At 34.0% G+C, this 144,179-nt stretch overlaps 1 pseudogene; it reads right to left on the bottom strand.

The window, feature by feature from the left end:
• Positions 1 to 11,586: 11,586 nt before the first annotated feature.
• On the bottom strand, positions 11,587 to 79,862 carry LOC126032581 (ubiquitin-conjugating enzyme E2 C-like; annotated as a pseudogene).
• Between the last annotated feature and the right edge of the window lie 64,317 nt (positions 79,863 to 144,179).

Genomic DNA, 144,179 nt, shown 5'->3' on the forward strand with positions numbered 1-144,179 from the left:
CACCCCTGTTCTCAGAATGCATTCAATATCCCCCTAATTACCCCAGGGCTGCTAGTCTAAGTGGTACCCTTTGTGTCTAGCTTGTTTTAGATTGCGTATCAATTCTGTTGTCGTTGGCTTTGGTTTTGGTGTTTAAGTCTGATCATTTTTTATTTCTACTTAATGTTCATATGATTGTTGGTCTTAGTACCCTCCATAATAACCCCCTAATTTGTGAGGCAGAACACAATGGTTCAAGTTATGTGATTCTGTTTGAAGGAAAAAAATAAAATGAAGTAAAAATCAAAGAAGCAAAAAATGGGAGGAATATTTCTAGAGAAAATAATTTAAGAGAAGGAAACAAGGAAGAAAAACATGAAAACAATAGAAAAATCAAACAAACAAAAAAGTACCACAGCAATAAAGACAACAACCACACAATAACCATGGTCCTAAAATAAAAACAAAAGAGCACACAAATAAAGAAAAAAAACAAACCATCAACAATAAAAACAAAACCAAAAAAATTAATTTGTGCTTTTTTTTTTTGCATAGTCACAGTAAGTATTGGGGAGATTATAAAGGGAATACCCTTGGCCCAAGAGATACAGGGTTTATCTGCCCTTGAAATATACTGTCATGGGAATAACTACAGGCTCCATACATGCTCTTTTACTCTCCCCTAAGTCTTTTTGTGGTGTCTGGAAACATTCCGCTCTATAGTGGATGATAAAATCAGGACTTTGTAGCTAGAGATCTTGGTATTTGCACAGGTCAAAGAATGGAACTTAGGATAGAGTTTTTCTTTATAGTTGTAAAAGTTCTGTTCTATCACTGTCGTTTTAATCATTCTTCTGTACTTGGTGGTCTAGGTTTTTTCACCTATCCTAGGAAAAAGCTAGGATAGAGCCTTTTATTACGTTCCCAGAAGATCTGCTCAGTTGCAGTTGTCTCAGTCAGAACTCTGGAATTATAGATCTTGGTTGTTATATAGATCATAGTCTAAAGCCTAGACTAGCGCCTTTTCTATTGGTCCCAGGATAAGTTCAGTTATGGTTGTCACAGTCAATCTTCTGTAGATAGCAATCTTGGCTTTTGCACAGATCAAAGGATGGCATTCTTCTGATTTCATCTTATTGTTAGGTGGTGAGATAAGACAACCTGCTCTTAGATCAAGTAGCCATTTCCTCATTGTCAGGATATCTAACCAAACCATACTGGTGTCAGAGCAGTAATAAAAATATCTCATAGGGAGTTTGTTTCCTGGAGCTGTTGCAGAGAACTGTGTCAGTTCTATGTCTGGATCTAGGGTTCGGGGTGGGACAGTCGATGTCTAATCACCTGGAGTCTAAGTTGGGTTATCATGACATGTTCAAGGTGGGAAGTGTTCTTGTATTGTAAAATGTATGAGTTCATGTCCTTGGTAGATATAAAAACTTGTTTCTACATGTAAAATTTCCTATTTTTTAGTATGCCTTTGCAAGAAGAAATGGTGCTACATTATATTGCTGGTACATTTTGGGGGGGGGGGTAAAGTGTCAGGCTCCATCACCTCTGTGCCCTGGTTTTAACCTGAGCTATTATCCCAGGCAAGACTTTTTTTTGTAGGTTTTTGTACTAAACAGAACCAAAACAGGGGAAGTTAAGGAAGAGGAGAAAACAGAAACTATATATAAAAAATTAAATAAAAATGAGTTAAAAATGTAATTAAGGGAACAAAATGATGCGGGAGACTACAGAGACTGCCTTACATTTGGGGATAAACAGGTTAAGAGGTAGTATTATATAGGTATTAAACTTATAAAGGACATATAGGCTTCCTCATTATCTTTTGAGATATTCTTGTGGGGGGGGTGGAATCCAGGGCACATATTTATCACACATTCTAGTTTTGTTGAGTTTGAGAAATGATTTGTGGCAGTGAGGGCTTAGTTAAAGTTCTTTCACTAGTGATCCTTCTGAAACTGAGTCCGGTATCAAGCAACAGTCCATATTTGGTGGGTTGAGAAGGAGGGCCACAGAGCATGAGTCAGCAGGGGTGTTGGTTGTAGTTTCTTGTCGGGGGGACAAGATGAGGGACTGAGTGTGTGTTCCTTCACTTGGATGATGGCTTATTGGGGCAGGAGGTCAGCCTTGATACCTAATGGGTTAAGAACTGAGAGTAAAGAGCATTAATAAGGTGGAATATTGGATTAGAAATGGAGGGCTGAGGGATAGTAAGATTTCTGAATGATCGAGAAAGGATCATATATAGGAGGGACTATATACACTATAGGCATGGATTGTTTAAAATTTAGGTTTGACTCTCATAGAGGAGTCCTCTCTCTATGTACTCATGCCCACATAAAGACATACATTAGTGATCTAATCTTAAGATGTTGTTAGAGGTCTGACCCTAATAGAATAAGTCTGAGCTCTTAAGGACTTTTTAAATTAAGATAAATAATTAGCTTATGTATAGCTTAAGAAAAAGAGGAAAGGAGAGCAAAAGATAAGAGAGAAGAACAGAAAAATAGGTGAATATTGTAAAAATAAATTTAAAACTCAATAAATCAAAATAAAACAGATTGGATTGGTGCCTTGAAGTTAGAAGATTTTCCCAGTTTATAGGTATTTTGTCAGTGATGGGTTTGGGCCTTGCTTAATGAAAATTTTAGGGTTAGATAATGGCTGGAGCAGTTTAGGAAAACCAGAGGTTTAGCGTCTTGAGTATTAAACAATGTGTTAATGGGGCTTACCTATGTAGGTGGCTACCCTATGTAGTATTGTCCACTGCATCTTATGTATCAAAGTTCCTTTCCTAAATACAACCTAACAGTGTAGGTTTAAATTGATTGAATTGATGATGATGATGAGGAAGATGTAGAAGAAGAAAGGGTAGAAGGAAAGAAGTAGGGAGAAAAGAGAAGAAAAGACAGAGAAAGGAAATGTTAATTTGCCCAAACGTGTTTGATGAGTAGGTCCTGTAATATGTCTGTGGTTTGCAGTTGACTGTTTCAGTGTTCTGAGTGATCATATTCTTCAGTTCCTAATAAAGGACATAAACCAGAGAAAAAGGGTAAAATAGAGTGTTTTATCAAGATATTTTCATAATGCAAACTGAATATGGTATCTAGTATGACTGAGCACTGAGGTGTCAAATTAGGATTTTCACCCTTTATATCCAAGATCCCCTGTGGATGGAGAAGCTAAGAGGTTATTTTATACCTAGTAATATTAAATCAATAAAACACATTTGTAGGAAATCCTGCTGCTGGAGTCTCTGGCTTTAATCATATTCTTCACCTGTATCTGTGTATAGGTCCTTAAGACATTATTACATGCCTTTGTAGTAAAAGGCTGATTATATACCTGTTCATTCTAAATCATTGTTTCCATTGTTGCTGGTTTCTTTATGATATAAAGAGACTCGAGGCTTTGTGTTGTTCCTCTTCCAATTGTTTGAACACTACTCTCCAGTTAATACTGACAACTACAGTGCTTGGAGTTTCTACACTATTAGACCACTGTATTTGTTCTTGAAGTATTACATGTATATATGATGTATATTCTAACTAGCTCAGAAAAGTGCTATAATTCTGTATTTATCCTTCATCTTCTGGCATACTTTATTTAACATAGTATTTTGTAGATCCATTCATGTTGCTGCAAAATCCATGATTGTATCATTTCTAACTGCTATGTAGTATTCTATTGTGTATAAATACTGCCTCTTCGTGATCCACTCATCTGTTGTTGGGCATCGAGGTTGGTTTCAAATCTTGGCTACTGAGTGCTGCGATAAATAGAGAATTGCACACATACTTTAGAATGAATGTGCTTTCGACTTGGGGATAGATACCCAGGAAAGCAATTTCTGAGTCATATGGCAGCTCAATTCTGAGTTGACTGAGCACTCTCCACACTGCTATCCATAGGATTTGGACAAGACAGCATTCACACCAGCAGTGAATGAGATTTTCTTTCTTACCACATCCCCACCAACAGAAATTGTTCCTGTTATTTTTGATGTGAGCCATCTCACTGTGTAAGGTGATACCTCATTGTTGTCTTGATTTGGATTTCCCTAATAATGAGTGAGATTGAGCATGTTTTTATGTGTCTGTTGGACATCTTTTGGTCTTCCTCGGAGAAATGTCTATTCATTTCTTCTCCCCATTTTTCTACGGATTTATTGATATTTTGGAGCTCACCTTCCTGAGTGCTTTATATATCCTAGATATTATCCCTTTATCTGATGTGTTGAGTACAAACATTTTTCCCATTCCCATTCTCTTAGTATTAATATTAAGCAGGTCTCTTTCACCATGCAGAAAATTTTTTGTTTGATGTAGTCCCATTTATTTAGGTTTGATGCTACAGTTCTTGCCATTGGCATTCTATCCTCAAAGACTATTTTGATATATATGTCTTGGATTATTATAGCTATTTTTCCCTCAATAAACTTTATAGACTCAAGTCTGATTTCAAGGTCTTTAATCCATTTTGAGTTGACTTTTCTGTAACGTGTGAGGTATGGATCAATTTTTAATTTCTTACAGGTGTTTATCTAGTTTTTCAAACACCTTTTGTTGAAGAGACTGTCTTCGTTCCAGTTCAATTTCTTGGCTCTCTTGTTAAATATTAGTTCACTGTATATTTGGGGTTTTGTCACTGGATATTTTGTTCTTACTCACTGATCTGAGAGTTTGTCTTTTTTCCAGTACCATGCTGTTTTGATCACTATGGATTTATAGTAAAGCTTCAGAATAGGCGAAGAGATGCCAACCAGCTTCTTGTTTTTCAGTATGTATTTGGGTAGCCTGGGTCTTTTGTCGTTCGAGATGAATTTTATAAATGATTGTTCTAAGTCCTTAAAAATGATGTCTGAAAATGTATAGGGATTACATTGAATCTATATAGAAGTTAAGTAAGATAGTCATTTGATGATGTTGATTCTATCTACCCATGAGCATGGGATGTTCTTTTATTTTTTAGGTCCTCTTCAATTTCTTTTTGAAGTGTTTTGATGTTTTCATGGTATAGGTCCTTCACTTCTCTTGTAAGGTTGATTTCAGTTACTTGATATTTTTGGATACTATTTTAAATGAGATTGTCTCCTTCATTTCTTTTTTCTTTCTTTTTTTAATTTATTTAAACACCTTGATTACATACATGATTGTTTTTGGGTTTCAGTCATGTAAAGAACACCACCCATCACCAGTGCAACATTCCCATCACCAATGTCCCAAGTCTCCCTCCTCCCCACCCGACCCCCGCCTGTACTCTAGACAGGCTCTCCATTTTCCTCATACATTCTCGTTATTAGGACAGTTCAAAATGTAGTTATTTCTGTAACTAAACTCATCACTCTTTGTGGTGAGCTTCCTGAGGTGAGCTGGAACTTCCAGCTCTTTTCTCTTTTGTGTCTGAAAATTATTGTTACAAGGGTGTCTTTCATTTTTCTTAAAACCCATAGATGAGTGAGACCATTCTGCGTTTTTTTCTCTCTCTCTGACTTATTTCACTCAGCATAATAGATTCCGTGTACATCCATGTATAGGAAAATTTCATGACTTCATCTCTCCTGACAGCTGCATAATATTACATTGTGTATATGTACCACAGTTTCTTTAGCCATTCGTCTGTTGAAGGGCATCTTGGTTGTTTCCAGAGTCTTGCTATGGTAAATAGTGCTGCAATGAATATAGGTGTAAGGAAGGGGTTTTTGTATTGTATTTTTGTGTTCCTAGGGTATATTCCTAGGAGTGGTATAGCTGGATCTTTTGGGAGCTCGATTTCCAGTTTTTGGAGGAATCTCCATATCGCTTTTCATAAAGGTTGAACTAGACGGCATTCCCACCAGCAGTGGATAAGAGTTCCTTTCTCTCCACATCCCCGCCAACACTGTTTATTCTCATTCTTTGTGATGTGTGTCATTCTCTGTGGTGTGAGGTGGTATCTCATTGTTGTTTTGATTTGCATCTCCCTGATGATTAGTGATGTGGAGAGCCACCCACTAAGTGGGAGAAACTATTCACCCAATACCCATCAGATAAGGGGCTAATCTCCAAAATATACAAGGCACTGACAGAACTTTACAAGAAAAAAACATCTAACCCCATCAAAAAATGGGGAGAAGAAATGAACAGACACTTTGACAAAGAAGAAATACACATGGCCAAAAGACACATGAAAAAATGCTCCTTCATCTCTTTCTCCTCTACTTCATTATTTGTACAGAGGAACACTACTCTCTTTTGTGTATTGACTTTGTAGCTGGCCACTTCATTGTATTGGTTAATTGTTTCTAGGAGTTTTACTGTGGACACTTTAAGATTTTTTATGTATATCATCATATTATCTAAAAGAAGAGATAGTTTAACTTTCTCTTTCGTTATCTGGATTACTAGGATTCCCTTTTCTTTTCTGATAGCTATTGCTAGTACTTCTAAAACTATTGAAGAAGAGTGGAGAAAATGGGCAGCCTTGCCTAGATCCTGATCTTAGCGGAAATGTTATTAGTTTTTCACCATTAAGGATAATGTTGACTGTAGGCTTTTGTATATAGCTTTAACTATCTTGTGGAAAATTCCTTCCAACCCTATTTTGCTGAGTGTTTTCAGCATGAATGGGTGTTGGAATTTGTTGAAGGACTTCTCTGCATTTATTGATATGTTCATGGTGTTTTTGTTTATCCTCTTGTTGATGTGATGTATGATGTTGATTGATTTGCATATGTTGAACCATCCTTGCATCCCTGGGATGAAACCCACTTGGTCATACTTTATAATCTTTTTATGTATTGTTGGATTTGGTATGCTAAGATTTTGTTGAGATTTTTTACATCTATAATCCTTAATGAGATTGATCAGTAGTTTTCTTTCTTGGTGGTGTCTTTGCCATCCTTGGGAATGATTGTGATATTTGCCTCGTAAAGTAGTTAGGAAGGATTCCTGTTTTTTTGAAGTTTTGGAAGAGCCTGAGAATCAGTGGTTGTAATTCTTCTTGGAATGTTTGATAGAATTCACCTGTAAAACCACCTGGACCTGATAATTTGTATCTTCATTGTCATTAGTCTCAGGGAATCTTTTTATGTCTTTCTTGATTTCCTCTTTGATTCAACTGTTGTTGAGTAGCATATTGCTTAATCTCCAGGTGTTGGATGTTTCTCCACAGTTTCTCTTTACAGTCAATTTTGATCTCTGTTGCATAATGATCTAATATGGTGCCTCTACTAATCCTTATATTTGTGACTTTGTGTAAGTTAGATTTATATCCTAAGGCATCTTTGTTGTCTTGTGGTGATAGTGGTGTATTAAAATATCCTACTACTGTCACAATACTTTCCATATGTTTCTCTAGGTTTGTGAGCAAATGCCATACATATTTTCTTGACTATATATTCAGTACATAAATATTGATTAGAGTTAGTACTTCTTGATCTAATGTTCCCCTGATCAGTAACCCTCTTGGTCTCTGATCCCTTTCTTGAGGTTGAATGCAATTTGACCTGATATAAGAATGGCCATCCCAGCTTTTCTAATTTTTTCCATGGGCTTGAATGATTGATTTCCATGCTTTTATTTTAAGCCTGTGTCTATCCTGTTCTGTTAAGTGTGTTTCTTGGAAGCAGCAGATATCTGGTTTTTGTTTTTTGATCCAGCCTTCTATTCTGTGTCTTTTAATGGGGAAATTTAGGCCATTGACATTTAAGGAGATTATTGACAGAGTGGTTTGTTATGCTATTGTATTGAGTAGAGTTGTTGTTGTTACAATCAGGGGTTTGGGTTGTGTAATATACCTTTCAGTAGTTCATTTAGAGTTGTTTTGGTTAGTGAAAATAGTGTCAGTTCTTTCTTGTCAGAAAATGTTTTTAGTTCTCCCTCCTACATAAATAAGAGTTTTGCCAGATAGTGGACTCTAGGTTGGAAGTTTCTGTTTTTAGTAATTTGAATATGTCATTCCACCATCTTCTCACTTGAATTATTTCAAATGGGAGATCTGGTTTGATTCTTATGTTCCTTCCTTTGTACTTGAGGTTTTTTTTCTCCCTTATTGCTTTAAGGAATTTATATTTCTCTTTGTTTTTTTTTCCATTTACCTTACTATATGTCTTGGTATTGGTTTATTAGGGCTAATTTTATTAGGGACTCCTTTTGTCTCTTGAATTTGCACCAAAGCCTCATTCCAGAGGGTGAGAAAGTTCTCTTTCCTCTCCTTCTGGTATTCCTACTATTTATAGACTATTTATTTGTCTTTTTCATTAAATAACTAACATTTACTTCCAATGCTTTACCTCTTTTTTCCTTATTGACTTCTTTGTCATTTTTCAACTGAGTAATTCTGCTATTTATATTTCTTTTAATTCTATTTGTATGGAATCTCTCATTTGCTGTAGAAGTTCATCTTTGAGATGATTGACCTATTCATCTATGGATTTCTTGGCAAGTAATTCCTTGATTTCTATTGTCATGGCATTCAATGCCACTTTATGTCTTGATCTATTGGACCTATGCATTTTGACGGACTTGGAAACATGCTCGGATTTCTCTCCATATTCTCGGCTGCTACTGTCTTCCTTGGTTTCCTTATATTCCTTTGCATTTGGTGATTCAGAGTGATCTGCTCCTGTTCTCAGCCCTCCTTTATCACCTGGGGTATGTGGCTGAGTCCCTACTCTAGAGTGCATCCCTAGGCAGTTATGATGGCTGAGGTCACTGAGGTTTGGCCCTTCCCTCAGGTCTCCTCCCTCTGGTTTTCTGTGAGAAGCTGCAGTCCCCAAGTGCTGAGTATGGTGTCCGAATGCCTGCTTCAGCTCCCCTTCCCAGTACCTGCTAGACGAGCAGGCTGTCCACATCCCCACGCAAGTCCAAGTCTCAGCTCCCTCCTAGTACCTGACAAAAACACTGGGCACCCGGTTCCCCAGGTGTCACACTTGCTGAGTGTGACAATCAACCGTGGCCTGAGTTCCCTCCAGGTCCCTGACACAGGCCACCCGCTTCCCCAGGTGCTAAAAGTGGTGACTGACAGTGGCCTGAGTTCCCTCCTCAAGCAAATTTTAATAATACTTTTCTAAACGTTATCAAGAAGATTCTAAGTATTGTATCAAAAGATAACTATCAAAGTCAAAACTTTAAAAAAGGGGATGATTGCTCTAGTAAGAACGCATATTTCAAAAATCTCGTTTTTCAACATGTTTTGGTAATATCTAAGTAGATACAAAATGATCAAGGCTCAAGAATTTCAAAACATATCAATTATTGATAAACAGAAAATTCTCAAGTTACAGAATTTGAACAGTATCATATGAATCGTTATATCAGAGGAACCAGAATCCAAATAGCACCAACAAGCAATACGATTCTCTCTACCCAGTGCTTATCAGAATTTGTGAGAAATAGTTCAACTATAGAATACCTGAGGAATCTTTGGGCGTTAAATACCTCCTTTAAATTCTCCAAAACATTACCTGAATAGGAGATCTGAGGTTTCCTAAATCACCCATGTGCCATTGGAAATTCTCAAAGTGACTGATATATTTGATCACCACAGTCGTTTCAAAGGAAGTATGGGAAAATTTCCGAGGGCTTTCAGTCATGTCAACATAATTCTTTTTTGTGAGAGCTTTCTGCTGAGATTTCTAAGACCTATATTTAATAGAAAAAAGTAAACCAAATGAGCTTGCATCTAAAATATTAACGATATTTATAACCAGTTATTTTTTATTCAAAATAAATAACGATCATTGTTATTTTCTGAGAGAGATATGAGGAAAGGACATATTTTAATGTATTTTGCTTTACTTTCTATTTTCAGTTTTGCTTTTCCCTTCTGCTACATACTTTACTTTGTGGCTTCTGGGAAGTTTTTCTCTCTTTTCAGTATATATTGCTTTTTAATTGTAATTTCTTCCAAACACACTTTTGGCTTTCTTCTTTGCACAGTTGTATTTTTTAATGATAGGAACCCATTTATTTATGTTATAGGTATTTAAATCCAAATATAAATACATTACTTTATTCTATGCATATTTTTATCCATTGTAGCACTATTTATGACACCTTGAGTAGTATATCAGAATATTTTTTCTTTCTTTTTATTTTTGTTTTTGTTTTGGGCCACACCCGGTGATGCTCAGAGGTTAGTCCTGGCTATGTGCTCAGAAATCACTCCTGGCTTGGGGGACTATATGGGATTGAACTGTTGTCCATCCTAGGTAAGAGCATGCAAGGCAAACACCCTACCGCTTGTGCCACTGCTTCAGCCCCTATATTAGAATATATTTTTAGAGGGGCTGGAGCAGTAGCACAGCAGTAGGGTGTTTGCCTTGCATGTAGCTGACCAAGGATGGATACAGATTTGCTCTCCAGCATCCTATATGATCCCCCTAGTCAAGAGCACAAAGCCAAAAGTAAATCCTCTGTGTCTCTGGATACCCATAAACAAACAACCAAACATATATATATATATACATATATATATGAAAAATATTGAATATTGAAAATTACTAGATATTGGATTCTTCTCATTAAGTGGGTTTTAATAGGGATGTCATTTTTATAAATACTGGTAGCATTTTTCACATTTACTCTATAAACATATTCTAAGCATTATATCCTTGGAAATATCTCCATTACTAAGTAGAATATATGTTGGTCTGAAAAGATAGTATAGCATGTAGTGACCCAGATTCCATTTTCTGCATCCCATAAACTACCCCAAACATGATTCAAGTGTAATACCTTGATGCATATCTAGGAGTAACTCCTGAACATCTCCAGTTGTTGCCCTCAAATAATACATAATTAAATAAATAAATGTAGATTGTATGTTTCTACCACTTGCATATAAACAATTATGAGTTACTTTAAAGTTAAAGAGTAGTATAATGTGCTACATTATAACATATAATTATACTATTATATAATAATAAATAATAAAGTGTTTTATTTCCTAAGTCATAAGACAACTTCTGTTATTATACTCTTTCTCAGAACCTTCCATTGCCTGGTGAATAAAAATTACCTAGCTGTAGTAAGAAATGTTTCCTTAAAAGTGTCCAACTCCATCTGGAAAAATCAAATATTATTACATGAAAGGAACCAATCTAGAGCTGCTTTTTCCAACGGAGATAACCAAACCTTCATAGCTTGTTAAATGAAGTAGAACAAAAATATATATTGGTACATACAACTAAGATTCTATGGTTGATGGTTACTTGGAAATATTACAATAATAAACAGCAAATACATATGTTAAAACTTTTATTAATTTTAAACTTAGTATTGTATTAATAACACAAAAATTAATGCCTTTAATAGCTGACTTCTTTCTCAAACTATCTTATATTTCTCCAGACAATAATCACTACCAATATCTTAAAACTATATCAATTTCTCCAAACAAAAATCAAGTGATTTAAAAAATAATCCCATTAAGAATTTTAATCTTTAACATGTAAGTTTATATGTTTTGTGTTAAGTTCTCAAAGTTCTCCCCATTTCACTCTCATGTTTCTTTCAGAATCTTTAGTAAAATGGTTACCAGGTGTTTCAATATACATTGGACCATAACGATGATGATGACACAAATGTAAACTTCTTTACACAGAGGTCATACCAAAAGTCATTGTAATTGATTAGGTGGCATCTGCTGGCTCAGTGCTTCAAGATTGCTTTCATTCATATCCTGCAGGTTTATGTCACCAGCTTTCCTAGCAAGACACTTCATGGGCTGACCTTCTGTCTGAGAATTCATTTGAAATTCTTCACCTGACTCCAACCTGTCAAATGCAGTCAGATAACCCTAGCTATTTTTTTTAAAAAAAGAAAGAGTAATCTGACAAAGATGAGGGCACAGGGAAATAGCACTGAAGAAACACTCAGTACATATTAGCCATAGTGACACTTAGAAGAAACTACATTTAGTTGGAGAATAATGCTATTAAGTAGAGATGTACAATATTGAAAGCAACTTAATAAGGTAAATGGCAATTTTTTCTATCATTTCCATATATGACTATCAAGAAAAATAATTTGATAATTCAATATCACTTTGATGTATCAAGAATCGAGATGATTTAGTGAGATCAGATGATTAAAAACTTGACCCCCAGAATAATAAAAAATATTCACTATTGCATCTATGCAGAATGGTGCATGTAAAAAGTGTTTGAACAGATTCTTGTCAATGCGGTAAAAGCCTAAGCAATGTTGTGATATTAAGAGTAACTGGCATTGCACTAGCGTTTTATAAGAAGAGGTATGGAAGTGCATACAATTGCGTTTGTATTTGAAAGAACTTCTTCGGACCATTTTTCCTGTCTTTGAATTTGATCAATATGAGTTATATGCCTGCCCCCTAAAAAAAAGTGATTAGTCCAAAAATAATCTTCTGAATATTGAAGTTCTGTTAGCATCTGCTATGCACCAGATAACATATTTGCACATATAAGGCAATGATTCTTTGATTTTGCTATCATTATCAGTATACAAGAGAGATAAATTAAATAAAACTTTTGGAAAACAAGTTAAATGCCAAGCAATATATTATGTATTTAACAACTTTATCTATTTTACTTATAAAGACACAAAATAATATTTATTTGGTCAGTGTTAATTTGGATTTTTTTTTTATTTTAAGTAGACTCAAGAAAGTGTTTGATTTTTTGTTTTGTTTTGTTTTAAAAACTTTAAACTCTATGTTATCTTATTTTGGAACTAGATTGTTTATAAAAGATCCTTTATAGAATCAGATGTATATTGTGGTATATCAGTGGTATATGGCCATTTATTTGTTCCTGAAGAATCCATTGTTCTCATTTTTCAGAGATAACCGATTAAAAGAAACTTATTTATGATAAAAAATTTTCCCATTCAGAAAGTAAGTACATTTAAAGTAGATCAAAATTAAATGTATCTCTTAAAAGATGCAGAATATCACAAACTGTCTTAACTATACTCAGATATAATGTTTAATAGCCAGTATCTCTTCAATGTATTCCTCCCTATTATCATTTCTGATCCATGTACACATTGTTATCTTTAAAATTTTCCATATATTGGTATTTGACAACTGAAAATTTTCACTCTTATGTTTTTACAATGTCCTTCAAGAACTATATACAGGACAAACTTTTATATATTTATATTATTTTTAAATATTAGCTTTCTTAGCAACTAATCTATACTCTACCTTCCAATATAACATATATACAGTCTGATACATAACTTTCCTATACTTTAGCCATATCTCCTATTTGTTTGTTTGTTCTTTTCTGGGAAAACAGGAAATCTATGAAGCTTTATAAGAAATTGGTTAGAAACAATGTGATTTGCATTTCAGCCGGTAAAATGTAGCAAGAAAGTGATTCATGTCACTTCTTGCCGTGGCCATAAAACATATAATTTCTATGTGCTTTCTCTGCCATCTGAGAAGTTATAGAATTACAAAATAGACTATTCATGAAAGAAACATTCCCAAATGAGTGACATACTGGGAATCCACTACAAAATAATGATAACGAAAATAAAGTGGAAGATCCAGAGCAATAATACAGTGGATAGGGTGCTTGCCTTGTGTACAGATGAAACAGGTTCAAACCTTGGAATCCCGAATTACTCTTCTCCAAGCCTGCCAGGAATGATTCTTGAAGTTTGAGACAGGTGTAAGCATTTCTAGGTGTGTGGCCAAAAACATAAATAAATAAAATAAAGGTGAGTTGAATCAAATTTTATGTAAAATGAAATCTACAAAATATCGAGATTTTTGTTTTATTTTTTGCCACATCAGTCTAGCCTTCCATATTCAATATGTGATCATTATACATTTGCTTCATAGAAGAAAGTTAGGGTAAAAAATGTTAAGAATTGGTGAATGTATATATAAAAATGCTAATCCTAGAATAAAAGCAAAATCAGTCTCAATTCAATGTGTATCCTTTTATTATAAAAATCTACAGTCACATGGGGCTGGAAAGATAGCATGGAGGTAAAGCGTTTGCCTTTCATGCAGAAGGTCAGCCGTTCGAATCCCGGCGTCCCATATGGTCCCCCGTGCCTGCCAGGAGCAATTTCTGAGCATGGAGCCAGGAGTAACCCCTGAGCACTGCCGGGTGTGACCCAAAAACCACACACAAAAAAAAAAATCTACAGTCACTTTAGGTAGAAAATGTGCAGTTATTACTATTAATCATAGGACGTGATATGTACCAAAAACTTGATTAGTAAAGCAATAGAGTATGTTTTTTGTTAGAACAAAACTACTTAATAAGAAATAAGAAATCTAGGATAGGAGCAGGACCTATAGTATAAACAGTAAGTCACTAATCATGTATAGAGTCTACCCAACTTCAGTCTCCTGCACTGCAGATTGTTCCCAAAGTCAAGCAAGAAGTGATATCTGACCACTACAATGGTTGCCCCAAAATTAAATAAAAAGAGAAAAGAAAAATAAATGTAAGAAATTTTTAAAGTGAACCAAAAATGCAAGCGATAAAAATGGAAAAAAAGAGGCCAAATTGATAGCACAGTAAATAAGATGGTTTTCGCATGTGACCAACTGAGGTTTGATCCCCAGTATCCTGGTCTTCCAACCCTACCAGGAGTGATTTCTGAGTGCAGAGCCAGGAGTAACCTCTGAGGGCCACAGGTGTGGCCAAAAAAAAAAACCAAAAAAAAACCCAACAACACAAAACAAAAAAAAAGAGAAAAACAAAATTAAATGCATATCATACATGCACACATATGTACTAATTCTAATGATATAAAATAACTTATATAAGTATAAATAACTATAATTATATAACGTTATATATTTATATTATAATTACACAACATTATAATTATATAAAATAACTTAGAATCCAATTAATAGTTTATGGGAATTTTTACTTTAAAAGTATGACAGTAATTTTTTTTCTTAATTTTGTATGCTTTTTAAAATTTTCCTAAAGTAATTATGCATTACTTTTAATTATATATATGGACATATTTAGATATAATGGAAACTATAGAAAATGTCCAATTTTGTGAACTCAAAGCAACACCTGAATTCATAATCCTATGTGTTCCAGATATAGGAAAGCAAATAAAGGCAGGCCCTTTGGTTGTTAACAAATGATAATGTGTTTTTATTTTATAAAGAATTCATAACTTTTCTTCTTTACTGAGACACCATTCAAAATAGTTCATATGTGTATCATAAATATCTTTTATTGCTGCACTCGCATTGAACCAAAATGGATCACCATTAGTTTAATGTGATCAATATGCACATTTCTTTGCCAATTGATTGGGATCCTATCAGCATATATATTATTGAGGTATGTTTAATTTTCAATACTGCCTGAATGTTATATAAGCCTTTGGCAAACTCCTAGGATGATTTAATTTCTGTATAAAACATTGTGTACAATGTTCATGCTGACAAACTATCTCAGCCAAAAAGCTCAATAACAAATCAGTCAAAACAAATCCAAGGTTCATTAATCACTTAATATGCAGAACGAACATTCCTGTTTGTGTTCTGTGTCCCACAGTAGATGGTTAAAACGACATATCTGCTCTTCTCAGAGTCTGGTACTTGAGACTACAGAAGACTATAATATCTCTCCAAATTATGTAACAAAAATAAAACAAGCAAAATGTTATTCAATTATAAAATTTAACAATTATATGAAGCCCTAAGTAAAATTTAATAATAGTTTCTTTTTGTTTTATGCTCTCTGGTCAGAAATATTTGCTTTTAAAAACAACTGTGGCACCAGTAAATGTCAAACGTAAAATTCTTTTTCTCAAAAATTCTCTTTAGAGCCATGGAGATATTTATAAATTAAGGTCAAACAAGATTAATTTTGAATCTTCTAAAAAGAACATTCATTAATATATTGAGTGAAATGTTGAATATATTATAGCATGAATTAAAAGAATGAGAATATATTAATTGCATTTATATGAACATTATTAATATAGTCTATGGTTGGAAAATTGATACTTTATAAAGAAATTATTGATTTCAGCAAGAAGTATGTTTTATTTACAGGTTAATATTCTAATTTTAAGCATACTATTCACACACAATATGTTCACTTTAGTGAGAGGTGAGGGAAAGAACTGAGTTTCAATTCTATTTCTTGATTTAGAGAGTGTAAGAAAAGCAAACCATTTTCTCTACTAAATTGGATGTTTTCCTGACCCCAAGAATTGTATTGTCCTAAGTCATACTAACAGGAAAATAAACTTGCACATTTATTTAATGCATATTTTATATGACATAGAACATAAGATAGTTAAACCAAAAGAATAAGCTTTTATGCAAAGTTCAACAAAGAAAGATTACTGTAAAAATATAAGTAAAAGTTTTAAGAGGACTAAATAAAGTTATTTTAACTAGGTCTGTCTTTATTGTATTATCTTGTGCCCACTCATTCCCCCTTTCTGGTTAAAGTACATTTTCCTCCTGCTCTAGGGAGAATATAGTTACCTGGGCCCTCTATCTTCAGAAAGAAAGGGGGGAGGTCAGCATACCCTTTAAGCACCTGCTGATTTTGAAATGAGCACAAAGTAATCCATATACCTCAGTGAACTATTTTGGGGTACATTCTGCCACACTTCAGTGTGACACCATTACTTTGATTCTCTGAAGTTGTCTTTTTTTTCACACTTAGTATATTTTGAAGTTTTTGTTATACTCAGAACCTTTGTGCACAAGGTAAATTGATTCTTGAAGCGTTTACTGGCTAATTTCTTTCCAGACACTGTTCTGAATTTATGTGCCAGGAGATAACTACAATTCGAAGTCAGACTTGTAATTGTTAAAATACTATTGTTATAACGATGGAACAAAAGTATCTAGTGTCTTTAGAGTATTAAATTACATGACTGTGTTGATCTAATGCATGTTAAGATGAGATCCACTGGCTATTATTCTTTTTAAAGCCTTTTTAAACGTTTAATTTGGAAATACCTATAACGTTCATGATATAAACTACTGAATGCACAAGAAATAAAAAGTCCTTCAGGACACACACACACACACATACACACATTAATAGAATAGTCACACTTCATTTTTAAAAATGTTTGCTGTTTTTTCTGTAAAAATACCTCTCTGTGCATCATGATGAAAATCATTTAACCAGTTCTTCCTTTAATTGCACTGTCCTGTTGAATATCTAAGCAGAACTAGTAGAGATTGCCATAATTAAAGTATTTAAAGTTCTGGTTCATGCAGCTTTATTATGTATTTTATTTATTTATTATATATTTTATATATATAAAACAATTACTGGTTAAAATTAAACAAACTTGAGAAGTCAAGTAATATTTTCAGTGTTCTCAGATATATGCACAGATAATTAGGCAATACAATTTACCAGACATTTAGAGTTTATAAATTTTAAATGGAATGGACACTTATATGTCAATAATACTACTAAATTCTATTATGGCAAAACTGCAATCCATAAAACATTGTTTTAGACAAGACATACAGAACTTTACTATGGTTAAATTTTTAAATCAATTAAAAACTATCACCTATCCCCTTCGATGAATGAAACACTCACCTGTATTCTCAATGTATTAATTGATACCTTCTAGTTTACAAGTAAAGTAATATCAAGGCTACCTTGCTTTGGTAATAAACAAAGTGTGTTCCAGTGAATATTAATACTATAAGAAAAGGGATTTTTACTAAGCAGTCTTGTTTCATAAAAATGTGGGATTTGCAGATCAAAAGAGCTAATTAAAAGGTTTTTAGTTTTAATTCTAGTGTAATTTGACATATTTATTCAATGGAATGTAAAATTAACCATGAGCTTATTATTCACCCTATGCACATTTTTACTTAATATCTTTCATAAATAATGTCTGTGTGAAATACTAAAATATCTAAATATATGCAATCACATAAATGTGCACACAAGTCTTTCTATGCAAAATATAGTTTTCAATGCTATAATTCTCTGATGAATAATAAAAGTAAGGGTTTTTATTCATTTTATTTTTCTAAATTGTAAAGGAAAATGGGTTATTAACATCCACTATAGAAAATGAATAAAATCAGTTTTGCATAGTGTTGAGTGCTGAGCAAATATCATTTTAAAATAGAACATAGGTACAGGAAGTCCTATATTTCTTTTTTTATCATTTTATTTTGTTTGTTTTTTTTGGGTCCCCACCCATTTGATGCTCAGAAGTTACTCCTGGCTAAGACACTCAGAAATCGCCTATGGCTTGGGGAACCATATGGGACGCCGGGGATCGAACCGCTAGTCCTTCCTTGGCTAGCATTTGCAAGGGGCAGACACCTCACCCTTTAACGCCACCATCGCCGCCCAAAGTCCTGAATTTCTTAATTAGAAAATGGTCTTGTAGAGCATGAAAACTGGCTAAGCTTTGCAAAAGCCGGCTCCCTGTGTGTGACACCAGGCGGGGGAAAATCCGCGAAAGTACACCGGCCCAGTGGGGGCCCAACTGTGAAAAACTGTGAGTGTGACCTGTCTATGTCTGTCTACTGTCCTCTTGCGTGAAACTCTTGGCGAGTGGGACAAAAAGAGCTCCAGCGGAGCACGGCCGCTCCGCTTCGCTACGCGGCCGTGCACTCTTTCTAGGAAAGAACTCCATTGCAAACCAAGAAGGAGAAAATCACACTAAGAATGGCTCTATATCACAGAAGCAAACATTTCTCTCTGGACTGTCTTCTCTGGTTGCAAGCTCGGGCCTAAGATTTGACCCAGTGTGAGGCTTCATCCATGGAGGGACTTCCCCTCTCTTAGCGGCAAGTCAGCCCATCCAGAAAGGGAGGAGCCAGAGGAGTGTGCTGCCTGCATAATAGAGACAATGAATACCACCACAACATGTAGAAAAACCCACAATACAAGTGTGACAATGGGGAAACAACGCAGGCCAGCATCAGACATAGAGAATGAAGATGACAATTCTGAGGACCAGATAATTACCAACCAACTAATCAACCTCTCACATAAGAACTTTAGACTAGCAATATGGAAGATGCTCAACGGACTCCAAGAAACCATGGATCGAGTTGAACAGAACACTAATAAGAACCAAGAAAATATGAAGACAGAAATCACAAAACTCCAAACTGAAATAACATGTCAACTAACAGGACTGAAAAGGTCAGTAAACGAAGTGAATGACAAAATGGATAAGATCTGGGACAGGGTATCAGAAGCTGAGAATAGACTTGGTGCTGTGGAAGATGAGATACATAACAATTCCATACAGCAGGAGAGATTGGACAAAAAACTTAAAGCAAATGAGCAGACAATGGAAAAATTAGTCAAAGAATGGGAATAGATGAAAATAGAAGTCTATGATAAGATCAACAGAAACAACTTAAGAATCATTGGAGTCCCAGAGGACCCAGGAAGAAAATTTCCAGGAAGAATCAATGGTCAAAAGCATCATTAAAGAGGAAACTTCCAGAGCTAAAAGAATATATGTAATGAAATCCTGTTTGCCCGAAGAGTACCAACCAAAAGAGACCCCAGAAAAACCACCCCAAGACACATCCCTAGTCACAATGACAAATCCCACAGATAGAGACAGAATTCTGAAAACAGCAAGATCAAAAGGGGAAATCACGTTCAAGCAAGCTTCCCTGAGATTTACAGCAGACCTGTCACCAGAAACACTCAAAGCCAGAAAGCAGTGGTGGGATATTGTGACAAGACTGAATGAAAATGAATGCTTCACACCAGAATACTATACCCAGCAAAACTCACTTTCCGGTTTGACGGAAGAATACATGGCTTCACAGACAAGAAAACAGCTCAGAAACTTCACAGACACAAAACCAGTCTTAAGAGAAAAACTGAAAGACCTAATCTAAGGACAATGACTACCCAAAAGACACACCAAATTTTGAAATAAAGATGGCGTTAAATCCCAGGACAATTCTTTCTCTCAACGTCAATGGACTAAATGCACCAGTTAAGAGACACAGAGTGGCTAAATGGATCAAAAAACTCAATCCAACCTTCTGCTGCCTACAAGAAACGCACCTGAAATAATCAGAAAAAAACATAGACTCAAAATAAAAGGGCTGGAGAAAAATTATCCAAGGAAACAACACCCATAAAAAAGCTGGAGTGGCCATACTAATATCAGATGATGCAAACTTTATACTCAGGAAGGTTGTAAGGGACAAAGATGGGACATTTTATATTAATCAAGGGGGTATGTAGAAGCCCGGAAGAATTCACTCTCCTAAACATATATGCACCGAATGAGGGGCCAAGCAAATTATTTAATACAACTGTTGACAAAATCTGAAAAATAATATCAACAACAACACAATAATTGTGGGGGACCTTAACACAGGGCTTTGTCAACACTGGATAGGTCAACCAGACTGAAACCCCAACAAGAATATTACTAGACCTGAGGAGCAGAAATGGAAGAAAGAGGCCTATGTGGATATATATAGGACACTCCATCCCCAGAAACCTGGATACACATTCTTCTCCAATGTACATGGGACATTCTCCAGGATAGACTACATGCTGGCAACATAAAACATTACCTCCATAAAATAAGAGGATAGAAATTTTGCAGACATACCTTCGCTGACCACAAGGCTCTGAAATTATTTGTGAACTCCAAAGGGACTCAGAAGGAAACACTATTAACACCTGGAAGTTAAACAGCCTCATGCTCAATAACCAGTGGGGTCCGAGATGAAATCAAGGAGAAAATAAAAAGGTTCCTGGAAACTAATGACAATAAAGACACAAACTATCAGAACTTATGGACACAGCAAAAGCAGTACTGAGAGGAAAATTTATTAGCTTTGCAAGCACACATCAGGAAGGAAGAAGGAGCTTACCTGAGTAGCTTAATGACACAGCTAATAGAACTAGAAAATGCTCAACAAAAAGAACCCAAGAATAGGAAGACGGGGCCGGCGAGGTGGCGCTAGAGGTAAGGTGTCTGCCTCTGCAAAGCGCTAGCCAAGGAAAGGACCACGGTTCGATCCCCCGGCATCCCATATGGTCCCCCCAAGCCAGGGGCAATTTCTGAGCGTATAGCCAGGAGTGACCCCTGAGCATCTAACCGGGTGTGGCCCGAAAAAAAAAAAAAAGAATAGGAAGACAGAAGGAAATAACAAAGCTGAGAGCAGAAATCAACGAAGTGGAAACTCAAAAAACAATCCGAAAGATCAACGAAAGCAGAAGATGGTTCTTTGAAAAAATAAACAAGATTGATAGACCACTGGCAAACCTAAGAAAGAGAGAGAGAGAAACTTGATAACTCGTATCAGGAATGAAAAAGGAGAGATCACTACTGATATGACAGAGATTCAAAGGGTAATCAGAAACTACTTTGAAAAACTCTACGCCACTAAAAATGAGAACCTGGAAGAAATGGATAAATTCTTGGACTCTTATAATCTTCCACGGTTGAAGGAAGAGGATGTAGCATATCTAAACACCCCATCACCATTGATGGAAATTAAAACAGTAATCAAAATGTCCTGCCGAAAAAACAAAAGCCCAGGTCCCAGATGGATTCACGAATGAATTCTATCAAACTTTCCAAGAGGAACTACTGCCAATCTTTGCAAGACTCTTTCATGAAATTGAACAAACAGAAACACTTCCAAATAGCTTTTATGAAGCCAACATCACCTTGATACCTAAACCAGACAGAGACGCTACCAAAAAAGAAAATTACAGACCAATATCACTGATGAATGCAGATGCAAAGATCCTCAACAAAAATCCTGGCAAATAGGAATTCAAGGCCTCGTTAAAAAGATCATCCCACTACGATCAAGTAGGTTTCATCCCAGGAATGCAAGGCTGGTTTAAACATCCGTAAATCTATCAACATAATACACAACATCAATAACAAGAAAAATAAAAAAACACATGATCATATCAATAGATGCAGAGAAAGCATTTGATAAGGTCCAACACCCATTCTTGATCAAAAACTCTCAGCAAGATGGGAATGGAGGGAACCTTTCTCAATATAGTGAAGGCCATCTACCACCAAGCCAGTGGCAAATAATATCCTCAATGGAGAAAAATTGAAAGCCTTCCTCTAAATTCTGGCACAAGACAAGGCTGTCCTCTCTCACCACTCCTATTCAACATAGCACTCGGAATGACTTTGCTATAAGCGATTAGGCAAGAAAAGGAGGATATCAAGGGAATTCAGATAGGAAAGGAAGAAGGTCAAGCTCTCACTGTTTGCAGATGACATGATACTCTACTTAGAAAACCCTAAAGACTCTATCAAAAAGCTTCTAGAAACAATAGACTCATATAGGCAAGGGTGGCAGGCTACAAAATTAACACACAAAAATCATGGCTTTTCTATACACCCAATAGTAATAAGGATGGAAATGGACATTAAGAAAACAACCCCATTCACAATAGTGCCACACAGACTCAAATATCTTGGAATCAACTTGACTAAATATGTGAAGGACCTATACAAAGAAAACTATAAAACTCTGCTCCAAGAAATAAGAGAGGAAACAACACGGAAATGAAACGCATACCCTGCTCATGGATTGGCAGGATTAACATCATCAAAATGGCAATACTCTCCCAAGGCATTATACAGATTTTAATGCCATCCTCTAAAGATAACCCATGACATTCTTCAAAGAAGTGGATCAGACACTTTTGAAATTCATTTGGAACAATAAACACCCTCGAATAGCTAAAGCAATCATTGGGAAAAAGAATATGGGAGGAATTACTTTCCCCTACTTTAAACTGTACTACAAAGCAACAGTTATCAAAACAGCATGGTATTGGAATAAGGATAGTTCCTCAGATCAGTGGAATAGGCTTGAATACTCAGAAAATGTTCCCCAGACATACAACCACCTAATTTTTGATAAAGGAGCAGGAAATCCTAAATGGAGCAGGGAAAGCCTCTTCAACAAGTGGTGTTGGCACAATTGGATAGCCACTTGCAAAAAATTGAACTTAGACCCCCAGCTAACATCATGTACAAAGGTAAAATCCAAATGGATTAAAGACCTCGATATCAGCCCCAAAACCATAAGATATATAGAACAGCACATAGGCAAAACACTCTAGGACATTACAGGCATCTTCAAGGAGGAAACTGCACTCTCCAAGCAAGTGAAAGCAGAGATTTACAGATGGGAATATATTAAGCTGAGAAGCTTCTGCACCTCAAAGGAAATAGTGCCCAGGATACAAGAGCCACCCACTGAGTGGGAGAAACTATTCACCCAATACCCATCAGATAAGGGGCTAATCTCCAAAATATACAAGGCACTGACAGAACTTTACAAGAAAAAAACATCTAACCCCATCAAAAAATGGGGAGAAAAAATGAACAGACACTTTGACAAAGAAGAAATACACATGGCCAAAAGACACATGAAAAAATGTTCCACATCACTAATCATCAGGGAGATGCAAATCAAAACAACGATGAGTTACCACCTCACACCCCAGAGAATGGCACACATCACAAAGAATGAAAATAAACAGTGTTGGCGTGATGTGGAGAGAAAGGAACTCTTATCCACTGCTGGTGGGAATGCCATCTAGTTCAACCTTTATGGATAGCGATATGGAGATTCCTCCAAAAACTGGAAAGCGAGCTCCCATACGATCCAGCTATACCACTCCTAGGAATATACCCTAGGAACACAAAAATACAATACAAAAACCCCTTCCTTACACCTATATTCATTGCAGCACTATTTACCATAGCAAGACTCTGGAAACAACCAAGATGCCCTTCAATAGACGAATGGCTAAAGAAACAGTGGTACATATACACAATGGAATATTATGCAGCTGTCAGGAGAGATGAAGTCATGAAATTTTCCTATACATGGATGTACATGGAATCTATTATGCTGAGTGAAATAAGTCAGAGAGAGAGAGAGAGAAAAACGCAGAATGGTCTCACTCATCTATGGGTTTTAAGAAAAATGAAAGACACCCTTGTAATAATAATTTTCAGACACAAAAGAGAAAAGAGCTGGAAGTTCCAGCTCACCTCAGGAAGCTCACCACAAAGAGTGATGAGTTTAGTTAGCGAAATAACTACATTTTGAACTGTCCTAATAAGGAGAATGTATGAGGAAAATGGAGAGCCTGTCTAGAGTACAGGCGGGGGTCGGGTGGGGCGAAGGGAGACTTGGGACATTGGTGGTGGGAATGTTGCACTGGTGATGGGTGGTGTTCTTTACATGACTGAAACCCAAAAACAATCATGTATGTAATTAAGGTGTTTAAATAAATTAAAAAAAAAGAAAATGGTCTTGTGCAAAATTGTCCCCCTCATAAAAACCTCAAGATTTGGAATGTGCCCTAGATAAAATGAGTTTAGCTTAAGATAAACATCGAGTTGCAATGTGCAACCATGCAGGAAATATCCCTGTTGAATAAAATAGACTACTACGACTTCAATGCTGTATATCAATATATACAGCTGATAAGTTGTCATCCTATAGCCACTTCTCCAAGCTTTGCTCTTATTGTACCTGTTAAATCATAATCTAGTCACTAATTTGTCTTGATGTACTTGTGAACATAAATAATGGATCATGTGTAGGGCACCAGGAAATGATGGTAGAAATAAATTGCTATCCTTCTCCCTTGCTTGAGGTTGTAGATGCTAGCTTGTTGGGTAGTCCTATGTTTTTCCTTTTTGTCTGGGACCAATTCTCTGTTGATCAAGAATAAGACTAATTAATGGTGATTAGCAGCCTCCAAGTTTAAGATTTGGGGGCAAGCCTACATTTTGAAGAAATAAGTGCACATATGATCTACTTGAAAATTCTTCTAATAGAAAAATATATCAAATCCAAAGCTGTTTCTGTTGTATAAGTTAACTATAAGAAAATATCAGAGGGCAAGAAACAATGCAATTTTTCTTGCCCATGATACAGTTAGCCCAGCCTTTAGTAAAACTATCCTTGACATTCTTGCTTGCTGATAGCTCCTCATAAGCATATATGTCTAGGGAAACATTTTATATGCTTTGATCATAATAGACAGCACTTTTCTTGTGACAAGTGACAGCACTGTGACAAGCACCTAGTCAAAATGGACTTTGCAAGTTTGACATTTACATATTATTGCAAATATAAAATCAAGGAACTAATGTAGATGTTAGTGCATCTATAAACTACAAAAGTAAAGTCGATATAGTATAAGCAAAACTATTTATATTTAAGATGACCTTAATTTAGGATAATTCCAATTAAAAATATAAATATAGGGCCGAGCGGTGGCACAAGCGGTAAGGTGACTGCCTTGCCCCCACTAACCTAGGACTCTATCTGCTGGCATCCATATAGTCCCCCAAGTCAGGAGTTATTTCTGAGAGCATCTCCAGAAGTAACCCCTGTGAGTCACTGGGTGAGGCCCCAAAGCAATATATATACATACATTATATATAAATTATATATAAATATATAAATTAAAAATAACGATTGTAGTTACTTTCATTATATATTGTTTGTGAGAAGCATTTAAATCAAGAGATTAACTGTAATAGCCATTAATTAACCATTTAGTAACATGAAATAGCTATTTAATAACATTAAAAGATAAACCTACCTTTTATGAAATTATATACTATTAGTAGAAATAGACGATTCCTATAATTTTCATTAAATTTTTATACTGCATTACAGGTGTATGACTCTAATAAATCTCATATACAGAATTTTATTAAGAAAAACACAAAATATTTTTGTTCTTAACAAAAATTTAAGTCTATAATATGAAGACATTGATTGTAGACACAGCTGTAATTACTGTTTGAGTCCACTTTATAGACCCCAAATGTATAGTAGCACTTCCATGTAAATTTTATATTTTAAAATAAGGATTTATATTGATTCATATTAAACCAAGATACTGTAGATGACCACTCTTATTCCATATCTATATTTATCGCTTGATTAATTTGTCATGCAACAAAGGACTCTTTCTTAGCATGTCAGATCTATATGTAAGAAATCAACGTACCGGGCCCGGAGAGATAGCACAGCGGCGTTTGCCTTGCAAGCAGCCTATCCAGGACCAAATGTGGTTGGTTCGAATCCCGGTGTCCCATATGGTCCCCCGTGCCTGCCAGGAGCTATTTCTGAGCAGACAGCCAGGAGTAACCCCTGAGCACCGCCGGGTGTGGCCCAAAAACAAAAACAAAAAACAACAACAACAAAAAAAAGAAATCAACATACCAAGAAAGAGTACCAGGCTCTCATTCCTAGAAAGGAGAAACAATACATCCTTACTACATCTCATGAAAAGTCATTATTGCATACGTATGTGATTGAGGAATGTACTAAATATGCAGACAATAGAATAAAAAATTTTATTAATAATTTTATTAATAATTTAACTTAGTCTAGCTGGTGTTTTTCAAATTTGCAGTATCAAATAATCTAATTCAAGTCTTTATTTTCCCAGTGTCTATTTGCCTAGTTATCCAATTTCTTATCACTATCTTTTAGATAATATTCATTCACCATATCCTTTAGAATATTTTGGTAATTTATTAGATAAAAAGATATAAATGCACTTTTTTCTATTTAGAAAAGTTCTTACATATTCAAACAGTGTTATATTATATTTTGCTAAGTAAGTATGTTTCTAAAATGTTCCTTATAAAACACTTAACAATTAAAAAAGATCTTAGCATTTTTATAAATAAATACACTTGTGAATTTGTTCATCTTTGAAATTAAAAATAAACTGACCTAAAGTGTAATAGAATAAAATTCAAAATTATTTTTAAAGATGTTAAAATTCAAATATTGAAAGAACCATTTAATTGTTTTTCTTTGAATATTATTTAAACTATATTTCAAAGGAAAATATTCAGAGACAATTATTTTTTATTCCACACAGTAAAAATTGGGAGGTAAAAATTAGATAAGTTGTCATGAAAAAATATGAAATAAAAAGAATCTTTTCCGTATATTTTTTGTTCTATAATCAGAAAATGTAATGCATTCTTTGGTTCCCAAGATTCTAGACAAAATTGGTAAAATGTGTTAAAGTGGAATAAATGAAAACTTTGAGTCTATTCAAAATACAGCAAGAATTTAACAATAAAAGCACATTCAGAGTAATATATAATTGCTGTCAAATTGTATACCAACTTATCTTTGGGCAAGTTTTCACAATTCAAGTGCCAATCACTTGCAACTAATTTATAATTCTGTGAAACTTGGGTTCCATTGTTCATGTCATTTAAGACACTTTTGGGGTAAAGGATGGAAAAGACTAAGGTGGAAGAAGGAATCAAATTTATTATAAAATTATACATATGTCATTTCACATAACTCATCATAGCTCTGTGACATGATTTTCCTGTTATTATTTAGAGAAACTAAAGATATCCTGACAAGCTCAAGTTAGGATATAAACTCAATAATGCTAAACTGTTCATCATCTTATTTTATTGTATCAACTTGGATGCAATGTTTTCTATGTGGAATGGGATATGCAAAGGTTAAAGCAGAAATTAGTTTCATATCTTTATATTATAATAAAAATAATTCCAGGGAAGATTAACAGAATATTATTAGCACAGATTCTGAATAGATAAAACACGTATCCTCTACTTACAATAGTATATTATGTACAAGATTTTTTTCAATAGATTCTTTGTATTTCAAAAGTACTGAATCAGAATATTCAAGAAACAAATTTTAATTGAAATGTATGGAAAATGTTGCAAAATAATAATTCTATATAATTAATGTATTAAATTTTCTATAAATATACTCAATTATTTTTCATAAATAGTAACTGATTTATGTCTTCCCAAATATGTTGCTTTTTGGTTATATATTACATTTTATAAATACATTATAGTTGTGTTTTTTTACAGCTGATTTGTTACTCTGGTAGGCCAGGGAGAGGTATGGGATACAACTGGGAACTTTGATGGAAGGAGGCCAATACTGGTGGTAGAATGGACCAAATTCATTGTCACTATGCTTGAAATCCAACTGAAGAACTTGTAATTCACAAAGGTCTCAAGAATATTTTAAAAAAATGCATTATATTATCAGAGAGATAGCACAGTGAATAGGACATTTGCTTGGGCTTGGCACTTGGTCAACCAGAATTCAATCCCTGGCATCCCATAAGGTACCCAGAGTCTGCTATGAGTGATTTCTGAGTACAGGACCAGGGGTAACTTCTAAGTGCTACCAGGAGTGGCCTCAAAACAAAACAAAGAAAAATATATATTTAAAAATATTATGTTTACAGTTTTATTTATTTTATTCAGATATAATCACAATAATATACTTTAAATGCTTTAATATTAGTTATATTGATTAGAACATACAGAAGAGAAGCTTTAAATTTTAAATATATTAATGAAGCAACTAAAATAAACTACTTTTCAACTAGGAAAGAACAAAAAAAGTTCACAAAAACTATTTTCTCTGTTGGAAAAATGTTTGGCACAATTATTGGCAGGCAAAGGACAAAGTGAATTGGCTCAGCCTCATATAAAAGATTGATTTGCTTATAAATTTTCTGTGATTTATAGACTGCTGGTACATATATTTTATCTTGGTCATGGTAAATAGAATCACAGATGAATCAATTATGTAGAATGTATCTGTAAATTTTGCTACTAGGGGAACTAGTTCTTTCATCACTGTGGTATCTCAGAGGCTATTTCCAAATGTACAAGCTATTTCTGTTTTCCTCTTGTGGAAGAAACTTATTTTGTGATCATTATGCATTCAAGAAGTCTTGACAGGTAAGGCATTTAGGCATTAAAACATTTTGCTTGTCTTTATAATATACTTATTAAATGTAAAATTTAAACTGTGTATTGCTAAAATATTTCTGGAATATTTTGGCTTACATAAATATTTTTATTTCTTTAGCAATAATGCATAATTGTAATTATATTACATTAGATAAAAGGTAAAGGTAATATTTTTGTCTTATTTTGAGACTTTGGTATAATATAAAAATTTGTCATTTTAGATCCAAAACCTAATAATTAAGTGCCCCCCAAAAAAGGGTTTACATGGGCTTCTATGAATCACTTATATTTCTTTATTTTAATAAAATTTTTGTTTAAGCAACATGATTACAAGCACTATTGTATTTGGGTTTTGGTCATAAACAGAACACCCCCTTTAACTAGTGCAATATCCCACCACTATACTTTTTTATAATTTTTATTGTGATCAAAAATGATCACAAAGATTTGTTAATCTTTCACAGTAGTATTTAAGGTACATAGTGACAATGAATCAGGGCCATTCCCACCACCAGGGTTGTCCGTCCTCTACCCCTTTTCCCAGTATGTGTCCCATATCACCCTCATTTGCCCCCTCCACCGGGGTGCTAGAGTAACTGTTCCCCTCTGTGTATAGCTTGTTGTAGTTAGGGTAATTGATACTGTTGTTGAATTTGGGTTTGGTGGTTAAGTCTGATCATTTTTTATTTCCACTCAATGTTCATGCATACTGCTGTTTGGTCCTGGTACCATTCATTTTTATATTTCCCCTTCAATTCATGAGGCAGAACAAGATGATTCAAGTTGTGTGGTTCTGCTGAAAGGAGACAATGATAATAATAATAATAATAATAATAATAATAATAATAATAATAAGAATAATAGAAGAAGAAGAAGAATAATAAGAATAAAAGAAGAAAGAAGAAGAAGAAGAAGAAGAAGAAGAAGAAGAAGAAGAAGAAGAAGAAGAAAAGAAGAAGAAGAAGAAGAAGAAGAAGAGAAGGAGAAGGAGAGGAAGAAGGAAATAACAAAAAACTTACAAAAGTACAATTGAAATTTAATTTGTTCATAATTAATAAAACTAGGGGCCGTAGTGGTGGCTCTAAATGTAAGGCATCTGACTTGCAAGTGCTAGCCTAGGAAAGACAATGGTTCGATCCTCTGGCGACCCATATGGCCCTCCCCATTCAAGCCAGGATCGATTTCTGAGCACATAGCCAGGAGTAACCCCTGAGTGTCAAAGGGTGTGGCCCTATAAACAAAAAAAAAAAAACAAAAACAAAATTAATAACACTAAAAAATAAAAACATAGTCTTTTTCAAGTAATCCTTATGGCTAGGTAACAGTAGTGAGAAGTGAAAAAAAATCTGTTATTTGTACAATCACAAATTTGTAAAATACAAATCTTGTGTAATACTATCCTAGAGATTTGGACATGTACATTTGTCTTATTATGATATAATACTATTTGATAGTCTTTCTTCCTTCTTTTCCCTCTCCTTCATTTTTTCATTCTTTTCATTTTCTTTATTCTTCCTTCTTCTCTCCTTCCGTTTTCTTTCTCTTTTTCTTTCTTTACCTCTCTCTTCCTTCCTCTCTCCTTCCTTTCTCCCTACTTCCTGTTCCTCTTTCCTTCACTCCTCTTTCCTTCTCCCTCCTCTTTCCTTTCTTTCTCCTTTCTTTCTCCTTCCTTCCTTTCTTTCTCCTTCCTTCCTTCCTTCTTTCTTTCTCACTCTCTGTTCTTTCTTTCTTTCTTTCTTTCTTTCTTTCTCACTCTCTGTTCTTTCTTTCTTTCTTTCTTTCTTTCTTTTCTTCTTTTCTTTCTTCTTTCTTTCTTTCTTTCTTTCTTTCTTTCTTTCTTTCTTTCTTTCTTTCTTTCTTTTTCTTTCTTTCTTTCTTTCTTTCTTTCTTTCTTTCTTCTTTCTTCTTTCTTTCTTTCTTTCTTTCTTCGTTCTTTTCTTTCTCTTTCATCAATTAAAGCACTATTCAATGCACCCTAACAATATTAAAATGTTCATGACCTTGCATCACTGTTTCTATATTTCTTCTTCTGTGATATAAATTTTCCGTCCTCTTCGTCTTATAGTTTGTTCAAACTTTTCGTAAACCAAGGTCTAGTACTCGGTACTGACAATTTACTTTTTTTGTCTCCCTACATGTATTTCAATAGATGAATGAGATCATGCAGTAATTGTTCTGCTTCCTCAAGTATTTTTTAGTTAACAATATGCTCTTTGGTTCCATCTTATTCTCAAAGAACTTCATGATTTCAACTTTTCTTACAATTTCAAAGTATTTAATTTTGCATGCATGTCATGACTTAATTACCTATTCATCTATTGAGTTGTTTCTACATCCTGGCTATTATACTAAGTGCTATAATAAAAATAGGAATGCATTTAAATGCATATAAATCTATTATATATAGCTTTTAAATTAATGTTTTTATTGACTTTTAATTTTCTTATTCAGTTACTGACAAATTACAGTCATTAATGATTGGATTTGAGGCATACACTATTTTAACACTAATCTCCTAAACAGTGTCCACTTCCCTCCTACAATGTACTACCCCGACATTTGCCTCCCACCATTCTTTTCTATAAGTTGTTTCTGTTTTATATAAATTTCTATACCGTGATTCACAGTTTCATTGCTGATAAGGTTTCATACACAATATTTTACCATTGCTCAAGAACACCTCCTCCTCATGATGATTAAATGCTTTCACCCACCATAGGTGCTCTCGCCTCCAGCCCAGTCTTATCCTTAAGGCATCTCAAGGAGCTTATTTCTTACTAAATGCCAGATCTCATGTTCTTTATTCCATTGTCTTTTGCAATTCATTATTTCAACATTATGTTTCTTTATATAACACTAAATACTTTTTGCACCAATCTCTCTCCCTCTTATTAGCCACTCAGCCTGATACTCTCAGGGTCTTTCCATGTATTAGTAAATTGTACTATTTTATGGTCAGGTATTCCACTGTGCTATGTACCATGGTTTCTTCTTGGATAATTGGGTTGTTTCTAGATTATTATTCTAGGTTATTATAGAGAATATTGCAAGGAACCTATGGGTGTACATATTTTTTCCTATTTTATTTATAGGCCTTTGTATATATTAACAAATGGCATTGCTTGTTAATGTATTGAAGCTCAATTCTATATTGATTTTTAGGAATGTCCAGATTGTTTTCCAGAAGGTTGAACTATTCAACATTCCCACTTGCAACGAAAGTCCTTTTCTCCCAGCATCCAGGCCAGCATTGGCTGTTTTTGTTCTTTGATGTGTGTTAATCGCTGTAATGTAAGAAATCTCATTGTTGCTTTGATTTGTATCTCCCTAGTGATTAATAAAGCAGAATTTTATTTTATGACTTTTGTGCGTTTGTATTTCTGTGAGAAAGAATCTATTCTTCTTAACATCTTATAAGATGATAGGTGCATAAACAGTTTCTCCAAATCTGTGGGCTTTTTTTTTGTATAATTGTCATCATTTTCTTTGCAATGCAAAAACCTTTTAATTTTAATGTAATTTATTTTATCCTTGAAGATAACTTTAGCTTCAGGGTCATGAAGACTTCTGCCTATTTTCCCCAAAATAAATTATGAAAACATGTCTGTTATCTAGGTTTTTAATCTACTTTTATTATACTTTATTTTGCATGTAGCAGAATAATTTTCCTGAAAACGACTTGTTGAAGAGGGCTTTCTTGATCTACTTTATATCTATGATACTTTATGAAAGATTATATGATCCTATAACTGAGTTTCTGTCTCAGGATATTCATTGATCGAAGGGCCTGTCTTCTTTCCAGTTCATGCTGTTTTAATCACTACCATATTGCAGTACAGTTTGAGGTTGAGGAAAGTGAAATGCCCATCTTATTTTTTCCCCAAGGTTTGCTTTAGCTTTTAAGGGGTGAGAGTTTATTGTCCCATATGAACTTCAGACCATTAATCTATAGCTTTGAAAAGTGTTAAGGGTATTATCATAGGGACTGCATGAATTTGTGAAAGGCTTTGCAAAGTATTGCTAATTTAATTATATTAATTCTCAAAACTCATGAGCAGAAAATGTATTTTCTTTCTTCGTGTCTTCATTTATTTCTTAAAAGTATTTTCAAGTTTTCTTTGTATAGCTCTTTCACCTCTTTAGTTAAGCTGATTCCAATGTACATGACTTTCAGAGTGCAATATTGACCTTTTTTGTTTATTATTTCTCTCTGCTTTTTATTTATTGTACATAGGAAGCTACAGATGTTTGCATGTTACTTTTGTAGCCTATCATTTTTCTATACAAATTTGTGATTTCTAGGTACATTTATTTAGTCTTTAGAAATGATATAGATCATATCATTTGCAAATTGTGAGAGTTCAACATATTTTCCTATCTGTAGATCCATGATATCTTTGTCTTGCCTATTTCCTATAACAAGTATTTTCAGTAGTATATTGAATAAAAGTGGAGAGGGTGGGCAACATTGTTTTGTGCCTGATCTTAGAGAGCAGACTTTTCAATTTTCCCCCATTGAGTCTATTGTGGCTTGTTATAAATGGCTATATTGAGAAAAGTTCCTTCTTATAATAAAAAATTCTAATTTTGCTAAGAGTTATCATAATTGGGGTCTAGATTTAATTAAATGCTTTCTCTGAATCAATATGATCCTATATTTTTCTTTTTCCTTTTTTTTTTTTGGCTTTTAGGGCCACACCCATTTGATGCTCAGGGGTTACTCCTGGCTAAGTGCTCAGAAGGACGCCAGGGGATCAAACCGCGGTCCTTCCTTGGCTAGCGCTTGCAAGGCAGACACCTTATCTCTAGCGCCACCTCAACGACCCCTATATTTTTCATTTTTAAGTGATATGGTACGTTGCTCTTTTACATATGCTATTCCATCCTTATATTGTTATTATGAACCTAACTAGGTGAAGCTGTATGATCATTCTGATAAATTGTTATATTCTATTTTGTAGTATTTTGTGGAGAATCTTTGCATCTGTGTTCATCATGGATATCTCTCTCTCTCTTTCTCTCTCTCTCTTTTTTGTCTCTCTTTGGTATGCTATCTCTGCTTTTGGTATCATGGTGATGTTTGCTGCTTAGAATCTGTGTGAGATTGTCTCTGTTTCTTTGATTTTTCTGGAGAGCTTGAAAAATATTGGCAGTACTTGTTTAAAGGTTTGGAAGAACTGATTAGTGATTTCATCTGTGCCTGGGCTATTATTTTTTTGTTTTATTTTTTATGAGTTCTTTTTTCTTCCTTCCTTTCTTTCTTACACTTTTTCTCTTTTCTTTTCTTGGAGAGAGATTTTTGTTTAAATTTTTTATATTTTCAAAAGGGAAAATACTATACAGTTCAGGTGTTCTATATCTTCTTAGTTTAGAATTAGGATATTATAGAAGTCCAAGAAATTTTTCATTTCTTCTAGAATCTCATTTTGGTGGCATAAAATTTCTCAAAATAATATATAATCATCTTTTGAATTTCTGTGGTATCTGTTATTATTTTCTCTCTTTCACTTCTGATCATTTATCAGGAATCGTCCTCTCTTTGTAAGTCTTGCTAAAAGTTATCAAACTTTGTTATTATTTTAAAGAACTAGATCTTGGTTACTTTGATCTTTTGGATTGATTTCTTGCATTCCAGTTCTTCTAATTCTACTTTATGTTTTATTTTCTTCTTCCTGACCTCTTTGATCTACTTTTGTTGGTCAATCACTATCTTTTTATTATGTGTCATTATTATATATGTGGACCATATATTTCTTTATTATGAATGCTGACAATACTGATTTTACTGTGTGTTACAAATTTTGGTAGGTCATGTGCTCATTCTCGTTTGCTTCCAAGAATATTTTGAATCCATCTTTGTGTAACTTTTGAGCACACAGCCAGAAGTAACCCTGAATGCTCAGTGGTGTGACCCAACCCCAAAAAGATATAAATATATTTAAAGTGGGGTTAAAATTGAATTAAAAACATACTGGCATATCAGATATTGAAAATGGGATATTAAAATAGGATATTGAAAAACAAGCATCAGTAAAGAGCAAATACGAAATATTACAATATGTATATATAAATATAGTGATGAAGGAATGAAATGTTATATTATTTCCAGCAAGACCTTATTTCAATTATATCTATATAGTATAAAATTATATACTTTTATAAAGATTATCTAATTGATAAGTAGTTTTGCAATAATTATCCTTTGAAGATTTTTATGTGTTCGTTATAAACATTTACAATATATAACAGGAGTTAAGTTTATGTATCCTAAGCTTTTTGCCTGTAAAGGCAAAACAAATGTATTGTCTTTTTATCTAACCACACAGCTGTTCTGTTTCTATGAACTATGAATCAGAGTATTGTTTTCCAGTATAATCATTCCACCTCTTGGCATTCCCTACTCCACAGGAACTTAAAAGTGAAGACCTGTGTTGTAAATTGTGCTATGTAATTGCTGTTTTAGAAATTATGTCAATAGTTTTGACTTCTTTAAATTCAAACTGACAGATAAAATTGTCTCAAGGGCTTTTGAGTCTTCAGTAGGTACTGAGATGAATGTTTTACTTACTACATTCATTTTTTCTCTTTAATTGTTTTGTATTCAACAAAATTTTATTTAGCTTTATAATAACATAGCCTGAAAAACTTTTTAAGTTTTGTTTTTTGGGGCCTTAGTGATAGCACATAAGGTGGGACATTTGCCTTGCATGTGGTCAATCTGGGTTTGATTCCTGGCAGTACATAGGATTCTCCAAGACTGCAGAGAGTAATATCTGAGCACAGTCAGGAATAATATCTGAGCAGCAACAGGAGTGTCCCAAAAACCAAAAATAGTTTTGTTTTGGAGAACGAACTATGAAAACAGTATATTTTCATTTTATGGTCTTCATATATAATTAATGACTATGTATAATTGTGATTTTTTGTTCCCAAATACATTTAATTAATATGATTATCACAAGAGTTGAACAGACTTAATTTAAAATAAACAAAAACAAAACAAAAATGATATGACAAGTAGAGACGTGGAGTCCTGTACAGAGACACAGAGACAGAGGGAGAGATAAAAGGAATAGCTGGACATATGCTTTGAATAGGTTTCCTGCAGGTACTTCTTAAAGACTGAAGGGTTTTTCTAGAACTCTGCAGGATGCATGTTCAAAGGGTTGTGATGTTGGGTTCTCCTAGACAGCTGGATGGACTGCAAGATGGTCCTGATGTCGTAGAGAATGGACCACTTGTCTTTCAGGATGTCGAGGCAAATGTTTCCATGGGTGTCCACACTGGCGTGGTAACAGGGACCAGTCAGGGGTCCTCAAACTTTTTAAACAGGGGGCCAGTTCACTGTCCTTCAGACAGTTGGAGGGTCAGATTATAGTAAAAACAAAAATTATGAACAAATTTCTATGCACACTGTATATATCTTATTTAGAAGTGAAGAAACAAAATGGGAATAAGTACAATATGTGGCCTGCGGGCCGTAGTTTGAAGACCCCTATTTGGGGGCATTGTAAGGATAGCTGCTGGATATCTCCAGGGAAAGCTTATATCTCAGGTCTTCATAGACCGAGCCAGCAGTTCCATGGATGTTCCTTACCGACTTGCAAAGATTGTCTTACTCAGGAAAGGCAGAAATCCCCTTTCCACCAGACATCATGAGGGTCCTCAGTTCTTGCGGTAGCCTCTATTCCATGGGGACCCGGGAAGAGCCAGGTCCTTCAACAGGCAGAGGCGACGCTGATTTTAGAGAACACGAAGAACGGGATTGTAACTGTCTATAATGGTGATTTTAAAAGTATGTTGATATTCCAATAAAAGGAATGTGGACCAAAGCTAATGCCTGAACTTATATTATGATTATAAGAATAAAATAATAAATATCTTAACTATTTTAACAAACAATATCTAGCTAAATTTTAAATCCCTTTAAAATAAGTGCTTCTGGTTCATTATTACATTTTCATTACACGCTCGTTATTTTTTGTTGCTCGAGATTACCTTCGAATTTTACATTATAGAGGAGAATCTCGTACACAGTTCCATTTCCATATTCAGTCTTAAAGTAAAGAAGCGAAGTAGCACACCTTTGATTAAGGTCTATAAGTGAGATTTTCCTATTTGTCTGAAATACAAATCTTATTTTCACAAGTTAGGTTATTTTATTTTAATCACATCTTCATGTATAAGAAGCTATTGTACAGATGGAGGAGAGAACACTAGGAAATAAACTTATTTAGTATTTTGGTTAGAAATTAAATATAGATACATTCCAATGTTTTCAAATCAAGCCAGAGTCCTTTGTTTCAGTGTTCAGCTTGAATATATGGAGAGTAAAGGCTTAGGATTAATTTTCTTTTTCTTTTGATTTAAACATGTTCTTTAAAATGCAGACTATTTACCCATGTAGTAATGGATGCGAGGGATTTACTTAGAAGTGAATTCAAAGACAAATATAAATTTTCCTCTTTCATACTTATTTGAGACAAAGGATTGTATTACAAGTATAAGGAACACTGACATATTTTTATTGATAGAAATGCATATTAAACCTTAAGAGTATATAATAAAACTTTATTGCCTGCATTAGTTTTTAAGAACAGTTCCATGTATTAGTGTTCCAGACAATTTTGATTGTAAAGTTTCCCTCATCCATGGCTAAATCCTAAACAGAGATGACCTCCCCCCAAGAACAAATTTTGTTTTTATCCGCTTGTTTTAGTCCTAATTGATAAATTATGATAAAATAAGTCAGGCTAATAAATCATGTTATATTTTATAAAACTATATTTGATCCAACATGTTCACATTTTAATGATGATACCCATCCTCTTAAATATTTAAGGTATACTCTGATTATCATAATTAAATTTTTGAAAGTTTGCATCATCTACTCAGGAAGTATATCTCCCTTTTTTCCTTTTGTTTCTTTTTTTCTTCTTCATGATCCTCTTTCTAGTTTTATTCATTCCTTTACTTTTTGATCCCAAAAGATTTGCCTACTTTTGACATTTATAATGGCTTTCACCTGACATAGTATTTTCAAAATTTATCCATACTATGGTGTGCATTAAAGTTTCATTCCATTTGCTAATAGTACCTCATTGAAAATATTATTTTATATGAGGACTTTATTTATTCATCACTGTCTATACTCAAGTTTTTGGCTGTTAGGCACAATGACATTTTGATCTAAACAGTTACACAAGATTATATATAGATAATATATTTTCATTTAGTTTGAATATAGTTTGGGAAGCTAAATTTTTGAGCTGACACTGACTTTATATTTAACTCTTCAAAAATTGGTGAATTATTTCCAAACCAAATGCAACTTTTTATCATCTTAACAGCAATCTATTGTATCCATTTGACTGGGAGTTATATATTCTGTTTAAAAATTCCAATATGGCAAAGACAAATAATGAAATTAAATTAGGTAGCTTATTCTTTGTCCAAACAAAAACATAGTATATATGCCCAGTGGTTTTTTTTTTAATGCTAATCGCATGTTCTTTCATTAATACTATCATGTGAGAAGTTTGTGTCATTTTATAGGTTTATTAATCTATTATTTTATTCTTAATGCTAGACTTAAAAAATTTAAAGTTTATTATAATGTATAGAAATAATAAATAATATATTATGTAATGTTTAAATTATATTTATATTAAATATAATTATTTATTGTATTATATTATATATACAATAAATACATATATATTTCCTTCGGATTCCATACCCTATGATGCTGAGCATTTACTCTAGCATGTTCTTATGAATGTTCCTGATGGGCTCAAATGGAGCGTCTAGAAATGGAACCTGGTCTGTAAAGTACAAGGAAAGCATCTGTTGATTGTACTATCTCTCTGGCCCCAACATTTAAACATTTTATGTATTATATAGTAGATACAAAACAAGATTGTTTTGGGTAAAAAGAAGTTAGGTGTGGGAAATAGAGAAGACATTTTTGTCACTCAAGGAACACAGCTCAATTTAATGTCTTTCTACATATTTCCAACTCATAAAAGATCTTCACTGTATTAGCATATTAGCATAAATAACAGTTTTATTTATCTCCTATATATAATGAATACAAAATATTTGACTTTAATATTTCCTTTATTGGGGGGAGGTTGAGATACATCTGACAATGCTCTTAACCTATTTCTGTCTCTATACTCAAGGATAACTTCCTTGCTGGGTTTTGGGGAGCACAGAAGGACAGAAGTTATCAGAAATTATACCAAGGACATTAATCTACAAGGCATGTATCTTATGTACTGTATACTTGGTTCATCCTCTATACCTTTTACTAAGTTCTCCCATAAAAAGACCAGATAACAAGAATGTTTGGAAAAAGACTAGAGAATAATTATTAGACTCTTTTGGGAAAAATACTCCAATTTTTATTTTCAGAAATCACTTAAGAAAATAGATCAATATTGTTTATCCTAGAAGTATTTTGATTCTATTTATCCTAGAAGTATTTTTTCTTCTTCCCCTGATGATAATGTGGTTTTGATTGACCAGTGGTTAAAAAACACTAGAATCACTCAGGGAAATTTTGTAAATACCTTTACTTTAAAACTAACCAGAGAGATAACTATCTTAATTTTGCTCTGTGAGTTTTAGAAGTAGACATTAAGAAATATTTCAAGGTAATTCTAACTTGAGTATAGGCTGAGAAAGACGTATTTAAACCTATACATTAAGTAAGATATTTGTTGTGAATGTACTTATGAAGGTATTCCAAATGCACTTACACATTTTTTAAATAATGTTATTAAAAATGGCAATAATACTATATAATCTAGAAATAAGAGTTTAATATTTTGTAAAACTATATGTAATACAAATTTTGTGCTTCATCATTAATCTTGCACATTTAGATTTCAACTGTTTGAATCTAAACTTTGTTGCACATGATTTTTAACTGGCTTCATATAACATTGTTGTATTTTTTCATTTAAATAACTTAGTACTTTTTAATTTCTAATATTAGATAAAGAAAATTACTAATAAAACATTTTTAAGATACCATAAATAAGTATGTTTTAATGAAATAATTTTATTGGACATAATTGGCCCAATTTTAATATTATTAAATTATTATATTTATAAATTATATAAAATTATTAATATCATTAAATTATTTTCTATAATTTATGTTCATGTAAATGTGCCTAATTCTAATGTGAGGCATTTGTAATTTTAGCTTGATATACTGAGCAAACATAAAAATATAAGGACTAACTTAGGAATACCACATATAATACTTGCTTTGAATACTTGCTTTACCATATCAACCTATTTATATTATTACTATCTATCTTCGTAGTCATTTTAATCATTCTAAAATTTCTTCTTTAACTTCATCTAACTAACTTTCCAAGAAAATCGAACTTCTTTGTATAGGCTTTGGTTTAGGATCTTTCAGAATTCTATTATGAGTGTTGCTAAATGAAAATTTAACCTTGAAATGAGTATTTTGATGTGTGTAAGTAGACAACCATATGTCTGAAGTATTTCTTCACAATTCTTCTATTTGGCCTCGTTCAGAGAGCAGGTTTTGCATTTATTTTTTGGTAGGTGTACTCTTTCTCATTATAACACTTGTGGTACAAAAACAGGAGAAAATAAACATCTTGCTAAAGTGATACTGTTTAATTTGATAAAGTATCATTTGAACAGAGGACTCACTTATATTTCAAATATATTTTAAATACTCTAAAGTTTAAACTAAAATAAATTACTAAATACTCATAGAGACAGAATTCTAGTCTAATAAATTTTCTAAAGTGACTAAAATGGCAGTAAAACTAATCCCAATGCACACACATAAGATTAAGATTTGACCAATATAAAGCTATTTATTAAGCACAATGTTTCCTTGGGTTAACTAAGATTTTTACTATTTGTGTCATAAACTTGAAAAATATTTCTTCAATGAATAAGAAAAGTGAGTATAACCTAGAGAACATCAAATATTAACTTTATAAAAGTAAAAAATTGAGCTATATTAGTTCTAAGACAGTGGTAAATCTCAATGAACTTTATTTTTATTATTAATTATGAAAAGCCAAATCCATTATTGCATTATACAAATATCATTGAAATTATATAACAGAAACTCATTAATCTGTCTTTAAATATGCCTGTATTACTATGGCCTTTAAGACTTTCATTTATCTTCTCAAAATCACAACATATTTAAAATTTTCCTTCGTAATTTAGAATGTATTGAATCTATAAGTTAACATAATAATGAATACTTTAATTTTGAGTAAGTGTAATCTTGAATAATCTAAAAAATTATTTGCCTTGATTTCAGACACAGGGCACACTTTCAACTTCATTTTCAGCCATTCTTTTCTTCCAAAGCATAGTGCTTATCAAAGATCTCACTTCAGTTAAAACTGTCTACAGAGCTCATAGAAATTCTGCTTGGACAGCTCAAATCCAAGCCCCTGAACATATTCTTAGGCAATTTTTGTCCTATCACTCATTCTACTTCTCATAAAATTTGAGAGCTATGTTAGGAGGGTTTTACAAATAGTCAAAAGTTAAAGCAGGAAGTGGGTAAAATAGATAGATAAAATAGTTGTATATTGAAATATAATAGATGTTGAAATTATAATTAACTGTGCTATTGAAAATGCAGATTCCACATTTAAAGAGAACTAAAAACCATTCCTGTCATCATCATTTTGGACAACAATAAGTCAATAATACTGATGCAATGTTTTTCTGGGTAATATCCTCTTATTTTATTATGACGGCTGGATAGATAATTAAACAATAACTAAAACGATAAATCATAAAAGTTATGTGCATATACTTATATCTTTCTATGATCCAAGAATAACCTAATTAGTTATAGCTGAATAAACAATCACAGGTTCCGTAAGTATTTTTTTTAACTTAAGTCAAACTCTAATGAAAAATTCTATTGTAACTGTACGCCTATTTGATTTAATATCATTCTAATTTACTAGTGAGACATAGAGGATTAAAGTTTTTTTCATAGAAAATAGGTAACTTAGGGGCTGAAGAGATAGCATGGAGGCAAGGTGTTTGCTTTGCCTTATGGTTCCCGAGACTGTCTGGAGAGATTTCTGAGCGCAGAACCAAGAATAACCACTAAGAGCTGCCGGGTGTGACCCAAACACCAAAAAAAAATAAAGAAAGAAAATAAAGAAAAATAAAGGTAACTTATATTGATGAAAGTAAAATTATAATTAAAAATAATAACAAATGGTAAAACACAATACTGACATCATGTAGGGCATAGATTATAGAATATTAGACTTTATAACTGACTTAGGCTGTTTACTAATCTAAAAGAAAATAGATTTGTTGTCATTATAAATTAGTTAATTGTGCTTTAGGTCCACATCTGGAAAAAGTCAGAAATCTCCACTCTTTCTGTGCACAGTGATCATGCCTGCAATGCTAAGGACCATATGTGGTGCCAGGTTGAACATGATTTGACCTTGGGCAAGGCAACACCTTAACTCTTTTACTGTTTTTCTGACCCTGTTATCATTGTTTTATAGTCAAAAGGGTTAACAGTTAACAATACTGGACCAAAAGTACAACAGATAGGGTAATTACCTCACACACAGCCATTGTAGGCGCAGACCCTGGTGTGACAAGCTCCCCAAGAGAAATCACTAAGTACAGAGTCAGGCAATTTGTGGCCCCAAAACAAAGCAAAAAATAAAGAAGTAAAAGTGAATTAATATACACTTTACTTTAGTTAGGCTAGAGAAATAGTACAGAAAGTAAGGCACAAGGTTTTGCACATTACAATTACAGGTTTCATTTTGGGAACCTCATTACCCTCTGAGCCAAACAGAAATGACATGTGAGCAGAGCTAGCTGTGAACATTGCTAGATGTGGTATCACCAAACAAACAAAAATTACATTGTCTTCTCTTGAAAAACTAATTTATTTTTATTTATGCTCAGCAACAGTTTTTAGATTACAAAACTTTAATACACTTTTCAAAGTATACACATATTTCATCAGGTTCCCAACAAAGTTAATTTTACTATTCACCTTTTGGCACCTGTTATAATTTGCATTTGTAAGTGCTGCCATATAGAAATTTTATAGACATGTAAGATTAAACAGTTTTGTAAGATGGAACTCTGATGGTTCAATTAAGTGATACTTTTTTATAAATTATATATAGTTAATTTACCTTATCATATCAAAATATTCTATCTTTACATATAAATAATGTATATTTACAAAGAGCTCCAATATTGGGACAATAAAAATAGGACAAGGTATAAGGCGGTTTGCCCTGTACAGTGAATCCTAGTTTTATCTTCAGTATCATATAATTCTCCAAGAAGCTACCCTAAGCACAGAGTTAGATATTGTTCATGGAAAACAGTGGGTGTAATTATATCTTACTGCTAATAGCAAATAACTTCATCATCTATTTTTTCTCTATGTATTCTGAAATGCATACACTTTCATTATGAATCCTATGTAAATACATACAGTTAATGTCAAACAATATTGGGGGATTTTCAATGTTCACATATATTCACCCTTCTAAAATTAACTATTGATTATAAAATATTACCACAGTTAATTTTGTGTTGTTTGGGGACTTAGGGGAGTTTATTCCACCTTGAGAAAAGATGTAATTAAAATTTGGTTGCTGACTGTATTACTAAACAAATCATTTGCTCTGGTAAGCAGAATTATATAACTAGATCAGAAACATACCTGCAGGGAAATTGAAATTCAAAGTCCATAGTCTTTATTTCAGTTTAGATTTATTAATAATCATTGATATTTTCATCACAGTTCATATTTATCAAATTTTCTTCAGCCCATTAAAATTTCACTCCTTCCAAAATGTTGAATACATTAGAAAATTATAATTGTGACCATTAACAATAATAATGATTCTTAGATAACTTAAAGATGTCCCAAGATGCATGAAATCAATTCAAACACCTTACTATGGCCAATACTCCTTTTCAACTATAATAATGATCCATAATTTATGACAAGTTTAAGTTTTAAAATATCCTCTAATTTGTGTGTCATAGACTCCTGTCCCAAGATGATTCCATTAACAGAGAATTAGAAATCAGCTATGTATTGCATTCTATACAATTGAGGAAACAAAACTTCTTCCACAAAATGTTTCTGGAAAAAATGTAAATTCACATCCAAAAGAGCATAAATAAAGGAGTCAAGCCACATTTCAGAATGAAAATACATAAAGAAATAGCCTCTATTTAACACCATATGAAAAATAGATTCAAATGAGAGGGCTGGAGAGATAGCATGGAGGTAGCGTTTTTGCCTTGCATGCAGAATGAAGGTGGTTGGAATCCCGGCATCCCATGTGGTCCCTGAGCCTGCCAAGAGTGATTTCTGAGCGTAGGTAGAGCCAGGAGTAATCCCTGAACGCTGCTGGGTGTGACCTAAAAAAGAAAAGAAAACAAAAAAAATAGATTCAAATGGATTAAAAGTTTAAGTCATAAGAACTGAAACCATAAAACATAAGAAAACAGATAAGATAGATATCACTCTATAAAATGTCTATAGAGATATGTTTAATGTCAACAAAAATAAAAGCAAAAATAATCAGTTCTACATTTCAAATCAAAGAATCATTTGCATAGCAAAATTAACATGACAACAATAAGACAACTTTTAAATTGGGAAATAATTGTTTACATAATCTGACAAGGTGTTGCTATCTAAAATATACAAACTACTCGCATAATTTAACAAAAGTAGCAAAATTTTAAAAAGGGGTAAAAGTAATGGTAAATGCTTTTTATATGATTTCTGATCAACTGCAATTCTTTTTGAGAGTGAATTTTATTCATCTTTACCTATATTAAATAGGATTTGAGGGGCATTAACTTTGTGATTGCTTTACATATCTTGCATATTATTATATTAATATTATATTGTCTGAAAATGTTTTCTCTCCTTAAATGGGATATTTTTATTCTAACAATTTTCCGTTTTTATTCAAGCTTTTTCAATATGTGGGTACATTTATTTATTTTTGTTTTGTCATAATTACAAATAAAATAAAAAGATGAGATATATCACACCAGTGAGACTAATATATATCAGAAATACAGTTAACAGCCAGCGTTTTTAGGGATACGGTAAAAAGAGAACTCTGTTCCCTTTGATCACAGTATCTATTTTATCCCATATGGATATTACTCAAAAATGTAAGAATAGTATCTACATTTGAGATAGTGACCCTAAATCTTGATATATCTACCAAAACATAAAATCATAATATAAATGTGCAAATACATATACATACCTATGCTCATTATAGCTATTACGGATATATAAAAAAACTTCACATGTCTAATCAGAATAGAGTATATTATATAGAATATATAAATATAGAACATATAAATATAAATAAATAGAATATAGAAATGTTAGTAGAGGGGCAGGAGCAATAACACAGTAGCAGTAGGGCATTTGCCATGAACATGAATGACCCAGGATAGACCTCTGCTCAATCCCCGATCTCATATGGTTCCCCAAAACCAAGAGAAATTTCTGAGCACAGAGCCAGAAGTAACCCCTGAACGTCACTGGGTGAGACCTAAAAATCAAAAAAAAAAAAAAAAAAAGAAATGTTAGTAGATAGATACTGAATACTATGCAGCAGAAAAGATGGAAAGATTTAAGAAATGAAATCATGGGGCTGGCAAGGTGGCGCTAGAGGTAAGGTGTGTCTGCCTTGCAAGCGCTAGCCAAGGAAGGACCACGGTTTGATCCCTGGTGTCCCATATAGTCCCCCAAGCCTGGGGCAATTTCTGAGCACTTAGCCAGGAGTAACCCCTGAGCATCAAACGGGTGTGGCCCGAAAAAAAAAAACAAAAAAAAAAAAAGAAAAAAGAAAAAGAAAAAAAAAATAAAGAAGTCATGAGACTTGTTGAAACTTGGAAGGAACTAAAGGTTTCATGTTCAGTAAAATAAGTCAGAGAGAAAATGGATTAATTTGTGGTACTAGGAGATAAAACAAGGAAACAGTATCAAATAATGATACACCCTAGGTTTTAGGTTACAAAAGCAACATTTCCAAGGAGTGGGGATAGGAAGGATTGAAGGGATAATAAAAGAGTTGAAATATAATGAACACAAGAATAATGGTGGAAATTATTGAGCATTTGGTAGGTTGTTGTTACTGACCTAGGATGGGCGATCCTAGGGGGATCCCCAGCATCCCATATGGTCCCCTTCGATTGTCAAGAGTGTTTTCTAAGGTCAGAGCTAGAAGTAACCCCTGAGTGCAGCAGGATGTGGCCCAAGAACAACAACAACAACAAAGTATCAAAACAACAAACATTGGGGCAGAAGAAATAGCACAGCGGCAGGGCCTTTGCCTTGCATGCAGCCCATCCAGGTCGTATGGCGGTTCGAATCCCGGCATCCCATATGGTTCCCCCTGCCTGCCAGGAGCTATTTCTGAGCGCAGAGCCAGGAGTAACCCCAGAGCGAGCTCACCTGGTGTGACCCAAAACCCAAAAACCAAACAAAAACAACAACAACAAACATTATCGTAGATGGTGTGATGAGACTTTTTATATAAAGAAACTTGGACATCAATAGTACAGCAGGTAAGGTGTTTGCCTTGCATGAAGATGACCTGGTTTTGATCCCTAGCATTTCATATGGCCCCCTGATTCTTGCCAGGTGTGATTCCTGAGTGTGAGACGAGTAATGCCTGAGGACTGCTGAGTGTGGCCTCCAAATATCAACGAACTCTCTTACTCACATATTTTATGGAACTAAAAATGAAAAACCAATATAGCCTAATGATTTAAACCATTATTTCAAAAGGTTGTTTGCAGCCTATGTTTATAGCAGCACTATTAACAATTGCAAAAAATGGAATATGCATGACATTTATTAATAATAACTAAGTTGTGATATGTCTGTATACATACTTACTAGAATAATACTGAGTAGTTTAAAAAAAATTGAAATAGTGACTTCTAAGCATAAATAGAACTTGAGGTGATTTATATGCAAAATAAAATGTCAGGAAGTAAAAAATAATTTCTAAATTATTTTACTTATTTTCAAAATGCAAATAAGCAAAGTAAAATCATAAAGCATTGGTTTAATGCAATGTGATATAGAAAACCTCTCAATCTATCAATTATTCATAAAAATTTTGATTTCATGGGTGTGACTTTGCAGTTTAACTGAAATCCATTGGGAAAATTTTCGATAAATTTGAGAGAGAAAAATAAGGTTTTACTAAAATGGTGGATCCAAAATAAAAATCCAAGTAATCTTCTATTTTTAACAATGATCTTTCCCACATACTGTGATTTTATTCTACTGTATTTTATTAATATAATTATATAATTTATTTATGTTGAACTCTTCCTCCGTCTCTGAGTTAGACACCACTTCATAGCAGATTTTAAAACTGAATTGCTTAATTATATGCAAATAAGTTGTTAGTTTCACATCTCTATTCATAAGTGAGATAGGCCTGTGGTTTTGTTCTCTCTGTATTTAAATTAGATTTTAGTATCATCAAGGTTATGTTTACTGTGTAGAATAAATTTGATAGCTATACATATTTTTATACTATTACAGAAAAATTATAAAATGCTTAGTAAAGAAAACAAATGTGAAAGTTATATGTAAATTGTGCCTAAGACAAAAATAAATAGCTATAATTAAAATATAACTTATATAGTATTATATGTAACCAGTCTGAGATTGCCATACATACTAAATATTTTATCATATTGTCATTTTTTCCTAATTTAAATTATTGTCTTAATTAGCTCTATTGTTCAAATAATTTATAACCTTATACTTCTACGTCACATTCCATGTGCGGATTCTTTTTATGCTTTTTTGGGGGGCAGGGAGTACACCCTGTGACCCTCAGGTGTTACTCCTGGCTATGTGCTCAGAAATGTCTCCTGGGTTGGGGTACCATACCATATGGGACTCTGGGATCAAACTTAGGTCCGTCCTGGATCAGCCACTTGCCAGGCAAATGCTCTACAACTGTGCTATTGCTCTGGCCCACTCATGTGCTAATTCTTAAAATTTTATTCTTGATAAGTTTCACTTGTTCTTTTATGTGTTAATAAATGGAAAGTTTTAATGATTAAGAGTTGAGTGTCACCATAGTTAGTGTTTATGCTTATTTTTAACTTTAGTTTTTCTACATTATGATCAATTTTCTCAAATATTAATAAATTGAACATTTATAGAATCATTTTTACACAAGAGACAGTAAGAAGTTACTATTTTTTCCATTATGTTCACTCTCTAAAAGTGCATATTTTGTTTTTCAAGTGCTCAATCGAGTCTGAATACCTCTTAGTATAAATAATAATACCATGATAAAATTCACCAATTACTGTGAATATTAGCATAATTAAAATTAAAAATATTGTTAGGCAATGGTCATCTTTACTACATCAGAGTATTCATTTAAACATTTATCAAAACAAACTTAAGTCATATTCTCAGTTATATCTACTCCAACAGAATCGAACAAAGCTGGATCAATCAGATTACTTTTCTTAAAAAAATCAGAGGAGATAGTCTCATTAATTCATTTGCTTTTAGCATGCATTGTATTATCACTGTGCTGGAGAGATAATATACTTACAACATCAGTTTCTGGTTTTCTGTGTCCACCTAATATTTACATCATACTCATAAAAAACCTTTTATTATATATTTTGTTGTTGCGTTTGGTCCATAGCCAAAAGTGCTGAAGGGTTACTCATTACTCTATACTCAGAAATCACCCCTGACTGGCAAAAATAACAATATAGAATGTCCAGGATCCTAACTCCATGCTTGCAAGACAAGCATCCTCTTATTGTACTATTTCTAGTGTCCTCTTCTGTCATATATTAAACATATATTCTCACCAATTTTGTTAACTTAAATATAATACTTGAAATACTGTTTCCAAAATGAAATGTTTTATGCTTTCAATGGCCACACCTACAGATTAAATCATAAGAGAATTGGTAAGAGCACTGGTAAATATACAAGTACATAAGAGATTCAGTATTGATGATGTTTTGGCTTATCAAACAATTATTTTATAATGGCTAAAAACACAAATATATGCTACTTGTGCATAGTAACAAATACACAGCTTTAATAATACTAAAAATTATAGAGCAATAGATGTATGATAGACATGCCTGCATACAATTACAACTAAGTTTGTATTATTGAAATGGCCTTAAAAGTTTAAAATATTAATTCAATACTTACAATATAATGAAATAAAACATACAACAATGTGTCACATGATATATAAATAAATAAAAGATGTATATAAAGCTGAATACCTAACAGACTAGATATGTTGTAAACTATATTATTAAGGTTATGTGGGGACACAGATATTTGCATAATAACAACCTATCCAATGATGAATTTGCAGAATGTATCTCTGTCATTAAAACATTAGTGACTATAGAAAAAGTAAAGTAAAATCAAAATGGCAAGCTGAAGAATTTTGATTAAACTAATATTGTAAAGATTGTGGTGTAGGGAGTTGTGGTAGGGCATTCATCTTGCATGGGGCCAAAATGGAATGATTTGGGTTTGATCCCTGGTAGCCTATATGCTCTCCTGAACCTGTTGGGAGCGATTTCTGAGTACAGAACCAGGAGTAATTTCTTAGCACCGCTGGGTGTGGTTCAACACTCCTCCAAAAAAACATCAAAACAAGATCATAGTGTAAAATGCTTGGCTTACAGCACTAGTATAAACCTGTGGCTCAAACAAAATTATTTTAAATAATTCTTTACATCTATGTTTTTTGCAACTTTTGGTACAATTACCATATAGGGGAGCAACCCAAATGCTCATCAACAGATGAATAAATAAGTGCGATAGGTATAAATAGCGGAATACTATGTAGACACATAAAAGAAAAATAGCATAGCTCATGACAATCTGGACAGTATGGGAAGGTATTAGGCTGAGCAAAATGAACAGAAAATGAAGGGCAAATATAGAATGAACTCATTTTTAAACTGTATAGAGAGGGAGTAGTCAAAAGTATATACAACGGGGCAGAGAGATAGCATGGATGTAGGGTGTTTGCCTTGCGTGCAGAAGGATGGTAGTTCGAATCCCGGCATCCCATACGGTCTCTCAGTCTGCCAGGAGTGATTTCTGAGTGTAGAGCCAGGAGTAACCCCTGATCGCTGCCGGGTGTGACCCAACAAACAAACAAAAAAGTATGAACAACAATTAATAGTAAGTCTGGAGCAAATGATTCGTAAGACTGAAAGTGCCAGGTTGTGGGGAGAGGTTATAGGGATATTGCTAGATTGACTTGAACGTCTGTCTGGAGCACATGGTAGTTTGACTCAGGAAGTAAAAGTATACACAAAGACCACAACTATCTATGAACAAATAATAAGGGCAGGAAAAAAAAATAAGGCCAGAGGTTAAAGAGGGACAAAGGAAGAAGATCATGGGCTATCAGTGGCACTGGTGTGCAGCATTAGTGGACATTAGTACTATAAACTTCACCTTTACAGTTGTCTATTGCCTAAGGCCTAAGCTATAATAATGTTAAATAAAAATGAATTTACTAATGACGTTTGGTGGGATTCTTAGATCATTAGTGGTGGGCGCTGACATAGATGGTGGATATAAAATTAGGACATTGAATTCCCAAAACAGTTTTTAAAACTTTGGAAAATATGATGCGAAATTAAATTTGTCTATTAATCTTTCATCCATTTGCCATCTAATTTACCCTCATAACCACACAGTTTTACTGGCTTAATTTCCTATTTAATTGCTTTAGGAGACACAAATTTATATTATTTTTATTTTTAAAAGTATCTTTACATCTTTGGCAATCCAATTTTGATACATCTTCCTTCTTTATAAAGAACATATTTTCTCTATTATAAGAATATAATAAATGGATCAATCATTGAAGATGTTCTGTGTAGATTTATTATATTTACTGCATGTGTTTGGGCTTTCTATTTAATGCTTCTAAATCTACTTGAATTATCTAAGACATAACTATCTGTGGTCTGTGTCTTTTGTCTGTTTTTCTTCTAGTCTCTATAGCTTTTGCAGCTGAGCTATTTCAAAAATGTATTCTGCCACTGTGATCCAGACTGCAGATATTTTTATATTGATTTTTGTGTTTGGTAGAAAACGATGTACATTTTTTAAACTTTTCAATATTTATAACCACACATTTTAAGCTCCATTTAATTGGAAATTTCTTGTTTTTCTACAGTGATCTCAAATATCTTTTCTCATATGTCAAAAGTCTATATAGGTATGGGTGACTTTTAGGCTCTCGTTTCCATTTAATTGTTCAATTTATCTTTTCTTGTGACAAAACTCACAGTATTAAATCTCATAACTTTATAACAATTCCTTTGCTAGCTGGTTATATATTTTCTCTGTGGCTATATTTTAAACCCTTTTCTTCAGCAATATTTTATGAATTTTCAGGAGAACATGTTTCTCCAACTCTTTAATCTGGACTGACTGACTACTTTTGGCCCAAGTAATGGGATGGAAGCAACCTTGTGCTGTTTTTGTGTATAGAACCCCAATTTTCTTCTGTACTCTCTGTCTCTTTCTTTCTCTCTGGCTCTCTTTGTCTCTGTCTCTGTCTCTCTGCCTCTGCCTCTGCTCTCTGTCTCTGTTTCTCACTCTGTATGTTTCTCTCTCTCTCTCTCTCTCTCTCTCTCTCTCTCTCTCAGCACTGACATAAACATTCCTATGTTCCAATATTGGATGAGAAACTAGAGGGATCAGTCAAAACCAACAGTTCTGTCCTTAGTGAACATTTGACCACCAATATATCCTTCAGCAGATTCTAGTTCCAGTTGTAAACTGAATTCAGATCAACTATGATTATGATCATAATAGATTGTTTTCTAGTTAGCCTAGAAACTCACCGTAAACTCATTTTGTTGTTGTTTTCTGTGCCGTTGTTTATGTTTTGTTTGTTTTGCTTCTGAGTCACATTCACTACTGGCTCTATGCTCAGGAATAACTCTTGGTGGTGGTAGGGAACCATATGAGGTGCTCAGATAAAGCAAATGGCCTACTCGCTCTAATATTTCTCTGGCTCCTAACTTGTATGTGTTAAGCCATGAAGATGTAAATTAGATTTAATTCTTAGTAGATTATTGATTAAAGCTACTATATAATATGACATTATTCATCAATAATTTATATTGTCTTAAAAACATTTTACTTTTTAAAATGTACTATAATTTTATAAAATAATTTGTTCATGTTTTTTCTAGAACTTTTTTTAATTTTTTAGGGCCGGAGAGATAGCATGGAGGTAAGGCGTTTGCCTCTCATGCAAAAGGTCATCGGTTCAAATCCCGGCGTCCCATATGGTCCCCCGTGCTCCCCAGGAGCGACTTCTGAGCATGGAGCCAGGAGTAACTCCTGAGCACTGGCGGGTGAGACCCAAAAACAAAAACAAAAAAAAAAACTTTTTTTTAATTTTTAAATAATTAATAAAACTTTACTCTTACATTATAAACAATTTCCTTGGTTTCTAATGAAGAACATTAATCATATCAGAAACATTTTTATTTATAATAAAATAAAATATATAAGTTTATAATAAAATAAATATAACCTATTTATATTTTAATCCTTTTATTTACTTTCTAGGATTTTTTTTGGCTTCATAATGTTCTATATAACTCTCCTGACTTTCTGCCAGCGTCATAGTCATTTTTCTCAAGTTTATTTTCTTCATTGTGACATTTTAAATGATGTATACCATATAAAATTTATTTGTCAAGGTACTTAATAAAATTCTATTTAAAATTTGGCTGGAGGGGCTGGGAGATAGCATAGCGGTAGTGTTTGCCTTACATGCAACTGACACAGGACCAGAATGGATGGTTGTTTGAATCCAGGCACCTCATATGGTCCCCAAAGTCAGCCAGAAGCGATTTCTGAGTGCATAGCCAGAAGTTAAATCCTGAGTGCTGCCGAGTGTGACCCAAAAACCAAAACAAACAAAAAATACTAAAACAAAATAAAAATAAAAATTGACTGGAATTAGGTTAAAATGTGAGATGTTGGTGTTATTCCAAATTTTAGCACATACTAATAATATATGTGTTTTATATCTGTCTTAATTTGTATTTAAATATTTAAATATATATTAATATATATTTATATATTATATATATTAATAATCCTCTTTTTTACTTTTTTGTTTTTTGGGCCACACTCGGTGACACTGAACGGCCATTCCTGGCTATGCACTCAGAAATCTCTCCTGGCTTGGGGAACCAATGGGGATGCCCCGGATCGAACAGGGGTTTGTCCTGGGTCAGCCGCCTGCAAGGCAATCACCTACTACCGCTCCAGACCTATTTATAATCCTCTTAGTAAGAATAATTTGACTCTGTTTTGTTCATGTTTCCTTTCCTCATTGTTTTTGACCTACATTTTAGAGACCCACATTTCTAAGAATGCATTGACAATTGACTTTCATATAGATGTAATCAATGATAAGTAAATATAGCAAGTTATTATGCCCCAGCATCCAAACAGAACCAGGAGTAAACTCTGAGCACAGTTGCTTGTGACCTTCAAACAAAAACAAACAAACCAACCAACAAAAAAGCAAGACAAGGACTCTGTCTCTTGCCTCTATAGCTCAGCTCAATAACCTCCAAATTCTCTTTGACTCTGACTTGGGAGTCTAGTGTTTCCATTTTCTCTTATTGTCCTCCAACCCCTTTAGAAACCGTAAGTTTTATATTTTATTGTTGTTTTCATGCAATATTATGGATTTTCAGGGACATAGCTTTATATTCTCTGTATAGCTGTCACTATTTTCAAGAGCAAAACCTCTGTATTCCAGGGCCCCTTCTTTTCCTCTGAGAGTCACCAGTATTCACAATCTAGGTGTTAATTTAAGTTTTGCCGGTTAATTTTCTTAGTGATTCATATGCTGCATTTTGTAAATACAAGATTAATTCACCTAAACTCTTGTTTAATCAATTGACTTATAAAGTTTCTGAAAGACAAAGCAATTTTTTGCAGCAATTTCTGTTGATTTTTTATGACTCTTCTCACACTTTTGCTACATGTTTCATATTTTCACTCTAATAAGTGTCTCACGGATATTTCTACTCACCAGAATCTCTCAACTGCTTGACAGATTCATCTTGATGATTTTTAAAAATAATACCTAATAAAATAGTTTCCAGCTTAAAATTAAATAGTTGTCTGAATGAGTCGAAGTATATTTTAATTGCATACAAAGTCAAATAGATTTTATTTGACATATAATTTTTGAAGCTCTATTCATTATCCCTAGTTTTATCTGAAGTTTAGTTTTATGTTTTTTTTTTCTTGACTGGCCTTTTTCTTACCTACTGATTAAATTTTGTTCTCAAATAATGAAACTTACTGTACTTAATTAGATGTTCACCTGCGGTTCTACTTTAATAATTATGCAGTCAGTTCAAAGTTTTCATATTAACATTTGGCAAGTTGTTTTTTTTCTTAGCTACTTCTTATTTTTGTGTATTAAAATTTTAGTTTTGGGACAATGGGATCTTTGAAAGATTATGGCATGTTCCTTGCATGCACAAAGCTCTAGATTGAAACCTTGGTATCAAAATACAACTGAGCACAGGGTTAGTTCTGATAACTCTTAGAAATTTGGGAGGAGCACTTGCAAATTTAGGTTTCTTTTGAAAATAAATGTTTTGCATTTTGTAGTTGATTGAGGTTTTGTTACTTATTATGTTAATAATGGATTCTTATACATATCATTTCTGCACAGCACTCATCACTACCCTTCCCCAACAACCAAACTCAATGCTTTGCTGCTTGAAAACTTTACTTACCTTTCATTATTTTTACTAGATTCAACACCTTATCTTCATTCTCTAATCACTGTAAAAAAGTAGTCATTTAAGTTTAATTTAGAAATTTTTATTAAAAATTAATTACATTTGACCTTATATTACAGAAATTTTGATGTTTTATTTTTAATCAGAATGTTTTATTTTTAATCAGGATGAAGAAATAATACAAGTAGATCACTATCTTGCATGCAACTGAACCAATACATCCCAGGTGAAACCTTAGTTTCGCCAAGAATGTTCTCTGCATAGTCAGGAGTAAATCCATAGTACCATCAGTTGTGACTCAATAAAATAAGAACCCCCGAATTGTGTCTATTTACCTAATATTTATAAAGGCAGGTAGGAATTATATGAAGCCAAATGCCTGAATATATTTTAATATAATGAATTGAAACAGGATCATTGGATTTTTCAAAATTATCAAAAATTTTCATCATCTGCTTTTATTTTAGCTAATATGTTTTCTCAATATTTAAAGTTTTTCATGAATATTAATTTTTATCATTTTATGCATAAAAACATTGTTAATATGTACCTAAAATATTACTGTGAACAATATGTAAGCCACTATGATTAAAATAAAAATTATATTAAAAAAAAAAACACTGGGCCCGGAGAGATGGCACAGCGGCGTTTGCCTTGCAAGCAGCCAATCCAGACCAAAGGTGGTTGGTTCGAATCCCGGTGTCCCATATGGTCCCCCGTGCCTGCCAGGAGCTATTTCTGAGCAGACAGCCAGGAGTAACCCCTGAGCATCGCTGGTGTGGCCCAAAAACCAAAAAAAAAAACCACATTGTTCAGTGTTTGTATTTCTCTGGATGAACCAGGTCCATTAGGAAAAAATTTTGTGCAGGATATTGTTAAGAAAACCAGTGTGCAGGGGCCGGTGAGGTGGCACTAGAGGTAAGGTGTCTGCCTTGCAAGCACTAGCCAAGGAAGGACCATGGTTTGATCCCCCGGCATCCCATATAGTCCCCCCAAGCCAGGGGCAATTTCTGAGCGCTTTGCCAGGAGTAACCCCTGAGCATCAAATGGGTGTGGCCCAAAAAATGAAAAAAGAAAAAAAGCAGTCTGATGTAGAGTAATAAAGAATGAATGATTCTTGATTGTTATCTCTGAAATTAAAAATAAATTATTGTCTTAAATACAGAGTTTTAACAGTAATTTAGTAATATAACAAGTTTATTTATAAAACAATTTTATTGGGGCTGGTACAGTGGCTCAGGCGTTAGAGTGTTTGCTTCACATGCTAACCTAGGAAGGACCAGGGTTTGACCCCCCGTGTCCCATATGGTCCCCCAAGCCAGAGGTGATTTCTGAGTGCATAGCTAGAAGTAACCCTGAGAGTCATCTGGTGTGCCCCCCAATAAAAGAAAGATAGACAGTTTTATTACATTAATTGCAAAAATAACATTTCTAATGTTATCTGGATCATGTGTGTATAATTAAAAATATGTAAGAAAAATTTAGCTTTTAAAATTTTAGTTCAGTAGACAACATGATATACATGATTTGAAATTCTAAACAGTGATACAGATGCTTCTGAAATGCACAATTATCTTTTGATCATTTATCAAATATAATAATGATTTAATTGTATAATTAGATAATGATAGCTGCTGAGGAATTATTTAATCTTTCATCAAATAGACTAAATGCCTAGGAATCCCTCCATTTTATAAAAAACTTTTATTAAATTTTACTATTAAGTAAATCCTTAGAATGTTTTGATTGATTGTTGGCTCTACCTTCATTCCTCACACAAAGATTTTTATTGGAATAAAAATGTAATATTCCAATACCTATGTAATTTGGAAGAATATTGAGGTAGTAATGGTCTAAAATGTTAGAAAAAATAAATCATTTTATTTTGGGGGATTTGGGGTCACATCAGCTGAGCTCAGGGGTTACTCCTGGTTCTGCTGTCAGAAATTGCTCCTGTCTGGGTCAGGGGAACATATGGAATGTTGGAAATATAACTAGGGTCTGTCCCAGATCAGCCACGTGCAAAGCAAATGGCCCAATGCTGTGTTATCACTCTAGCTCAAAAATAAATTATTTTTTAATGTTAGTTATAAATATCAGAGTAAAGCCTGAACATTTCTAGGTTTGCCTGGAGGTCTCTCGACTCCACACTTGACAAGCATTTCTAAGCTTTTAACTCCTTCTTTTAAAATGACAGAAAAAGAAGCCAGGCCTCGATTGGAGCAATGACCAAATTTTAAGATGATTAAAATGTGTAAAGTTTATCTCTAAGATAATAAATTTGTTATAGACTACATAAGTTATATTTTACCTGGCCAAAGATAGTAGAACACAGAATGTTTCAAATAGTTGAATTACCTCCTTAGTGACAAGTCTGGTGTGTGTGTGTGTTAATAGGAATTTCTTTGCAAGCATAAACTAAATGTAGCATGCCTATTTTTATTGTCTGCTTTTATTATTTTCTTTGACAGAAATTAGAAAGAAAATTTCTATGCTGTTTTCATGAGATTGTAAGGTATTCTGGAAAGTGAAAATTAGAAATAGTTGGGAACTCCTAAAATGCTGAGTCCAAAAAATTTCTCAGTTTCATCGTCTATTATATTTCTAATAATTCTTCAAAATGTGTCTACAGGTGGTTCTGTCAGTTCATGGTTACAACTCTTTCTACTATGACTCTATGAATTTACCTTTCTCTCTAAAATTCAAGTTAGTAGTTTTCTAGTGACCCTAGTTCTAAGATGGGTGCAAGACAATTTACTGATTCATTTTATTTTCTTGCTGTGGGTAATAGATTCTAGGATCTTTATATTCTATAGCTCTAAACCTTTTGTAACAATTTGTATTCATCTCTTATAAAGGAGAACATATTTCTCACCTCTATGTCACTTGGCAGGATGGGGAAAGTCTTGTACCAATTATAAGGGAAAGATAATATATCTTAAATTGTACCCTTATATTGAACTATATTTATGATAACCCTTATAACATGCTAATCTTTAACATGGGAACTTGTCAAATCAGTTACTCTTGTCCTATAACATTTTGTGGCATATTATAAAGTGAGCTGGTGAGTAAAATCTTTTGAAAAGTGTTGTGTATTCATTCTCTGTGGTATTGAAGAGATATAATAAAAATTAATTTATAAAAGAAAAATATAAATTATGTATCATTGTCATAGAAATAGCAATTGGCAAGTGCCCAAGAGCCATACACTGTCAGCAAAGTTAGAAAATGCTACAGAGAAACTATCAAATCATATATTAGAAATTACAACTTCATGGGATCAGAGCAGTGATGTAAACGGTAGGGACTGATTAGGATAGACCCTGGAGTCCCATATGGTCCCTTAAGCCATAAGCAGTTTCTGAGTGCACAACCAGGAGTAATCCCTGAGCATAACTGGGTGTGGCCTCCAAAACAAAACAAAACAAAAAACAAACAAACAAAAAAGAAATTACACTTTCTACTTCTACTTTTACTATATATTAACTAGACCAGGTCTTCTAAGTCTTTTCCACTCTCAGATCTTTTTAACCCAAGTAATATTTCTGTGATTAGGTTATATAAAATAAAAATACATACTACAGATTGATAAAAATAAATCATAAAAATTTTAAAACAACTTCCCATGGTTAAAATAAACACTGTATTTAGCATTAATCTTTTACTAATCACAATCCAATTTAAACTAAAGATCTAGATTATAGTTAAACAAATAGGTATCATGTATAAAGTAAATCATGCGATGTTGTTGATTTCTCTTTTAGTTGTTCTCTTTTTCTCTCTTCTCTTCTTCACTCTACCCTCCCTCTTTCTGTGTGTATGTGGTTTTATGAAATGTTCCTAGCTTTGAGTTACTTTCAGCTCTAATTCAAGCAGGATAATTTAACCTTCAATGATTTTTAGACTCAGAATGCCACCTCCCACTGAGATATTGACTCTAACTATAAAGTCATAGACTGGGAATGGACTCCCCATGGTCCTGTTAAACCTATTTTGTAGTGACTTTTCATATCTGCCTATCATCTTAACTCTTTAATCACCAAAATAATCAATTACCTATGTGAACTTTATTTATTTGTCAGAAAACTTTCTGTTTTCTTTCTGCCTTTTTTTTTATTACTCATAAAGTCTTGTATTCACCCTTCTATTATTCTGTTCACTATTTGTCTTCCTTAACTAAGCTGTCAACATATTGATGGAGAGTGCATTTTATTCAATCTTACTCAAACTTTATCTCTTTATTTTTTTTCTCTGCTTTATGTTTACCAAACTTACATTTTTTAACTTTTGTTATAAAATTAATACATGTGTTTGGGACTGGAGCCGTACTAAATTGAATAGGGCATTCGCCTTGCATGTGTCTGTCTCAGGTTCCTTCTCTTGTACTACATATGTTCCCCTAAACCCACCAGAAATAATTTCTGAGCAGAGCCTAGAAAAAGCCCTGAGCATCTTTGAGTGTGGCTCAAAACACAAACAAACAAAAAATATATAAATATAATCTGAGCTTTTACTCACAAATTCTAGTCTTAAACTATCTTTTTTATAAACAATATTAATCAACCTACTAAATCATTGCCTACCTTTTTTTAATATAATTTTTATTTTGATCATAATGGCTTACATATTGTTGACAATGATATTTTAGGTACATATTTACATAAAATCAGGGGGGATTCCCATCACCAAATTGTCCTCCCTATTCCTCCGTTTTTGTTTTCCCTCCCATTTCTTCTTCCCTCACGCCCAGGGCGGCTAGAGTATGTGGTCCCCTCTGTATCTAACCTACTACTTAGTAGTCTTGGACCTGTTTGGTCTTGATGCCTCCCTTATTTCCCCCTCTAACTGGAGGCAGTACATTGCCTACCTTTTAAAGAGTATGATTTCAAAGACCTGATAAAAGTGTGTGGCTCAGTCATACTTCTTTTTGTTCGGAAAATTTACAGTTTATTACCTAGTACCTCTGAATCCTTGTTCCTGATTCTTCTGAACTTAATACTTTTCCTTTGGGTACTGAGATAATTCTACTCCCTTTACTCAACATCAAATATCACATTTTCTCTGAAACTTCTCAGAGAAATTTTTCCTCATTTCTATGTTGTGATGTCTATTTTTTTAGCAATATCACTTATGAAGCAATCTTGTGACTCTGATAACCAGTCATGTTTTTAGATCATGAAGCTTCAACTGAGAAGCAACTCTGATTAATTTATTGATAAGTAAATTTTGAATTACAAGTGTCATTTGGTTTTTGTCAATTATTTTTTTATTGCACAATGATAGTAAATCTCTTAAAAGAACAAATAGTCTTCGATTCTTTAGGATCCTTCAAAGTTTGTTTCTATTTGCTATATTTTACTTTTTTTGTTTGTTTGTTTTTGGGCCACACCCTTTTGATGCACAGGGGTTATTCCTGGCAAAGCGCTCAGAAATTGCCCCTGGCTTGGGGGAACCATATGGGATGCCGGGGATCAAACCATGATCCTTCCTTGGCTAGCGCTTGCAAGGCAGACACCTTACCTCTAGCGCCACCTCACCAGCCCCTATATTTTACTTTTATAAATATTTATTGAAACATTAACAATTTTTTAGCACAGAGCTAAATATTCATAAAATTTTAAGTATGGTAAATATTCTGTGTCTTTAAGGATTTAATGTCTTCAAACAATATTATCAAGGCAATAATTTATAATTTAATAATGTAAAATAATATAAATATAACTTTTCTGAGAATATAAAATAGTTTAAAATAAAACTCTGTAAAAGAGAACACCAATGTAAAATGAACTATGGAGTGATATGCATCATTGATGTGCATGAAAGACAACTTCAATATAGAAAAAGAAAGAGGGTGAGTGTTTCAATTTTATTTATTATTTTTCAATAATCATATGACATGAAATGGCATAGATTATTATAGTAGTCAAAGTAAGACTTAATAACTCTAAATTAAAAAGAAACCTTTGGGACCAGAGAGATAGCATGAAGGCAGTGCTTTGCCTTGCATGTTGTAGGACTGTGGTTTAAATTTTGGCATTCCATCTGATCTTCCGAGCCTGCCAGGAGCGATTTCTGAGTATAGAGCCAGGAGCTCTGAGCACTGCCAGGTGTGACCCAAAAAACAACAACAAAAAAAGAATAAACCTTCAATATTTTATACTTTTAGAATAAATTATGTTGAATACATTATAATCAAGATGACAAATTTATTGCATGTATACATACAATTTAGACTTATCAACTAGGTCATTTTTGGTTATTCCTTAAATGCTATTTTGCTAAAGTTTTTTTTTTTTTCTTTTAGACCATTCCTTGCACTAAGGAATTACTCCTGGCTCTGTGCTCAGAAATTACTCCCAGCAGTTTCTGGGAACCTAATGGGATGCTGGGAATTGAAACTGGGTCTTCTGTGCTTTCATCCAGCCCCAAAGCTTTCACTTTTAAGGAATTTATTAAAACATTATCTTTATGCTTTAAATTTTGTCAGTAATTGCTGACAACTTTAAAAACAATAATCTCCTCCAGGACACATTTTATGTTTTTGTGTGTATGTCTGTGTGGAGATGTGGACCAAATTTATTCTTTACCCTTATTATGTTGGGTCTATTATATTTTAATTTACACCCTAAGGCTCTTACACTAAACCTAAATCTTGACCTTATTAGCATATTTATAAGATACCACGTGATAATGATTGAACTAAGGAACTCAGTATAGGAACTAAAAATTTCTATTCTAGATAGTGTACATTTGTTTCAAAAATTGTACATTAAAAATTGGAACTGTAGTCAATTCCCCAATTTTTGCCATCTTGACCTAATTTCCTGTTTTCTAATTTCTTGAGATTAAGATTGCTATAAAAGGTTTGAAGAAAACAATAATTTATTGATATCAAAATATATTATGGTTGAATTTTTTATCTGAAGGTATCTTTTAAATACAGCTTATAGACTCTACATAGTGACCAGAGGAAAAAACATAACAAATCAGCTTTTGGAAAGATATCTGTAAACTTATATATACATACACAGATCTATATAAAAACTTTAATATATGTATATATATATAAGAACTTGAATACACTGATGCAGATTTGTACCACCTGTGACACACCAGATGTTCCATTTGATGTCACACTTAGGATTCACATTATAATACAAAGTTTACCACCAAACACATCAAACATTGAATTAATTTTTTAAAATGGAAGATAAATTAAAAGAACTTGGAGAGATAGAAAAAAAATCTAAAGAAACTAATTTTACTTGGGGCCAGAGCAGTGGCACTGTGGTAGGGTGTTTGCCTTGCATGGCTGACTTAGGATGGACTTGGGATAGATCCCTGGCTGACCTAAGATGGACCATGGCTTCCCATATGGTCCCCTAAGCCAGGAGATATTTCTGAGCTCATGGGCAGGAATGATCCCTGAGCATCACCAGCATGGCCCCAAAACTAACAAACAAAAAACTAATTTACTTGCTGAACAGCTATAATTTTTTAATTTATTTAACTAAACAATAGATTTCATTTAATGAAGCTTCCAGGTGGCAAGAATTTTAAATTCCAGAACCAGCATCAATGTGATAAAACATAGAGTAGATTTGTATGCTCTTCTTTTGTTGCTAAGTTACTTTGATATTATCCTCTGGTCTCTTTATTAGAATAGAAGGATTAAGGGAAAATATATTTACATTTAAATTATACTTATTTTAAAAATTACTGTAGAATCACAGAGGTTAGGAAAAATTCAACTTTTTATCTTTTTTTTTTTTGGTTTTTGGGCCACACCCTGCGTTGCTCAGGGGTGACTACTGGCTGTCTGCTCAGAAATAGCTCCTGGCAGCCACGGGGGACCATATGGGACGCCGGGATTCGAACCAACCACCTTTGGTCCTGGATTGGCTGCTTGCAAGGCAAACGCCACAGTGCTATCTCTCCGGGCCCAACTTTTTATCTTTTAAAAATTACCTTTTCCCTTCTTTGGTTGAGAGGGAAGTTGGTGAAATACTAAGTGTATGAATTCAAATAAAAGGTGACAAAAACCCAAAGAAGACATGCATATGTTGTCAGGGGAATGCTAGGAAAGCAGTAGAGAGTGCTCTTGTCTTCTCACTTAACAAACTTCATTCTCATCAAGGATGTGCCTGAGGATTAAGGGATAGTAAGTGCTTTCCACAAGCACCTATGTGGCATGGACAATAAATACCTACCACCTCCATGATATAGTCATTGACTGTAAATAAGTCCAAGTGATCATAAAAGGACTGAAGTTTGTTCTTTGTAGGAAAAGAAAAGTATTATTGACTTTGTTCAATTTCCCAGACCTGTTACCTAGACAGAATAAAAAATTTCAGAATACAAATAGTGAAGTAAAATAATTTTATCAAAAGAGGTGGAGAAAAATGTTATACACTCAAGAGATATATGAAATTCTCTGAAGAACAGAGAGCCCAAATAACCTTTTTGAAAGGGTTATGTATGTATTTTCCCCAAATTTTCTTGACCTGGGATCCTCTGGCTAAATAAAAATTGTTAGAATGCTGTTTAAGTAGAATAATAAGAATTTTATGTATTTATCTCTCATAACATTAGTCCAACCTTCATGCCTAATACTTATTACAGTCTCAATCTTAAATTCAGTCTTTGCTCAGCTGATCACTGGGGTTCCTTGCTGTCCACACCACTTATCAGGTCTGTATGTGCATAGAGAAAGCTCCTCTGGTCCCTCCCACCAAACACTGCTGTTTCTACTTGTAGCATCTACCCTATCCAGTTTTCTGAGTCCTGCTACCTGACAAGCTTACCTGTACTCTACATAGCTTCTGAGGTCTATGATAGTGCACAGAGAAGCCCTGTGGACCCTCCCACCAAAAGCTGATTATTTTACAGTCCTTCCGGTTCCTGGTCTCTTCCATCAACTCTCATCCAGACAGATTGGACCTTGCACTTTCTTCTTTTTATACAGCACAAAACTCAGTTGAACAAAACAATGAATCAGTTTGCAATATTTTTATCATTCTTAGGTAACCCAGTTTGTTTAGGAAAATAACCTATAAAGCAGATATATCTCTAGCCACATTTATACAATCATTTCAATAGATAACTTCCTTTAATTTCCTGAAACTCCAGCACTCTCACCCACCAAATGCAAAGAGCAATGAGGCAACTAAGGAAGACTCTCACAGTTTGGGGAATGGAGAGAAAGCCTTGCAAATTTTCACATCATCCAAAAAGTCTGAGTCTTATAGATGAGGACCTAAAATCAACACTTAAGATTTTAGCAACAGAAATCAAGGAGGCACTAGCCTTTGAAATTAAGCTAAACATAGATGAATAATTCAACTAGCTCAAAGTACTCTCAGAAAATAAGAGAATCCATATAAGTGGAACTGAAGGATATAAAAAAAACATGTTAGCAAGCCATAATAGCAGAATTAAAAAGGCCAAGAATTGCATAGACAAACTTGAAGACAAAATACAAGCTAGTATTGATAAAGAAGTCAAAAAAGAAAGGAAATACAAAACAATGGAAGAAAATGTATGTACTTAAAGAACAATGACAAAATAAATAATCTCCAATTACTGGAATAAGAGATGTGGAGGAAAGAAGGGAAATGTGAAGATGAAGTAGTAAGGAAGATAATAGCAGAGAAGTTTCCCACTCTATGAAAGGACGCTGCTCTAAAATCTAAGCGACAAAGAGTGCCAAACAAAATAGACCCTAACAAAACAAGACCAGGTCATATAGTAATCCAAATGGCAAAAGAACAAAGAGAAATACTTACTCTATAAAGCTCTAAGGGAGGCTGGCGAGGTGGCGCTAGAGGTAAGGTGTCTGCCTTGCAAGTGCTAGTCAAGGAAGGACCCCGGTTTGATTCCCTGGCGTCCCATATGGTCCCCCCAAGCCAGGGGCAATTTCTGAGCATCAAACAGGTGTGGCCCAAAAAACAAAACAAACAAAAAAGAAAGCTGTAAGGGAGAATAGAAACCCAAGTATAAAGGAAAGAACATAAAAATAATTAAACCATACCTTTAATTGAAACAATACAAGAAAGAGTAGAATGGAATGACAGATTCATACTACAAAGAGAAAGAAACTTGTAACCTAGATTTTACTAGCCAGAAAAACTCTCATCTACCAAGGAAGGAGGGATAAAAACATTCTCAGAGAAAAATCAACTCTCAATATTAGCACTAACCAAACTGACTCTAAATGAGCTAGTAAAGATAAATTATATAAACTGGATATTATACATAACACCCAGTTATAAAGGCAAAGACCCTACACAAAATAATGTCACAACATCCCTTTCTATCAATAGTTTTCTTAAATGTCAATGAACTAAACTCTCCCATAAAAGAGTAATAGGTTAGATTAGGAAACAAACCCACCCATTTGCTGCCTGCAGGAAACATACTTAACATTTCAGGATAAACACAGAATTATAATAAAATAATAGAAAAAGTTATACAAACTAACTGGAAAGCAAAAAGCCTGGGACAGACATACTTATATTAGTCTAAATTGCATTCAATCTCAAAAAAACTAGAAACAAAAACTAGACACTACATACTGATCAATAAACCAAATAATACATGAAGAAATTCTGAACAACATTTATGCGCCAAATGTAGAGTCTGAAAAATATCGAAGAATTTTTCTCATGAACCTAGAGAAACATATGAAGAGAGACATAATAATAGTGAAAGATTGCAACACATTATTATTACCATTAGACAGATCTGGTAAGCAGAACACTACCAAAGACATAAGAATTCTAAATGAACGGACCGCGGTTCGATCCCCCGGCTCCCATATGGTCCCCCAAGAAGCCAGGAGCAACTTCTGAGCGCATAGCCAGGAGTAACCCCTGAGCGTCACAGGGTGTGGCCCAAAAACCAAAAAAAAAAAAAAAAAAGAATTCTAAATGAGAAGCTAGAAGAACTCGGACAAATGAATCTAAACAAAGCCTTTCATTTTCAAAATGCTGAATACACTTTCTTCTCAAGCGCACATAGAACGTACTCTAGAATAGACTGCATTTTAGGACGAGTCTAATTAACATAAAGTTACAAATGTAAGAAATAGCCAAGTAGCCTATCAGACCACAAGCCACAGAGATCAAGATTGTAAAAAGATGTGGAGAAAATCTAACACCTAGAGACTAAACAACATGCTGCTCAACAACAGCTGGATCAAATAAGAAATTAAGGAAGAAATAAAGAGATTACATAAGGTGAATGATAATGAAGAAGCGAACAGCAGGAACCTTGTAGCAATGGTAGTAATTAGGAGAAACTTTAGCAATACAGTCCTACATTAAAAAAATAAAAAGGCAAAATCAACAATTTAAAGCACACATTAAATATCTGGAAAACCAACATCAAAGAATACAAACACAAGCAAGAAAAAAAACAAAGCATTAATCAACAATATAGAAAAAACAATACAAAAAATTGATGAGACAAGTATTTGTTTTTTGAAAGAACGAACAAGATAGACCAATCCTATAATGACTCACAAGGGGATAAAAAACAAAAAATACTAAAATAAATTGAATCAGAATTGAAAGGGAGAGATTACAATAGAACTCCAAGAAATTTTTTTTATGGGATTAGATGTTTTTTTCTTGTAAAGTTCTGTCAGTGCCTTGTATATTTTGGAGATTAGCCCCTTATCTGATGGGTATTGGGTGAATAGTTTCTCCCACTCAGTGGGTAGCTCTTGTATCCTGGGCACTATTTCCTTTGAGGTGCAGAAGCTTCTCAGCTTAATATATTCCCATCTGTTAATCTCTGCTTTCACTTGCTTGGAGAGTGCAGTTTTCTCCTTGAAGATGCCTGTAATGTCCTGGAGTGTTTTGCCTATGTGCTCTTCTATATATCTTATGGTTTTGGGGCTGATATCGAGGTCTTTAATCCATTTGGATTTTACCTTCGTACATGATGTTAGCTGGGGGTCTAAGTTTAATTTTTTGCAAGTGGCTATCCAATTGTGCCAACACCACTTGTTGAAGAGGCTTTCTTTGCTCCATTTAGGATTTCCTACTCCTTTATAAAAAATTAGGTGATTGTATGTCTGGGGAACATTTTCTGAGTATTCAAGCCTATTCCACTGATCTGAGGGCCTGTCCTTATTCCAATACCATGCTGTTTTGATAACTATTTCTTTGTAGTACAGTTTAAAGTTGGGGAAAGTAATTCCTCCCATATTCTTTTTCCCAATGATTGCTTTAGCTATTCGAGAGTGTTTATTGTTCCAAATGAATTTCAAAAGTGCCTGATCCACTTCTTTGAAGAATGTCATGTGTATCTTTAGAGGGATAGCATTAAATCTGTAAAATGCCTTGGAGATTATTGCCATTTTGATGATGTTAATCCTGCTAATCCATGAGCAGGGTATGCGTTTCCATTTCCCTGTGTCCTCTCTTAATTCTTGGAGCAGAGTTTTATAGTTTTCTTTGTATAGGTCCTTCACATTATGAACAGACACTTTGACAAAGAAGAAATACAGATGGCCAAAAGACACATGAAAAAGTGCTCCACATCACTAATCATCAGGGAGATGCAAATCAAAACAACGATGAGATATCACCTCACACCACAGAGAATGGCACACATCACAAAGAATGATAATAAACAGTGTTGGCGGGGATGTGGAGAGAAAGGAACTCTTATCCACTGCTGGTGGGAATGCCGTCTAGTTCAAGCTTTATGGAAAGCAATATGGAGATTCCTCCCAAAACTGGAAATCGAGCTCCCATACGATCCAGCTATACCACTCCTAGGAATATACCCTAGGAACACAAAAATACAATACAAAAACCCCTTCCTTACACCTATATTCATTGCAGCATTATTTACCATAGCAAGACTCTGGAAACAACCAAGATGCCCTTCAACAGATGAATGGCTAAAGAAACTTTGTACTTATACACAATGGAATATTATGCAGCTGTCAGGAGAGATGAAGTCATGAAATTTTCCTACACATGGATGTACACGGAATCTATTATGCTGAGTGAAATAAGTCAGAGAGAGAGAGAGAGAGAGAGAGAGAGAGAGAGAGAAACGCAGAATGGTCTCACTCATCTATGGGTTTTAAGAAAAATGAAAGACATTCTTGCAATTATAATTTTCAGACACAAAAGAGAAAAGAGCTGGAAGTTCCAGCTCACCTCAGGAAGCTCACCACAAAGAGTGATGAGTTTAGTTAGTGAAATAACTACATTTTGAACTGTCCTAATAATGAGAATATATGAGGAAATGGAGAGCCTCTTTACAGTACAGGCGGGGGTCAGGTGGGGAGGAGGGAGACTTGGGACATTGGTGATGGGAATGTTGCACTGGTGATGGGTGGTGTTCTTTACATGACTGAAACCCAAACAAAATCATGTATGTAATCAAGGTGTTTAAAGAAAAAAAAAAGAAAAGCAAAAAAAAAAAAAAAAAAGAACTCCAAGAAATTGAAGACATCATGAGAGCTTATTATGAACAACTGTATTCAGTTAAACTAGAGAAACTAGAAGAATTGGACAGATTTCTGGAAAAATATTATCTCCCAGTATTGAATGAGGAAGAAATAGAACAATCAAACAGGACAATCACAAGTAAGGAGATTGAAATAGCAACTAAGAAACTCCCCAAGAATAAAATTCAGGACCAGATGGATCTACTGGTAAAATTTATCAAACATTCAGAGAAGAATTATTACCCTTGAAGCTTTGCTTAGAGTCTTCCAAAACGTCAAAAAGATGGGAATTCTCCCTTAATGACTCTATGTAGCTAATATCACGCTCATTCCCAAAGCTGACAGATACTATCAAGAAAGAAAATTACAGACCAATATCCAATCTTACTAAAGAACATTCATGACAACTTGGAAACAGCAACAACTTGCTTTCAGGATGGGTTTCTCACCTCACCACCCATAGTTGAGATAAAAACAGAAAAGCTTCTTGACACCCTGATTTTGACATAGGATCTGTGCAAAACCAATATTTTTAATAACTGAAGCCTGACTGCGACAACCATGACTGAGGAGAACTTTTTCCTGGGACCATGAAGAAAGACTTTGGGGTTTGACAACTTAGTATGCCCAGAGCCTGTAGTTGTTCTAATGGTAGGATATTTCATTGGTAGGGAAATCCTGTTTTAGACTAAAAGTTTTTCTATTTTGCCAAAATTTTGCTGCACCTAAGCAAAGAACTGGCACTTTTTTTCTTTTCTTTTTTTTTTTTTTTTTTACATATGGGCTTCTGCCTTTTTCATAGAACCTTGGGACATGAATCACTCAATACTACCTCATATCCTCATATTACTGGATTTTTCCATAAAATTATGAAGGGGAAAAAATAAAGGATGGTGGCTTAGGTCCAAGAGGTCTCAGATGCTTTGGTGAATATAAAAAAAGACAGAACCAACTATCCAAACCAAAGCCAACAACACTGAAATCATGAGACCCAAACTCTAACAATTTAAACTTTAAATTGTCCTGTTATATTGGCAGGTCAAGTGTCAAAGGGTGGTGATATAGATACACTCTGGAAACATTGGTGGAAGAAAGATGACACTGGTGGTGAGATTGGTCATGATTCATTTTATATCTGCAACCCAACTATGAAGGACTTTATAAATAAAAATATTTCAATAAAATAAAATTAAATAAATAAATGTATTCCACCTTAAAATTTATTTTTATAGTTCAGTCTTAAAACATTCGAGCTAACAAAAAATAGTTGAAAATGCACTTTATTTTCTTTAGATTATATTTTGGTTTTATTACTTCCCTAAACTCTCTGCTAGCTACATGTCGGCAAAATAATATAGAATATGAGTATGAAAATATGCATAGGACATAATGAAGCCCACTACCCATATAAAGATTAAAAATGTAAAATATTTACTTTCTTATCCAAATGTGATTTTACATAACTATACTCACTTGCCTACTATTACTTGAATTTATGTCATAAGCATATTAATGTTCAATGACAATGGAAGTGACCTCTGAGTACCATGAAAATATGTTCTCTGTATTTAAAACAACAATAATGTGAAGTGACTGTTTCTTTTTATCAGATAATGTCGAATCTATAGAAAATATAGGAATAAAAAAAGTCAAAATCTATCCTATTTAAGAATTAAATAAAAATATCAAAAATTAGTTTGGAGATAACTATTGAAAACAACCATACCATTGATTGTCTGAATAGAATCAGGTACACATAACCTAGGAATCTATAACAACTTATATTTAGTCGTTTTAAAATCAATTAGATTATTTCAGTGCAACCATCGTGATTTTTCATTTTTTCATGCAACTTCAAATACTGTTGTCAATGGTATTTTCCCTTTTAATTTAATTTCTTATCAAGTAAAAAACTTATATGATAAAATTGTGCTTATGAAAAAAGAAGGAATAAACAGTGAATAATTGAATATAAAAATTAAATTATATCATAAAAATTACACTTATGGCTGCAAAGTATATTTTTGGTGACTTATAGTCATATAGCTTTGACAAATGTATATAATACTGCACAGGTGAAACATGTACAATGTGATAAACAAATATTCCTTTAATGCACATTTTAAATAATTATTTATAAAAGAAATTTAATAATAAATGGTAATAAAAAACAAAATTCCCCTTGTCTATGGTACAATGGTGCTTTAAATATACATTGAAAATAATTCTGTTCTATTTACAAATTAAATTACCCTTTTACTGTGTGAGATTACTTGCATTCATGTTACAGCTATTAACTCGAAATTTAATCTCCACTAATAGGTTTAAGGTAGATAAAGCACAAAATTATGTTCATGATTTCATTTCAGATTCTATAGCTCATTGAATATTGCAGTAAATAGTACTTTATTTACTGTATTAGATGGAAATGATTCTTGTTGTTAGGGGATGGTGCACATGGAGATCTGGCCCTAAATTTTATTTCTAATTATCTGCTTATTTATAGTAATAAATTTCAAGAAGTCTGTGTTATGAGTCTGAGTCCTAGTTAATTTATTTCTAAATATTTTAATTACTCTACTTTTTTTTAATTGGTGTGGTTGAAAACCTATTAGGCTGATTTATTTGAATTTTAATCACAAGCTTTCATATTAATTTTATTCATGACTCTGGATAGGCTTCTGGGTGCCTCACATATTCATTTATAAATTCAAGGAATGAAAGTATCTATAGAATTCTATTAAGATATTCATTATGTGAGGTCTTTGGCCTACAAAAATAAGATAATAAAATTTTGTTCCAAACAGTATTTTATATTGGATAGAGATGATATAGTAACAAAATGAATGAAAATACAGTGAAATTAATGATAGAAAAAGAAAATTATCTTCCTAAAGCAGTGGAAGAATTGAAAAATATATATTACTTGCTAATTTTTAAAAAGTAAGTTATATTCCACTGGATTTAGTAATTATAGCTAGGGAATCTAATATGGAGACACAGAATATAATTTACAGGATTTAGAATTTTAGGTAATATTTATTGGATTAGATTATAAGATATTTAAGAAAATGCTATAAAGATAAGCACAGGAAACTTTACCAAGGATCTTGAATGTTTTGTCAAGGAGTTTAATCTTTTTTTCCCAACCCTAGGAGTGTAATCTTTTTTATTTAGAAAATAAAGCTAAAGAGGAAGATATTTTTAGAGTTGGAAGAGAGTATTCGTGAAGATTTTATATATATGTAAAAATACTTAAATATTTAAATAAGATGCAATCATATATTCTAGGAGTAAGACAAAAAATTGATTGCAACTGATACTTTTCCTTGATAAATAAAGAATTAAAATCATAATACTGTAACAATGAAACATTTTGAGGGGCCGGGTGGTGGCGCTGGAGGTAAGGTGCCTGCCTTGCCTGCGCTAGCCTAGGATGGACCACGGTTCGATCCCCCGGCGTCCCATATGGTCCCCCAAGAAGCCAGGAGCAACTTCTGAGCGCATAGCCAGGAGTAACCCCTGAGCGTCACAGGGTGTGGCCCAAAAACAAAAAAAAAAAAAAAGAAACATTTTGAAAAGCTCTGTTCTGAACCGAAGAAAAAATATAGCACAATTTATTAAAGTTATGTGGTATACTTATTAGAAAAGTTAAAGTAGTCATAATGAAGTTACCATGTTACAGTGGTAAAAATAGTTCTGCTACATAAGGTGTTTCAACGACTTGTATATCTTCTGGTTCCATTATTTCTTATAGGTCCTTCTCATCATCAGTATTCTTTAGGTTGGTTCTCAAGTGTGTGCAGAGATAATACAGAGTAGAAGGCACTTGCCTTACAATTAGAAGACATGAGTTCAGTCCTCAAAACACCTGAAGTATCAGGAGTGATCCATAAGGACAGAATCATGAGTAAGACCTGAGTATCTCCTGAGTCACTCCTGAGTGACTCCTACAATAAAAATCTTTAAAAATAGGGGCTGGAGAGATAGTACAGCTTTAGGGCATTCTCTTTGCACACAGGCAACCAGGTGGTTTGATTGTGGCATCCCGGAGCATGCCAGAAATGATTTCTGAGCACAGAACCAGGAGTAACCCCTAAGCGCAGGCAGGTGTGAGCCTAAAATCAAAATAATAAAATAAAAAATAAAACTTTTAAAAATATAAGGAATGTGTACTGTGAGATTTAAATAAAGTATAATATTTTAATTAACACCTTTGCTTCAGTTGGAAATGTGAAAATATGTCCCAGAAAGATAATACTGGGGTTTAGGGGCTTGATGTAAGTATAGTGAACTTCAGTTCAATCTCTGATATCACTTCACATCTCCTGAATGCTCTTTTTTTTTTTTTCTCCTGAATGCTCTTAAGTAATGATATCAAAGCCAGGACTAAGTCCTTACTACTGGAATAGTAATTAATTAACCTTGTTTTTAATTTATTTTAATTAATTTTTAATTAATAACCTTGTTTTATAATGGAATTTAAAATATATTTATTTATTAACCAAGTATACTGACTATATTTTATTGTTATATGTTTGCAATAAGAAGTACAATTTAAATACATATTTCATTCAGTTATTAATCAAAGATGAATTATTGAATTTTATGCTATTTTGCTGGGATATCCTTTTTACTGAGATAAATAATCTTAAGATAATTAAATTTCATAGTTATTCTCAAATTTCTTTTATACCTTAAGTTTTCTTTCTTAGTACTGTTTATTTTGTTTAATGAAATATTGAAGATTTTAACATCTTGAATCCTATGAAACATTTTATAGTTTGCATCACTCTCACCTTTTCTTGATTACATTAGAAAATGATTTCCAAAGACCTAGAAAAAGACAGTTTTATCTTAATTCTATTGTTCTGATGGTTCTATTGATTGCTGTACTATAAAACATTCCCAACTTTAGTGTGATACCATTTTGAAAGTTTATAGCCACAGAGAGAGGTAGGCCTGATAAAATAATCTATTTAAATTAAAGGTTTTGGAATGGGAAGCCCTGAGGTAGTACATTACCAAAATCAATTAAAATAGCAGCCATGCACAAAATTAGAGTGAAAAAATATAGGTCAGGAAATGTCTTCAGATTGGAAAATTTACCAATGAAGATATCCAGCAGAAGAAACAAAGTCAGAACCATCAAAAAGGGTGAGGAAGAAACCCAAACTCTAACAATCTAAACTGTAAATGGGTCTGTTACACTGGCAAGCAGGGGGAGTGGCATAGGATGTACTCTAGGGACATGGTAGATGGAGGTTGACACTGGTGTAGGGATTGACCCTTATTCATTGTATGTCTGAATGTCTGAAACCCAACGGTGAAAGACTTTGTGAATCACAGTGGTTTCAATAAAATAAAGTAAAATAAAATGATGATCAACCATTGGTACACACTTAAAGTTGTAATGTGTGGGTAAATCAATAATTACTTAATAATGATCTTCTGAAAACGAGGAAAGGTTGCATTCTTTTATGGGTTATTAAAATAACAGAAAGTAAAAAATTTATTCAGATGATCCCTGAGGACTGAATCATGAGTATCCTAAGAGTAAGTCCCAAACTGAACACCTTTTAAAAAAATAAAAAAATAAAATACATACTGAAAGTTTTAAATAATGTTAGATGTATTAATTATCTTCTTTTCTTCTTTGCTAATTCTACAGAAAGTAAAATGACCAAGTAAATTCAGATTCAGTAATACTGTACCAAGAAGTTTACTCTGGAGAAAGAATCTAATGCTTACATTTTTTTCCTTTGAAATTGTTAATATTAGGGGCCAGAGAGATAGCATGGAGGTTAGGCATTTGCCTTGCATGCAGAAGGGTGGTGGCTTCTATCCCTGCATCCCATATGGTCCCCCAAGCCTGCCAGGAGTGATTTCTGAGCGTAGAGCCAGGAGGAACCCCTGAGTGCTGCGGCTGTGACCCAAAAACAAACAAACAAAAAAGAAATTGTTAATATTAACAGCATTAATACAAGGGGAAAATGTAGAAAACATAAAAGTGTGTTAGTGAACTTTAGAATCTCCAAAATCAGATAGACTATAAAGCTCATTGCCAGAAGTCAGGCACATTGTGCACAAGGCTCTGTGCTCAATCTCTGGAGCCACAAAAACAAAAGCCATAAAAGGTATAATAATAAAAACCATATAGAAAATGTAGAAAATTATTGATCCTATATTTACTGAATAACATGTAAAATAAAAATAGTTATTTTAAAAATACATTTGGATCACTTTTGACATTAACATGATAGCATGATGATATTTTACTAAAATCCGGATATTATTGAATGAATCTGAAATTTTGAAAGATTTATTGCAGTGATGAGAAAGCTTTGCAAATGTTTTTTTGGTCATCACAAACATATGTATGTATCTAAATACATATACATATTTATATAAGACCAACATTTCCTAAAATGAATTTATAACTGTATAGTCACAATAAATAGCATTATAATATAGAATTATAATCCTTATTAAAATGTTTCATGCCTATAATGAACAATAAACCTAACTAATTGTAATAAAATATTTTCCTAAATAAGATTAAAAATAATCAGAACATGAAACAAATAGAGCAGACTGTATTATGGCCTTAAATCAAACAACAGAACAGATCTTCTTTACTATAGTCAGGACTCATTTAATACATTCTATAGATATTTCTTCCTCCCTTGGAAAATACAGGGGGATGTGAGGAACAAAGACAGCTACAGTTTTAAGTGATCATTCTTCCACAAACATACGCAAACAGAAAAAAAGAAAGCATGCAGCTAAGTTGCTGGCATCAACAGAAAATGTCACTTTTAATTGGGTAGGATTATGCATTCAGGTGTGACAAGGAGGAAGGGGTTATCATGAGCTAATAATTTGACAGAAATGCAGCCATTGCTTCTAATCCCTCCTGAGTATTATCTTATGATTACAAAACACCCTGCTTAGATATGCCTTATTAGCTTTTCTTTTGGATATCTTCATTCCTAAGAAAACCATACTTCTGTGTACTAGAATGTGATGATGTTAGCAGTTTAAAATATGAACAGCTGCTTCAGCTAAACTAGTAGTTCGCAAAAATTAATCTACCCTTTACATTAATCTGTGCACCAATCAGAATGTCTCTTTAATCCAAGGAGTATTGCAAAGCAGTCCAAATCATTCTGGCTTCAGGTGCCTTGTGCTGCTTAAAGAAAAAGCCAGACGAAAATTTAATCTGAAGGTAAAATATTTTAGGAGGGTGTATGCTCATATCACCTAGCAACTAGAGAACATGCCACGCAAAGTCAACAAACAGTAAATCATCATTTATATCATCACAGATCAAATAAATAGAATACGCAGACTTGCTTATGGGAATAAGCAAGAAAATGACAAGATGCAAAATTTTTTTTAAAGACAAAAGGTATGTGGCTATTGCAATTAGCAGAAAAGTGATTAATTGAACCATATCCTTGAAAGCAGTTCATAAATTTACAAGTTTTATAGGGGTTCATTTACAGAACTACAGAGATATAATTAGACCACAAGCTAGTGAACTCAGTTAAAAACTCTGTTTCTAGTAATTGTTATTGTGACTTCCAATGGTTCGATCAAATGACCAAAGTGTTTATTTTCACCCACCTTTAGTTTGAATCTGCAGCTCACAATTCATAGCCCCATTAAAGCCTTGTGATTTCCTAACTATTGGGAATACTTTTTTCCCACTATGTTAATTAACATGACTTCTAGAAAATTCTACAGGGAATAGGTTTATGCCAGGAAAACCAACTAGCATCATTACAATTCAACTCCCTCATTTCCTAGGTGGCAAAGGAATAGAGGTTGACTTCCATTACCAATGGTCAATGCTTTAATCAGCCATGACTATCTGTTGCTTAAAATATAAAGTATAAAATCATGTGTTGGTGAGGCTCCCTCAGACACTGTGTTTCTAACCACTCAGGTGGACAGGTCTGAAGATGTAGGATAATGGTGGAGAAATAATTCACAAGCAGTCATCTATAAAATACATAATATACATAAAATACATAAATGATTATAAGGAGGATTTTTCAGAGAGTGCTTTGGTGAACTTAGAAAGTTTTAAATTTTGTATAACTGTAAAGAGCATGGAAATTCTGTGTCCTTTGTGTCATTTCCCTGTATATCATTTTATGCAAGTATTTATTTATTTATGCATGTATTATATTTATTCCACCGTTTATGACATTCTTTCATTGCCTGTAAGATAAATACCATGAATAAACAAAAAAAATCTGAGTGTAGCTTGGTGTTTTTATCAAATTTACCAAATTATGGGGACCTCATATCTCTGTATAGTTGGTCAGAAGCAAGAAAACGTGCATGGTTTTGGCCACTGGGAATCTGAAGTGGTGGGTGGTCTTGAAAGATCGAGTCCTTATACCAGTGAAACCGGATGCCATCTCTGAGTAGACAGCACTGAATGAATTTTCAGACATCCTAATGATATCTGAACCCAATTCAGAACCCAACATCACTTACATATGAGATCAGTGGAAAGTTTTACTTAACTATTCAGACTGATAATAATATAATGAATTGGTTATATTGGGGATGGGTATTCTACATTACATTATTATCAATCAACAATTCAATTAGTTCAAGAAGATTGAGGGAGAGGAGAATATGAACCACTGAGATTAAAGATAATGACACCGTCTACCTATCTGGAATCCAGTAGTCTGAGCCTTCTAACAATGTATGTTCGTCGAAAGTAAAAATACTTTCTGAGCAAGAGTCCTTGAAATTTTTCCTATAGAAGGCTTTGGAGCCTAACAGTGTGGTGTTCAAAAGGCATCTCAGTTTCTTATAATTGGATTCCCAAATGTGTAGAACTTTTGAGAGGTGAAATTTTATGATTCACCTGTGTAATGCCAAATATGAGTGTTTCATTTATCTTTAAATAGGTGCTTTTTTCTGCCTAGAGCAATCATATGTGAGACTGGTAGTGGTGGCTTTCCCAAAGAAGGGTTCTAACGCTGGGATAGGACTAGTCTCTAGCAGCCCTCTATATGGTCTTCTGAGCACCACCAGAATGATATCAGAGTGCAAAGGAAGAGTAATCAAGTCGTGACCTCTGCAAACAATTCAAAGGGATCCCTATCCTCTTATTAGTCATAAGGGAGGCCATGCTAATATCAATGCATATAATAATAACAATAATAATAATAATAATAATAATATTAATAGATAATAATAATATGGTGCTTTTACAAAATACCTGCCGCCGGAGACAGGTGTTGGGGGTGGTGTGGTGGAAGAGAGGGGAACGGGGAACATGAGTGGTAGAAAAAATGCACAGGTAAAGCGGAGTGGTACTTCTATGACTGAAACTTAAATATGAACCATTTTGTAAACCACAGTGCTTATGTAAATAATTTATTTTAAAAAATATGGTGCTTTATTTTTGACATGAGAATAGGACTAATCACTTCTTCCTTTAGGATTTCTGGTTTATAAAGGGTAAAATATCTTAAAATTTCATTATATAACTAATAAGATTCCAGGCTTACACATTTATTTCCCAACATATTCTATACCATAATCATTGTAAGAAAAAGTTAAACAGGGCCCGGAGAAATAGCACAGCGGCGTTTGCCTTGCAAGCAGCCAATCCAGGACCAAAGGTGGTTGGCCCAAAATCCAAAAAAAAAAAAAAAAAAAAAGAAAGAAAGAAAGAAAAAAAAAGAAAAACATTAAATAAAAGAAAGAAAAAGTTAAACATTTATCTTTGTTAACAAAGGTGGAGCCATCTCTGCCTCGAAACATGCAACTAAAACTAGTTAACACAATCACCCTCTAATTTCAAGTTTCAGTCTTTTTTTTTTTTTTTTTTTTGGTTTTTGGGTCACACCCAGCAACACTTGAGGCCACTTCTGGCTCTACAATCAGAAATTGCTCCTGGCAGGCTCGGGGACCATATGGGATGCCAGGATTTGAACCACTGTCCTTCTGCATACAAGGTAAATGCTATCTCTCTGGCCCCGCAAATTTCATTCTTAAAATGATGTTACATGATGCTATTGAGGTGTTAAATATTAGGCTGTGAAGTCTATGACTCTTGTGATCTAGAACATATTAAAAAAACTTCATGATCACCCTATAGCAACCATACATTTATGTATTAGAACTATAGAAATATTTTTTGAAGGATTGAAAAAGAGATGAAACTTGGTGATGCAAGAGAGCAGGGATAAGAATACTAAGCAATGAGAAGAATTTGTAAAAGATAACTGAAAAGAATAGGGCTACATTGAAGGTAGAAGCTTTAAAGCAATTCTTGGCTAATAGAAAAGAAACTCATGTTTCAGGGTAAGACTTGAAGATTTATCACCTATCCCATGTTGCCAGATATGTTCCATTTTGGGAGACTCTGACATTGTGATAATCCAAAATGATGAAGAGATCAAAAGAAACTCTGCAGGTATTGAGCTGAAATCATAGAAGAATTTTAGAAATGTAAAAAGAAGGACCTCAAGTAAGGGCATGCACCGTTCCTACATTATAGCCCTTCTACATATGCCTAAACTGACAGAAAACAAAATAAAATTTGGTTATATGTTCTCTCAAACACACACATGTGTTCTCATGCAAACACACAAACAAAACATTTTATGACTTACATGAATTCTAGCAAACTATTCTTGATACTTTGTTTTTTTTGTTTTGCCTTTTTGGGTCACACCCAGCAGTGCTCACGGGAAACTCCTGGCTCCATGCTCAGAAATTGCTCCTGGCAGGCACGGGGGACCATATGGGATGCTGGATTCGAACTGATGACCTTCCTCATGAAGGGCAAACGCCTTACCTCCATACTATCTCTCCGGCCCCATATTCTTGATACTTTAAGAGAAAAACTTTTTTTTACCTATTTTGTAACATACAATAAAAATTATGAAGCATGATATTATATTACTTATACTAATATACCTTTGTTGGCTACCGTGACCTGACAGTGGCCATTTCTGCAAAAGCCTCTCTGCCATTTTCCAGTCTTGCACCTGCAGACTGCCTACATGCTATTTTACTACAAGGCCCTGAACCAGCAGGAAAAAAACAGCCACAAAAGTAATAAATAACTTCTTAGCCCAGGGGAGAGGAACACAGCCTGGTACCACTCCCCGGAATGAAGCTATACTCCCCTGGCCCGCATTCTTGAGTTAACAAGGTATTCATTATTGTTTTGTGCAACATTGTTTTTACAAAGTTATTTCTTAAGAACATTGCCCCACCATAAATTTGTTAAGAGCTTGGGAATGTGGTCAAGCAGACCCTACCCAGGGTCACAGGGTGTCTCCATGGTAACTGCTAATCTAGCATGACTTGCAAATTGTTTTACCCCCTACCCCACTGCCCACTTTCCATATTTGGGGAATGATGTATTTTCTTTGTTCCACCCAACCTGTACTGTGTTTATGCCTTATTTGGAATGATGGAGTGGCCTGCGCGCCAAAAAGTATGATTGACATTACCTTTGCCTGCTCCTATTTACCTTCCCTATATAAGAGGGTGCAGAATCACATTAAAGTGCCTTTGAACAGATTTTTCTGTCTTGGGTCATTTGTTATTAACCTCTCCCAGATTTCTTACAGGTGTGGTGTGATCTGAGCCTCGCAAAATAAAGATCTGCTGTGTTCGTGAGCCTCTCGTCCACTCTCCGCTGGCCGGAGCCCCCTTCGGGGGGGCTTACAGGATACCCGCATACCTTAATAGTACTTCTAAATAAAATAAAAATAACATTTAGGGCCGGGCAGTGGCGCTGGAGGTAAGGTGCCTGCCTTGCCTGCGCTAGCCTAGGATGGACCGCGGTTCGATCCCCCGGTGTCCCATATTGTCCCCCAAGAAGCCAGGAGCAACTTCTGAGCGCATAGCCAGGAGTAACCCCTGAGCGGCACAGGGTGTGGCCCAAAAACCAAAAAAAAAAAAATAACATTTAAATTGAACATGTCTGAGATTTCAAAATTAGCAGGAAAAATTTTAATTACCAGTAGTTCTGAATTTAAAGTATATAAAGTATACATTTAAATATAAATTAAATATAAATTTGAAGCAGTTATAAATTCAGATCCAAAAAGTCTGACAAAATGATGAATAATAAAAAATATCAAATGATTAAATATCTTGAGAAAGGCTAGGAAATAAATTAAAAATGTATATTATTTATGATATATGTATATTTAAAATTTCTGTCTTTTCCATAATTTTTTATAATCTTGATATTTAAAAGATGTAGAATGCCTGTTTCGGGAGGAGCATTGGTAGTGGAATTGTTGCATTGGTGTAGGGGGCTGTTCTTTTCTGACTGAAACCCAATCACATACATGTTTGTAATCATGGTGCCTAAATAAACATATTATTTAAAAAATAAAATAAAAAATTTTGATTTTTAAAAATTAAAACAAATTTTAAATTTAATTGGTAGTTTTCTTTGTACTTATTCTGTTGTTCTTAAGTCTTGATTGATGAGGGAATTTCCCCTTTTACTTTTTTTTCTCTGTAAATATTCTAGGGAGATTGTCTTTACTCCCTTTTTTTTTAAAAATATTTTTTTGTTTTGTTTTGTTTTGTTTTGTTTTGGGTCACACCTAGCAGCACTTAGGAGTTAATCCTGGCTCTACACTCAGAAATCACTCCTAGCAGGCTCGGGGACCATATGGGATGCCAGGAATTGAACTGCCATTCTGCTGCATGCAAGGCAAATGCCCTACAACTGTGATATCTCTCTGGCCCCTTTACTCCCATTTTTAAAAACTTTCATGATACCCAATTTACAACATACTAGACACACAGAGGACCACTATACTAGTAGCTTGGGGGGTACAAGGGGGGATAGGGATGCATGCTGGGAACAGGGGTGGAGGGAGGACAACATTGGTGGTGGAATGCCCCTGATTCAATATCATTATGTGGGCCCGGAGAGATAGCACAGCAGCGTTTGCCTTGCAAGCAGCCGATCCAGGACCAAAGGCGGTTAGTTCAAATCCCGGTGTCCCATATGGTCCCCGGTGCCTGCTATTCCTGAGCAGACAGCCAGGATTAACCTCTGAGCAATGCCAGGTGTGGCCCAAAAACCAAAAAAAAAAAAGAAAAAGAAAAAAGAAAAAAATATCACTATGTATCTAAAATATTACTGTGAAAGATTTGTAATCCACTTTGATTAAAATAAAAAAAACTTTCATGATAATATGATCCAGATTGGGTTTGTTTTGCTTACTTTGGATATAGAATTGGCACTTGCTGGACACTTTGAATCCATAAATCTATGTACTTTAGTTCTAATTCTGCAGAAAGTTATTGAATTATATAAACTCCATCCATAGTTTTCATTTTTTTTGTTATATAACAATTCAACATCTGTTATCTCTTGAGAGATTATAAAATTTCAATTTAGTCATTTATTTGATTTAGTTATTTAGTTGATTATACACTTTCAAAAATGATGGTATCAACATATTTTTATTAGTTCTTAAAATTTTCAAGAAAGTGTCAACTTCAACTTCAATTCCTAACATTCCATGATTTAAATTTATATGGCATGGAATAGTATTTTAAAAATGTGTTTTCTTTTCTGAAAACTTTTTGTAGACATTATTTCTTATTTTATATTTGCTACCTATTGATTTTGGTAAAGCTTTATTAGAGTATAGCTATACCATTGTTTCCATATTATCTATAACTGGATTAATATTACAATGGTAGACTTGAATAGTAATAAAGAAGCTATGTGATCCATAAACCAGATTTACTATCTAATGCTCCAAGAACTATTTGCAAATCCCTGAACCAGAGTGTTATTTGATATTTATGCATCACTTTTATAGCCTTCAAATTATATTTTCTTGCTTGCTACTCTTTTTCTCATAGATTTTATTTTATTAAGCTTTAATGTAATTGGTCAGATATTAAGTTAAAATGGAATGAAGTATGTGGGTTCAGCCTGCCAGCTGTAATTGAAGATTCCAACCATTCTTTGTCATCACCACCTACACTGTTTCATTATGGCATTTGATATATGGAGCAGTAAACAGGTCTATCCCAAGCAGAGTCAAAAAGAATTATCAGATCCTTTCATTAATTTTGTTTCTAACTGCATATATAATATATAATAATATCTTATTCATTATTATTTTTGTTCAATTCTAGATTTCAACAGTATGAGAAATGAGTCATGGACTTATAAAATGCTAATATTGATTTGATTTTATACACATGTATAATTTTTATGGGACACCAAATATTTAAAGACATGTGTTGATGCTTACACTACTAAGAATAGCTATAGCAACAATATATAACAACAAAAATGATATTTTTACTGCTCTTGTAAAATATATTTGAGAAAGAAATGCAAAAAATGAAATAGCTTTCAAATCATTCTAGCATAATCTATATAGAAGTAAAAAATAAAAGATAATATAAGAAATAGATTTATTTAATCACAAAAATACCCTCAGGTAAAATCAAAATTTATTCAGAGCAAGAAGAACACTCCTGGCATATGACAGACAGTCTTAAGACCCATATGTATAATTAATTAGTTAATTAAATTAGTGCAAAATAAATTTAACATAAAATAACACATTTATCAAACTGTGCAAATTCTAGAGAATTACTAAATTTTTTAAATTTTGAATACATTATTTGCAAACTGAATGAGAGTAATGTATTATTTTTTTTCTTTAAGCATAAAATAATGCTTTTAACATATTTACTTTAATTATTAGAAAAGAATAGATAGTAACAGTTTATGTTTTTACTATAACATTACCCATTCGAGGTTTGGCATGATAGTACACCTGGCAGGACAATTGTGTTGCACACAGCTGACCCAGGTTTGATTACCAACATTCCAAATGGTCCCCCAAGTATGTCAGGTCTGATTGCTGAAAGCTGGGTCAGGAGTAACCCCTAAATATCCAAGATGTGACCCCCCAAACCCAAACAAATAAATAATTATCCTTATTTATGTAAATACATAACATTTTAGCATAACTAAATTGATTATGGTATTCAAACACATATGTTGATAACTTAGAATGGACAAAATACAACATATAAAAAATCAAAATACTGACTTCTCAAATATATGAATGAATATTATAACATGATTCATTTTTGGACATTCTGGGTTCTAACCAGTGTCAGCCCAGAATGAATGTTCAAAATTTATTAATAAATTTTTCTTAAAATATAGTAATCAAACTGCTTAACATTTATATCTGTTTCTTTTACACCAATCTTACATAGCAACTTGCATAGAACTGCTTGAAGGAAAACTATCCATCTATTTTATTTAACTGCTACAACTTACATTTCAATGTGTTTTCTATTTTTGAGAGAAAGAGATTAGCAATGCCATGTCAGATTTGTTGCCAGAAGCTTTTATAAGTAGTTTTAGATTTGGAAATACAGCTTAAACTCTTACATTTATGATGTAGTTAATTTAAGATGACTTAAATTGGTACAAATTTGATTTGGTTAATTTCTCAGTCTCACCCATCTCTTTTTTATTTTTTATGTTTTTACATTTGCATTGTTATTGTTATGATTAAATTAACATGCTTACAAATTATGTTAATAATATGGTCTTGATGTACTGTTACTACACTACAACAAAGTACTCAATACAATCCCTATAATATCCCCCATCAATTTTCTTAGGGTAGTTCTAGTTCACTTTTCTTTTCCTGCCCCACCCAACTTGGTAGCATCAATTTATTGTTATTGTTATCTGGGGGGGGGTGTCACACCAGACGATGCTTAGGGTTTACTCCTAGCCTTGTGCTCAGGATGCATTCCTGGCAGTGTTCACGAGTCCAAATGCTGCTACTTAGGATAGAATGGAGTTGGTCACATGCAAGAAAGAGCCATATCCCTATTCTATCTCTCCTGAATCATATCTTCAATTTTGCAATTCATATGCAAGCATTTATTTCCCCTTTTTTAAGTAATAATTTATTTGTAAAATAGATTAATTGTTAAATATTTTGCATAGCATACAATTTACTCATTTAAAGATTTGTAGTATAGTAACAGTTATAAGTACAATCAATTTAAGAACATTTCATCAACTCAGAAAGAAACTGCTAATTTTTAGCAACATATTCTCAAACTCCTATCCTCTTTTCTTGAATCTTTGAGGTACAGTTTATCATCATTTTGAAAAGAATTATTTCTTTTTTTAATATAATTATTTAGGCACTGTGGAAACCAAAATGGCCCTTGGTTGAGTTTCAGTCATAAAATGTACACCAGCCATCACCAATGCTCATTGACTGCCACTACTGTCCCCAGTTTCCCTCTCACCCACCCTCTCCTGCCATAATCTGGGGCAGGCATTTTAATTCTCTCTTTCTCATTCTCTATCTCTCTTTATCTATCTTCTTTTTTGACACTGTGGTTTGCACTTTGCTAATGAATCTTCCCTTTTTTCAATATTGTCAGGGTCAAAGAGTCATAGGAATATAAAGTTCTTGCTTTCTAAGCAGCCAACCTGGATTCACTATCCATCACTCTATAAGGCCTGCTAAGCACTGCCAGGAATGATCCTTGAGCACAGAGCTGTAAGCAAGTTTTGAGTACCAATAAGCATGGATCCCAAATTAAAATAATATGTATATAACTATTTATTTAATATTTATAAGTTAGACATTGGCACATTCATAATGCTTTTAGAGTTAGATTGTTATGAATAAGACTATGGTAACCCCAGTTCAAAATGTAAGTGCATCTCTATCTGAATCTCTTAAATAATATATTGGAAACACATGCAAGTGTTATTTGAAGAATCTCAGAAGCTATCAGCAAGCTCATATGATTGAGATATTTCTCTTGTTGCACTTTAGGTAGCATTTATTATGCAATATCAAGGTATGATTTTTAATATAACCCATGCCCTAAACATTTTGTAGACATTTTCAAAAGATTCCTGCATGGTATTAGAATTATACCCTCTTGAAAATTTCCCTTGTATAATTCTTATAATATTTGCTTCTTATTCTCTCTGAACATGGCAGAGCATTTTTGCCTATATAAGATAAAGATATTTTCCATTTTATTTAAGGAAGTTTTAAGCCAATGGGAATGCTCTAAATTGAGCAGCCATTAAAGGAGATTTAGTGTCACGATGGACTGCAAAAGAAAAGATGTGTTTGTTTACTCTAAACGTCATACATACTAGGACAAATTGGGGCAGAGTAGTAGGAACTAGAGCAGCTCAAGCTTTTGAAGATTAAAAAGCATAAAAGTTTGGAGCACTAGAGATAGTATTGAGAGTAAGGCTCTTCCCTCACATGTTGCTGGCTTAAGTTCATTTCCCAGTTTCTGGTCCACTGGGGTCCTCTGATAACTTGAGTCAGCCAAGAGAAATCCTTAAACAAAAAGCCTGAAATACGCAAGGCTGTGACCAGAAAACAAAAGCAAAGAAAAAAGTCAAAATTGCTCAAAATTGGCCCTGTTTCAGGGCCACTTTCAGAGGCACTTCGGAGTTTCTTAGAATTCTAGTGCAGGGTACAGAAGGTTTTAGTAAACTTCCAAGCAATCTTGTATTCTAGTGAAAGAGGTTTCTAACACCTTCTCCAAGCAATTTTTTGTGGTGAATGAAACAACATAAAGTCATAGATTCATTTGTTAAAATTTATTCACTTTACAACTTGCGCTATCTTAGAGGACATTTAAGTTTAGTATTTAGACATTTAGTATTTGAGAAGTTGATTTTGTTGCTGATTTGTGAATTCAAGGTAGATGAGTTAATTCAGTCTTTTTTCTCACTCAATGATTTGTATTTAAGTCAAATGCCAGTTGAAATTTTATCATCATTCTTTCAAATATGACTATACTTGGTTACAACACAAGCTTTAAAGCTTATGCACAGCTGTGTATTGCCAAATGGTTATATCCATATTCTATATACTTGAAATCTTCTCTCCCAAATCAGAAGAATGATAGCACCCTGAGTAGCTCATTTAAGATATGGGTTTCTGTTTCCAGATGAAAAATGCATGTGTAATGATGACTTGAGTAATTAAAGAAAAACATAACTATAATTGCCAGACACTTTAGGCTATCTCCTGGTTTTAAGCTATCTGGAATGTGTCAAGTAAAACTATGAGAAATTTTATTTGCTATAACTATCAAGCCAATTGCTATACTACTGTTTCTTGTTTTATATAATAGGGATAGAAGGCCAAGTTACAGGGTTCCAGAACCTTGTTTTTAACTTTACAATTGATCAAAGCATTCAACTCTCTGCCTTCACCCTACCCATTCTTTCTATGGTAACTCACTTTTGATTTCAGAGGGAAAATGGTCTTCCGAAGCTACTAGGAACAGAATAGTGTGGTTCCCCAGATAATCTTGCCAGCTGACTTAAATACTGCATCATCATCCACAAGCTGACTTTCCAGTCTTGTGATACATGTACTTACAGTCTGTGCAGCTAATGCTACTACTTGAAGAGAAGGATAAGGATATTGACTTGCTGAATACTAGTTGAAAATGAATACTAAAACAAAACAAGCATAAAAACTTTAGTTTGGTGCTTTGGCCTGGAGTCCTTTGCATAAGAAAGGCCTAAATTCTTTCTAAGCATTTCATGTTCCAAAACAATGAGCCAAGAGCCAAGAATGCAATTCAACACTACTGTGTGACTCCCCTAATTAAAATTAAAAAAAAGAAGAAAAAAGATAGGAAAAAAAAACAAAGCAAGAAAACCAAATTATGTTCTGTATTTGATGTTTCCACTAAGTTTCTGATTTTGGGAAAAGGAAGTTGATATTCTATGACATAAGACAATTTGTTACTTAATATGTGAGGTTGTAATAATGTAATAGGGAGGTTTAGTTTTCAGCTAGCTGGGGTCCATGCCTGTCCAACACAGTTGACCTTTGACAAGGACCCCCAAATCAAATATACAAGCATTATATATATGGTTACAATTTGAAACAATTCAAATAGCCACCTGGTATCTATTCTAAGTACACTTCCTAGTACTTTTTGGAATCTACATCATGATCTTAGCCTCTTATTGTTAACTTATTTTTGCCATCTCCAACCATATTGATGGAAACATCCTCCCCTCAGTGTTCCTGAGGAGCACTAGCCCACATCTTGGGCCCATCTTGGTGAGAACATCCTGTGCTAGCCTCTTCTTCAAAAAGGGAGTTTGACAACTGCTTATTCTCTCATTACAAACTTTTATATGCGTATTGTGGCTGGCTATAGCTTTAGGACCTCAGAATTTAAAAATCCCCTCTAACAAGTAGACCAGGAGAAAAGACACAGAAACATAACTTGTGAACAGTTCTTATCCTGCTATCAGTCTTTTCAAAAGCTACCATTCTCTTCCTATGGTTTACAAACCTTTCCTGACAATATCAGACCAAAGATGCTACTTAAAGTAGAGTTATAATAGGAGGATTACTTACTCCATACAATTAAATACAGAGTAATTGTTGGGAGAATCAGTAAAACTTTGCAGGAATGCACGTGAACTCTAGTGTTGCTGTGAAACCTATTTGTTGTAGACTAATGACTTAGAAAAAAAATGTACAATTTCTGAAAAAAGAAATATCTGAACAAATCCTTGAAAATGAAAGTATGTCCAGGTGATAACAAGGTATTTGAGGAAGTGACTTTATCCTGCTTCCTGATTTGTGTTTATTTTGTTTTTGGGCCACACACCTAGCAGCATTCCAGGGTTACTCTGGGCTCTGGGCTCAGAAATCACTACTGGTAGGATTGGGAGGCCATAAAGGATATGGGGATCGAAATTGGGTCAGCTGTGTGCAAGGCAAATGACCTACCAGCTGTGCTATTGCGCCTTATCCCCTCCTGATTTTTTTTAAATAAGATTCATCCTTTGTTTACAAATGATGATGCTGGGGCTGTAAAAATAGCATAGCTGGCATGACATTTGCCTTGTATGCAGCTAACCTGAGTTTGATTCTGAACACCCATGTGGACCACAAAGTCTGCCAATTGTGATTCCAGATTCCAGAGCACAGAGACAGCAGTAAGCCATGATCACAGCTGTTTGTGGTGCCAAAACCAAAACCAAAGAAAAAGAAGCAAAATAAAAAAGGAAACTGCAAGGTAAGAAAAGAAAAACAACAAAAATTATGTTGATTAGATACAGGCACACAAATTTATGAATAAATAACAGTAAAAACACCAAGACTTCTACAAGTGTGCTCTATGAAGTTTGAACAGTGACAAAGCCTCTTGATAACACATTTTTTGAAATCTCTCCCTGATGTTAAGTGTTACAAAATTATATCCCTTTCTTTTCAAAAGTTCTCGTGACACCCTTTAGTTTTGAAGAAAAGCAAGCATTAGCACTTGTTTTTTGCTAAGTGAATGAAATCTCAAAAATTACTTTGATGAGGATAATCAGTCATTCATTCATAAAACCAACAAATAAAACCAAAAGTAGATTGAGTACTCCTCTTGCACTCAATGTACCTCACAATGAAATTATCACCACTTAGTTGCTTCTCTAAAGACTTCTTTACACATTATAATAGATTATAATATCTAGTCTACACAATATTCTTATTATATTTTATTTTAGTGATCCAATATGTTTTATGTGTTACTAGGTTATTAAAACATTCATTTCTTCTACCATGGCAATTGCTTTTTCTTTTTCTTTTCTTTTTTTTTTTTTGCATTAATTTTTTTTATTTAAACACCTTGATTAAATACATGATTGTGTTTGGGTTTCAGTCATGTAAAGAACACCACCCATCACCAATGCAACATTCCCATCACCCAATGTCCCAAGTCTCCCTCCTCCCCACCCAACCCCCGTCTGTACTCTAAATAGGCTCTCCATTTCCCTCATATATTCTCATTTTTAAGACAGTTCAAAATATAGTTATTTCTCTTACTAAACTCATCACTCTTTGTGGTGAGCTTCCTGAGGTGAGCTGGAATTTCCAGCTTTTTTCTCTTTTGTGTCTGAAAATTATTATTGCAAGAATCTCTTTCATTTTTCTTAAAACCCATAGATGAGTGAGACCATTCTGCGTTTTTCTCTCTCTTTATGATTTATTTCACTCAGCATAATAGAGTTCATGTACATCCATGTATAGGAAATTTTCATGACTTCATGTCTCCTGACAACTGCATAATATTCCATTGTGTATATGTACCATAGTTTCTTTAACCATTCATCTGTTGAAGGGTATCTTGGTTGTCTCCAAAGTCTTTCTATGGAAAATAGTGCTGCAATGAATATAGGTGTAAGGAAGGGGTTTTTGTATTGTATTTTTGTGTTCCTAGGGTATATTCCTAGGAGTGGTATAGCTGGATCGTATGGGAGCTCGATTTCCAGTTTTTGGAGGAATCTCCATATTGCTTTCCATAAAGGTTGAACTAGACCACCTCACACCACAGAGAATGGCACATATCACAAAGAATGAGAACAAATGGTGTTGGCGGGGATGTAGAGAGAAAGGAACTCTTATCCACTGCTGGTGGGAATGCCGGCAATTGCTTTTTCTAATCTAAGGTTTGATTGAGAATTAATTGTAACCTAGCTTTGCTGTGAACCTAAGGTCAGCCATGACAGGGTCAAGGTTTTTTTTATTTTCAATTTTATTGATTTATTTCTTATTTTTTGGGTTTATTTTGCTCTTTTTTATATAATTTTTATTTTGATCAAAATGGCTTACATAATTTTCACAGTAATATTTTAGGTACATATTAACAATGTGTCAGGGGAATTCCCATCACCAAAGTTGTCCTCTCTCAACCCCTGTTCCCATCTTGTATTTTATATCCCCCACCCTCAACCGCTGGGCTGCTAGTATAGGTGGTCCCCTCTGTGTCTAGCATACTACTTAGTGATCATACAACTGTTTGGTCTTGATAACCTCCACTCTTTCCCCTTCTATTTGAGAAGTAGTACTAGATAGTTCAAGTTATGCGGTTTTGTTTGAAGAAAAGAAGAGCAACAAAATGAGGTAAAAATCAAATAAGCCAAAAATGAGCGAAGTGCTTTTAGAGGTTCTCAACCTCAGTTTGAGAGAGAAAAGGGAAAAAGGAAGTGAAAAACCACAACCATACAAAAGGAGATCTCACATAAAAAAAAATCAAAATAATCCAATGAGCACTATAGCAATAAAGACAAGCACCACATAATAACCACGATCCTGAAATGAAGACATAATAAAGTGCAAAAAGGAAAAAGGAAATAAAAATGGAGACAAAAACTTCAATATTCAAACCCAAACAGAGATCAAAAATATAAATAAATAGATAAAAAAAAGATTATTTTGTACTTTTTTTTTTTTTTGGTACAAAAACTAGGCTCAGAGGAGCAGCCAGTTCCTGAAAGTAGCCCTTTTTGGGTACATATCAGGAATTGGCCTCCTGGTCAGATATCAGAGGCTAACCAGAAAGGGACAGATGGCCAGATGACATCCATGGCTGGGATCTGACACTGCATCCTGGATCTGGAGATGCATTACTGCCCTTCACTGACCCTACAGCTTCCCATAACCATTCATCTGATGCAATATATATGAAACAACCAATCCTAGCTGTCCGGCTGATGCAACTTTGTATTAGGGACTGATAATTTTAAAGATCAACTACTGGAGACAAGAACCCACTAAACTAAAGCCGTAGGTACTCCATAAAAAGCCTATACTATCATCATAAGTATAGACCTATATAACACTACCTCTTATACTGTTTCTCCACAAATGTAAAGTAATCTTCTGCAGCACTTTCTCTCTTTTTCTTTGTTTTTTCCTTTTTTCCCCGTTGTTCATTTTTGTATTTATTTGTTTTGTTCTAGTTTTTGTTTTTTGATTTGATTTGTTTTTGCTTCTTTTGGGTCACAGCTGGTGGCGCTCAGAGGGTGCTCCTGGCTCTGTGCTCGGAGGTTGCCCTGGTGGGCTTGGGGGACCATGTGGGATGCCGAGATATGAGCCACCGTCCTTCTGCAGGAAGGACAGACGCCTTACCTCCATGCTATCCCTCCCGGCCCCACTTTATTCTTTTAATTATGTCTTTTATTTAATATTTTGTTTCTTTTAAGAAACTATTTTTTTCTTTAGATATGTCTGAGCATATATATTTTTAGTTTTTGTCATGGGTCTGTTTTCTTACCTCTCCACCCCAAATCCACCAGCAATATGTAACACTACTTCTTCCTGCAAATGCATATTAAAAATAGGGGAAATTTTACCTGTAAAATCAAGGGATAAGAACTTATACTATTATAACAACACAGGGACATCTCCCACCCTGAATGTATGTCATGTGGAACCAACCTAGACTCCAGGGAAATAGGCACCAACCTTCCAGCCTTGACTCCTGGATCCCAGACATAGAAAGGACAGAGTTCTCCACAACAGCTCCAGGAACCAAATCTCCCTCCAGGGCATTCATAATGCTGCTCTGACACTAACACACTCCAGTTATAAATTAATAACCTGACAACCAGGAAATGGGAACAACTAGATCTAAGAGCAAGTTATCCTTCCTCACCAGCCAACCATAAGACAAATTCAGAAGACATGTCACCCTTTGATCTGTGCAAAAACCAAGATTGCTATATACAGATAACTGGTTGTTACAACCAGGACTAGACAGAATGAATCCTGGGACCAACAACAACAATAACAAAAAGCTCTAACCTAGCTTTTGGTCTACAATCTGTTCAACAAACAAGATCTCCAATTACAGAGGTCTGACTGAGACAACTGCAAGTGAACGGGTCTTCCAGAAACATAACGAAAGACTCTATCCCAGGTTCCATCTTAGGAGCAACATAATGACCAAGAACACCAACTACAGAAGATGAATTAAAATGACACTGAAGAAGCAGAACTGGTAGAACCACAAAGAAAGCCTTCATCATAAGCTCCATTCCTTGAGCTGCAGAGTCACCAAGATCTCTAGATACAGAGATATGATTTTACCATCCATGACGAAGCAGAAGTCTTCCATACACCACAAAAGCACCGAGGGGAGAGTAATTGATCATGCAAGGAGTCTATAGTTAATCCCATGACAGCATACTTTAGGGATGGAGAAACCCTGTATCTCCTAGGCCAAGAGAATTCCCACTATAATAGCCCCAATAGTTACTGTGCCTATGCAGGGGGGAAAAGAAAACAAAGGGGGAAAAAAGCACATAATAATAATTTTTCCACATATATATATATATATTGATTTTTTGACGTCCTAATTTTGGTGTAGATATTGAAGTTGATGTCTCCCTTTTATTGAATATTATTTTAACTTCTCTTTCTCTTTCTTTTTGCACTCCGGCATGATTTGATTTCAGAACTGAGACTATTGTGTGGTGCTTCTTCTTATTGCTGTAGGGCTCACTGGATATTTAATTTGACATTTATTTTTGTATTGTTATGGTATTTCAATTACTGTTTTCATGTCCTCTCTCAAACTGAGGTTGATAGCCACTAGAAGGACTCTGCCCATTTTCAGCATATTTCATTTTTTAATTATTTTTCTTATTGTTTACCCCATTCTATTGTTTTTCTTTCCCTCAAACAAAGCCACATAACTCAATTTATCTAGCTTAGCCTATCAAATAGAGGGAGAAACAAGGGAGGGCACCAGGACCAAACAGATGTATGATCACTGATAGTAAACTAGACAAAGAGGGGACCACCTACTCTAGCAGCCTGGGGGGGGGTGTGTGATGGTGGGGGATATGGGTTGCAGAAAGGGAATGGGGAAGGGGGGAGGACAAATTTGGTGGTAGGTATTCCCCTGATTCAATGTTAATATATACCTAAAATACTAATGTGAAAGATATGTAAGCCACTATGATCAAAATAAAAATAAAAATGAAAAAAAATTATTTACAGGTACACAAAGTCTCCACTATGTCAGTTTGATGAATAAATAAATGGATAATTTTTTAAAAAATGGCCTGTGACCCAGTCTCCAGGTCTTCTTTTCTCAAGAGATGCTTGACTCTGGCATGCTGGAATAAACTTCCTTGTCTTTGCATTGCTGCACTTTCTCCGTGGTGGTCTTTTTGGGTGGTGGAACATAGTCTAGGCCTAACATCTTCTTCACTTTATGCTCTTTCTAGTTTTATACAATTTCTTCTTTCAGAGTGCAGAAATTCTGTATACATTCAAGCTGCATATGTAAATATGTGCATATATTTCTCTGAGAAACATTAATAATGTAACCTTGAACCTTAATCATTATACTGCTACTATTCCTTGTACCTTATTGAGCTATGCTTCTCAGGCTCCATAATATTCAATTGCAAAAAAATCTTACAAATACTTTATGTATTTGAAATAAATTCAAGAGAAGAGAATTATGTCTGTGATCCAGATGGTACACTGTTATGTTCAGAAACTCAGAGGCACAGATTCCAATACATGCAGAATAGAGGATTATAGGCAAGGATACTATCTGAGCAATATTAAAATCAGTCATTTTTCTCCTTAGTTTCTCATCATTTTTACTTTCTATCTTTCTACATTATGTTGTGAATATGATTTTAACATAGAAATGCTTGATAATCCTGTCCACACTTTTACGGTTATCCATGATATGACAATTATTTTGGATCCAGATCTTTATTCTCTAGCTTCATATTTCTATTCCAATTTCTCAACTTTTAACTTTCTTTAACCTCATTTATTTAATATTTTATATATCTCTCAGTCTTAAACCATTCTGTAACTTATTCCTTTGGTTCATGCAGTATATTTCTTCCAAATTTCTCTTCTTTATAGTCATACTAGTTCCCAGATATGTATGTATCTAGATGGCAAAGTATATTTGTTCATAAATTCTCACCCATGTGTTCTTTAAAACTATGCACATTCTTAAAGCTGTGGAATTATCACCAAGAAAAATAAGCAAGTCTTATCAAGTCTCTCATTTTATAATATACAAATACAAGATGGAATAGAGTATTATGTGAGCACTTAGATGGTTTGAATTCAAAGCATCTTATGAAAGCAGAGAAATAGAATGACTGTCTTGAATATAGGTAAGGGGTGAGAGAGGAGGGAGATGGAGGGCATTAGTGATGAGAAAGTTGCACCAGTGAAGGGGGTGCATTCTTTTTTATTAATAAATAAAACCCAATTACAAATATGCTTGTATTTATGGTGCTTAAATTTATAATAATCATGGTATTTAGATATGTATTAAATAAAAAACAGTTGAGGAGTCAGCAAGATAGCACAATGGTAGGCCATATACCTTTCAAGTCCTTCACCCAGGACTAATGGTGGTTCGATTCCTGGCATATCATATGGTCTTCCAGCCTACCAGGAGTGATTTCTGAGTGCAGAGCCATGAGTAACTACTGAGCCCTGCTGAGTGTGACACCACCCCCAAATAAACAAACAAACAAAAAAATACCCAGTCGAATAATAAAATTTATGATCTGTATTTTATAGATACAAACATTAAAGCTACATTGTTAGTTTAATCATAAAGTTATAATTTATATTTAGAGGGACATTCTCATTTATACTTATACTTACACTTATACTCATTTTGTTATACTTAAATTCTAAATGAAAAATTCTTTTTAAATTGTATCTTATATTTTTTCAGAAAGTATATTTTTTTACATTTTATTTAAATAAATTTAAAATTTTAATTATATAAAAGAAATAAAAAAGATCTTATGAAAAATTTATGGTGCTTGCCACCTGTACACATTTAAGATGTGATCTATGTTAAGCAGATTTGGGACCTCACTTAAGTACTCAGAGGTCTTTAAAAAAAAGCATGAGTGTTTTAGTTGATGAGTGTTTAGAATTTCCAGTTTAGACATTGGAATCTTTAGGCTGACTTCTAGTATTACTGCAAAACTAACTCTTCCTTGGGTTCTTGCGTTATTGTATATAAAATAAACATACAAAAATCACCATCCTGACAACATAAATTGTCTAGATAGTCAGTTCTAGGTCCACTCAATCTTCCAATGTCCGATTTCTCTCTTTAGTTTTGGGGGAGGAAAAGACATCCTGCTAATCTCAGTTTTTATTCCTGACTCTGTCCTCAGGAATCACTGGTCATATAAACCCGCTGATTCTGTATTCTCTCTAGCTTAAAAAAACTATAAGATGACTTTTTATGCTTCCCAAGTATGACATCTTTCATCCTCATTTTTCTCTTTTCAGTGACAAATGTCACCGGTCTTCTTATTTTTTTTCCTTTCCAATGGACAATGTTACTTGTCCAACTTTCTACTTGTCTGAGACAAGTCCTTCTTGCTTTCTGTCCTGTGAGGTCTGCTGTTCTGTGGACTTGAAGACTTTACAGACTGCCTCTCATAGTCTGTTGCCTGGGAGTTCTTATACCTTGCTGTTTTTCTTTGTTCTCAGGACCACATGGGTGGGAACTGCTATTTCCATGACATCTACCTGGGAAAAGATAAAGAAGTTACCTGATTTGTATTATACTTTGAAATATAACTCTTTCAACTCCTTGGTCATTTCTTTTTTATATATTTTGTATTTAAATAAATGGTTGTGCTTTACAAAGTAATTGACAGGGGAGTTTGGGTATTATAATATTTTAACAAAAATCTCACTACCAAAGTCAGTTCCCACCATCAGTGCTCCTATGTAACCCATCATCCCTAAGCTTCCACTTCCTGTTTGCCACCTTGACATTACAAAGTTTGGTGACTTTGTTAGAAGGAAATGTAAGTTTAGCATTAACTGCTGCTGTTTCTCTTCTGTAACTGTGCTTTGCTTTAACTGTGCCATGGCAGGCCTCAGATATGTGGCAGAGCCCGGCACAGCAAGTTCCAGGAACTTCTCAACTACTTCAGACAACCAGTTTAAACCTGGCTAACATGTATTAAGAACCTATAGTTTTACCCCTAGCTAGAAGCCCCAACAGCCCTATAAAACAATTTGTAAGCCTGCCTCAGGGTCATCACCTGGAGAGGTGTGGCCCCAGCATGCTGGTGATAAAATCCCCTGCTTTTGCATTACTGACTCATCTTTTAGTAGATTTTGTGGGTCAGATCTCAAATCCAAAAGGAATAGCTGGAGCTTAAAACTCCTGTTTTCAGACTCTGTGGTTTGACTCTATAGCTATACCACTTTCCCACATTACCAATATAATTAAAGCTTTGATCTCTGTTCTCCCCATTGCTTTCTTTTTTCATGATTTCTTTCCTCCTCTCTCCATCTCCTTTCTAGATGCTGTTGTTAAGGATGATTTAGGCACCCTCCTTTTTACTATGTTGCATTTATTTCCTCATTCAGTTTTTCTGCATACCAGAGGTAACTGAAATCTTTTCTTAGCCTTTTTGTTATCAATCTTACTAGCTATGTTTATGCAGGTGAAGCTTAAAATGGCCATTATTTAATAAATTGCTTTCATGGCTTCCCTCCCCTCTATCCGCTTCCACAACACTAGCACACAGAGTTAATTTTATAGCTTTGATTTCTTCTACAAACTCCAAAACTGTATATCTGTAGTATCAAACTCAAAGTTAGTAAGTGAAGAAGAGAATGTGACTCATGATAGTGAAAATATTTTGCATGTGTGAGGTTTCGCATGCAATCTCTGACATTGTCAAAATAATAATACTTATGAATAATAATAGCAAAATAATAGGCATTCATAAAGCAAAGGAGCATATTGACATCTAAATATTTTCCCTAATCCCATTCTCTAAAGTACTCCCCTTTATCTCAAATATTCCATTCAAAAGATTAAGGTTGATTTCCTTATTTACCCTCATAAAACTATTTTATCAAAGTCTGAGCTCTATTTAAAAATCTGTCTAGAATTATTTTCCTCTAGTGATTCTACTGCATTATTGAACTATATTATCTCCCATCTGATTCTACAGTTATTCTTATGTTTCTTTACTTCTGAATTCTTCTTTAATGAATTTTTTTTCTGTTGTTGTTGTTGTTTTGGTGTTTGGGTCATGCCCGGTGGCACTCATGGATTACTCCTGGCTCTGCACTCAGAAATTGCTCCTGGCAGGCTCAGGAGACCATCTAGGATGTCAAGATATGACATTCTGGATCAGCTGAGTGCAAGGAAAATGCCCTATCATTGTGCTATCTCTTCTGCCCCTCTTCATGAAATTCATTGTTTTTTTATGGAACAGTCAGAATGATATGATAACATTTATAAACAATAACATTATTCTTTAAATCAAACTTCCCATTGTCCACATGAATTAACTTTTAATTCATTTTTAAAAAAAATTATCACAAATTCCAGGACTCATAACAACAAAAATTCTTACCTGGTATCCTGGAGCCCCAAACTCCCAAGTCAAAGTCATTGAGCAAAAATTCAGGCCTGAAAATTCCAACTCAGAGATTCAAGGAGGATATTTTAGCTCTGTTTTGTCAAAATTTACAGAAGTCATCTTATATATTGTTTTTCAGAGCTCTTGTGTATTTAAAGTCAGCAAATGTTTATCATTTTTTAAATTAATACATCTATAACTAAATACATTTGTATTTATTTTTATTATTAATATTTATGTTATTGATATTTATTTTTGCAATCTGCTTCTACATTTAAGGCTCTTATGTTTCTCCTGTTGACCCCACCTAAAATACAAGATAATTCCTTTTTCAATACTAATTAATTTGATAATTTTAACAAATTTTTTGGGGGGGGCACATCCAGCAGGGCTTAGGGCTTACTTCTCACTCTGCACTCAAGGATCACTCCTTGTGGGCTCAGCAAAACATATATGAAATCTGGTATTAAAACTCTGGTCTGCTGTGTGCAACCAAGCTGGCCCTACAAATTTATTTATGCATATGTATTACATTATTAGTCACCCGGATATGTGTAACCTTGATTGCTTTCCTCTCTAGCTATACGTGCAGATTCCTATATAGGTGTAATAAAATCTAGACTTCTAGAGGGAACTTGGCTGGGCCTATACCAGTATTGAATGAACTATACTTTTTACTAGTTCTTCCCATACTTTCCTTTTGCACAGCAATTCCACAACAATTGTCTCATATAAATGAAATGTGATTGTGACTCTAAACCTTTTTTTATACTGTGAAATGTGCCTCTCCCATTTTTACTTGCATTTCATGCAAATTCTTTCTTGTGCTCGTTAGCTACAGACTTGGTAATATAGTCAATGAAATGCTGCTCCAGATAAACCTGAGGCAATAGCTACTGCATTAACTCTAATAGAGTATACATTCAGCTTTGCAAAGGCTAGCCCTGTGTACTCTATTTTGGGATCATCCACAAGCCAATTTGGGGTATATGATATAATTCTTTTCTTTTACTTGGTGCACTTACTTTTGGAGTTCCTCACCCATCCCACCTTAGAGTACATAATTTTTGTTCGTTTGTTTTGGGGCCAACCGGTGACACTCAGAGTTTACTCCTGGCTCTTCGCTCAGAAATCGCTACTGGCTTAGGGGGGAATATGGGATGCCGCAGGAATTGAACCAAGGTCCATCCTAGGTCAACCTCGTGCAAGGCAAATGCCCTATTGCTGCACCGCAGCTCTGGCCCCTAGAATACATAATTTCTATAGAGGATTCTCTCATTCTTTCTGTGTGTTAGGAAGCTGGAGTTTTCCCTTAATATTTTTCTTCTCTTTCCTCTTACAGTTTCTATAATAAGATTAGTTTGTATCTATATTTTCTCCTGGAATTCTGTTCTTCAAGTATAGACAGCAAACTTAGAGGTTGGATAGAGAGAGATTATGGCTAACATTCAGTTCTTAATTCCTGGGCTTCACAGGCCAGAGGACCAAGAGAGAGGGTGGTGAGCTTTCTATAAGGGGCTACTTGCAGCTACTCTGTGGTTCCCATTCATCACATAGAAGATAGCTACAAATGTTAGACTATTTTGTTTCTCTTCATAGAGCATATTACCAGTTGAAATTACCTGTCATTTATAATTTTATGTTTATTTTTTTTAACTATCTTGAAAAAAGATATGTGCAAAGAGGACACTTCTATATTGTTTTAATAACTTTACCTGCAGTTTACCATAGAACTTTACTTTTATATCCCCAGTATTTGTGGAATAAATGACTGCATAATTTTTGAATACATTTAAATGAATACCACCAAATCAATCACGCACCTATATTTATTTTCTTTCCAGAGAAAAAGGATTTGGCAATTTGCTTTCCATCTCTATAGAGCTAGTTGTTATTTCAAAAGGGAAAAAACCTTCAATTTCTTGTTCCCTTTGGGAGACTGTGCATCATTCCTCTGAGGGCATTTTTAGCTCACAACAAAGTTGTCTTTATTCTGCAGTTCCTTAATCCTTTTTTTTTCAACTTGTGCTCTGGGAAACAAAAAAGTAACTTCATTCTCAAAGGGATGGACTGGGGAATAACTCTAATTCAGAAAGCCAAAAAATTTACCATGAGAATCTATAATCTAAAGGGAATGTGAAGGTCACACTGTACCTTCTTAAATTGCATAATGTACTCCCATTCTTACTTGCTGTTCATGCAAATTCTTACTCAAGATAGTTTCCTATAAACTTGGTAACAGTCAATAAAATGGTGTTCCAGATAAAGTGAGGTACTAAATGGTATTGCATTAACTTTAATAGGGTATCTTTATTAGTATAACCTGATCCTAGTAGGAGTTAGCAGATTTAAATTTAAAATTGTTTATATATAATATGTTTTTTCTGTTGTGTGCATCTTCAAGGCTTAAAAAAATGTGGTCATATTTCTCAGAATATAAGTAAAAAAGAAACACTTTATTTTTCTACTGGATTTGACTATTTGTAGTTTAAGAATTCATTATGCTTTTGAATTAATTTAAAAATTAATTTTATTAGCTTTTGAATTAGTTTAAGAATTCATTTTATGCCTTTGTCTTTACATTATAAACTTGTGCATTATATTATATTATTGTAATATCTTAGTAATATAATGCAATATTATTATTCTATTATTACAAATCATATACATTCTATACTTGTCAGATACTTGTGCTGATATTTAATTAATTAATATTGTGTTCCTTTGAATAACCATAACTTGTAATAATTAGATCAAACTTTCCCCTTTACTAAGATATTATGACCTAGTACATTGATTGTATCTCATATTAGCCTGAGAAATACATTATTAGAATATCATAATTAAATTAAACTAGAGTACATAAAGTGATTAGTAAATAATCCAAATAAATAAATTTTGGCTAAAGCAACTTATTCTATAATAACATAGTAATTTGTGGGGTCAGAGAGTGGTATTTTCTAGCACAGTGGAAAGGTGTCTGCCTTACACATGACCTACCCAGGACAAACCTGAATTCGATTTCTGGCATCCCTTATGGTCCCAGAGCCTGCCAGGAGCTATTTCTGAGCATAGAGTTAGGAGTAAAACCTGGGTGCTGCTGGATCAAAAAAAAAAAAAAAAAAGAACAGCAATTTGAGAATATTTCTACAAATGACAATAAATGGTTAATGTCATATTATTATTAATCCAAGAAAATGTAAAATTAGCCACTTAGAATAAATAAGAAATGATTTTATATTGGGTTTCTACTACTTCTCTATCTACATTATACTTTTCTAGTTATTCATGTTTGTAAGTAAATTTTTTTGGTCACACCCAGTGCTCAAGGGTTTCTCATATCACATGCCCCTTCCCCTGAATGAGAATTAAGAATGGAAGAAAAGCTTCAAATGTCTAGGCTTTATTCCAAATTACTGCTGAGTACATAGAAAATGAAAATTCTATTTGAAAGTTCAAGAAGTGTCTGATAAAAAATAAGGAGCACAGAAAATAGTTTCTACTGATAAACTTACATTTTTAAATACATTTCACAAGGAAGTACATTGCCTGTATATTTTAAAATATGACTAAATACATTACTCAAATTTTGTTTAATAATATTGGCTTTGCAAAGTATAACAGATGGACTACCCTATTGATGACTGTAATTAGAAAAATTCCTAAAATAGACTGAGAAGAAAGAAAATTAAAATATTCTCCATTTTGTTATCACATGCACATATACATTTTATATGTGTGTTATCAGTATTTTATATAGTCTATGATAAGTGTTAGATTAAAACTTTAAATAGTTTTAGTTTTATCTTTGCTTCATGTAGTTAAAATTTGAGGAAAATGCATGTGTAGTTTACACATTGTAAGGGAACTTGAAATAACTTTTTTTTGAATATGAAGGCATCAAAAAATGAATAAGCTTCTCCAGAGAGTTGATAGCTGATATACAGAGAGGGGCAGATAAAGGTGACCCAAGGGCTCTTAATTTCTAAATTAGCAAACTACTAGTGCTCCCAAGAACAACTTTTTGGGTCTGTATACTATATGTACTCTTTTGTCCTGCCACCTTCTCCAGAGAAGATAATCCACAGAGACTTTACATTAGTTTCCTGATAGATTTAGATGTTATGAAACAAGTTAAAGAATGTTAAAAAAAATGATGATATAATCACTGTAGCCGGTGGAGCATAATGCAGTCTGAGACAGAGAAAAATGTGTTCTTATGGCAATTGATTTATGATTACAAAATATATGAAAGAATAGTTAACAAGGAAATTTTATTATTGGGTTTTCAACATAAATATTTTTTTATTCAGATGACTGTGTGCGTTAAATTTAATAAAGAACAGCAGTCAGAACTTTTGGGATCTATTGCACAATCTGACAGAAATCACTAGAATTTGAATGGAAGAAATGAGAGTGATAGTAAAGGCAAGAATTGAATACAAAAATATTTGTAAACCATTTGTAATGTGCTCCATGCATGGAAAATTGTGTATACTATTATGTGTTGGGGACTGACTTGTTTGAGGCCATTTTGCTATTCTTTCTGCCATAATCCAGCCTTTCACCTAAAGGCTACATGCAGTCTTGCTGTAAGTTCTTGGGCCAAAGAGAAAGGAAAATGCAGCTGCAAAGTATAATTAATCTTTTAGCCCGGAGGAGAGCAACACAGCCCAGTACCATTCCCAGAAAAGAGGCCTTACTCCCTTAACCATATCCCTGAGTTTACAAGACATTCATTATTGTGTATATGCTACATTGTCTGTTCAAGATCACTGAGGCAAGCACATCTTGCACCACCTCCTGATAGTCAAGCAATTAGGAATGCAGCTAGAAGGTCACAAGATGTTTCCATGGATACTGCAAGAAGTATTGCCCACTTGCCTTATTTGGAATAATGAAGTAATTTTCATGCCAAAAGTGTGATTGACATCACCCTTGTACTGCCCCCTTCTCCTTCTCTATATAAGAAGGAGCTGTAGCCAAATAAAGTTGCCCTTGAGCAGTGAGACATTGCCTTGGGTCTTTATTATTAACCTCTCTCAGATTTTTTACAGTGTGGTTGTGCTTCTACTCAGCAAAATAGAAGTGCGGTCGTCTGAGAAGCCTTCCCAGCTAATTCCTGCTGGCCGGGCCCCCCTGGGGGGCTTCAGGACCCCACAATTATGTGTATTAATATTATAAATATACTCACTTATGGGAAAGCTGAGGAAATTAATGTAGCAGGACTTCAAACACTTCCTTAAGAAAATGCTGGTATGAACACTTAAGAAAGCAAGAAGAAATAAAAACTTGACTTGCAAAAGACCTAGCCTCAATTAAAATTAAAAAGTTAGGCCAGAACAATAATATAATAGTAGGGTGCTTGCTTTGCATGCAAAAGAGTTTGATCATCAACTTACGATATATCCCTCTATTACCATGAGGAGGTATCCCTGAGCATCATAGGGTGTGGCCCAAATCCCCTTAAAAATAAAATAAAAATAGATAAAGCTAGTAAGATATCTTGAAAAAAATAACAGCTTTGAAAGCAATATAAATGTATGCCTTGAATTAAACCACTCGAGATACTATCTAGACTCCATGAACTATATCCTGGCCAGAAAAAAAGATAGCTTGGCTGCTGGCTTTGAGAAATTGCCTTTCCAGTCTGATGAAAAGGTATCTTCTAAGAAATCTGGAATGAGCTTCTGTTACCAAATAGCATGTCCCTATCCTGTGTTTCCTCTTAATTTTCTTTTCCCTTCTCCCTTCTGTATTGCAGTGGAGTTGTATACAAATATCATAATGTCAATTATTTCCAATTAATCACATTCTAAATACTTGTAACTGGCTTCGATTATAAGTGAAATGTCTTTATCAGGTAGGAGTTCACAAGTTTATGATTGATCCTCACTTTACAATACAGATTTTGTTATGAGTTCAGTAAAAAGATAAGCACTACAGATTTATTTTTCTTTATGGTTCTCATGACTAGATAGAAGGCAAGGTAGCAAGCATAGTAATAAACTTTGGAACAAATAAAAATTCTCTTAAAGTCTCAAGATATATATAACAATTGTTAAGATCTGGGTGATATTCTTTGTTATAGATTTAGGAGATATTAATACCATTTTGACTAAAAAGGTGCTTAAATAAAATTTTTTTAGCATACTTGTTAACTCATTTCTAAAATTTTATTGTAGAATCAACTATGAGAACTGAAGTTACTATGGTGCCTTATATTCAACATTCTGTGTTCAATATCAGGAAATTAACATTCTTTTAAGAGCATTCATTGGTCCACTGTTCAGAAATTATTGATTCAAATGAAAATGAGAATAAGAATGATAGACTCTTAGAAAAACTCTATGGTAAACCATTAAGAACACTGACTTCTCTTTTGACTTGTGCATGTGTGTTTGTGTGTTTGTGTGTGTGCGTGTGCGTGTGGACACGCTGCACGTACAAGAGATGAGCTCATCTCTCTTGGACCTGCTCTTAAAGAGCAAATCAGCTATAAAAGCCATGCGTGAGTGAATTAGTTTATATATCACATTCTAGAAATGTTGAAACTATAATTGTAAAGAGAAAACTTATTTTGTAAGACAGGAGACTATTTCTGTTTGGTCATAAATTATAAGATGTACAGAAAATTTTATGGTATTACTTGCCTGAAGCTCAAATTACATTTTTAAAGCTTATATAAATAATGTGCTATTTGATGTCTTATTAAGACTTTTGGCATGAGCACTGTCAGAAAGTTTCTATCCAACCTAAAAAAATTTATTCCCCTAGCTAAAAATTGCTTTGGCGAAATTGAAATTGACAAACAATGAACCAATGATTGAGGAAATTTATTGAATACTATGCCCCAAATTTGTTAATAAAGTTATACATCATGCTTCAGTTGTTACATTATTTGTGAAGCCAGAATAATGCCAATTTCTATAACTAGTGACAGAATCTCAAATTTATTCCATTAAAAATGATTAATTCTGGAGATTTGCAATACTAACAATAATGGAGAATCACAATTCCTAAGATACATCTAGCCCAGGCTGCTTGTCTAGTAACTTTTGAGTATCCTTGCCACTTTCTTGAAGCCTAATTAAATTGAGGGTTTAACCAGGAATATTATTGGACCTGCTACAATGGAAAAACAGAGACACACAACCCAGACAGATTCATCCACCAAATGGTCATTAACTACAGATCTGATGCTCATCTTGTAATACAACTACCATCACTGTGATAGCTTAGCAGTAGAAAATGTATTACCAAATTTTTACCAAATATTATGAAATTTCCAGGAATTCAATACTGACCCGGATAAAATACTCCTTTGTTATTGGAACCTTATAATAAACCCACAATGCAAACAACCTTCCTTTAAGAAGTTCCAATCCCTAACTTCTTGTAAATCTCCTTTTACTTGTGCTTCCATTTTCAATTTTTCTATATCTAAAAAACTCTGCCTCTTGTACTGCTGATGGAGCCAATGAACATTTTCTTGTCACCTGGAAGAGCCTGAGGGATATTTGAAACAACAGTCTTTGGGGAAGCAACCTCCAAAACACTCTCCATTAAATTCAAATTCAGCTCATCAAAATGACATTTCCCAAACAGTATATATCAGGCAAAATACTTATTTTATAGTCTAAGTATTAATCTTTGCATGATAAAATAGCATATTAAGTTGATATTCAAATAGCACCTTAAAAATTGTAATCAAATGTAAATTTAGGTTAAAAGCTTTTTTAAATTATAGTTTAGGTAATAAGGTTGCAATAGTGTTAAAACATAGAGTGTTGATGCCAAAGTTCCTGTACCCCACCACGTCAAGGTGCCTGAGAGCTCCATCATGTCTGATTTAATCTTCTTTTTCTCCTTTCTCCCACTATTAGTTAATAAGTAAAAAAATGTACATTTAATTAATGACTTTTACCATTCTACTTAACACTTATTGCACTGGTAAATTTTAAGTAAATTAAAACATTCAATAATGTTTTAATTTCTAGTTTTTGGAGGAATATCCATATCGCTTTCCATAGAGGTTGGACTAGACGGCATTCCCACCAGCAGTGGATAAGAGTTCTTTCTCTCCACATCCCCACCAGCACTGTTTATTCTCATTCTTTGTGATGTGTGCCAATCTCTGTGGTGTGATATGGTATCTCATCATTGTTTTGATTTGCATCTCCCTGATGATCAGTGAAGAGGAGCATTTTTTCATGTGCCTTTTGGCCAATTTTTTTTTTTTATCAAAGTATCAGTTCATTTCTTCTCCCCATTTTTTTTATGAGATTAGATGTTTTTTTTCTTGTAAAGTTCTGTCAGTGCCCTTATATTTTGGATATTAGCCCCTTATCTGATGGGTATTGGGTGAATAGTTTCTCCCATTCGGTGGGTGGCTCTTGTATTCTGGGCACTATTTCTTTTGAGGTGCATAAGCTTCTCAGCCTAATGTATTCCCATCTGTTTATCTCTGCTTCCACTTGTTTGGAAAGTGCAGTTTCCTCCTTGAAGATGCCTTTAGTCTCAATGTCATGGAGTGTTTTACCTACGTGTTTTTCTATATACTTTATGGTATCGGGTATGATATCAAGGTCTTTAATCCATTTGGATTTTACCTTTGTACATGATGTTAACTGGGGGTCTTTGTTTGCTTTTTGCAAGTGGCTAACCCATTCTGTAAGCACCACATGTTGAAGAGGTTTTCCCTGCTCCACTTAGGATTTCTTGCTCCATTGTCAAAGATTAGGTGATTGTATGTCTGGGGAACATTGTCTGAGAACTCAAGCCTATTCCACTGATCTGAGGGTCTGTCTTTATTCCAATACCATGCTGTTTTGATAACTATTGCTTTATAGTACAGTTTAAAGTTGGGGAAAGTAATGCCTCCCATTTTCCTTTTTCTAGGAGTCCTTTAGCTATTCGAGGGTGTGTATTGTTCCAGATGAACTTCATAAGTGTTTGATCCACTTTTCTGAAGAATGTCATGGGTATCTTTAGATGGATTGCATTCAATCTGTACAATGCTTTGGAGAGTACATTTTAATTATGTTAATCCTGCAAATCCATGATCAGGGTATATGTTTCCATTTCCGTGTGTCCTCTCTTATATCTTGGAACAGGGCTTTATAGTTTGTTTGTTGTTGGTTTTTTTTTGGGGGGGGGCCATGGGCCATTTGTGGTTTTTCCATACAACATTTTGTAGCTCACGGCCGACCTTCAAATATCGCAGTATTCGCGATTATTTGCTTACCAAATAATCACATTAAAAATCACATTAGTAAAAAAAAATCACATTAAACATTTGCATACCCTGAGTAGTTTCGTTCGGGGTATGCAAATGTTTAATGCGATTTTTTTTGTGATTTTTTTCTTACTAATGCGATTTTTTATTGCGATTATTCGGTAAGCAAAATCCCTTATGCTGCCCTGTCTCACCCCAACTTTGCCTCCTGTGGCCCCTGAGTTTGAGTTTGAGACCCCTGGTATAGGTCCTTCATGTCTTTGGTCAAGTTGAATTCAAGATATTTGAGTCTGTGTGGCATTAATGTGAATGGGATTGCCTTCTTGAAGTCCAGTCCATCTTTACCCTATCATTATTGTTGTATAAAAAGGCCATTGATTTCTGTGTATTAATTTTGTAGCCTGCCACCTTGCTATATGAGTCTATTGTCTTTAGAAGCTTTTTGGTAGAGTCTTTAGGATTTTCTAAGTAGAGTATCATGTCATCTGCAAACAGTGAAAGCTTGACTTCTTCTTTTCCTATCTGGATTCCCTTGGTATCTTTTTCTTGCCTGATCGCTATAGCAAGCCCTTCCAGTACTATGTTGAAGAGGACTGGTGAGGGCAGACAGCCTTGTCTTGTACCAGTATTTAGAGGAGAGGCTTTTAGTTTTTCTCCATTGAGGATAATATTTGTCATTGGCTTTTGATAGATGGCTTTAACTCGATTGAGAAAGGCTCCTTTAATTCCCATCTTGCTGAGAGTTTTGATCAAGATTGGGTGTTGAACCTTATCAAATACTTTCTCTGCATCTATTGATATGATCATGTGATTTTTATTTTCCTTCTTGTTGATGTTGTGTATGATGTTGATAGATTTACATATGTTAAACCATCCTGGCATTCCTGGGATGAAACCTACTTGGTCGTAGTGTATGGTCTGCTTGATGATTAATTGGATTCTATTTGCCAGGATTTTGTTGAAGATCCTTGATTCTGCATTCATCAGGTATATTGGTCTGTAAATTTCTTTTTTTTTTTGGCAGCATCTCTGTCTGGTGTTGGTATCAAGGTGATGTTGGCTTCATAAAAGCTGTTTGTGAGTGTTCCCATTTTTTTTAATTTCATGGAAGAGCCTGGCTAGGATTGGTAGTAGATCCTCTTGAAAAGTTTGAAAGACTTCATTAGTAAATCCATTTGGGCCTGGGCTTTTCTTTTTGGGCAGATGTTTGATTACAGTTTCAATTTCCTCAATAGTGATGGGGGCGTTTAGATATGCTATATCTTCCTTACTTTACTGTGGAAGGTTAAAAGTGTCCAAGAATTTATCAATTTCTTCTAGGTTCTTATGTTTAGTAGCATAAAGTTTCTCAAAGTAGTCTCTGATTACCCTTTGGATCTCTGCAATATCTGTCGTGATCTCCCCCTTTTCATTTCTAATACGGATTATCAGGTTTCTCTCTCTATCTTTCTTTGTGAGTTTAGCCAGTTGTCTATCAATCTTGTTTATTTTATTCAAAGAACCAACTTCTGCTTTCGTTGATCTTTCGGAGTATTTTTTGGGTTTCCACTTCGATGATTTTTGTTCTCAGCTTTGTCATTTCCTTCTGTCTCCCTATTTTGGGTCCTTTTTTTGAGCACATTTTAATTCTATGAGCTGCATCATTAAGCTATTCAGGTATGCCCCTTCTTCTTTCTTGATATGTGCTTGTAAAGCTATAAATTTTCCTCTCAGGACCGCTTTTGCTGTGTCCCATAAATTCTGGCAGCTTGTGTCTTCATTATCATATGTTTCCAGGAAAGTTTTGATTTCCTCTTTGATTCCACTGGTTGTTCAGTAGCAGGCTGTTTAATTTCCAATTGTTAAAGTGTTCCTTCTGTGTGCCTTTGTAGTTCATATCTAATTTCAGAGCCTTGTGGTCAGCAAAGGTAGCCTGCAAGATTTCTACCCTCTTGATTTTATGGAGGTATGTTTTATGTGTCAGCATGTATTCTGTCCTAGAGAATGACCCATATACACTGGAGAAGAATGTATATCCAGATTTTTTGGGTTGGAGTGTCCTGTATATATCTACTAGTCCTCTTTCTTCCATAACTCTTTTCAGGGCTAGTATGTTTTTGTTGGGTTTCAGTCTGGTTGACCTATCAAGTGTTGATAGGGTTGTGTTGAGGTCACCCACAATTATTGTGTTATTATTGATGTCTTCTTTGAGATTTGTCAGTAATTGTATTAAATATTTTGCTGGTCTCTCATTGGGTGCATATTTGTTTAATAGAGTGATTTCTTCCTGTTGCACATATCCCTTGATTAGTACATAGAGTCCATCTTTGTCCCTTACCACTTTTCTGAGTATAAAATTGGTATCATCAGATATTAATATGGCCACCCCACTCTGTGTCTTTTAATTGGTGAATTTAGTCCAGTGACATTGCGGGAGATGATTGTCATAGGATTTAATGTCATCTTTGTAGATAAGTTTGCTGTGTTTGTTGGTCTCTTTTGTCTTAAAGTAGACCTTTCAGTTTTTCCTTTAAGGCTGGTTTTTCAACTGTGAAGTTTCTGAACTGTTGTTTATGTATGAAGCTATGTATCCTTCCTTCAAACTTTAACGTGAGTTGGGCTGGGTGCTTTATTCTCAGTGAGGCATCCAATTCATTCAGTCTTGTCACAATATCCCACCACTGTCTTCTGGCCTTGAGTGTTTCTTGTGATATGTCTGCTGTAAGTCTTAGGGAAGCTCCTTTGAATGTAAGTTCCCTTTTTGATCTTGCTGCTTTCAGTATTCTATCTCTATCTGTGGGCTTTGTCATCATAATGAGGATGTGTCTTGGGATTTTTCTTTTGGTCTCTTTTAGCTGGTACTCTTTGGGCATGCAGGATTTGATTGCATGTAGTCTTTAATTCTGGGAATATCTCTTGATGATGTCTTTTACAGTTGATTCCTCCTGGAGATCTCCTACCTGGGTCTCTGGGACTCCAATTATTCTTAAGTTGTTTCTGTTGAGTTTATCAAAGACTTCTAGTTTAACTGTTCACATTCCTTGAGTACTTTTTCCGTTGCCTGATCGTTTGTCTTAAGTTCTTTTCCAATTTCTTCTGCTGTGTTTAGTTTCTGCATCTCATCTTTCAGCACACTGATTCTGTCCTCAGCTGTGGTTACCCTGCTATCGAGGCCATCCACTGAAGTTTTCAGTTGAGCTACCATGTTTTTCAGATCTGTTATTTCAGTTTGTAGTTTTCTGATTTCTGTCTTTTTGTTCTGTTCAGATCGATCAATGCTTTCTTTGAGTTCTACAAACATTTTCCATATTTCTATTCTAAACTCCTTATCTGAGAGTTTAATCAAATGGTTGGAATATTTTAGGTCATCTGCACTATCTTCTTCATTCTCTGTGCATGGTGTTTGCCTGTGAAGTTTCCCCATTGTCACACTTGTAGTGTGATTGTTTTCTGCATGTTGTGGTGGGGTTCATTGGTTAGAAAGAGTGCACAGCTGCAAAGTGAAGTGGAGCAGCTGTGCTATTCTGGAATCTCTGGGAGAGCTATTTTTCTGGACCTTTTTTTGGCCCACTCCCAAGAGGTTCCTGAGGCAGGACAGTGGAAAAAGATGCACAGCCAACACTTATAGTCGGGAACCACTGGGCATGTGTAGATATTCTCAGCCTGATGTCACAAACAGGGGACTTGCCTTTCTGCAGAATACTGAGGATTACCAGTTTTCATGGTCGGACACAGTTCCTTGGCATTCCAGCCCTTGGATGAGCCTCTGGGAGAGCTATTTTTCTGGGCCCATTTTGGCCCACTCCCAAGAGGTTCAGGAGACGGGACAGTAAATAAACACGCACAGGCAACACTCACAGTTTCTCACACTTATTGAGTTTATTTAGCAGTACGTATTATGTTTATCATGAGTTTCATATTAAGCTATTGGCAAGGTAGGAAAAAGCTTGCTTGTTGATGAATAAGTGTTAACTTTTTTTTCTATAAGATCTTTAGTTCTTTTATATTAATCTTAGAATTTTGTCATTATACCCAGATAATAGGAAATGCTATGCAGGAAGTGATCCTTTCATATATCATTCACTTTTATCTAGCCATTTTCTTATTGCCCTTTAGACAAACATTCCTGAGTTTGCCTTTGATCTACTTTGTCATATATTTTTCCTTTTGAGATTTTAACTTTTCAGTTCTGGCACAGTTATAAAATGCCACTGGGCAATAGATTATTTGTCATCATGCACAAACCAGAATACAGGAAGGCTATTTAAGACCCTCTATGAGACGCATGCTGTATGTCTGGTAACTACATTGGGGAGAAAACTATGTGCCTGTTCATCCAATGTATCTTGGTATAGGCTTATTTTTGTTCCCATAAGACATGGTCTACATACTAATTTATAGTAACTCAACAAAAACACTTATCAGTAGAATGTAGGGATCATCTGAGGGTTAAGAGACTATTCCAGGTTTGAATCACATAGATCACATTCCATGAATAGAGGGGGAATGGATGAAAAGCCTGGAAGAAGAATCTCCAAAGTTAAGAAAACGTATATATAACTAGAGAAAATAAATATTGTATTTTTAACTATGAAGTCATAGTTGAAGACTTTTCTACCATCTTTTTTACCATTTTATTTTCCTAAGAAATCTTTGTGTATAATTTTCTCAGTAAATATTCACATAATTGGTAGACATCTTTTACATCATTATGCCATTTATTTACAGTGATTTTGCTGTTATTGTTTCTTGTTTTGGGGGGCCACACTGGTTGACACTCAGGAGTTACTCCTGGTTATGCAATTGAGAATTTGCTCCTGGCTTGCGGGAACACATGGGACACGGGGAATAGAACCCAGGTCTGTCCTTGCAAATGCTTACCACTGTGCTATTGCTCAGACCCCTACATTCATTTCTTTTTAACTCTGAAATTCTCAGTTAACCCTCTGTAATCTTCTAAATTAATGTATTACAATGCAGCTATTACTCACATTTGTTTTGCTGTATAGCACAGTATGTGATTAATTGTACGTTGTTTAAATGATTCTTCTGTTCTCTCCATGAAGATACTAGCTATGTATTTCTAGAGCTCTAATGTATTACAAGTTCAGTAAATGACATTGAAATATTTAATAGTGTCTCTTGAAATTTATAGCCTTACTGAGGAAGATGGATGCTGTTAACAACTATTTTTTAAGATGTTTCTTCATAACTTGTGTTTAATGTCATTATTAGAGTAGTCCAAAATATAACTATTATTAATAAATAGTGGTATAAATAAGGTGTATTTATATACTAACTTGTTGGCCTTTGAGCCACATCTATCGTTATTTAGGGCCTACTACTATTTCTGCTCAGATTTCACCTGTGATGATGTTTAGGTTACAAAAAAATATGATGTAATTTTTTGTATGCACACAGTCCATTCAACTGTTTCTTGGCCCCTAACAAAGTAGCTTTAAAATACTTCTATTTTTGATCACTTTTAATAGATGGGGTCATAAAAAAGAATGCAACCACAGACATGGCTCATTAGTATTTCATAATATTATTTAAAAGATATTTTATCCAAGAGAATTTGCTGTAAGAATCGTATCATCATGAGCTCTATGACCTATTGTACTATAGACTAGGGGAGTGCTTGTTATGGTCTGGACATCTAGAGAGGTTTTGAATAAATAACCTATATACATTGGGAGGTCCTGAACAATATAGATAAGTAGATTGCAATTGTTCTTTTTTTTTATTTTCCACAGTGGGGAGCTTTTAGAGGCCAGTGATTAGTTTCAGTCTCTTCTTCCATTAAATTGATCTGATCCTTACTAAAACTACTAAAAGTCGAAAGAAAATTGGTAACCAATGTCCTTAAAAGGAAGAAAAATACTTGAGAATTTTCAGTAGGAATGATTCCAGATTATTATTTATATATCTGATTTACTTCGAGTGCTTTCTTTTCATTTTTAATAGTCCATTCTTTCTCCATGTTCTTTCCTTTTAAAATTACTCAGTAATGAAAGCAATGCTTAGTGTGACAGAGTTGTTCAATACTTATTTACTGACTACAACAGTTTGAGTTGTTCATGGGGGCAATAGTTTAATAATTCCAATTTTTGATGCACAGGTCAAAGCTAGTATGGATTTTTATTGTGGTTTACCATGGGAAAATTGACACTCAATTTCTTCAGTTTATTTTGATGATAATAACACACAATTCTCAGTTTTGAAGGGATGTTATATAGAAAATAGACTTTTACAAGTTCTTAACAATATAAATGGTACATGATAAGTAAAAATAAAGGCAAATTGTTTCTATTTCTCCATTTTTCTATGGGAAGAAGGCTGGTAATTGGTGGCGGTGAGGGCTTGTCAACTAATTTTAGGTCAGTTTTGTAATCTTCTTGAGCCTATGGAGGATTCATTAAAGACTCATCAAGGGAAAATTCAACAGTCAATACCCTATCAATGTACCCCAAGGTGGAGTAGCTTGGAAATCCAGCTTTGAAGAAGCTGAAGTTTTTTTTCTTTATAGTCTCCTTAAAGTATTTCTTCACTATTTGTCTTATCTTGAATCTCTTCTGTTAATGGACAATAAATTTCAAAAAACTATCTAGATCAAAATTTAAATGTCTCCTCAAACAAGAGTTTTGTAGGTTTTTATGACTCAATGAGAACTATGAGGATTCTGTAAGCACATTCTTTCTGGTGAATAACTTCTATGACATCCCATGCACCTGCCACAACACTAGATATTAGCATAATTGGGGGTCCTAAGTATACAATTTAGAACATGAGAAAAGATCTGGGAAATATAAACAAAGGAAGACAGCATAAAAATCCTAAGGAAAGTAGTGACAAAGAGAATATTAGGAATTAGTTGAGTATTATTCATAGGAGGAATTAAGCCTTTCTCTTTATTTCTAATAAATATAAAATGTCTTATGTTTGTCATTAGTACCAAGTTATGTTGGTATAACTATTGTGAAACTGAATGATGACTTTTACTAATAATTACTGACACTACAACCTGATTGTCTCAGATTGTTTTATCTTTTAATTCCTTTCTAAGATGTGTACAAAGTAAGTAAATCATATATATAAACTCATTTAATCAAAAGATACAGCCATGCATTCCTCCCAGCATTGTTTTGTTATTCTGGGAGTGGAGTGATTTTGAACAGATTTAGAGTTTTGAAACTTCACGGAGTTTTAGATTCACTAATCACCAGTAAAGACTGCAATTAAGTATTCAAGGAACCAGGTTCTTTTTGTGTCATTCTTTTATTAATTTGTTTTAAAGCACTATTTTTAAAGTTCGTGTCCTTATTTGCCATTATGCAAAGTAATTAAACTATCTAAACATCAATTCACTCATTAGTAAATAGGAATGATACAAGCATTATTGAATTAGTTTTTAGAGACAATTAAATTAAGCCATAAGGGCCAGAGAGATAATACAGAGTATAAAGTGGTTTCATTGCACATGACTGGACCTGATTTGAATCCCAGCACTGCATATGATCCCCCATTTTTTCAGGACTGAGCCCTGATTATTGCATGTATGCTCCAATCCAAATTTAAATATCAAACAAAATAAAATAGAATATAAAAAATTATCTGACTCTCAATGATTAAAATTGTCATCTGACCTACACAACGTCTTCACACTGATCGTCTAATTACTTAAGATAATCCTTTGAAAAGATAATCCTCATGAAAGTATTTACATAAAACAGAATCAAATTTAGGGGGTGGAGTGATAATGCAGCAGTAGGGACTTTGCCTTGCATGTAGACCTTGGTTCTGTTCCCAGCATCCCATATGATTCTCTAAACCAGGAATGATTTCTGAATGCATAGCCATGAGTAACCCCTGAGCATCACTTTGAGTGGCCCAAAACTAACCAACCAACCAAATACACAAACCAGAATCAAGTTTAGAATTCAACTTGTTTTTTATCTTACTTTTAATGGGTAGTGATGAAGGATCTCTGTGTTCCTCAACATACTGAAATTATTGAGGGGTAAATCTTCCCAGACTCAGATATTCTAAAATGTAAAGTTTTACTCTAAAATAAGTAAGAGAACAAGACACTTTCCATCAGAGAAAGAAATTAGTCTAAGTCTAATTTAAGAATGATTTGTTTTAGTTTTATTTTTTTTTCTTTCAAAAAGAGAATTGGGTTTTTGTGTTACGCATTAAACAAAGTATCAGAATATTCCCATTTCTTTTAATTTATATTTTAATTTAAAGAGATATTTTAATTTAAAGCCTTTTGTGTAACTGAGATAATGTTAATATCACGCTTTCTCACCTAGGCTGGTGGAACTATTTATTTATTTGGGTTTTTGGGGGGGAGTTATACAGACTAATGAGATTTTGTATAAAATTGAATAAAAAACCAAATATGATAAAATCCTGTCCAAAATAGCCTACTGCAAAAAATATTTAAACGGACATTTACAGAATAAAATGATTATCCATATAGGTTTCCATAGACACAATTATAATTTATCAGGTATTGCGTATGAATGTAAAAATGTGGAATTGTTTTGCTTTGTTTTGTTTTTAGGGTCTCACCCGGCAGTGCTCAAAGGTTACTCCTGGCTGTGTGCTCAGAAATCAATGCTGGCTGGCTTGGGGGACCATATAGGATGCTTGGATTTGAAACACTGCCCCTTCCTGAATCAGCTGTGTGCAAGGCAAATGCCCAGAATACTGCTGTGCTATGTCTCTGGCCCCCCAAATAGGTTTTATTTTTAAGATGAATCATGGAAATAAAGATGCTAAAGCAATGTTTTAAATAATAAACAGTGTTATACAAGGTTCAATTTAGATGATGAAAAAATTGCAAAGAAATAAAAGAACATTAGAATTTTTAAAATGAAAAAAAAAAAAAAAGAAAAGCAGAGTATCACCAGAAACAAAACTTTAAAACTTTGTAGCAATAGCTACAAGGAATAAAATTAGTTAGAAGGGAACAAAATATAAAAGTTCTTTACTGAAATACAAGTGAAATCCTCTGAGAGATTGTAGATATTCCCAGTGGAAAAGAGAGAAAATTTTCTTCTCTGTCAAATTTTTCAGACAAAGGAAGAAATCCTAATAACGGTCTCAAACAACTCTAATGTCAAGTTTGGGGTATTCCAGAAGTATAAAGCTTAGAGCTTCATGATTAGAAAGTTTGTCTTTTTGATTTATTGTTCAATGATAATTTCCCTTGTATTACCTCTCTCAGCATCATTTGGGGAATTAATGGTGCTATGCACTAATGGCATAGCACAGGAAGGCAGTGACAGAGATGTTTAACCTATGGCCAAGTTCTCACAAGATAGACTTAAGTGGAATTTTTATAGTCTCATTTCTAACAAGCATAATCTTGGGAAGCTGTGAAATCCCTTTTAGAGTCTCAATTTAATAGAAGTCACCTAATTAAAAACCCACTAAATAATACTTGTTTTAGCTCTTTCTTTAGTTTAATTTAAAGTATGCCATTTACTTTTCAAGGACTTTTAACTACTCTCCCAGTGGAGACTTTAAAAACAGCTGTTATTGTGACACAGTCTGGTAAGAGATCAGGCATATTTCCATTTATTGAGTAAATTAAACATGTAAGCTGTTTAAAAATAAAAGCTCATAATTATGCTGAAATAAATTATGCACTGATTTACAGCAGCACTAACATCTAGGCAACATTGAGAATCAAGCATCCCAGCACTGGGAATTTTGAAACTGATGAATTTCCATTTGGGTCATAAAACTTCTAGCCTACACCTTCAAGAATTCAGGGATATATAATCTGTACACAACTCAAGGAATGTAACAGACTTCTGAGACAAAGTATTCCTTGCTCTAAAATGTTGTTGCAGATTTACTCATCAATATATATTTTATGTCTATCGAGGGTTTTCTGGTATGACAATATGGACTGTCATTTTTAATGTTTGTATATATGAAGAGTAGAATGACATTTAATCTCTTCTCTGAGTAAATGGATTCAGTCTTTTTGTAAGTTATTTATAAAAAAAAATGATACTAATCGGGTTTGGTGCAATAATACAAGGTAGGACATTTGCGTTTTATGTCTCTACTCTGATTTCAAATCCTGGCACCTCAGAGCCCCACCTTGAAATACTTGTAAAAACTGTTGTGGATAAACATAATAACAAATATCAAAAAGTCCATTATTCATGAAGCAGCACATCTGAATTCTGACTACAGTGAATGCAGTACTACATAGTAGAAATGATATCCAAACTTGTACTAAAAATTCTAACTTTATTAACCTTACATTGCTCTTAAGTTACAACATTCACCGTGGTAAATATAAAAAATATCTAGATCAATGAAAGATGAAACGACTAAGAAACCATTGAATACACTGCAATGTTGTTATTATATATCTTCAAATCCTCTGTGCTTGGGGAAGAGGAGTGGTATAATAAGGATGTCTTTATTGGGGGCTTGGCCCAGCAGCACATGTCGGATTATTCAAAGCTAAGTTTCAGCACTGCTATTCTTGGAGTCAGTAATAGAGGTATTGGAGGCATGGTGACTCACTGAGAAGTATTAGAAGCTTGTGAAGTCCATAACTAATAATACTTGGAGAATATGTAGTCTCATGTAATAAATTCAGAGCTTTGTTTGATTTCTAACTTTTTGAGACATATCCTCAGATCTCAATATTATTATTATTATTATTATTATTAATGATTTTGGGGCCACACTGGTGACTCTCTGGGGTTATTCCTGGCTCTGTGCTTAGAAATTGCTCCTGGCTTGGAGAATCATATAGGACACCGGGGATTGAACCCAGGTCCGTCCTGGATAGCTGTGTGCAAGGCAAATGCCCTACCATTGCGCTATCACTTTGACCCAAAATCCTATATTATTTTGCTTCATGACAAGTTGTAAAAAAATGATTGAGTCAAAACTCATACTTTTATTTGATTGAGTTAAGAAATTATCTCTAGGCAGTAGTAACAGTAGTAACAAAAACCTGTTACTAAAGAACATATTTTATTAATTTTTCCCTTTTAGACTATTTCTTATCTCAACCATCTTGCTTGTTTTGAAGTGCTATGAAGATTGCTCTCTTGTAAAGTCTTGAGATACTCTTAAACTGTTAGGTGCAAATGTATAGGTAGTAAATTCAAATGTTATTAAATATAATAGAAATGAACAATGTGTTTAAACATTAATTACTTAAAGCATAGTGACATAGTTTAAGGCTTTTAATAGACATTGTAGAAAAAATTATTTATTTCCTAGGCTCTTGCATGCATTACCCTATTTTTATACAAATACTTCTTTATACAATTATAAATTATACAATTACTTCTTCAACTTAGTTTAGTTTAGTAATTTACAATTACTTCTTTAGATTTCTTCTTCAGTTTAGTACTCTAAAATAATATATAATAAATATATAATATATGAGACAGATACACAGATATATATACAAGTGTTGATATTAATATATTCCAGTCAATTATACTAAAAATGTTCCATAAGCACAACTAGTACCCTTCAGCACTTTGCAATTCATTTTTTATTCATAAAATTTTTAATAGGACTGTGGTTTTCATGTTTTCATTAATTAAAAAGTCACCTACTTTAGCTCATAAATACATTTGAGGACACAAATTGTACTTATAAAACTATTCTTAATTACAGAATTATTTTTCAACATGTAAATTCAAATATAAGGTTGTATCGAAGCTTCTAACTTTAAAAATAATTACTAACATAGCATTAAAATAAATAAAATCAACATTATAATGTGATATGATTTATATTGTTTCTATCTTAACTACTGAATTTGTAATCATTAGAAAATTTATCTTGGTAAAGTCTCCCAAATCTGTAATGTATTGTGAAATCCCTAGTGAAATGAAAAGAGCCTTTTTGTTATAAAATACAAGTAAAAAGCAATGTGTTTATGGGAAGTTATAAAAATAAAGAGATCTCTGGGAATAAAAGAAGTTAAGTTGACTTACATCTAATATTAGTACTGCCATACCTTTATTTCTGCAATATTCAAATTTTGTCTAGTTTACAGAAAATTAGCTAGCCTATTTTATTAGCTAAGTATATTTGGAAATACTCCAAAGAATTAAGGTAGTGTACTGGATCCTTAATATGGAGTGAATTATGTTGTACAAAAGGTGAGGGTCTCACATAGAGCTCATATAGAAAAAAATCATGGGAGACACAAGGAAATTTGTAGGCAAAATTTATTGTATGAGAGTATAGAAACTTTCAAGAACTTAATTTAGTTCAGTAATTCCATTCCTTAATGGAATGTCTTAAAAATACAAAATAAGTGATTTTAAAGATTGCACACTTATGCTCACTGCAGTAGTATTTACAATAGCAATATCTGGATACATCCTGAAAGCCCAATGATAGATGAGTGAATTAAAAAATGGATAGACCAGGAATGTAGTTCACCAAGTCCTCTTGCATACACAACTGAGAGGTTTGCTTTAATTTCTAGAATCACACACAAGTTCTCTTTAGACTTATGGTTTATAAACACAATGGAAAGCTACATAGCTGTAAAAAATACTCTTATTTGCTAAAACTTGGGTGGAAATATATTGTATTATTTTAAGCAAAATAAATTTACACCTGATGACAAATGCCAGCTCTCACTCATATGTGGTGTATAAAGAAAAAATAAATAATCAAAATAGACAGAGTTCAATAAAAAACAATACCTTGAACTATGACAATTGAACTAAGTGTGGTAAGTGTAGTGTATTGGGAGAGCTAGGATGGTATGCTTGGGTCTTACTTGAAATGATGTAGATACAGGCCCAGAGAGATAGCACAGCGGCGTTTGCCTTGCAAGAAGCTGATCCAGGACCAAAGGTAGTTGGTTCGAATCCCGGTGTCCCATATGGTCCCCCGTGCCTGCCAGGATCTATTTCTGAGCAGACAGCCAGGAGTAACCCCTGAGCAATGCCAGGTGTGGCCCAAAAACCAAAAAAAAAAAAAGAAATTATGTAGATACATACAGTGGTAGAGGGAAAATTTGGCAATGGTGGCTGAGAGTTAACTTTGAATTATGAAATAAACTTTAACACTATTTTGAACTGATGTACAGTGTTGGAGCAAATATTAATATAATTTGCAATATGCAATGACATAACAGTGACTAGTACTAGCCAGTAGTAGTGCCAGTCAGCACAGTACTAGTTTAACATACAACACATTGCCCCAAATAAAATTCTGGGACCTGAAAATATGGTGCCTGCAAATGTGGAATCATGGAAATTTTTTGTCTCTTTTTCTGCTTCTCTCCCATTCTCTTTGTCTCTTTCTCTCCTCTCTTACTGAGGAAGAAAATATATTTCAAGGTGTTTGGGAAATAGATAAGCATTGTTAATGCATTGTATTTTAACTTGTAATTCCTATAGACCAGTTCTGCTTCTTACTGATGGTTGAAACCACTGTTAGAGAAAATACCTTTATTTAAGCCAGCAAAAAATGTCTGTAGAACAGCACTAATAACACACTAGCAGCTGAAAAGCACTGATCTAATTAAGTTGAATTGAAGACACACATTTTTATAGTACACATCAGGCTGCTGGTTACACTCTAGATAAATGGTTTTGCATATACACAAGTATACTAGATAGTAGTTGTCTTAAATTTTTAAAAGATATATAAAATCATACTTCAATAAAAGTAATATATAATTATAATTGATTATTTCTCATTATTTGAAATGAAGGGGTAAAAGTATTATTTAAGTCAGTATTAGTTTCAAAATATTTTGAGTAACTAATAATCTAATCATTAAAATTAAAGTCCATTAATATAGAGTATATATCTTACTAAAGGTTATATGGGTCTTTTTTGACAGAAGGTAGAAAAATAAAGCTAAGGACCAAAATTATGGTAATTCTGAAAAAAGGGATGATCAACAGAAATGGTGATTAGAACACAAAGGCTACCAGCAGAATGGGAGAAGCTATTAACCCAATATCCATATATGAAGTGTTAATACCTAAGACATAGAAGGCAATGGTAGAACTCAACAAGAAAAAATATCTAACCGCATCCAAAAATGGGGACAAGAAATGAACAGAGACTTCCTCAAAGAAGAAATACAGATGGCCAAAAAGCACATAAAAATGGTCCACATCACTAATCAACTGTTGAAATACACACACACACACACACACACAACGTTTTGAAATACAAATCAAAACAACAATTACGTATCATCTTACACCATAGAAACTGGCACACATCACAAAGAGCTAGAGCAACCAGTGATGGCACAGATGTGGGGAGAAAGAGACTCTCTTTAATTGCTGATGGAAATGCCAACTATCCAGCCTTTTTGGAAGAGAATATGAATATTCCTCAAAAGAATCCCTGAAAATTGAGGTCCCATATGATCCAGGAATACCACTTTTAGGAATATACCCTAGGAACACAAAAACGCAATGCAAAAATACCCTTTGCACTTCTATGTTCATCACACTTTCAGTCATTTACAGAAAAATAAGAAAAATAAAAGATAATGTGATTATAAGATATAGAGACAATAAAGAGGAGGACCAGGAGGACCAGTCCATGGTAGGAAGCTTGCCTCAAATAGTGGAACAGTGCATTTAGGGCAAGGAATGAATCCCTATGACAAGGATAATTGGAACTGTCTTACAATAGTAATTGGGTACTGGTGGAGATAAAGTGATATGCATGATATCCCTTCTTTAACAATAATTCAAAGAAGTTTCTAAAAATTAAAAAAGGAAGAGAGAGTGGGCCCGGAGAGATAGCACAGCGGCGTTTGCCTTGCAATCAGCCAATCCAGGACCTAAGGTAGTTGGTTCGCCTTGCAATCAGCCAATCCAGGACCTAAGGTAGTTGGTTCGAATCCCGGTGTCCCATATGATCCCCCGTGCCTGCCAGGAGCTATTTCTGAGCAGACAGCCAAGAGCAACCCCTGAGCACTGCCGGGTGTGGCCCCCCCCCCAAAAAAAAAAAGGAAGAGAGAGAGGGAGGAGAAAAAAGAGAGTGAAAGAGTAAGAGTGTGTGTGTGTGTCTGTGTGTGTGTGTGTGTGTGTGTGTGAGAGAGAGAGAGAGAGAGAGAGAGAGAGAGAGAGAGAGAGAGAGAGAGAGAGAGAGAGAGAGAGAGAGAGAGAGAGAGAGAGAGAGAGAGAGAGAGAATAGAAAATGCCTGCTCCAGAGGCAGGCATGGGAGCAAAGGGGAAACTAGGGACATTAGTGGTGGGAAACATCACGCATGAATGGGGGTATATATTGTAAGACTGAAACAATTTTGAATAACTTTGTAATCATAGTGTTAACAGGTAAAAAAGCGTTGTAGTTTCAACTGTAGCATATACTTATTTGTTATTAATATTTTATGGGCCACACCTGGCAGTGCTCAGGACTTATTCCTGATCTGTGCTCAGAGATTCTGTCTGGTGGTGCTTAGGGGACATTATGAGGTTCCCAGGATCAAACCCTGGTCATCTGCTTGCAAGGTAAATGACCTAACCACTATAGTATCACTCACTCTGACTCATAATTACTATTAGTATGACTAACAATTCATATCTCAATGCTTATATCAGTTGTACCCTCCTTTATTTAGAAAGGCCAAAAACTAAGTGTGCTTGGTCATTGTTTTGTTTTATTCCATCAAAATATCTTTCACAACAGATTTATACTTATATTTTGCTCATTTCTCACATCATGACATTCTCTTCAATTGTTTAGATAGTAGTTTCATAATTTAAAAAAATTTATACTTCATTTTTTAAAAAACATACCATTATTAAATAACTTATGACTTTAATATTTAAAGGCATTTTTGTCAATCTTTACTTTTTGTCAATCAAGCCACATCATGCATTTATTATTCTGTCATAAAGCTATATTTGACATTCAAATATGAATTTCTACACTCACATTTCTGAATGTTTTCAATATTGAGCATAAATTTGTTTAGTTTAAAAATTATTTAGGACAATTTTTTTCTAAAATCAATCTAGTCAAGAACAGCCTGCAAAATACTTTTGGCTTAAAATGTGTTTTTCATTTTTCTTTTGATATATTTTTTTGTTCAAAATGAGAGTACTTAATTGCATTAGGGTCACAGTGACCCTAAAAATGGTCTCAAAGCTTAGGTCACAGGCTGAATCAGGCTGTATTTATCTTCTTAACTGTTTTCTTCTCTCTAAAGAGTACTTAAAGCATGATTTTGCAATCCGACATTTTCTGTCTTCTTAATCTTCTTCTCTTACTGGCTTGTTGTTAGATAACCAGAGCTAGAATTCTTTTGCTAAATAAGCTTTTTTTCTATTAACACTAATTTTATTTTTAACCCAAAGTTTTGAATAGAATTACTTGTGCCAGCATGTTTGGATGCTTGTTCAACATGGACATTTTTAAAGTTATTCTTGTGACCATATATGAGAGAACCGTAAGATTCTCAAATGCTGTTACTGAATAAAAATTGTTCCCTAAAGACAATATGAATTGATGTCAAGAGAAGGTGGGGAAAAGTATGCATTCCCTCCTTCTATAATGTGATTATTATGCAAATGAAATGGACTAAGGGCAGTTTTTTAATGTGGAGAAAAAGCAATCTATATCAGCTGACCTCAAACTGGGTCTTCTAGAGTCCTAGACAATTCGAAGAGGCATGCCAGCAATCTGCAAGGTCAAAAAAATTTTCATAATTATATTTTGATGTGCCTTCCACTTTTTCATTTTTATCATAGTTTTTCAGTATAATTTTTCAGACTATGACATGTAATAGAACAAACTAAAGAAAAACACAGAAATACAAAATCACAGTCTCTTATTAAGACATGAATTAAACCTATGAAAGAAGAAAACATTTCTGTCTCTATTATTCCTGTTTTGGAAAATATATCTATCTACTGATGAAAATAAAAGCAGCCTGCTATATAATTTGATTTTATTTTGCTCATTTTATAAGAATAAAAAGATACCTTTTTAATTTTCTATTGAGTAATAAGCAAGTCACATGTGACACAAACTAAAAATCTTTAGTTCCTAATTCCAGGGAAAGAGAAAGACCATCTGAGATACCCCTTAAATAAAATAGTCTGCTTCTTCATTACAGGAGTAAAAGTAAATATGCCGCCTCCATCTGGAATGATTGCCTCCCAGCTGCCCCTTCTATTCCTGCTGAGTATCTTCTTTCCTTTTTTTTTTTTTTTTTTTTTTTTTGGTTTTTGGGCCACACCCAGTAACGCTCAGGGGTTACTCCTGGCTATGTGCTCAGAAGTTGCTCCTGGCTTGGGGGACCATATGGGACACCGGGGGATCGAACCGCGGTCCGTCTAAGGTTAGTGCAGGCAAGGCAGGCACCTTACCTTTAGCGCCACCGCCCGGCCCCTTCTTTCCTTTTAATAAACTTATTTGGTCTTTGCATAAATATGACTAGAAAATTTGCAAAATCTTTGCCCAAAAGAAAGGATAGTTTTAGCAGACACTGACTAAATTTTCCAATGATTTTTGTAGTTTATATATTCATGGGTAATTATTATATTATTTAGGCACTATGATTTGCAAATATACTTACAACAGAATTTCAGCAAGTGACATAACATACCAACACCACCAGTGTCAAATTCTTCGACCAGTGTTTCATCTTTGTGTTCCTAGTCTACTTTTTCAACAGTTCTTTTATAGCTTATTATGTTTTAGTCTATGTTTAGAAAGTGTTGTCTCTGTGATTTAGGTACGTACATTAAATATCCTCTACATCACTGAAAGGACCAGAGCGAAGTCAATACAGGCTTCAGGTGATACAGTAAGCCTCTTATTGTAAATGAAGCAGTAAATTCCAGAAAATACACAAATGCCACAAAACTATCAGGAGGCTTAAACCCACCTGTGCAGTTGATCTTTATTGCCCCATCTGAGTCCCTCTCTGAACACAAACCCTGTTTACATTCTACTTGCACCATTGAATCCTCTACCACCAGGCCAACATCCTGCTTACATCCTGCTTGCTATCACTATAAAATCTTATTAGTTAAAGCTCCCCCCCATCTAAGTACCTCATACTCTAAAAGCAATGTTGTAATGTGTAGCCATTCCCCGAAACAGTCATCTAGCCCATTTGAAATTTCTTTAAACTGGGTATAAAAGTAAGAATGCAAATTGGGCTGGGTTGCCAACTTTACTATTGACCCCAGAGTGCTGATTTGATGATTTCATTAAATTCCTCTTTGCTGATTGCAAAGAGTTTCCGGTTCTTAGATTGTATTGGAATACCAGACCCAACAACCATTGATGTGTTCTAGATCCTTGTCACTTCCTATCTGCCTTATTCCTTCTCCACTCCATTTCGGTTCTTCTTTGTCCTTTACAATTCTAGATTCTAGGGGCAAGGACTATAATCTTAGGCTCACCACTGATACTTTTCATCCTCTGTCATAGTATTTTATATATGACAGGTACATGAAAATACTTCATGTATATTCTTATGACTTACTTCACTTAGTATGTCTTTGTCATTAAGTTTAAATTACTAATATTTATACTATCTATTATTGATTTTGACAATGAACAGGTCTGGAGCCTGTTGTTAGTCTCATGAGAGTATGTTTCAATGGTGGAGACACCCTGTATCTTTTAGGCCAAGGGAATTTCCTTTCTAATTTCCCCAATACTTATTGTGCCTTGGCCAAAAAAAAAAAATCATCTCTCGTCCTAGAAAAAGCTGTAACCATCGCTCTTGCTGACTCATTCTATGCAGCCCTTTTTCCCACCCACCCCCTCAATGTGGACTGTTGCATGCTACTGGACTCAGCTCCAGAGGGACCTACCAATCTCGGATACTACCTAATTCCTTACTGCTGCAAACCATTTCTCACACTCAATAAGACCATGATGTGGATGAAAATGTGCCCTGGATTTCATTCCCTCCCTAAGACTATCTCTAAAGACTTAATGGGAATAGCTATATTTTCTTTATATGTTTAATTCCAATAATAGTTTTATTATTACATTTATTCATTACTTCAAGTGAGCAACTAAAAACTAAGTTGGAGATGAATACATATTTTTATTTGTGGGTTTCCTCCAAGCTAAATTTCATATTTCAGAATTTTTCTCTAAATTGTTGCCAAGATATTGCCACTAGCGCAGTGTATGTGTCAAATGGCATTGGAATAAATCCTAGAGAAAGCAAAATGAGAATGGAACAAGGATGTTGCTAGACACATTCATGGAAAGCAATGTTATAAAAATGGAATGACTTAAGTCATGCTTCATGAAAGCTGGCAGTTTTTCAGGATTGTCTGTTTCTTCACTTATCATATGGTACTTTCTTACTTGTAACAAACATGATAGTACGGTGTCAGATTTAAGTATGTAGGCAAATTAAAAGTAGTTTGTACAAGAGTAGAATTTTGACTTGAGAATCAATGTTTAAGCAAACTTTTAATGGTAGAAAAAAGTTATAACTGGGAAAATAAATAAATAAAAATAAACTCGTTCTATTCTTACATTTGTCAGCTTTGTAATTTTATATATTGTTTTCATAAAATAGCTGAACTGAAATTTATTTTCTCTTCTTCTTGCAAAAATATAAGGTCTTATATAAGGATGTGCAAAACTAAATTTAGATCAACAAGGTTTTAAAAATTAAACTGACTCATTTTTCAAGTGAGTTAAAATCAGATGAGTTATCATCAAAGGAAAACTGAATTGGGTCAAGTTAATAACATGGAACAAACATGAACAACTTGATGAAGCTCGGCAGTTTCATCATCACGTATATTCCCTGTTGAGATAATGAACTTGACAATAACTCTTCTTATTTTTATGTTATGATAACACAACATAGAGTCATTATATAATCTCAGATAATAAGGCAATTCAGATTGACTAAGGAATCATTTCATTGCAAATGACTGGTTTCACAAGATATTATCTACCCAAATCAATCTAAGCAACTCATCAGATTTACTCAAATATTTTTATTTATAACATTTTTATTTATATTCCTTTATATTTTCTACCTTCCATCAACAGCCAAATATAAACACATTAAATGAATTACACATTTGAATTTATACCTGTATCAATATCATATACTTAGATAACATAAATCATGAAAATTAACCTATGTTAGTCATTTTCTAAATAAAATATGAGGCATTTGGTTAAATTATTTGTGAGTGTGATAATTATTAAATTGTATAATATTTGAGTACTTGGTATCCTTTGATTATCTTGAGTAAATATCATCTTTCTCTATCAGTTAAAATAGGTGTTTGGCTTACAGTCATGATTATTGACCCTATTCATATGATTATTTTTTCAGGAATGTTGTACTATGACAAGAGGCTTATTAAAAGTAATGGATTAGGGGCCAGAGAGATAGCACGATGGTAAGGTGCTTGACTTGCATGCAGAAGGTCAGTGGTTCGAATCCCGCATCCCATATGGTTCCCTGAGCCTGCCAGGAGCTATTTCTGAGCATAGAGCCAGAAGTAACCCCTGAGCACTGCTGAGTGTGACCAAAAAAAAAACACAGAACAAAACAAAAAAGAATAATGGATTATCTTTGTAAAATAGATAATGACCCTAGTTTATGACTATTGCAAAAATAATCTTTATTACACATTCAACTTAATCAAGTGTAATACTGCTTGCTACCCAAAGATAACATAACAGCATCTCTAAATTTGCATTTCCAAAATAAAATGAGAACTAGACATCTTCCAAGTTTCTTTGCCAAATTTATAAATAAATGTGAATAACATATTTATAGCCACAACATTTTAATTGAGTTATTTGATTTTCCCCCAAACTTGTGAACCTACTTTTAGCACTCATTCTACATTTCAATATATTGTTGGTATACATCTCTGAGGCAGGAAATGATCAATTAATACCTTGCCTGGATTTCCAAATCAAATCCTCTAATATCTAATAAGAATAATAATACCCTAGGAGAGATTCTAAAATTTATTTAGCCTACCTTCCCCTTTTCATCATTCATTGATCACCTAAGTAACTACTCAACTAAGATAACATCTATTTTCCCACAATCTCTCAGTCAATACCCTCACTCTGTAATTTTACTGTGAGACTTTGAACACTGAAAATCAGTCAGTTTGAGAAACAGAGCTCTAGGGGAAAGGCACCCGTTTAATACAAAAGGCTCATAATAGCTGTAGAGGTGTCTTAAATATGAAGATATTATTCTTTCTTGAGATGTAGAAAAACACTGAAAAAAAGGTCTCTTCAACCCAAGGTATTTAGTGATATTTTAAATCTGTGACCACATTTTGTTTATACCAAGATTTGGATCTATGATCAGAGAAGACACTTTTATTGTGTTATGTTCTTTCATATGTTCATATAGACATATATGTTGGTCCAGAAAAATCACAGGCTTTAAGAAAGGGGGTAGAGTCTCCCCTATACATATTTTTTAGGGAATGTTTTGGACCACACTGGTTGTGCCTAGGGTGTGTTATTGGCTCTGTGCACAGGGGTCATTTCTGGGAACTTTGAGCATCATATAGAATGCTGGGTGATATATATATATATATACATATATATTATAAGAATATATGTACATATATGTATGCATATATAATTTATAGAGTGCTTCTATGTATTAGCTCTTTGGAATCCTTTAAAAATTTCTATTGGTGAACCTCATAATCATCTGAATTTAATCAGTGCTGATTTTTCCACTTTAAAATTATTTATTATTTATTTGCATTTCAATTAATGATAATATTATATTGTGTACCAGTTTTTAAAGTTTTAAAATATACACAGTGACATTTGAAAAAGATGTAATTAAACATCAGTTGTAAAATTTTAGAGACTCAGTTATTTTGGCAGTCTATAATTTCCCAACGTTAAATTCTTAAAAAAATATACATATATATGTAGTTATTTTTTCATCAAAAGTATGTTGTGTTGGGATTATATTCATTTTAATCTTTTAACAAAAACACACTACAAATTTTTTTATCACATAAGTCTTTTAGGGACTATTGAAAATACTTAGATGAAAGATACAATTACATTTTCCATTGTTTACTTGGACACTGTATAAAATATACATTATTATTTTGTGAAACATATTTTAAAAATATTGTATTAAAACCCGTTATTTACAAAATTATTCATAGTTAATGTTTAGACACACAATGTTCCAGCAAAGTTCCATCACCAGTTTCAATCTCATTCCTCCAATGTACCAAATATCCTGCCCTTCATCCCCAATCACTACTCCTAACACCCAACCTGCCAACTTGAAAGGCATTATTTTAAGTTTAAATTTTGAGTTTTATGATTTCAGTGGTATTGACTGTGCTTTAATTTTATAATTTAGCTAAACCATTCCTTAATACCAATGATGTACTTGAATCCCCTTGATTTCTGTCCCTCATTAATTCTCATCTGTCTTGTCTCCTCTATCCCTTTTCTTTGATTTCTTTACTTCTCTTGATTGAAGGATGATCTTACGTGTTAAGTGAAAATATTTTCTCTCATTCTTTTTTGTTTTAGCCCTCATTCCTTTAAGAGGAACTTGGAGATTAAAGGGTATGGAAATTATGCATGTTAGATGGAATAAAGAATAAATCCTAGTGACTGAAAAGGCAATAGAGGGATTGAGGTGCTTGTCTTCTACTTTGAAAACTCTGTTTTGATTCCCATCACTGAATATGGTTTCCACTAGAAGTGATCCCAGAGTATAATCAGCAGAATGAGCTTCATGCACAGTCAGTCTCGATCCTTGAGCCATCTTCAAATAGAAAAAAGCATGCATTTTAAAATCAAGAGTTATGGTTCCCTCACTATATATAGGGAGCTAAAATTAAAAAATTTCAGAATTAGACAGAGAAAAATAACTGACTTATGGAAGTATCTAAAGAAACATAGAGAAAGGCCTGTTAGACATATAAAAGAGAAAAATGAAATTGCTGAGACTTGAAAATAATCGCTGTTTTAAAGCATGAGATAAAGAAAGTAATTGGAAATTTGCATTAGAGATAAATAAAAAAAAGATAAATGTATTTTCCCCCAAATAGTGTTTTCCATGTTAAAAGTCTACAGAGTGATTTTTAAGACACTAAAAAATCTTCTTTATAATCCTGAGGGACAAGACTGACTGCTTTATTTTTTGTGAAGAGAAAATGCTTGTTCTAAAATAAGATTCAGGACTCCCTAAAAAATGCAGGTGATGGGGAGTGGTTCTACATCACGCAGATCAACTGGTTCTCATGTGTAGCTAGATAACTGCTCTGTGGATGTACCTGATCTTTATGGCCTCAATTTACCGAGGCTAGCTTCAGTCCTAACACTTCTTTTTCTTTTTATTAATAGCTCTGTTTAAACAACTTGTTTACAAATATAATTATGGTTGAGTTTCAGTCACGTAATTACCACCCCCACCAGTGTGATATTTCCATCACCCATGTCGCAAATCTCCCTCCTGGCGCTTTCTGGGAAGGTTGTGATAGCCCAAGCCCCAAGCAGTAATAGATAATATTACTCTCCACATTGTGACTTCCCACCCTCCACAATGGCAAGAGGGATATAATTCAATTATTATCTAAGAAGTCAAAAAATCTGGACTTTATATGCTAGCATCAGTAGAGAAGTCCTAAGCAGTTCTTTCAGAAAAAAATGATAGTTTTCAGTTCAATTGCATTCATAAAAAACGTAGAAACCATAAAATTTTTTCTTTCCCAGGAATGTTCTTATAAAGCAGCTAACTTACTTAGACATGAAGACTAAAGCCAACATTTTAATGTTATTGGAAACTAGTAGCTTGGAGATGCATGAGATTAAGTACCAGGTCTTTAAGGAGGAAAGACTCAGAAACATGAAAAGAGATGGAGAGGAAAGTCCTCTGAGAAAGAAATACATTGACTGATCCAGCCCCTCTGAAGGGGCATAATGAAACAATTTTTAGAAATGTTGAAAGAAGCTTAGTTTCAGTGGGCCCCAAGTGGGTTCCAAATCAATTGCGTCTGTCAACCTGAAAGTCACTTTTTGGGATGGCAAGGAATGTAAGCAAATGAAATCAAGTAAATCTTTACTCCCTGATTCTTTGACTCCCAGATAACTTTAGCTATTTTTTAACTGAAAAACCCAAACAGCACATTTGTTTTGTCAAAAGCAGAAGGCAATTTTCAGCACTCTCGCTTCCCCCATCTCTCTCTCTCTCTCTCTCTCTCTCTCTCTCTCTCTCTCTCTCTCTCTCTCTCTCTCTCTCTCTCTCTCTCTCTCTCTCTCTCTCTCTCCCTCCACTCTTCTCAGTCTTTCTACATATACACTATACTACCTTCCCACACACTATAATAAACTCTCCTAGTTATTTTCTTTTTTTTTCACAGTTGGACTTAGATCACGCCAGTGTCCTTTAAGTTTTACTAACACATTCACTTCTAATAGGCACTATTTTGAACTGGACTATACAACTCATAACCAATCACACTAGATTTAAACAAGGTAGTAGGAAAGAATTATTGTCTATCCTGAGTTTACTAAGTCTGTGTGTGTTGGGGGGGGGGGGGTTAAGCAGGGTGTTGAGAGGGAATCTAGAGAGGATAGAGGAGGAAGGAGGAATTCTGCTTCTCTGGCTTTAAGTGTAAGATGTGATGAGGTAGCCATGTATTTCCATTCTTAAAACATTAGCACTTTGTGAATCAAAAGGAAAAAGTGCAAAATATAAAAGAGGGCTGAGATTTCGTTAATCTCTGATTTTGTTTTATATATCCTGGTTGATTTAGATAAATTTTCTGTTAAAAATGACTTGTCCTCTTTTTCTTCTTCCTCTAGTTCCTCTTCTATCTCTTTCAAAGTCCACATTCTTGGGACCGGAGAGATAGTAAGGAGGTAGGGCGATTGCCGTCATGTAGAAGGATGGTAGTTCAAATTCCAGCATCCCATATGTTCCCCTGAGACTGCAAGGAGCGATTTCTGAACGTGGGGCAGGAGTAACCACTGAGCACTGCTGGGTGTGACCCAAAAAACAAACAAATAAAAAAATCCACTCTCGTAATTTAATTTCACCAATCAAAATTATATGATTATAGGGATACCAAACTTTAGTTCTAATGAAAACAGAACCCATGGCCCATCCATAAATATTTCTTATTTACCTTCTCCCCTCTCTCTAAGTGTTTATGACCTGCTATACTGTGAAATTTGTAAGTCTTCTAGAAAATAGGCTTATATACATACATACATATTATATATGTATTCTTAAGTTTCCTGATAGAAGTTGCTAAAGGACATCTTGCAACCATAAAAACTCTAAGGTCCTGCCAAATCTTTATACTGATTTAAAAAGAAGACTTGGCTTATGAAAAAACTTATAATGCCCCAGGTGAGTGTTCTCAAACACTTAAAAAGCACTATTTTCAATAGTCTGAGATCTAAACATTATGAAAGATACATAGAGACGGAGAGTTAAAAAGAGAGATACTTGAAGCTGAGAAAGAAAACCTTAGTGACTTAACATAAAAAAGATATGAAGGTCTTGTGTGAGATAGGGCACTGGCACAGACAAGCCTCCTTGTCCTTGATTCTTATGTCTCTCCAGGAATATTTTTTCATGTGCTTTTGACCACACTTGGCATGCTCAAGGGTTACTCCTGGTTTTGCTCTCAAAAATAACTTTTTTGCAGGACTGGGGGACCTGATTTGGTCACATGCACAGCAAGCTCCTTATCTGCTATATTATAGATCCAACCTTCTGCACTGATAATTTTATGGAGAGCATATGTGTAAAGCAAGCATTATTTAAAACATAGAAAAGGTAAGTGAAGACAGCTACACAAGACATGGCTGGGATAGAGTAAGTCATTTTTTAAGGAAAAGAGAAAATTGCAAACTGCTGTAAGCACAAGGAGAATGGTTGAAGGATAATACTAAAATTCACTTTATTTTATTGTTTTTGATGACTTCAGACTTTTACCTTCTCTGACTCCTTCCTGCTCTCTTCTCCCAAAGGGTAAGAAATACCTGGAATTTTCTTTTTTTCTATATGTGGGAACTCTGATTATAACAAAAAACTGTCATGTAGTTTTGCTGTTTGTTTATTTTTTTTTGTGTTTGATTTTTAGCCACACCCAGTTGTAGTCAGAGATTGCTCCTGGTGGAGTTTGGGGTACTGTATTTAGTGCTGGGTTTATACGTATGTTGACTGTTTTTGAGGTAAATGCCTTGCCTGCTGTAATATCAACTCTGTGGCCTCTGGGTCTGATTTTGATAGTTTAAGTATTGCAATGATCATAATAACCTAGAGTTCACTCAGAGGTTACTAGCAGTGACCTAAGTTTGTTCACCCTTGTAGCGAGAATGAGAGACCAATTGGGGTTTCCTAAATTTTCAATGAAACTTAACTACCATATATTATGATGGTGCCTTGACTTGGATCCTCAAGGCTGGGTGGTCTACTAATATTGTTTATTCTTCTCTACACTGTCAAATGCTCTCATGACATCACTCATGTCATTTTTCTTTACCTGAATAATAGCAAATATATAGCTTACTATTGCTTTCTTGAGATTTCAGGTATCAATCTTTTTATGTTTAACATGTTTGCAGAACATTTGGCTATTAACATAGTAAGTATAATAACAGTTTATGGGTCAAGTGATTTTTTCTATAATCTTCAACAAAACGATCTATATGCATTGTTAAAGTTTTATTAATTTATTTATAAAGTTAATTTATTAATGTATATGCATTATTAGATTTTTATAATTAATTATTCATGAGTAAAACCAAAACTGAGACCTGAGAGATAGATAGTGCAGCATGTAGGGCTTTTGCTTTGCATATGGTCAACACAAACTCAATACTCACTACCCCTTTTTGCCCCCTAAACCTGCCATGATTGAGCCTCGAGTTTAGAAAGAGGAATAAGCACTGAGCACAACTCTGTGTGGTCTCAAAATCACAAAGAATTACCCTAAACTGGTTGAAATTTAAAGAAAAGATTATTGTTTCCAGGATTAAGAGTGAGTCCTCCTTCCTTTTTTTCTTTTTCTTTTTTTCTTTCATTCTTGTGGTTATTGTTTTGCTATTGTATTTGTTGCTGTGGTGCTATTTTTATAAATGCTGCTTTTGGTCTTTTGTTTGATTTTGGTTTATTTTTGTTGTTTTTTATTTTGTTTCTGTTGTAGGTTTATTTTTTTATTTTTATTTTTTGTTTTCTTTATATTGCTTTTCTTCTTTTCCCCTTCTTTTTAAACTGATATTTATAACCCCTAGATGGACTCCCCATGGTTTTGTTTGTTTGTTTTCTCTTTTCTTCTTTTTTCCAATTTTCTTATTTTTTTTCTCAAACAGAACCACATAACTTGAATTATCTTGGTCTGCCTCATAAATTAAGGGGGTAAATAGGTGGTACCAGAACCAAACAGTCATATGAACATTGAGTAGAAATAAAAAAGAATCAGACTTAAACACCAAATCCAAAGTCAACAACAACAGAATTGATAGCCAGTCTTTAATAAGCTATACACAGAGGGGACCAGTTATCCTAGCAGTTTGGGGACTATAGAGAGGAATGCTGGTAACTGAGGTGGTGGGAGAAAAAAAAACTTGATTCAATTCCAATAAATATCACAAATATTACTGTGAAAGATTTGTAATTCATGTTGGTAACAAAAATCATTAAAAAAGGGAGCATAGTAATGTGATTGCTAAATAAATGTGATATTTATTATTTTATTGCTAATTTACTTAGAAGTATATTTATTAGAGATAATATATACACATATGTTCTATTGTAAGTAAATTTATTAAAGCTAATATATATACAGGTGCATATTAACTGTATTATCTATAAAATGTGGAATTAATTTTATTGGACAGAAGAAACTGCTATTTTCTTCCTGGAAAAAATAAATGAGATTTTTCTATAAGTATGAAAACACTAAGATAATATTTATCCAATTTATGATTCTAGATTACTTTTGAAACTCTTCTTATAAATAAAATAACTATTAACAATGATACCCTGGACCATAGTTGGATTCTATTTTTATATATATTTATGAGTGTTAAATTATTATCTCAGCATTGCATTTTGTTTATATCTAAAATATTTCTTATATCAGAACCCCAATGTGCAAATATGCTTTTGATTAGAAAGGATGTTGAAACTAGCCAGGAATTCAACAATAGCTAAATACATCATCTCTCTTACTTATTTCAAATGTACATTTCTCTTCTACTGAAGATATTTTCCTTTCTAAAATTATGTAAACCTGAAGTTGACTTTTAAAAGAGAAAGAAGCTGCAAAATAAACACTGTCTGACTTGTTTCTCAAAGCAATCCTGAAATTGGAATAAGTAAAATAAAGTTCTTCATTTTTATTCAGAAGCAGAAATAGTTTGTTTTAGTTAGCAATTCTTTGTGTTAAACTGTGCCAAGAGCTGTTCAGCTATTATTTAATTACCAACAAAACACTAGAAAACGTTATGAGGTATATACAATTAGAGAATCCTTTTAACTGTGAGAGGAAGGTAGCTTAAAATGAATAAGTATTTGCCTAATATACAGGCAACTTTTTCTCACGATCATTTTCTAGTTTCCAGAAGTTGCTTATAAAAATCGCACCTTTGTTGGAACCTTTATTTGGACACATAGAAGAACAATTTCTTTTTTTTCTTTTTTTTTAAATTTTTTATTTTTAATTATGAGAAAAATGATGCAAAGAGGACAAGGTAAAGTTACAGTGAAAGGACAATCGCCCATAAACAGAGTTCTCAGAAGAAATCCCCTTGCTAATGCCTAAATATTGAACTTACACTCAAAGAACATTAAGAAAAATAAGACAGAACCCATGTACAATTACTTTGTCCACAAGTCCCCAGATTGTAGTACATTATAACATTTCTTAGCAGTACACAAAGCAACCTAAAGCCATGAGATTTATGTGACTCCTTAAACATTGAAGGCATAGTATATTTTTATATTTTCATGTGCATACATATAAGTTAACATCAAAAGTTTAAGAGGTTTTTTTTTAAGGGTTAGTCAAAAGGGCACAGTAAAAACGGTGTTAGAGTGGCAAATATTGTTTGCATAGGCCCACCAAAATATGGGGGACATGAAAACAAAAAGCCTTGGTCTAAATACAAGGAGACCCCCTACCCCCTGAAGTTTTTTGGCATAAGACCAACTCTAGGCTCCAGGCACACTAGTTTATTCAATCCAAGTCATTGTAGTGCCAATATAGTTTTATTTTTCACGCAGTCCTATTGTTGGCATCAGGTTTCTGTATTAAAGATCCTGGAATCTGCACATCCTACATTGAAGTCAGGCTGGTGTGGAGTATCCTCTAGTTTCACCTCACAATTAAAGGGCAATACAGAAAGCCCTGTCCAGTAAGCAGGTCATTGTTGTTGTCAAGTCTTCTCAGTGTTAAGGGTAGTCTCTTTTGAGTAGGTCGATGTCAGAGCAGTGGTAGGGTCTTCCCTGGTAGAGGATTGCCTCCAGATGATGTTATATACAACCTTGGATGTTTAGTAGATGAGAAAGACCAATTTCATCTTTGCAACTCCCAGAACGACACAATGTGTGTGAAGTCATTCACTAGTACAGCTACAATTAGAAGGGAGGACAAACAGGGATCAAAGAGATAGTACAGCAGATAGATCTAGTTCTTGTCTTCTAGGTGGCCAACTCAAGTTCAATCCCTAGTACTCAATATTCTTTCAGGAGCACCACCAAGAGTGACTCTCAAGTGTACAGCATGAATATCCCCTACCATCACCAGGTGTATTCTAAAACAAACAAAAAGGTCAAAAAATACACCCACAAAAGAAAGCCAAACAGTATCATTTAATCATATGCCAGAAGCCCACCTTCTATTCCAGCTATAAATATATGAGACTTGGTATTCATTAAGCTGTCTATAATCTCTCATTCAATGACAAACTTATAAATAACAAAAGGTGATCCAAGTTGAGAAATTGCTACTTAATTTAGACACTTTTTTCTCCAGCACTCTATTTATGAATGTAAAATTCCAAATCAACAAAGGAAAATAAAATTCCAAAGAAAATGTCCTTTCCATGAAGATAGAAACACCTTTTTTCAGGGCGGAGAGATAGCATTGAGGTAGGGCGTTTGTCTTGCATGCAGAAGGATAGTAGTCCAAATCCTGGCATCCCATATGGCCCCCCTGAGCCTGCCAGTAGCAATATCTGAGTGTAGAATCAGAAATGAGCTCTGCTGCATGTGACCCAAAAACAACAACAAAAACAAACAAAAAACAAGAAACACCTTTCTTATTTTTATGTTTAAGAAATACCTTTCTTCATTTTATGTTTACTCCAAAAATTTACACTGCTTTTGTTTTGGTTTTCAAATAAGACATAGTGCTCTTGGGAGCTAAAGCTTTGAGGGCATTTTATTTGATACCTTGGCACCACTGAACTGAAGCTCACTCTTCTAAAAACTTGGTTCTTGTTTTCTTTCTCTATAAAACACTTTCTGACCATGAAGATAAATCATTGATGGGCCCGTTAAGATGCAGTAAAAGAGTAACTTGAGAGAGAGAGACGCAGAATAGTCTCACTCATCTATGGGTTTTAAGAAAAATAAAAGTCATTTTTGTAACAATCCTCAGAGACAATTAGAGGAGAGCTGGAACACCAGCTCACTCCATGAAGCTCACCACAAGAGTGGTGAGCACAGTTATAGAAATAACTACACTGAGAACTACCATAATCAAGTGAATGAATGAGGGAACTGGAAAGCCTGTCTGGAGTACAGGTGGGGGTGGGGTGGGATGGAGGGAGATTTGGGACTTTGGTGGCGGGAATGTTGCACTGGTGAAGAGGGGTGATCTTTATAGGACTGAAACCTTATCACAATCATTTATGTAATCAAGATATCCAAATAAAGAGAAAAAAAAAGAAAAAAAAACTGAAAAACCTGATTTTCAAATGGACTACAGACCTATTTATCATTATTTCTCCCAAGCACTTTCTCACTGCATCATTACAATAACAATCGCAAATATTCACTCTGAATAAACTTGATAATAGCAGTTCTTGACAAAGATGCAATTTTTTTTTTTTCAGGAAGAGTGGCACATTCAACAATGCTCAGGAACTGCTTTTAGCTCTGAGCTCAGGAAACACTCCTGGTGGTGCTTGGCAGGGACAGTATGGGATGCCAGGGATCAAACCTAGATTGGCTGTTCATGTCCCTTATCTGACATTCTATAGATAGTTTGTGAGAATAAATAAAAGACCTGATATGTTTGAAAAAATATGTTAATTTTTTAGAAAGATACTTTCTAAATAGAATAGACACTTGATCACAAGGCCAGTAACTCTCACTTCTATTTACCTAAGAGAAGTAAAACTATTCACATAAAAAAAACCTGAACATAAAATTTTATAGCTATTTTATACATAATATCCTCACATTTGAACCAAACTACATACACTTCAACTGGTAAATAACAAACTTCTATGTCCATGTGATTTAGTAATACTTAACAATAAAATGTTATGAACAACTGACACCAAAACCAGAAGAATCAGGATTGCTTCTTTGTTGGCTGACAAAGATAATATTTAAAGGTCACATAACTTCTGATACTTTTTAAACAAATTTATGAAATATAAGGAATTATTGTGTCTATAAATATCTAGAAATATGAATGAGAATGCAAGAAAAGCTGATTTGGGATTAAATAGACTATCCTGCTTCTTTTATGGCTGTGGATATATGATTTTGCATTAGTTGAATTTCACAGGTTTTTTTAAACACAAAAAATGGGAAGATTAGTATATATGAATAAAAATATAACTGTATGTATTTAAAATACAAGAATATAAGAACTTGAACCTTTTTAGACATATCTTTGAAATTTCTTTGCCTCTGCTCTGTAATCCAATCTCCCTTTCTCCATATAGGCACATTCCATATAGAAACACATTGGTATACTTATTATTTTAACTTTTTACTACAATAATTACTCTTTAAGGGGTTAATCCCGTTTTTTAAACTGATTTATGCCATTTTAAAAAAATATATTAAATCTGGGCCGGAGTGGTGGCGTGAGCAGTAGGGCGCCTGCCTTGCACACACTAATCTAGGACCGTGGCTCAATCTTCCAGCATCCCATATGATCCCCCAAGCCAGGAGCAATTTCTGAGTGCATAGCCAGAAGTTATCCCTGAGCATCACCATGTGTGGCACACACACAAAAATAGATTATTGTACATGCTATTTAAGAAAAGTTTTACCCCGGGGTCAGAGTGATTGCACGGGGTAAGGCATTTGCCTTGCATGTGGTTGAACCCAAGACAGACCTAGGTTTGATTCCCAGAATCTCATATGGTCCCCTGAGCCTGCCAGGAGCGATTTTCGAGCATAGAGCCAGAAGAAACCCCTGAGTACCACTGGGTGAGGCCCAACCCCCACCAAACACCAAAACAAACAAACAAACAAATAAACAATAAGCTTTTACCCACCTTCCACACTAGAAGAGATGTCTTTCCTGCTAGCTTCCATACATTTTGCAAACATCTTTCATGTTCTAGTGACTTTAGTGTGAATGGTGATTGTCTGCTTTTGAGAATACTCATCAATCTCCATCTCTGACATCCAGTGCCTTATATATTTTCTACAAGAGTAAACATATTTATATTAAAAATTTTAAATAAATAATGAGGGATTCATAAATTGCACGACATAGGAATTTACTAATAAATAATCCATTTTGTTCTCATTTTCAAGAAAAAAATTATACACTATGTCCACATTTTATCTGGAAATATTTTCTAATTCTAGTACCTGCCATTCTGAAACACATGTTTTCCTATTTTTTTCTCAAAGGCAGATCAGAAGAGTGCATTATCTACTCTAAGATAAATAGATTATTTTTGTGTGGCTTTGTAAATGTCTAATTCAGAGATATGCTTCTAAATCCAATCTGAACTTTAACTCAGTGAAATACTTTTTAGTTGTTTTCTATTCTTTCTTTCTTTTTTTTTTTTTTTGCGTTTCACCACACAATAAGGCCAACACACAAATAAACTACTTCTGCAACTTTAAATTATTTTATATATTACTGAAAAAACTTGGCAGAGTTCATAGATAAATTTTCAATCTTCATTTTGTATACATCTTACAATGTTCCAAACTGCAGAATGTCAGCAGAAGATATTGGGTCTCCACATATCTTGGAAAGAAGTGATGTATCTTAATGACTTCTGCTTTTATAAACACTGATCTTGGGTAACTTAAATTATAACCCAGAGTCAACATCGGAAAGACAGTAGAACATTATTTCTCTCTAACATGACTTAAAATTGACTCATGAGGGGCAATACTGAGCCTGATGGTCAAAATTAGGACTTCTTTCCTCATGCTTCTATGATTGCCTTTTAAATAAGTATTGGAAATGAATATATTTATTTGATATAACCACAATATTTTATTTTAGAATGTTTTAAATGTGTTTTTAAATTGTCTCACTTAACATGAGTTATCTGTTTGTGTGTTTGCTTCAGTTATGCTGAAGAAATGTGCATAGTATAACATTTAAGTCTATTTGCATTCACTGAACATGAAATAATAAGAGTCTAATTTTACTGACTTAAACCACTAACTAAAATAAGTATCTAGTATATCAAGCACAGTAAAGATGTAATTAATTGATGCATCTTAGTTTTAATCATTATTTACTCTTTAGTATACAGAAAGCGAACTCTAAAACATTCATGATGGAATATTACTTCTCATATCTCTAGTATTTTGGGGGGGGATCACACCTGGCGGTGCTTAGGGATTACTCCTGAGTCTGTGCTTAGAAATCTCTCCTGGCAGGCTTTGGGAAAATCATTTGGGATGCCAGGATTAGAACCAATGTACATCCAGTGTTGTTTCCATGCAAGGCAAATGCCCTGGTGCTATTCCATCTCTCCAGCCCCATGTGTGTGTGTATATATATATATATACACATTATATATATACACATTATATATATAACTAGAAGTATATATATATAATTATATACCTCTATATATACCTCTAGTTATATATATATATAGTTATATATAATTTACAAAATGGTTCATGAATATAATTTGTCATACAATGGTTCAGTATCTGTCACTTCACTAGTGGATATTTTTCACCACCAGTGTCCCCATTTTCGCTTCCACACTTCACGTTAACCTGATTCTATGACAGAAACTTTTCTTCTTTGCCTGCCAGCCAGCTTGCCTGTCTACCAGCCTGCTAGCCTGCCTGCCAGGCTGTTTCTCTGTCTCCAGTTTTTTTTTTAATTTTAGGCATTGTGATTTGTTACTGAAAGGGTGCCATGCATAAAACTTTGCCTCCTTTCAGCACCTCATTCTTTTTTATTTTTTTAAATATTTGGGCCACACATGGTGATGCTCAGGCGTTACTACTGGCAATGCTATCAGAAATCACTCCTGGCTTGGGGAAACTTATAGGATTCTGAGAGATCCAACCTAGATTTATCCTGGTTTGGCCGCATGCAAGGCAAATGCCCTACTTATGTGCCATCAGTTTGGCCCCTCAACACCCCATTCTTTTCAAGAGTGATTATTTTCAATTATCTTAGTGAGAGTGTCCCTTCTCAGTCCCAACTGCACTCCTCAACTCCCACCTCTCTAGTGTGACAAGCTTCTCATGTGTATCAAACATTCTGGCCCTCATTTCTTTTGTTTATGGGTATTTTGATTATACCTCTTTGTTTACATTCCACTAAAGAGTGCATCACTCAATGTCTGTTCCCCAACTTCTGATTCATTCCACTAACATAGTACTTTCCACACACTACATGCATAAGCAGATTTCATAATTTAATTTTTCCAAACATCTGGAGAGTATTTCATACTATAGTTGTAATATAGTTTCTTTATACACTCATCTGCTTCAGGTGCTTTGGTTGTTTACTGATATGAATAGTGCTACAATGAATAGAAGAATGCAGATGTCTTTTCTGTGTTGTGCTTTTGGGCCCATAGGGTACATTCGTTGAAACTGTATTGCAGGTTAAATAAAAGCTCTTGGGCAGGAGCGGTGGCGCATGCTGTAAGGCATATGTCTGCCTTGTGAGCACTAGCTTAGGATGGACCATGGTTTGATCCCCGGTGTCCCATATGGTCCCCCCAAGCCAGGAGTGATTTCTGAGCACATAGCCAGGAGTAACACTTGAGCATCACTGGGTGTGGCCAAAAAATAAATAAATAAAAGCTCAATTTCTAGTTTTTTAATTTAATAAAAATATTGTTTTTATTCTTATTTAAAATATTTTATAATTTATTTTTATAGAATAGCTTTATTTAAGTACTGATGTTAAAAAATTGTTCATAACTGAGTTTCAGTCATACAAGTTATACCACCTTTCATCAGAGCACATTTTCAGGCACCAATGTCTCCAGTTTCCTTTCTAACCTATTCTACCCTTCCCTCTACCAGGCATTTTACGTCTCTTTTTCTCTCTTTTCTTTTTATACACTATAATTCTATAATTTTCACTACTTCTAATGAAAGGGCATCATGCATATTATTTATCCATTTTCAGTATACAGTTCTTGTTCAGAGTGATCAGTTTGCTTTATCATTCTAACAGTACTTTGACCTACACAACTCTAACTGTATTCACCACTCTTTGTGGTAGGCCTCTTACCATGGACTGATCCCTTTGATCCTCAACTCTAGAGTTTCTGAATTTTATTACCATACTATTTTTATTTTTCTTATATCCTCAAAATGAGGGAGATTATTCTATTACTCTCTCTCTCTGAATCATTTCATTCAGCATAATCTCTATATCCATCCACATATAAAAAATTGCATCTTTCCTAATAAATGCATAGTGTTCCATTGTGTAAACGTACCATTGTTTCTCTAGCCAGTCATCTGTACTCAAGCAGTTGGGTTGTTTCTGCATCCTGGCTACTGTAAATTGTGCTATGATGAACATAGGAATGCAGAAGGCATTTTTGTATTGTGTGTGTGTGTGTGTGTGTGTGTGTGTGTTCCAGGGTGTATCCATAGGAGTGGTATTGCTGGGCCATATGGATATGCAGTTTCTAATTTTTTGAGAAATAAACATATTGTTTTCCAAAAACGCTGAACCAGTCTGCATTCCCACCGGCAGTAAATGAGAGGGTTTTCTCCCAATATCTGCACCAGCACTGGTTGTTGTTTATTTATTTATTGTTGGTTTTGAGTACACCAAGTGGCACTTAGGGGTCTCTTCTGGAGGTGCACTCAGAAATCACTCCTGACAGACTAGGGGGACCATATGGGATGCTGGGAATCGAACCACCATCATCATGAGTTTATTCTCTACACCTAAATTGACAACCTGAACCCACCAGAAGAAAATCTCTGAGTAAATAGTCAGGCACAATTTTTGAGTACTTATGAGTGTGGTCCAAACCCTGTCCCCAAATAAAGAAATAAAAATTAAAGACAATGTTTTCTTGGTAAATTTCAGTGGTTATTGTCATGAACATGTTTTATTTGGAGGACAAAGGTAATGGTGTCTGCTAATTTTGATTCAGTTCTCATGCCTTGCTAACTAAGAAAGCTCATTTTAGAGAATGAGAACAGATCTTTGTATCATTAATCAGTGGTGACTCTAACTTCAGTTTCTACTTCAGATGCACTTTAATTGCTAAATCAAATGTATGCATCCCTTGGTACCTACTATTTAGGTATTGAACTGGCAATTGCCTTTTTTTTAAGTCTATTAGTAAAGGTTATCAAAGGCAGTTTTGTTTGAGCTTGTATGGAGGTCCTTACATGTTCATGTCTACAATTTATTTGTTTTGTCATACTCCTAAACACAATATACTTTAATTTATACAATATTTTATTAATTTTATTTTAGTTATTATTTTTAATATTAATATTTTATTATTACAAGGGGATAAAACACTGCCTCATATCCAGGATACCATGTATCAAGGTCAAGAAAATTAGCAGATATTGCATAAGGTAAGCAAGATATACTTAGGATTTTAAGATAATTGTACTTGCAGCATTTGCTATACACCAACATAGTCTTCAAAGAAAACAATGTTTTTGATTAAGAGATTTATATTATGCAATGGTATCTTTATTAAACGAATGTAGATAAAAAAGCACCTAGTACTAATGAAGACTTTAAAGATAATAGGGCAAAGATAACTTCCCTAAATTTTTCTACATTCATCATGAGCTTAATCTGTGTTTCTCATACTAAATTTTCTATTTTGAGTTGTGAAGCATAGATTGATCCATAATGTAAGTGTATTAAATTTATAAAGCATATGATATAAAACTTAGCTATTTAATATAGCACATGGAATATATAAAGTTAATAAGTAGATTGTTCATTAATAATTACTTTATAGACATTAGGAAGTCATTAGAAATGGTGGGAAGATTTAATAATGCCTTTATAGACTATAATATTTAAATGGTATTCCTTAGTAAAAACTGAAATGTATTCTAAAACATTAGGGACATTGGGAAGGAGAGAGGTGGGGAGGGGGAGTTGC

The sequence above is a fragment of the Suncus etruscus genome, chromosome 16 (genome assembly GCF_024139225.1).
Source record: "Suncus etruscus isolate mSunEtr1 chromosome 16, mSunEtr1.pri.cur, whole genome shotgun sequence".
NCBI lineage: Eukaryota > Metazoa > Chordata > Mammalia > Eulipotyphla > Soricidae > Suncus > Suncus etruscus.